We start from the raw sequence: 115,000 nt of genomic DNA, 5'->3' as shown, positions 1-115,000 counted from the left end.
TGAGTTTTGCACTTAAAAGAAGCTTGAATCTTCTCATATTAGCTGGTTGCGAATTGTGCCATGTCAAGAGAATGCTGTCATTCTTAAGAAGGAAAGATATAAAGAAATAGGGTTTCGTCCCCCTTCTTGGAGCAGGTGCTGTTAGATTGTTAACTAATGGTGACCTCCAAGATGTTGTAGCTGCAGAATGTGATGGTGTTAATGACATTGAATAAGAAAGGCAGATAACTGGATTTGTATTTTTTGGATTCAGTCTTTGCCATCACATCTCTACTTGGCACAATAGTTACTTATCACTTACCAGGTGAAGCCTGAATATTTTCCATGCTTGGTTACACCTGGGTACAGACAGTATTAAATGAGATGTTGTGAATGGAACTCAACACTGCAATAACCAGCAGAAGTTCCAATTGTGACAATATAGATGGGTTCACCATCCCTAGAAACATCAGAGAACGTGGTGGGAAGGGAAAATAATCAGACCGTTTGACACCAAGAGGATACCGGTCCCATTTCCAACATCTCAAGAATTAAGTCCTGAATGGGAAGGTCCCTGGTTGATCTTCCTGACTCACTGCCAATGAAGGCCCTTAAATTGTCAATGAATTATCCCTTAAGCACTTTATTTCACTATGGGCCTGAATAACTGTGTTCAAGCAGGTTTAAAAAAGGGGTCACTGGACCTGAAATGTTAACTCTGCTTTCTCTCTACAGATGCTGCTAGACCTGCTGAGTTTTCCCAGCGATTTGTGTCTTTCTGATTTCTGGCATTTTCGGTTCTTTGCTTTTTATTTGACGAAGAGGTAATCTCAGAATAAGGGCTCTCTCATCTTAGAGAGAAATGAGAAAGAATTTGTTGTCTCACAGGGTTGTGCATCTGTGGAATTCTTTACAGTGCAGGGCTGCTGAGGCTGGGTCATTCAGCATACTCAAGGCTAAGGTAGATTTTTAATCAGGAATGGAATCGAGGATTATGGGATGAGGGAGGAATATGGAGTTGAGGATTGTCAGATCAGCCATGACTCCTGGTGCTATGAGTTAGTGAGTGCAGGAATAGAAGGACAGAGCAGATGAATGTGTGGCTGAGGACCTGTTACATGGAAGAAGAGTTCACATTTTTGGATCATTGGAATCTCTTCTGGGGTAGAAGTGACCTGTGTAAGAAGGTTGGATAGCACCCTAATTGGAAGGGGACCAAAATTCTGGCAGGGAGATTGGTTAGACCTGCTTGGGAAGATTTAAGTACGAAGGTGGGGGCCAGGACCCAGGGAGATAGTGAGGAAAGAGATCAGTCTGAGCCTAGTACTGGTAGGAAAAGGAGCAGGTCAAACATTCAGATCAGATAGGAAACAAAGCAGAGAACGAGGTAAGATTGATAAACTAAACTGCATTTATTTCAATGCAAGGGGCCTAACAGGAAAAGCAGATGAACTCAGGGCATGGTTAGGATCATGGGACTGCGATATCATAGCAATTACAGAAACATGGCTCAGGGATGGGCAGGACTGGCAGCTTAATGTTCCAGGATACAAATGATACGGGAAGGATAGAAAGGGAGGCAAGAGAGGGGGGGAGGGGTGGAGGGTGCACCCTCCCACACACCCCTCCCCCCAGTAGTCAACAGGAAATTGAGAAACAAATTTGTGAGGAGATCTCAGTTATCTCTAAGAAACATAGGGTGGCTATGGTAGGGGATTTTAACTTTCCAAACATAGACTGGGACTGCCATAGTGTTCAGGGTTTAGATGGAGAGGAACTTAAGTGTGTACAAGAGAATTTTCTGATTCAATATGTGGATGTACCACTAGAGAAGGTGCAAAACGTGACCTACTCTTGGGAAATAAGGCAGGGCAGGTGACTGTGGTGTCAGTGGGGCCAGCGACCATAATTCTATTAGATTTAAAATAGTGATGGTAAAGGATAGACCAGATCTAAAGATTAAAGTTCTAAATTGGAGAAAGGCCAATTTTGATAGTATTAGGTAAGAACTTTCAAAAGCTGATTGGGGAGAGATGTTTGCAGGTAAAGGGACAACTGGAAAATGGGAAACCTTCAAAAATGAAATCAGGAGAGTCCAGAGCCAGTATATTCCTGTCAGGGTGAAAGGAAAGGCTGGTAGATATAGGGAATGCTGGATGACTAAAGAAATTGAGGGTTTGGTAAGAAAAAGAAGGAAGCATATGTCAGGTATAGACAGGATAGATCGAGTAAGTCCTGAGCAGAGTATAAAGGCAGTAGGAATGTACCTAAGGGGGAAATCAGGAGGGCATAAAGGGACATGAGTTAGCTTTGGCAAATAGGGTTAAAGAAAGTCCAAAGGGATTTTATAAATACATTAAGGACAAAAGGGTAACTAGGGAGAGAATAGGGCCCCTCAAAGATCAGCAAGGCGGCCTTTGTGGGGAACCACAGAAGATGGGATACATAATAAATGAGTATTTTGCATCAGTGTTTACTGTGGAGAAGGACATAGAAGATATAGAATGTGAGGAAATAGATGGTGACATCTTGAAAAATGTCCCTATTACAGAGGAGGAAGTGCTGGATGTCTTAAAAAGCATAAAAGTGGATAAATCCCCAGAACCTGATCAGGTGTACTCTAGAACTCTGTGGGAAATGAGAGAGGTAATTGCTGGGCCCCTTGCTGAGATATTTGTGCCATTGATAGTTTCAGGTGAGGTGCTGGAAGTCTGAATGTTGGCTTATGTGGTGCCACTGTTTAAGAAATGTGGTAAGAAAAAGCCAGGGAACTATAGACCAGTGAGCCTGACCTCAGTGGTGGGCAAGTTGTTGGAGGGAATCCTGAGGGACAGGATGTACATGTATTTGGAAAGGCAAGGACTGATTAAGGATAGTCAACATGGCTTTGTGTGAGGGAAATCATGTGTCCTGAACTTGATTGAGTTTTTTGAAGAAGTAGCCAAGAGGATTGATGAGGGCAGAGTAGTAGACGTGATCTATATGGACTTCAGTAAGGTGTTCGACAAGGTTCCCCATGGGAGATTGGTTAGCAAGGTTAGATCTCATGGAATACAGGGAGAACTAGCCATTTGGATACAGAACTGGCTCAAAGGTAGAAGACAGAGGGTGGTGGTGGAGGGTTGTTTTTCAGACTGGAGGCCATGACCAGTGGAGTGCCACAAGGATTGGTGCTGAGTCCATTGCTTTTCATTATTTATAAATGATTTGGATGTGAATATAGGAGGTATAGTTAGTAAGTTTGCAGGTGTCACTAAAATTGGAGGTGTAGTGGACACTGAAGAAGGTTACCTCAGAGTACAGTGGGATATTGTTCAGATGGGCCAATGGGCCGATGAGTGGGAGATGGAGTTTAATTCAGATAAATGTGAGGTGCTGCATTTTGGAAAGACAAATCAGGGCAGGACTTACACACTTAATGGCAAGGTCCTAGGGAGTGCTGCTGAACAAATAGGCCTTGGAGTGCAGGTTCATATTTCCTTGGAAATGGAATCACTGGTAGATAGGATAGTGAAGAAGGCGTTTGGTATGCTTTCCTTTATTGGTCAGAGCAGTAGTATGGCAGTTGGGAGGTCATGTTGCGGCTGTACAGGACATTGGTTAGGTCACTTTGGAATACTCTGTCTCCCTGAATAGGAAGAATGTTGTGAAACTTGAAAGGGTTCGGAAAAGATTTATAAGGATGTTGCCAGGGTTGGAGGGTTTGAGCTATAGGAAGAGGCTGAATAGGTTGGGCTATTTTCCCTGGAACATCGGAGGCTGAGGAGTGATCTTAAAGAGGTTTACAAAATCATGAGGAGCATAGATAAAGTAAATAGACAAGCTCTTTTCCCTGGGGTGGGGAATCCAGAACGAGAGGGCATAGGTTTAGGGTGAGAAGGGAAAGATATAAAAGGGATCTAAGGGGCAACCGTTCACACAGAGGGTGGTGTGTGTATGGAATGAGCTGCCAGAGGAAGTGGTGGAGGCTGGTACAATTACAGCATTTAAAAGGCATCCGGATGGGGACATGAATAGGAAGGGTTTGGAGGGATAGGGGCCAAGAAATGGCAAATGGGACTAGATTAGGATGGGATATCTAGTCGGCCTGGACAAGTTGGACCAAAAGGTCTCTTTCTGTGCCGTACATCTCTATGACTCTATCTCTATGACTCTATATCGATACTACTACTGGACTCTAAACTGCCATGTGTGGGAGAGAGCTACAAGCATCTATTACCACCTGACTTCTCTCACTGTTTCTTTGAGACTATCCCTGGACTGCCACTCTACAACCAGGAGACACAGTTCATTACTGTTCATTCTATTGTTCATTAAAAGACCATCAAATGATTCCTGAACATCCCAGCTCCTTGTGAGTTCCCACTCCTTTGGTTTCACCACTGGGGGCCATGGCTTCAGCTACCTGGCTCCTGGTGCCTGGCTCTGAACGTCTGGAACTCCCCTGTTAAGTCCTCCACCTATCCCCACTCCTTTACTATCTTCCATAAAATCCAACTCTTTGTCCCAAGCTTCTCCATTGGCACCGTTCCCATTTTCAGTCTAATTTTACTCTTATAAACCATATGAGGATGTTTTTCACTGTCTGGGTGTGACTGTAAACGCAGACAAATGCTGAGCTAAAGCCTCAATCAGAACACACCCAGAATAAAACATCACTGCAGAGACACCTTGAACACAGTAACCACACAGTTCATGGGTCTAACCTGTCCCAATTGGGTAATCTCTCCTGGTGACTCACACCCACCTGGTGCTACAGGTTGTGATAGGCAGACACTTTCACTAATGTACTGTGCTCGAATGAGTAATTATTCACATGACAGCATTAACAGCTTGGTATCGTCTTGGAGGAATATTCCTCAGATTGGTCTGGACAATGGGAACCCTTGTGGTGCAGTGGTAATGTCCCTATCTCTAAGGCAGGAAGCCCTGGTTGACATCCCACCTGTTCCAGGGGGTGTAATTGTCTGAAGGATGCAGGTGACTTTGGTTTCTAGCCTGAACATTGATTCCACTTCCTTCCTTGTCTTTGTTTCTGTTATCTTCACTTACACCATTCGCTAAAGTTCCTCCCTGTCACCACACTGAAAACGCTCTTGAATTTGAAACTCTGTTATTGCACAAATTGAAATTACAGCACAGACCATTCGGCCCCATGTGTGTTCAATGTTCTCCTCTTCACAAAGCCATTAGGGACACCAACAGACAATACCAGACTCAACTCAACTCCCAGGCTGACCACATTTCGAATGTAGCAGGGCTTACACGAGATAATGGATACAAAGCGAAGTTGAGTAGAATCAGTGTATCCCTCCCCAATGAGCTCAACCCATTCTGTGCTCGTTTTGAACAGAAGGTCAGTGAAATGATGTCACCAGCCCCTACAGTCTCAGGTAGACCTGTCCCCACAGTCACCGCTGCAGGGGTAGGATCGGTCTTCCTGAGCGTGGACTATAGAAAGCAACAGGCTGTGCACTCAGATCCTGTGTGGACCAGCTGGAGAGTGTAGACATAGACAGCGTTAACCTCTCTTTATTCCGATGGGTGCTTCCCACTTGCTTCATGAAGACCACTGTCATCCAGGTGCCAAAGAAAAGTCAGGCAATGTGTCTCAATGACTCCCACCCATTGGCTCTGACATCTATCATTCTGAAATGCTTCGAGAGTTAGTCATGGCACACATCAACTCCAGCCTCCCAGATCACCTAGATCCACCACAATTCTCTACTGTTACAACAGGTCCATAGCAGACACCATCCCCAGGACTCGACATTTATCCCTTGAACATCTGGATAACAAGGACACCTACATCAGACTCCTATTTATTGACTTTAGCTCCGTTTTCAACACCATAATTCCATCAAAACCCATCTCCAAACTCCAATAACACCTCAACACCGGTGCCCCTGCTCCTTTGTACTCAGTCCCTTACTCTACTCCTTATACACTCACCTCTCTGTGGCCAAATTCCACTCTAACTCCATTTGCAAATTTGCTGATGACACCACCATAGTGGGTTGAATCTTAAACAATGATGGGTCAGAATATAGGAAAGAGATAGAGAGCTTAGTTCTCTCTCGAAGTTCTGTATCTTAGATACATGGTATAAAGACAGCAATCTCTGTGTCAATGGCAGCAAACAGAAGGAGCTGGTCATTGACTTCAGGAAGCAGAGTGGAGGACACACCCCTGTCTGGATCAATGGAGCTGAGGGGGTGATAACTGAGAGCGTCAACTCCCTGGGAGTGATGATCACCAACAATCTGTCCTGGTCCATCCACGTCAATGCTACAGTCAAGAAAGCACAACAACGCCTCTACTTCCTCAGGGGGCTAAAGAAACTCAGCATGCCTACAATGGCTCTTACAATTTTTATAGATACACCATAGAAAGCACCCTGTCTGGATGTAACACAGCTTGGTGTGGCAACTACTCTGCTTAAGACCACAAGTTACAGAGAGCCGTGAACACAAGCTAGCCTTCCATCCATTGACTCCGTCTACACTTCCCACTGCCTTGGGAAAGCAGCCAACAGAATCAAGCATCCACCTCACCCTGGGTATACTCTCTTCCATCCTCTTCTGTCAGGCAGAAGATACAAATGTTTGAAAATACACACCAACAGATTCAAGAACAGTTTCTTCTTCACTGTTATCAGCCTTGTGAACAGATCTCTTGTATATTAGAGTTGGTCTTTGTCTGCACCTTCTCTGTAGCTGCAACACTGTACTCTGCATTCTGTTCCATTACCCTGATGTATTTATGTAAGGTATGATGTCTAGTTAGCACACAGCACAATATTTTTCACTGTATCTCAGTACATGTGACAATAACATATCAAAAACTCTCTGGGTGAGGAATTTCTTGTTGAATTCATTGATGGATTTATCAGGGATTGACTTGTATTTAAGCTCTCATAATGTTTCTGTATTCATTTGGATGTGGTGGTTGCTGGGTAGGCCCATAATTGTCCTTGAAATGACGTTGGTGACTTGCAGTTCACATATTGTAGGTGGGACCACAAAGTCATTAGGGATGGAGTTCCAGAATTTTAACCCAAATATGATGACAAGGGCTGTCACTCTCACCTCCCCTCTGGAATTCAGCTCCTTTGTCCATGTACAATCAAGGTTGTTATGATGTCAAGAGCTGACTGGCCCTGGCAGAACCCAAACAGAGCATCAGTGAGCCAGTGTAGCCCACCCAGAGTTCATTCTGTGCCCTTGTCACCCTCAGTGTTTCGTCTAAGTATTGTTCAACATGGAGAAATATTGATTCCTCAGCTGAGGGAAGTATGTATGAGACAATCAGCAGGCAGTTTATTTGCCCTTATTTAACCTGAAGCCATGAGACTTCATGGAGTCCAGAATCAATATTGAGGACTCCCAGGGCAACTCCCTCCCAACTGTATGTCACTATGGCACCACCTCTGCTGGGTCTGTCCTGCCGGTGGGGCAGGTGATGGTGGTGTCTGGAACATTGTCTGTGAGGTATGATTCAGTATGACTATGTCAGGCTGTTGCTTGACGAATCTGTGAGCTAGCTCTCCCAATGTTGGCACTAGCTCCAGGGGACTCTGCAGGGTTGGCAGTGTTGTTTCTGCCATTATCTTTTCCAGTGTCTAGGTCGATGCCGGTGTTCCATCCAGTTTCATTTCTTTTTTCAGAAATTTCAATGTTTCATACAACTGAGTGTCTTTCTTGGCCATTTCGGGGATGTTTAAGAGTCAACCACACGGTTGTGGGTCTGGAGTCACAAATAGGCCAGACCTGGGATTTCATTCCATGAAGGACATTAGTGAGCTGGGTGGGTTTTTACAATAATTGTCAGTGGTTTGGTTCATGATTCTCATTCGACGAATGGATAGGAGATTGGTAGAAAACGCAACAATAGAATCTTCCTAGCCCCTGAACAATGTGGTTAATGGTGAGAAATTTGGGAGAATCACGTGAGAGTTCCAACGAGGAGCTTCTCAAAATCTCAGACAGTCCTGGCAGCGACCAGTGCAGAGTGGGAGATATGAACAAGCAGACCCTCCCAGGGGCCTGGTCCAATAGGCACGATGTGAGCACAGGAAGACAGTGCAAGAAAACCTAGTTAGGCTTGAGGAGAGAACCCCCTCCATGAAACTTCACTAAAATTGACACTTCGCTGATTTCTGGCCACGTCCAGCCCATTGCACACAGAAATGAGTCTTTTTCTGAATGGCAGGATGTAATTGGCTTGTTAGGGTCTGTAGAGGGTCTCAGCTTTTTACAAGGTATATACAAGATGGAGGAACGAAGGCCTGGGATCAAAATCTACAGATGACACTCAGATACTTCGGAGAGTATTGTTGTGAGGAAGGTGTAAAGAAGTTGCTGACAGATGTGGACAGTTGAGGGCGCAGGCAAAAATTTGGCAAATGGAGTAAAGCGTAGGAGAATGTGAAGATGCTGACTTTGGCAGGAAGAATGTAAAAGCAGAATTGCAGGTGCAGAGGGAGCTGGGTATTGGAATGCATGAGAGTACAGAGAGTTAGTACACAGCCACACTGAGTAATAAAGGAAGCTAATGGAATGCTATCCCTTGTTACCAGAGGAACTGAACATAAAAGTAAGGATGGAGAACCATACTCCCACTTCCAGTTTGTATGTTTGTATTGGAATAATTACAGCAACATAGTACCCAGCTGTATATAACCACTGTCAGGCTGTAGGCTTGTTTTTATTCACCTTCTTACACTGCCTCTCCATCCACCAGTGCTTCACCTTTAAAACTATTTTACTTCTTATCAAATCCCTTGCCCCTCTCAATCTCTCTAACCTCCTTCAATCTTAGAAACCTCCCAGATTTCTGTACTCCTGGTAATCTGACATCTTGTGCATCCCCTGATTTCTATCATCCTCTTGCTGGTGACCATACCTTCAGCTGTCTGGCCCCTAAACTCTGGAATTCCCTTCCTAACTCTCTCTCTATCTCTCTGTCTCACTATCTCTCTCTGCCTATCTCTCTCTCTCTCTCTCTCTCTTTTTCTCTCTCGCTCACTCTCTCCTTCTGGAAGGCACTCATTGAAACCTGTGATCAAAAGTTTAAAATGATCCAGAACCCAAATGGTACTCATAAAGGATAGATCTCTACTCGCCAAAATAAAAATTAGCTATGATGGCTGAAGAGTTAGAAGGAAAATAAAGCTAAATAAAAATCATTGAAGACATGAAACCCAGTGCAGATCTCAGCACTCAAACACTGGAAATCTGAAACAAACTCACAGAATGATGGAGGAACTCAGCAGTATCTGCAGAAAGTGAAATGAAGTTAATGTCTTCAGTCCAATTTCGAGTTCAGGGTTCTGTAGGAGGGTCACTGGATGCAAAATGTTAACTCTGTTTCTCTGTTCACAATGGTGTTCGATCTGCTGAGTTTCTCCAGCATTCTCTGTGTCTGTTTCAGATCTTAGAAAATGGGGATGACACAAGGAGCAGAAAAGGATAACAAAACAGGTATCAATCTGAGAGTATTCTGTTTTGTATCTGTTACAGATAAAATAAGGAGACCAACATTTCTACACATCCAGTTAGGGAAACAGGGTGACAATGTCAACTCTTTAATGGTGATATCGTCATAAACATTAAAACATGACAGATATGTGAAATAATTACTCTGAGTAGAAATTTGCAGCAGAGGAAGAGGCCAGCATGTTGTAGACTAGAATTTCATTAAAGAACTCAACAAAATTAAGATTTTTAAAAATGCACTGAAGAAACGAATGGTACTAAAGGGTGGCAAACCTCCAGGTTCAGATGGAGGACATATGTGGGAAGATTGCACACGGTAACTGTAAGCTTCTTACAAGCTTATTTGTACAAGCTGAAGAAATGTTAGTCCTGGGACTCTATATCAATGCACGTGTAGGCATTTCAGAGATTTTTCAAGCAGGAGCTGACCAGTGGGATGATAATCCCTGGGGAGGGATGTTGCTCCATTTGAACATTCTCCCGGAGTGAAAGTGTTGGGAGAGATTTGTAACAGGTAGTCCAATCAATACGGACTAATGAACAGTCCCTTTCCCCTAACCTCTGCAACTCTAATTCCCTCGAGGTCCCTTCTGGTATTAGCCAGTTTAAGCCAAAATTCAACGTTGGCTCGGTTAACTTGGCTTGGACTCAGTTTGAGTTAAAATTTCATTGTACTCTTTACACAGTGACAACTGATAACCAATAATAATCCCTCCCCTCTCAATTCCCCATGATAAAGGGGACCATCAGCAGAAACTGAACACTCACTACAACTCCAACTGTTGAGTTGTAACTTTTCTTTGTGAACTACTGAACAAAGTTTTTACCTGAAGGCAAAATACCTGGAGCATATCACAAAAATCTAAAACACATTGTACACTATTGTTAACTGTTCCCGAATTGACTCCAATATTTAACATCCATTGTGCACTTCTCTGAAACCTAATGGTGTGGCAAATGAGTCTAGACTGTTGTACGCAGTAATTGTTAGGCTCAGCTTTAATCTGTAGAGGTTCATCCCTCACTGTAGTTTTCTAACCACCCCTCACACACCCCTGCACTAACTCTATTTATCAAAACAGAAATATGCCATTCTTCAGAAGAATTATCTAAAAGTATGTGGGTTGGGTAGCAGTACACCTTCCAACAACTTGCATTTACATCGCCTCTTTAACATAGTAGGCAGCCTGACGTTCTTCTGGGGACTAACTATCAGGTTTGACACTAAGTCGCAAAAACAGACATTGGGAGAGAGGTCCAAAAGCTGGGTCATAGACATGGGCTTTGAGGAGAACCCTAACTGAGAACTTCACTGCCATATCAGAGATTCCAGTACAAAACTAGATGGTCACTGAAGACACAACTGAGAGTGTGTTGCACTACCGTAAGCTCTGTCTTTCATAGGGGCATTAAATGGAGGGTGTTCAGCTCTTTGAAAGAAAAGCACAGAATCCTGCCTCTGTGTGATGGGGCCGATATTGTTCCCTATGAAAGGTTAACTGGTCATTATCACACAGTTGGTTATTAGAGCTTTCTGTGTATGAACTGACAAATATGTTTTCCATATTGGCTGTAATTCGTGAATATTTCACAGACTGCAGAAGATTGTAAGACATAGGATCAGATGTAGGCCATTTGGCCCAGCATGTCTGCTCCCTGATTCAAGGAGGTCGTGGCTGATCTGATCATCCTCAACTCAACTTTCCTGCATTTTCCACATAACCCTTCATTCCTTTACTGACTAAAACTCTCGTTTCTCTCTCAGCCTTGAATATACTCAGTGACCCAGCTTCAACAGTCCTCTGTGGTAAAGAATTCCACAGATACACTCCCCTCTGAGAGAAGAAATTCCTCCTCATCTCTGTCTTCAATGGGAGACTTCTTACTCAAGGATGATGCCCTCTGGTCCTAGACTCTCACACAAGGGGAAACAGCCTTTACATCTATCCTGTCAAGTCCCTAAATAATCCTCAATGTTCCAATAAGGTCAACTCTCTTTCTTCTAAACTCCAATGAGTACCATCCCAACCTACTCAATGTCTCCCCATAAGATAGTCCTTCCAAAACCAGGATCATCAGAGTGAACCTTCTCTGGACCGCCTCCAATCCCAGTCTAAGATACTTAGATAACGGGCTCAAAACTGTTCATCCTAACTATATTTCAGCTATAGTCTGACTACTGACAGATATCATTTTAGGAAAACCTCCCTACTGTTATTCTCTATTCTCTTTGAAACAAAGGCCAACATTCCATTTGCCTTCCCTAATACCCTCTGAACTTAGATGCTAGATTTTTAAAAATATCATGGATGACGACTTCCAAATACCTCTGTTTTATAATTTTCTGCAGTATTTCCACATTTAAATAATATTCAGCTCTTCAATTCTTCCTAAGTTCATAACCTCACATTTCTCCACATCATATTCCATCTGCCAAGTATTTGCCCCTGACTTGGCCTGTCTCTATCCCTCTGCACCTTCACCACTTGCCTTCCCACTTATATTTGTGTCCCCTGCAAATCTGATGATAGTCCATTCACTGACCTCATCAAAGTCATTGATATAGATTGTAAAGAATTGTGATTCCAGCCCTTATCCCTGTGCCATCCTGACACTATCTTCACCACCTCACCTCTGTATTGGAAGCACTTTGAGAAAGGTTGAAACTGTCAAAGAAATACCAATCTTTAATTCTTCCTTGCTGTAACAATGAACTGAAGCTGATATGGGGCACCACATCATTCATTAGCAAAACCAAATTGCTGCAGTGATGTGGAAAATGCTGCCTGAAAAGACAGTGGAATTCAGTAGGAACTTTCAAAAGGAAATTGAATGATTACTTGGAAAAGGAATACATACATTGCTCCAGGAGACAAAGGGTGGATTGGGCACTGATTGGATAAAGAGCTGACATAGGCACTGTGGGCTGAATGGCCTCCTTCTATGTTATATGATTCATCGATCCTAGGAAATCCAGCAGCTCTGTCTTTTCAAATAAGAAGGGAAACAGGAGAGAGTGCTGTTATTAAGATGGTGTGGAGGAGCTGATGTTGTTTTCGGTGCACTGTCTGAGCTGAGACGTCATAAAACATCTTTCATAAAACCCTAAGTTATCTCAACAATGTGACTTAAAAGCAGTTCTAGGACTTATTTAGTGAACGGAGACCTGCAACCCATTCTAAAAGATGAATGACTTAAAAGCAATCTAGGTTTGTTCAGTATATCATTTCAGTTGCATGACATTGTGATCTTTTGCTATAAATTCTGTGTCTTATGATCCTGCTCCACAACCACCTGATGAAGGAGCAGCGCTCCGAAAGCTAGTGCTTCCAAATAAACCTGTTGGGCTGTAACTTGGTGTTGTGTGATTTATAATTTTATCATTAAGATGGACAGTGCAAGCAAGTTCAACGGACTGCTCCCCATTATGTCAGAAAGATCAAGAAAGATGAGACCCCATGAACGTTGCCCCAGCCGTTATTATCATTGCTTTGCAGCAGGGCAGTTTGGACACCATGGGAGAGTTGGAAAGGCAATTGAATGGGTTCAGGCCAAGTGAAGTAGATGTAGATTCCAAAGTAACTGATATGCATACAGACCCTGGAAGGAAAGGAAATACAGAGGAAAGTTGTCAGAAAAATTTGATGGGTCATTGCTAGAGATGAGGCCATATCACAGTATAGTGGTGGGTGGACAATACTGACCCACATGGTCAACAGGAAGATTGATCAGGAGTTGGCTTGGAAAGGGGTCCCAGAGAGAACTTAATGATCACCACAGAGGCAATTAACCTGATAAACTCAGAGGACAAGATGTGGAAGAAAGTATAAAGAGGAGTACGAGCAAGGAGTTTCAGGGTAAAATACAGAGTGATGGCCAATCAGAGGTTTTTGAATTCAGGGCAAAAGGCCAGGAACAGCTGTGATTTTTGGATCAGAATTAGGCTGGAGATTATGAGGGAGGGTGAACAGAGGACAAGGTTAACAGTCAGCTGCAGCTAAATGTTCCAGGATAAACAAGACAACCTGGCCACAGACAGGGGAGAGTCGAAAGGGAGGCAATGGAGTAAACATAATTAATGCAAGAAGGTGTGAGTCATCTGTGAGACCCAGACAACCATCATCCTTATGGGTGGGTGACAGCATCACAGAAACGTACCTTTAACAAGGTGAGAGCAACACTCCAACCTGACTGACAGCTTCAGTGTACAGTTACCTCCTTACCCTTCGAAAACAAAGTGATTACAGACATATAGATCCTTAACAGAAGAATTCTTAATGGTCAGAATTAAGAAGAACAGCAGATTAAACAAATTCTTTAATTTTGAATTGATTCTGGGCTGAACAAATGACTTAATCAGAATGTTTTTGTGACAAAGAGAGAATGTTGCAGAAACTCAGTTGGACTCTGCTTCAGAACTCATTTTAGACTCAAAACATTCAAACTCTCTCTCTCTCCACAGTTGCTACCAGACCTGCTGAGTTTCTCCAACATTGTCTGTCTTTGTTTCAGATTTACAGCATCTGCAGTATTTTGCTTTCTTTTTCTTTTTGTTAAATTGTCTTCATACTTAAATCCTTCAGCCATAAGGCTTAAACCCCTGACATATTTGATAGTGGTGTTGATGGATTTGTTTATAATTAAGATGTAGGAAAATCACATGTTCTGTGCAGTTTGTACCTGTGCTTTTACGTTATTACAGTATACTATCAGATCCCAAGCTCAGCTATCCCCAGGAACAGATGTACAGTACTCAGTGAAAGAATCAGACAGGAGATGAGGAGATTCTTTCACAGAGAAGTTTTTGCGATCTGAATAGGCCAGTAGAGATAGATTTAATAATAATCTTCGAAATGCAATTTGATTTATATTCAGAAAGAAAAATTGCAGGGTTGGAAAAAAAGAGCAGGATGAGGATTTAATAGAAGCGATCTTTCAAATACACCAAGGTATTCGGATTTATTTTCATATTCATTTATGGGATATGGGTATCACTGGCTGGGCCAGTGTTTATTGCCCGTCCCTCGTTGCCCCTTGAGAAGGTGGGGGTGAGCTGCCTTCTTGACCCGCTGCAGTCCATGTGCTGTAGGTAAACCCACAATGCCCTTAGGGAGGGAATTCCAGGATTCTGACCCAGTGACAGTGAAGGAACAGCGATATATTTCCAATTCAGGAAGGTGAGTGGTTTGGAGGGGAACTTGCAGGGGGTGGGGGGGAGGGGTGGTGTTCCCATGTATCTATCGCCCTACTCCTTCTAGAGAGAAGTGGTCATGGGTTTGGAAACTGGAGTTAGGTGAGTTTTGTTGAGAGTGGCCTCCTTCTATCCATGATGTGTTGATGGGAATGGGATGAATGTACCTCGTTCTGCCCTCTGCCTTTCTCACCCACAGCTGTACCATTTCCTTGCCCTTCGACAGAGCAGAGACACTGGATTGGTACAGGTCCCAGTGGATCACTGGTTATCCCTGCCTGAGATACACAGCCTCTCTTTTTCTGTTCCTCTCTCCAGAGACACTGTCAATTCTCTCCACACTTTGTTTTATTTCAGATCTCTGGCAGCTGCGGTACCTTGCTCTTATGCTGTTTGATGTTGGAAACCCATCTTCAACTTGCAGAGTGTTTTTTGCACACTGGCATCTAAGTGTGTCCACCAGAGTATAAGTGAAAGGTTAATATCTCCTTATCATTTGCAGTGTTGCTCAGGAACAGAAAAACTGAAGAAAGGTCCATAGGCCATTTGTGTGGTTTGATATGGGGCAGGCCAATTCTTGACTCTGTGTCCTATCCCCTACCGCCCACACAGTGCTGTATCTTTATTTTTGATTGAGACCTCGTGTTCCTCCCAAACCAACCTTTGTACTATTTACTTGGTGAAATTTCATTGATGGTTTTCGTTCTGCTCTATAATATTCTGGGAATAGATAAACTTTTTTTGTGGTTCACAACTCATTCTGATTCGGCAGCATCACCAACATGCCCTCTGTACGTTAGACCTCAGTGGATCTGATGTTGCTTCTGTGCTTTGGACTTCAATAGCAAAGAAACCTTCTTGACCAGACCCATTCAAAACATTCATCTCTGGTCAGTCTTCATGTACTGGCTGTTTGAGAATGTTCTGTTTTTGATTCTGCACTTGATTTTCCAGTGTGTTTCTATAAAACCTCTCCAGTTGGGTTTCGTTCTCAGATGTTTAGTGCTAGCACATGGATCCAAGCTTACTAAGCCCATCCAGCATGTCCCAGCATTCAATTCGATCAAGGCCAATTTATATCTCAACTCCATAACTTTTAATCCCTTTACCTAATTTATCGTCTGCTGTTTTAGAACTTTCAACAGACCCCCAGCCTCAGGAGCTTTGTGAGGGGAGAGGGTGAGTGTTTCTGATTTCCACTCGCTTTCCTGTAAGGAAGTGATTTCTGACATGGTCCCTGAATGTCCTGGTTTGAGCTTTTCTCCCCCTCATTCTGGACTCCTTCATACTCCCTAGCTCCCCCCCATCCATCACCCTTTGTGGGGGGGGGTCTCACAGTCAGCAATCTGACTACAGCATTCCCTACAACTTCAAATTGTACTCCGTCAGCTGGATAGGTGTGGGATGTCCTGAGATGATGAAAGGTGCTGCACAAGTGCAAGTTTCTGAAAAACTTAACCCACTATCTTTTGCAGCACTATCGAGACAATGAATTCAGATCACTTGTTGGGAAGGAATTTTGGAATCTGGGACGATTTGAACTCCCAGCATTTTCTTGTTTTAAACTTCCAGATTGTTTTTTTTTTGCTTTTCAGTGAATTCCACGTTCAATCTGATTGGTTGTGTTCAGCCTTAAAATGAAAATGGAAGTGTCACTGCCTGGCTATCCATCACAAACTCTGGTAACACACCCTGAAAACAAAGACAACACTCTTGTTTTAATGTAGTTCCGTATCTTTGTTGTCCTAACAGCTCCCCTCGTTTCGAAACTCACTCAACAGTGCTCATTACGGAATGATAGAAATTAGTTTGACATCCTCCTGTAGACGGCAATGATTCCACTGGATGTTATAATTAAAGTCATTGCTTTTACCCGACATAGTCTTTAACCAGTTGCCCACTCATCACTTACAAACACATACACTCATTATCTTTTTGCTTATGTGTTTAATTGCATGATACTAAAGCAATCAGGGTTTACCAAGCCAACAGATTTAGCTGCTTCTGCAGCTTTCTGTAATATTGCATACTTTTTTTTAATCTACAAATGATTGACACTTTAGTTGAAGATACCTTCACAGTGATTAAGGTAGACTCCATGGATGCTGTCCTACCAGAGGGAGCTGTCTTTGAATCTCAAATAGCCCTGTTCCAGACAATAGCTCTCACTTCGCCATTTGAGATGATGACGCTTTTAATCCTTATCCTCAAAGCCAGGTTTAAGTGAAAGCTCACACAGCTTGGGGACACAATGCGCAGACTGAGTGACTGCTTTTTAGAACATCTACATTCTGCCCATAAAAAAGACCCTGAGCTTCCAGTTGCCTGCGAGATTAAGACCCCACCCTGTTCCCAGGCCAACATCTGTCTCAGGTTTGCTGCAGTGCTCCAGTGAAGCTCAACACAAGCTGGACAACACAAGCTCAACACACCTAATGCCCCCCTCCCCCAAATGAGCAGCTACTGATCCTCCCAGGCTGACTTCTCAGCCCAACTGTTATTCTCTCTGGGCTTCTTTTCCACCTATTGGTTACTCCTTCCCCCACTCCCCGCCCCTTCTTTAACATCTACCAACCTTTTCCTAGTCACAGTCAGTTCTGAGGAAGGCTCATAGGACCTGAATCATTATCTCTGATTTCTCTCCACTGGTGCTACCAGACCTGTGCTTTCCCAGAAATTTCTGTTTTTGATTCTGATTTCTAGCATCTGCAGTTCTTTCGGTTTCTTTGTTAACTGATGGCCCATCCCATTTTGTTGCGTATCGAATTCTCTTCCTTTCTATATCACCTATACAAACGCACTGACTGCACTTTGGAAAATGATCAATTGTTTGTGAAAGGATTAGGGATTCCTGAGGACACAATGTGATCCAAGGATTCCTGTTGCTGGGAATGTTGACTCAATGTCTGAGAGAGGACTGGCTGAAGGATTTATTTTGATCCACACCTTTCTTAGGTGCTATGCTATAGCGATGGAAGTGGTAGGTTATACATAATCGGGTGCCCACAGGAGGTGATACTGAGTTCTATAAGAATATTCCTCATGATGATGAAGGATGTTTCTGACAGAAATAAAGAGGAGGTGGGAAGCAACAAAAAACAGGAAATATTCAGTGATCAAACAACATCTGCAGGGAGAGAAGAAAAATTAGCATTTCAAGTTGATGATCTATCTTCAGAACTGAAAGTTGATGGAATTTTAGAATGGAACAGAGCAGAAGGGGATGATTCAGCCCATCATAACTGGGCTAGCCCTTTGAAAGAGCTCTTCAATTAGTCCCCCTTTCCCCCTGCTCTCCCCATAATCCTGCAGGATCACAGCACCCCGGTAAGTGGGCAGTTATTAAAGAAGAACACAACAAGGGGGAAGGAGCAGGGGGAAACGGGAAGGTGTGTGATAGGTGGAGAGTAGGAGACAAAAAGAGATGAAGGTAATGGAACCAAGTAAGACAGTGAAAAGGTGGGTCAAGAGGAGGTGTAAATGGCGAACGCAGACTGACCGCAGAGAGGGAGTTTCGGGGAGAAAGCTCCTGTGTTTCTGGGGCAGAGTGGGGGTCGGAAGCGGGTTAGTGGGAACAGTAAAGGTACAGAGCAGCCACCCCTCACATGTCCCAAACCTCACCCCCACCCCCGTGCCTAGGATGGATGTGTTGTCCCAGTTAAAGTGGTGTCCTTCCTCATCCGTATGTAAAGATACTAGTGAGAGAGGGTCATGTTGTTTTGTGGCTAGTTGATGTTCATGTATCCTGGTGGCTAGTTTTCTGCCTGTTTGTCCAATGTAGTGTTTGTTACAGTTATTGCACGGTATTTTGTAAATGACATTAGTTTTGCTTGTTGCCTGTATAGGGTCATTCAAGTTCATGAGCATCCACCCTCGGAGAAGCCAAACAGAGACATGCACGAGAATTCCTAGAAGCATGGCATTCCAACCGGAACTATCAACAAACACATTGACTTGGATCCCATTTACCACCCCCTGAGAAAAAGAACCAGAAATAACATCACCATAGGAAATGACATCACCACAGGAAACAACATCACCAACCCAAAGAAATCCAGACATATACAGGGGAACCTCATTTATCCGAATGTGACAGGCGGGCACTATTTCATTTGGATAATCGATTATTCAGTGAATGGATTAAATGCCTTTCCTCTAGGGCTCGGAGTTTTTAAAGTCTGCTCCCCAGTCTGGAGACACAGCAGCACACAGCACGAGACCCCACCCCCAACACCGTGCAACACCTCCCCCCCAACCTCCCAACTGTCCAACACCAGCCCCTCCTCCCCCGTGCGCTCCCCGGACACCCCATGCCCCTGTCTGGGGCAGCCAGACTGTACACCAACAGTAGGGTAAGTCTCCAACTAATGCGCACACACAGACACCCACCCCCTGCACTCCCCCCCCCACACACAGACACACACACCAACTTTTTACTGTAACTTTTTGACAGGTTCTACGTTTGCCCTGTACAGGACAATGTTGGAGAGATTTTTTTGGGGGGTGGTGGGTTTTAGGGTACACCCCTGTGTAGAACTCCAGGGAAAGTGTGGGGAGAGAGAGGGTGTGGGAGGTCAGTCATTTGGAGACTGTTAACAAAAGATGCGATCACTGTTAGAAACATGTCTTTGATGTAATGTTTCTGTTGGGACCTCGAAATCTCCTTCGGATAATTTTCAGATAATTGGTATTCAGATAATTGAGGTTCCTCTGTAAGTAGAAAGCAGGAATCATCAGCAGTGCTTTGTCTGGGGGCTCACTGAAAATGTTACCTAGTATGGTGACGAAACGTCGGAAAATGAACCTCAGCGAGCAAACCTACTTTCCTGATCATTTAAAAGAAAACTTATCTGGTTCACCAAAGTCCTTTAGGGTTATAAATCTGCCACCTTACCTGGTTTGGTCTACACATGACTCCAGACCCACAGCAACGTGGATGGTTCCTAGCTGCCCTCTAGGCAGTTACAAATAGACAATAAATGCTGGGTTGGTCTGGTCAGGGATTGTCCATGCTCCATGACAAGCTGCCAGCAAAGGAGTGGTTCAGGTTGCTTCCTAAGGGCAGAGGGAGAGGCAGAGAGCCTGTGAGAGTGGGCAGCACTGAGCACTCCAACAATCTGTCAGAGGGAGGGGGAGGGTGGGCATGTGGCCATGTGACATTGGGCCAGGTCACCATCACCTCTGCAGCATGTCCCAGACCTTCACACAGCAAACACCTGGCAAGGGGAATCTCACACACAGCATGGGGCATCAAACATCTGACACGGGGCATCACACACACAGCACAGGGCATCACAAACCCGACACGGGGCATCACACACACAGCACGGGGCATCACACACACAGCACGGGGCATCATACACAGCACAGGGCATCACACACACAGCACGGGGCATCATACACACAGCACGGGGCATCACACACACAACACGGGGCATCACACACACAGCACGGGGCATCATACACACAGCACGGGGCATCACACACACAGCACGGGGCATCACAAACCCGACACAGGGCATCACACACACAGCACGGGGCATCACACACCCAGCACGGGGCATCACACACACAGCACGGGGCATCACACACACAGCACGGGGCATCACACACACACAGCACGGGGCATCACACACACAGCACGGGGCATCACACACACACAGCACGGGGCATCACACACACACAGCACGGGGCATCATACACACAGCACGGGGCATCATACACACAGCACGGGGCATCATACACAGCACGGGGCATCATACACACAGCACGGGGCATCACACACACAGCACGGGGCATCATACACACACAGCACGGGGCATCACACACACACAGCACGGGGCATCATACACAGCACGGGGCATCACACACACAGCACGGGGCATCACACACACCCAGCACGGGGCATCACACACACAGCACGGGGCATCACACACACAGCACGGAGCATCATACACACAGCACGGGGCATCATACACACACAGCACGGGGCATCATACACAGCACGGGGCATCATACACACAGCACGGGGCATCACACACACACAGCACGGGGCATCACACACACAGCACGGGGCATCATACACACAGCACGGGGCATCACAAACCCGACACAGGGCATCACACACACAGCACGGGGCATCACACACACAGCACGGGGCATCACACACACAGCACGGGGCATCACAAACCCGACACGGGGAATCACACACACAGCACGGGGCATCACACACACAGCACGGGGCATCACACACACAGCACGGGGCATCACAAACCCGACACGGGGAATCACACACACAGCACGGGGCATCACACACACAGCACGGGGCATCACACACACAGCACGGGGCATCACAAACCCGACACGGGGAATCACACACACAGCACGGGGCATCACACACACAACACGGGGCATCACACACACACAGCACGGGGCATCATACACACAGCACGGGGCATCATACACACAGCACGGGGCATCACACACACAGCACGGGGCATCACACACACAGCACGGGGCATCATACACAGCACGGGGCATCATACACAGCACGGGGCATCATACACACAGCACGGGGCATCATACACACAGCACGGGGCGTCACACACACAGCACGGGGCATCATACACAGCACGGGGCATCATACACACAGCACGGGGCATCATACACACACAGCACGGGGCATCACACACACACAGCACGGGGCATCATACACACCCAGCACGGGGCATCACACACACAGCACGGGGCATCACACACACAGCACGGGGCATCATACACACAGCACGGGGCATCACACACACAGCACGGGGCATCACAAACCCGACACAGGGCATCACACACACAGCACGGGGCATCACACACACAGCACGGGGCATCACACACACACAGCACGGGGCATCATACACACAGCACGGGGCATCACACACACAGCACGGAGCATCATACACACAGCACGGGGCATCATACACACAGCACGGGGCGTCACACACACAGCACGGGGCATCATACACAGCACGGGGCGTCACACACACAGCACGGGGCATCACACACACACAGCACGGGGCATCATACACAGCACGGGGCATCACACACACAGCACGGGGCATCACACACAGCACGGGGCATCACACACACAGCACGGGGCATCACACATGCAACACGGGGTGTCATACAGACAGCACGGGGTGTCTCACATACCCGGCACGGGGCGTCAAACAAAGTGCCATGACGGAAACTCCTTGGGGATCGTTCCTTATTGGGTGGAAAAGGGAATACAGTCAGTCAGGGCGGGGAGTGCGGATACACTCGGTGAGGGGCTTCTTTAATTATGCGACAGGGTGTTAGCTACAGTCGGTCATGTACTTGTTCCTGCCAGAGTCTAGGGATCTGTGTCTGTGTGGCACAAATCAGGCCATGGTCAGCCTTGCAGGTCAAGTACAAACCTGTCCGGAGTTTCCAGAACATTCCGCCACCAGCCCGGCACAGCCTGTGTGTCCTGTCAGTGTCTGAGTGAAGAGGTCTCTCTCCCTCTCTCTCTCGTTCTTATTTATACTTATCTTACTACTGTTTTCCTCTTTCACCGCCATTAATAATCCCTTCGGCTTGTGCCCTGGGCCTCTGCTTCTGTCAAAGTTACATAAAAAACATTTTCCAGCCCTTTTCAGTTCTGGATCAGAACATCAGGCTCCAAAAATTAATCTTCTCTCTCTGCAAACCTGCTGAGTTTCTCCAGAATTCAATGTGTTTGACACTCTGCCTGATTACTTGCTGCAAAATTAAATTTTCATTTAAGAAGTTCTATAGCCCTTCGAGGGATTTATGACAGCAAGTAAATCCGAGGTTTAGCAGTCTCCTAATGACAGGCCTTGCTGGAGGAGCCTGAGACAAATCTATCTGAATAGAGGCAGCAGAATGCTCCAAAAGAAGCCACTGACTTTGGTAGAGATAACAGTTAACACAAATAAAACCCTCAAGGGAAACAGAATTCCAGCTCAGTCACAGCCTGGTCTACCTGTAAATATACCGTCAGCTAAAGAGTCATTCATTGTGAGGAGATACTGTACATTCAGGTGAATTACTGTAATAAGATTTAGTCATCTCTTTTCTGGCAGGAATACAATCATTAACACAAGGATCATCAGCTTGCCTCAGCCTGGCCATTAACTTAAATATCTGTTTTGACATTTCTTCACCACAAATCGTGATGATTGCTGCTGGAATGATTTTGAGCTCTCTGTTTATTACCAGCGCTACAGCAAGAATGGGGTGGGGTCACCTTTAAACCCTGCTTTCCTGAACAGAGTGGAAAATTGGGAGCAAGAGAATTTCAGATGAGGGAGGGCCCAAGGGGGGTGGGGGGGAGGTGAGGGGTGAGGGGTGGAGGTGGGACTATGCCACAGTGACAATATTGTGATCTGACACCACAGTTCCAGCCCAGTCGTTGGCTCCTCTCCTAACCCTCACAGTCACAAGGGAGGTTTACATTCTAAGTCTAAATGGTAGCTCTCAGAGTTTGATTACAATGTGTTCACCAGATCAAAAATAAAGAAGACAATTCCAACCTAATCTCAAGTGAAAGGGAGTGGAATTTTATTATTCATTATACTTGGAGAAAACCAACACACACACACACACACACACACCAAGTTATAAAGCTCTAAAAGGAGGGGGATGAGGACAACGCTGTAGAGTACAGACACAGAGAATTACAGCAAACAGAATTGCAGATTGTAAGAGTCCAATGGGTTGTGAAAGTGAAAAGTCCCAAATTCAAATGTTTCTCTGGTGTCTCTGCTCTGAGCTGGCAGAGCTGCCTACATTCATCAATTTGTTCCTGCGCTGGAGAGAGAGAGAGAGAGAAAGAGAGAGAGAGTAGCACTGCTGCCTCACAGCGCCAGAGACCTGGGTTCAATTCCCACCTCAGGTGCCTGACTGTGTGGAGTTTACACATTCTCCCTGTGTCTGTGTGGGTTTCCTCGCACAATCCAAAAAAACAATGATACAGGTTAGGTGAATTGGCCATTCTAAATTGTCCGTCGGGGAATGGGTGTTGGTGTGGACTTGTTGGGCCGGAGGGCCTGTTTCCACACTGTAAGTAATCTAATCTTGAAAGATTGACCTTTCAGTCAATGTCACTTTCTGTTCAAAGCAAGTGACTAAAATATAATTCATTTGAATTTTCCGAGTCTAACTCAAACTGTGGTGTCCCTTTATCCCCTAATAATTGTCGTGTGAGTGTGAGTGAAGTGAGAGATGTGAATTTCTCCATTAAATCAGTAAATCCTGTTCTGTCATGTTTGTTCATTTCCTGCCTGGGTTTGTCAGGTGACGAAAGCAGCCATTTTAGGACAGAAATGTCTTTTTTGAAATCATTTCAGTCCATGAACAGTCTCAGGTATTAAAAATTATATGATGGGTGTTGAAATTGACAGCTCATTTTCACAATGATTATAGAAGCAGGTCACCATCAGCCCTCGATCTTACAGGTATTTCTGCAGCCTGTACCCGACTCAGAGGTGTGGATGTTGGCCTCTGTAAAGATGTAGAGGTGCCATTGCTGGACTGGGACAAAGTCAGAAGTCACCTGACACCAGGTTATAGTCCAACAGGTTTATTTGAAATCACAAGCTTTTGGAGCGCTGCCCCTTCATCAGGTGAAGTCTCTGTAACCTCATGAAGGAGCAGCACTCTGAACGCTCGTGATATCAAACAAACTCTGGACTCTCACCTGGTGTCATGTGATTTCTGACTTTGGCCATTGTAATGACTCAGCAATCCTCCTGTTATAATGAGATCCTGGTTTGCTGTTAAATCATTGGAACACAGGAGATTGAGGGGCAACTTGATAGAAGTTTATAAGATTATGAATGGCATGGATAGAGTGGGAAGTCTGAGGTGCTTTCCCAGAGTGGAAGGGTTAATTACTAGGGGACACAGGTTCAAGGTGGGGGAGGGGGGAGTGGGAGAAGTATAAAAAAGATGTATGAGGCATGTTTTTCACACACAGCGCGGTGAGTACCTGGAACACACTGCCCAGAGGAGGTGGTGGAAGCAGACACAACAGCAGCATTCAAGACACACCTGGATCAATACATGAATAGGAAGGGAATAGAGGGATAGGGATCCTGTAAGTGTACATGGTTTTAGAATGGAAGGGCAAAATGTGTCAGCACAGACTTGGAGGGCCGAAGGGCTGTTCCTCATTCCTGATGAAGGGCTCATGCCTGAAACATTGATTCTTCTGCTCCTCAGATACTGCCTGACCTGCTGTGTGTCTCCAGCACCACACCCTTCGACTCTGATTCAGATCACTGTTACAATTCCAGGTTAAGACTTGGAGGAGTGCTGAAGGAGTGCTGTACTGTCAGAGGAGCCACCTTCTGATCGAATCAAAACCCAGGTTTGTTCTCTTGAAGAAACTCAGGGGCAGTTCTCACCAGTGTCCTAACCAATCCTTCAACCATCATCACAGAAAGCAGCTGATCTCCTCATGACAGTGCTGGTGCTTGTGGGATCTTGCTGTGCAGAATTTGGCTGCTGTATTTCTGACGAAGGTGACTATGCATTTGATGGATGTGAAGTGCTTTAGGACAATGTCATGAAAGGTGATAGAGAAATGAAATCTTGTCTTTATCCACACTGTCTCTCCGCGATCATTCCCGGTACCTTCACATCCATCATCAGTCACGCAACAGGCCGAGGGGTTCGAGTGTAGGCCCAACATGACTGCAGTCTCTGTAGGGAGGTGGATGGGGTTGTCCAGCCCTCCATGACTCGTTCTGCTTATTGCTCAGCTCCTGGCTCCAGTGTGTGTTCCCTGTCGCAAGGCCAGCGGGTGTGAGAGTCAATGTTGTTAAATGCCCCCATGTCACCTCCCATCATGGGTTACCATGGGGACATATTCCAAACTGACACCTTGGTTCCTACAGAAATGGTTTAACTGGAGGCAGGTTAGTCTCAGCAGCCTCCTGTGAGGAACTTACCAAACTCTAGAGAGGAATAAAGAGAGAGAGAGAGGTGTTCAGTTCTTGTGAATACACAGGGGTTAGTGATTGGTCATCTCAAACCCAGACTCTGTCCTCTCCCCCAGCAATAATAAAACGCTCAACAGGTTAACTACAGCCACCAGCTGAGCCTATCTGTCTGTGCAGAGACCAGGGCCTTCAGCTCTCAATCCAGGAAGGAAGAAACCAGCAGATGGTGGGGTTTGTGTGGCCCATACACCCAGGCCTCATGGAGCTGCAGAGAGACCAGGCCAGCTCCCACCAACACCAGCAGCACCAGCAGCAGCTGTGGAAATTCATATTCAATCCATAAACCAGAATGTAAAGCTCGTCTGAGGGTCAGTACCAAACCCATCAGCTTCACTAATGGCCTTCAGGGAGGGAAACCTGCTGTCCTTACCCGGTCTGGCCCTACACATGACTCCAGACCCGCAGCGAGAGGGCTGACTACCCTCTCATTAACCCTGAGGTTAAAGTAATTCAGTTCATGGTCCAGACCCATGCCCCACGAGACGATAAAGAGAAAGTTAGGGGCGCTCACTGGGACAGACTGTACCTAATCAGCTGATTACAATTCCACACTGCATAAACGTTTCATTTGCATAACACCTTTCACAATCCCAGGACATCCTGAGGTATTTTCTATCCAACTGAGCACTCCGCTAACATATAGTTACAGGAGGAATTTTATTAGATTAGATTCCCTACAGTCTGGAAACAGGCCCTTCGGCCCAACAGGTCCACACTGACCCTCTGAACAGTAACCCACCCAGACCCATTCCCCCACCCTTTTTTTTACCCCTGACTAATGCCTCTAACACTGTGGGCAATTTTCCACGGCCAACTCACTAAACCTGCACATCTTTGTATTATGGAAGGAAACCCACACAGACACGGGGAGAATGTGCAAACTCCACATAGACAGTCCCCCAAGGCTGGAATGGAACCCAGGTCCCTGGTGCTACAAGGCTGCAGTGCTAACCACTAAGCCACTGTGCCGCCCCCTGCAACAATCTGCACAGCAAGATCCCACAGACAGCGCAGTGGGGATGACAGGAGATGGCATTTCTTTCAGTGAGGTTATTTGATGGTTAAGTATTGATCTGAAAACTGGAAATCCCTCTACGCCTCCCCTCCCCCCCCATCCAGGTTCGGAAAGCCTCCCCTCCCCAAGCACCCCTTTCCCCCCATCAATTCCTCTTTGAAATAGTGACGAGGCTATTCTCCTGAGCATGCAGTGTCAGGAGCTCAACTTAACGTTTGATCGGAAAGACAGCGCAGCACTCCCTCAGTACAGCACAGAATCTGTCACCTTGATTAAAAATCTCAAACCTTCCTGGTGGGATGTGAACCACTGGTTCAGAGAATGCTACTCACTGAGTCACAGCGGTCACTCAGCACAGCTCATACACCATCACACTTGTTCTCAGGAGCAAGGCCCAGGACCCAAACCAGCCAGGATTCCTTCTCTGAACACCCTCTCCCGAAATGTGTGGGTGTGAACACAGGTGTGACTGCATTTGCCTGTGTTCCTGCTCCATCTCCTGCCCCACAATAATGATCACACTTCAAAACCAAGGCATTGGCTGTAAAACACTTCAGGATACCCTGGGAGAGGTGCTTTTGGAATGCAAATTCTTTCCCACCCTCCTCTCCAAATTCTGCAAGAATCCCAATATCCTTACAATCAATGACTAATTAAGCACCAGCCCCAGACTGAATAGCTCTCCGGCTCAGTGTGGTGTGGACTTTGAAAACACGTACCAACAGATTCAGGAACAACTTCCTCCCTGCTGTTATCAGACTTATGAACAGACCTCTCATATACTAGAGCTGCTCTCTGCACCTTCTCTGTAGCTGTAACACTATATTCTTCATTCTGCTCGATTACCCTGATGTAATTATGCAAGGTATGATTTGTCTGAATAACATGCAAAACAATACTCTCAATACATGTAGCACGGTGGCTCAGTGGTTAGCTGCCTCACAGCGCCAGGGACCCAGGTTCAATTCCACCAGCAAGCTGCGTGGAGTTTGCACATTCTCCCTGTGTCTGCGTGGGTTTCCTCTGGGTGCTCCAGTTTCCTCCCACAGTCCAAGATATGCAGGTTAAATGAGTTAACCATGGGAAATTGCCCATAGTGTTCTGGGATGTGTAGATAAGGTCAGAGTAAATGCAGAGTAATAGGGTAGGGGAATGGGTCTGGGTCGGTTACTCTTGGAGGGTTGGTGTGGACTTGTTGGGCCGAAGGGCCTGTTTCCACACTGTAGGGATTCTATGATACATGTGACGACAATAAATCAAATCAAGTCAAATTTAATTCTACATGTGAGACACCCCCCCCAGTTAATTCAAAGGACTTGGGAGTTCTAGTTCAGGATTTTCATAAGGTTAAAGTGTAGGTTCAGTTGGTAGTTAGGAAAGCAAATACAATGTTAGCATTAATTTCAAGAGGGTTAGAATCCAAGAGCAGGGATGTACTGCTGAGGCTGTAGAAGCCTCTGGTCAGACCACTTTTGGAACATTGTGAGTGGTTTTGGGCCCTGTATCTAAGGAAGGATGTGTTGGCTTTGGAGGGGGTGCAGGGAGATTTACAAAAGTGATCCTAGGGATGAAGAGCTTGTGATATGAGGACTCTGAGTCTGTACTCGATGGAGTTTAGAAGGATGAGTGAAGAGTCTGATTGAATCTTACAGAACACTGAGAGGCCTGGAAAGAGTGGATGGAGAAAGGATGTTTCCAATAGGAGAGACTAGGACCCAAAGGGCACAGCCTCAGGGTGAAGGGACAACCCTTTCGAACTGAGATGAGGAGGAATTTCTTCAGCCAGAGGTTGGGGAATCTGTGGGACTCATTGCTGCAGTGGGCTGTGGAGGCCAAGTCACTGAGTGTCTTTAAGACAGAGATAGACAGGTTCTCAATTAGTAAGGGGATCAAGGGTTACGGGGAGAAGGCAGTAGAATGAGGTTGAGAAACACATCAGCTGAGACTAAATGGGGAACAGACTTGATGGGCTGAATTGCCTAATTCTGTTCTCTATCTCATGGATTTAATAATTGTCAACACGCAATAACATTCAGCTAACAAATGCACAAAACAAAGAACAATAACAACACAGATGTGTGTACACAGGGCTGTGTGTGGGAATGTTGAGGGAGTGAGTGTGTGTGCATGCATGTGTGTGTGTGTGTGTGTGTATGTGTGCCTGTATGTGTGAGTGTATGTACATGTCAGTGTGTGTGTGTGTGCGCGCGCGCACGCATTTATGTGTATGTGTGAGTGCATGTGTACGCATGTGTATGAGAGCGCGTGTGCATGTGTACACTTGTGTGTGTGGGGGGAGTATGTGTGTGAGAGAGAGAGTTCCTGTGCATGGAAGCGTCTATGTGTGTATGTGCATGTGTGTGTCTGTGTGTGTGTGTCTGTGTGTGTGTGTTTGTGTCTGTATGTGTATATCTGTGTGTGGGTGGGGGGAGTGGGGGGAGAACAGTAGAGGAGGTGTGTTACCCTGTGGGGACAAGGTGCCGTGAGTTTGTGGGTTAATATTTACCTGTGAGGTCAGGCCAGGCTGCTGTGTTAGATCCAAAGTTGCTAGGGTGAGAATTTTGGATTCAGAGATTTTCCTGCCCTCCTTCCCAATTTTGCAATGCTTGCCTGTGAAAGATCAAATCACAGAGTAACCCACGACAGGAATGTAGGGATAAACTCAAATCAGCAATTATTTTAAAAATCTGCTCTGGACCTGAAACGGGCCGGTCAGTTTGCTCATAGTTTAGGATCTTGATTCAAAAGGGATTTACAGCACAGAGACAAAACAAAAATCCAAATCCACATCAATAGAATAAAGATGCTGGAAATCAGAAACAAAAACAAATTGTTGGAGGAACTCAGCAGGTCTAGCAGTGTCTGCGGAGAGAGAAACAGAGCTAATGTTTCGGGTCCAGTTTATCCAAACTGTTTCTGTGAAGATGTTTCTCGTGAATTCCCTGTGGATTTATTATGGACAATCATATATCATAGAATTGTACAGCACTGGCATGGCCCTTCAGCCCATTGAGTCTGTACTGTCAAACTGCCAATCTCCCACAAACAGGAACCAGCCTCTCTCTATTCACTCAAGGAACTGAATACCTTCCTCCTGGTTTTACCTTTAGTTGCTCAGCTGAGGGTAACCCTGCCCTGCTCTGTCTAACTGACTCGATACACTGCACCTGGACCAGCACAAACTGACAGAATAACTTTTAATTATTGTTTAACCTGTTTTTCTGATATAACCTGTTCAAAGACATTATTACACAGCCCTGGAGCAGGTGGGACTTGAACCCAGACCTCCAGGTCCAGAGATAGGGACATTACCATTGCACCACAAGAGGGCCCCTGAACCGATAGAATAAAGTTGCTGCCTGGGAGTAGTTTCAGCTTCAAACTGCAGGACGGCTTAATCAAAAACAACAACAAAGTGCCCTCATCAGATTCAAAGCAACACTCATTTAGAAAGGGCAGACAGGCCCATGTAATAATGTACAAGGTGAACCAGAACAGAGGGACTGTTGGAAACGACCAAATAGGGAAAGAGAGACTCTGGGGAGAACCTGAGAGGACTTCAAAATAATGAAATCCTCTTGTGGGCGAGATCCAATCCAGGAGCCGTCACCATAAAAGGGATCCTATTAAATCCGACCAGGAGAAATGTCTTTCCTCAGAGAGTGGGGAGAATGTGGGACTCGCTCCCTCAGGGACTGGGCTGGGATGGATCAGGGCAAGTTGGATAAACCCACTGGGGGACAAAGGAATGGAAGGATAGGGGATAGTGGTGTGTACAGGGAGAATAGGAGGTGGCCAATCTGCAGCAGAGACCCAAGATTCTTTGGAATAAAGGGTTTGTTGCCATGTGTAAGGTTCTGATGGTGCTGAGAGTGAGGATGGAAAAGGAGGGGAAATGCAAACGGATTCTCCCTGCGCGCTCCCGTCTCTTACCTGCTGCAGCTTTTATCTCTGGGAGATGCAGATCCACCATCTCACGTTTAAATACTTCTGGCTTCTTCTGGTAAATTACTGTGGATCTCTCCTGATGAATAGACGATTCTGATTTCTCTGTTTGATGCTGAAGGGAACAAAAACAGACTCCATTTCAATTCGGTATTCATCAGAAACAACACAAGGAACCACACACTCACACACACACACTCACACACACACAGACACACACACTCACACACTCACACACACACACTCACACTCACACACACACACTCACACACACTCACACACACACAGACACACACACTCACATATACACTCTCACACTCACACACACACTCACACACACATTCACACTCACTCACACACACACACTCACACTCACTCACACACTCACACTCACAGTCACACACTCACACGCACACACACTCACTCACACACACACGCTCAAACACACACTCACACACACACTCAAACACACTCACACAAAGTCACACACACACTCAATCACACTCACACACACACTCTCACACACACTCACACTCACACACACTCACACACACTCAAACACACACTCACACATACACTCACACACAGTCACACATTCACACAATCACACACACACACTCACTCACACTCTCCCACACAAACACAGACACTCACACACACACTCTCACACATACAGTCACACACACACTCACATACACACTCACACATACTCACACACAATCATACACACACTCACACACACACTCAATCACACTCACACACAATCACACAGTCACACACTCACACACAATCACACACTCTCACACACACACACACACAAACACACACACTCACACTCACACACACACACTCAAACATACACACTCTCTCACACACACACTCACACACAAACACTCACACTCACACACACACTCAAACATACACACTCTCTCACACACACACATTCTCTCTCATACACACACTCACACACACACACTCACACACACTCACACACGCACTCACACATGCATTCACTCACACACACACACACACTCACATATACACTCACACACTCACATATACACTCACACACTCACACCCACACACACACACAGTCACACACACTCACACATACACACACTCACACTCATATATACACTCTCACTCACGCATACACGCACATACACACAAACTCACATATACACTCACACACACTCACACACTCACACACACACTCACTCACTCACACACACACTCACATATACACTCTCACACTCACACTCACGCACACGCAAACACACTCACACATACACACTCAGTTATACACTCACACACACTCACACACAGACACTCACACACACACTCATACACACACACATTCACACACACACACACACACACACTCACACACGCACTCACTCATACACACATACACACTCACACACTCACACACACACTCACATATACACTCCCACACTCACACACGCACACATACTTACACACACACTCACATTTACACTCACACACACACACTCACACACTCACATATATACTCTCTCACACACACACTCACATATACACTCACACACACTCACACTCACGCTCACACACACACTCACCCACTCACAATCACACACACACACTCACACACTCACACACATACACACACACTCACGCACACACTCACGCACATTCACATACACACGCACTCACTCACACACACACATATACAGTCACACACACATACCCACACACACTCACACACACTCTCACACACTCACCCACACTCACTCACACACACACTCACCCACACTCACTCACATATCCACTCTCACACTCACACACACATGCACACACACTCACTCACATATACACTCACACACACACTCACATATACACACTCACACAAACTCACACACACACACTCCCTCTCACACACACGCACTGCCTCACACGCACTCTCTCACACACACACTCACACACACACTCTCACTCACAAACATACATTCTCACACTCACACTCACACGCACACTCACATAGACACTCTCACACTCACACACACACACTCACACATACACTCTCACACTCACACACATGCACACACACTTACACACACACTCACATATACACTCACACACACGCACACACTCACATATACAGTCTCACACTCACACACACACTCACATGCACACACACTCACATATACAGTCTCACACTCAAACACACTCACACATTAACACGCACACTGACACACACACTCACATATACATTCGCACACTCACACACATGCACACACACACTCAAACACACATACACTCACACACACACTCACACACACACTCATACACACTCACTCACACACACATACACTTACACACACTCACATATACACACTCACACTCACTCACACACTCACTGACACACTCACACAAACTCACATACACACTCCCTCTCACACACACGCACTGTCTCACACACACTCTCACACACACACTCACACACATACACTCTCACACTCACACACACACACCCACACACACATTCACTCACACACACAAACTCACACACACTCACATAGACACTCTCACTCTCACACACACACACTCACACACGCACTCACATATACACTCTCACACTCACACACGCACACACACTCAAACACACACACTCACACGCACACTCACACACACACACTCACACATACACTCTCACACTCACACACACACGCACACACACTTACACACACACTCACATATACACTCACACACGTGCACACACTCAAATATACAGTCTCACACTCACATATACACTCTCACACACACACTCACATGCACACACACTCACATATACAGTCTCACACTCAAACACACTCACACACTCACACGCACACTGACACACACACCCTTACATATACATTCGCACACTCACACACATGCACACACACACTCAAACACACATACACTCACACACACACTCATACACACTCACTCACACACACATACACTTACACACACTCACATATACACACTCACACTCACACACAGTCACTGACACACTCACACAAACTCACATACACACTCCCTCTCCCACACACGCACTGTCTCACACACACACTCACACACATACACTCTCACACTCACACACACACACCCACACACACATTCACTCACACACACAAACTCACACACACTCACATAGACTCTCTCACTCTCACACACACACACACTCACACACGCACTCACATATACACTCTCACACTCACACACGCACACACACTCAAACACACACATACTCACACACTCACAAACACACACACACACTCACTCACACACACATACACTCACACACACTCACATATACATACTCACACTCACTCACACACTCACTGACACAATCACACAAACTCACACACACACTCCCTCTCACACACACGCACTCTCTCTCACACACACACAATCACACACCCTCACTCACACACACACTCGCTCACTCACACACATACACTCTCACACTCACACACACACAAACACACACACACACTCTCTCTCTCACATACACACACACTCACTCACAACACACACACACAAACACACTCTCTCACAAACACACATTCACTCAAACTCACACATACACTCACACATACACTCACAGACACACACACTCTCTCACTCACTCACACACACTCTCACACTCTCTCTCACACACACTCTCTCACACAGACACACACACTCTCTCACTCACTCACACACACTCACACTCTCTCTCACACACACTCTCTCACACAGACACACACACTCTCTCACTCACTCACACACACTCTCACACTCTCTCTCACACACACTCTCTCACACAGACACACACACTCTCTCACAAACACACACTCACCCTCACACATACACATAAACACTCACACACTCTCACACTCACACATACACACAAACACACACACACGCAGACACACACACTCACACACACACATAAACTCACACACACACAAACACTCACACTCTCTCTCACATACACACACAGACACAGACACAGACACAGACACAGACACAGACACAGACACAGACACAGACACAGACACAGACACTCACTCACGCACAGTTCCCATGAGGGGTGTGGGCCATTGGTGTAGGGGTATGATTCTCGCTTTGGGTCTTCTACTGAGCAGACTTGCGAGAGATCCCGGGTTCAAATCCCAGATGCGCCTATATTTCTTGACTTGTGCAAAATGACCTGATTCATTTGGGGCGACACGGTGGCACAGTGGTTAGCACTGCTGCCTCACAGCGTCAGAGATCCGGGTTCAATTCCCACCTTGGGCGACTGTCTGTGTGGAGTTTGCACATTCTCCCCGTGTCTGCGTCAGTTCCCTCCCACAATCCAAAGATGTGCAGGTCAGGGTGAATTGGCCATGCTAAATTCTCATAGTGTTAGGTGCATTAGTCAGGGATGTATGTAGGGGAATGGGTTTGGGTGGGTTGTTCTTCGGAGGGTCGGTGCGGACTTGTTGGGCTGAAGGGCCTGTTCCCACACTGTAGGGAATCTAATCTAATCACTCAGACACAATTCCTGTGAGGGATGTGATGTCAGCTAACTCCTGTAAAGGGGTAAAACTGTGAAAGGAAGCAGGTGGGTGGGCAGAAGCAATAGCCTTACACAGAGGTCAGGGACCCAAGCTGTGGATGATAACCATATTAGGAGTGAATTATTTCAGGGTTAGACCGTGGGAAGCAGTAGCACAAAGGAGGCCATTCAGCCCATCGAGTCTACTCTGCCCTTCAATGAGATCATGGCTGATCTGGTAATCCTTAACTCTACTTTCCTCCTTTCTCTCCCCCCCCAACCCTTCATTCCCTTCCTGATTAACGTCCTGTCTCTCTCAGCCTTGGATGTCGTTAATGACCCAGCCCCCCACCCCCACTACCCTCGGAGGGAAGCAATTCCTCCTCATTTCTGTCTGAAATGGGTGACCCCTTACTCTGAGCTGATGTCCCTCGGGCCCTAGACTCCCCCACAAGGAGAAACTGCCTCTCTACATCTCCCTGTCACGTTCTCTCTGAATCCTGTCTGTTTTAGTAAGGTCACCTCTCAGTCTTCTAAACTCCCAACGAGTACAGGCCTGGCCTGCTCACCCTCTCCTCATAAAACAGACTCTCTGTACCCTGGGTCAGCTGAGTGAACCTTCTCGGGACTGTCTCTAATGACTTCTCAAGATTCAGGGTCCAGAACAGTTCACAGTTTTCCGGCTGTGGGTTAGGTCCAAGGAGAAACTGAAGTCGCTGCGAGTTTTCTTAAAGCAGAGGCTAACGGGGGGTTTAATTGAGCATTGAGAATCCTGCGGGGTGTCAGGGAGAAGCTGTTTCCATCAACAGGAGGGTCAGGGGTGGAGGGACAGTGCATGAAGAGGATCCCCCCCTGGATGAAGGAGGGGAAATGGAGCGAGGGAGCTCTCCACCCACACTGACTACCCCTTACCCATTCACCACCCAGAGAACAGAGAGGTCGCCTCGAGGCCTCAGCTGGAATTGACCAGGTGATCTGGACTGCCGGCTGTGCTACTGGGAGAGGCATCACGGCTCTAAATACAAGCAGCGATGGATCAGAGTGCTCCAGCCCACAGGACCAGGTACAGGCACTTAGAAGGGGAATGGGGACCCTTGTAAACTGTAGGGTAACGCTTGGGAGTATTAACAAGACAAGGGGGTACACACTGAACAGAAGGACCCTGGGAAGGAGAAAGGATCAGAGGACCCAGGTGTACATGTCGATAAATCCATGAAGACTACAGGACAGATCGATAAGGTGGTTAAGAAGGTTATAAGACACTTGAGTTTCTTCGACAAAACATTGAATATAAGAGCAGGGAGGTTATAATGGAGCTGTATATAACACTCATTAGGACACAGCTGGAGCACTCTGAGCAATTCTGCATCCGCACTATAGGAAGGATGTGGTTGCACTGGAGGGTGTGTGGAGGAGATTCCCCAGGATGTTGCCTGGGATGGAGCGATTCAGCGATGGAGAGAGACGAGAGAGGCCGGGGTTATTTCCCTGAGAGCACAGAAGGATGAGGGGGACAGAATCCTGGGGGTCAGAGATAGATGAGGGTTAAATGACTAGGGATACAGATATAAGGGAAGAGGCAGGAGGTTTCGAGGGGATGTGAGGAAACCCTTTCTCACCCGGGGGTGGGAGAGTTGGGGGGGTGGGGGGGGTGCAGTCTGGAACTCACTGCCTGTAAGGGTGGGAGAGACAGAAACCCTCATCACATTGAAGAAGGATTTAGATGTGCAGTTGTTATGCTATAACACAAAACGCCAAATGTTGTAAAAAGGGATGAGAATAGACAGGTGTTTGATGAGCAGTGTCCATACGATGGGCTGAAGGGCCTCTTTATCTGCTGGACCATGTCTCCCAGATCCCCAATAATTTGTGGTTTCAGCGCCACTTGCTGGCAGAATGAGGTACTGCATATGTAGCCCTATCCTGAACAAACAAGAAACACTCTCACCAGAATGACTGACCACAGCAGTAATTTATCAAACTAACAATCGCTTTGAAAAGAGAACAAGAAAAAAGATCCACAGAATGCTGTGATATTCTGCACATTTAAAGTGGATTTGGCAGCTTCAAGGCTGAGGCAATTCACAGTAAGGTTTCCTACAATGTTGTGGGAAATTAACTCACCAGATCTTCAGAACTCAAAAATCTAACAACCCGACACACTCCAGCTCCATTCCCAATCTCTGTCACTCCCTCCAGTCCCTACACCCCCTCCCTATCTCTGTAACCCCCTCCAGCCCCTACACCCCCTCCCTATCTCTGTAACCCCCTCCAGCCCCTACGCCCCCTCCCTATCTCTGTAACCCCCTCCAGCCCCTACACCCCCTCCCTATCTCTGTAACCCCCTCCAGCCCCTATACCCCTCCCTATCTCTGTAACCCCTTCCAGCCCCTACACCCCCTCCCTATCTCTGTAACCCCCTCCAGCCCCTACACCCCCTCCCTATCTCTGTAACCCCCTCCAGCCCCTACACCCCCTCCCTATCTCTGTAACCCCCTCCAGCCCCTACACCCCCTCCCTATCTCTGTAACCCCCTCCAGCCCCTACACCCCCTCCCTATCTCTGTAACCCCCTCCAGCCCCTACACCCCCTCCCTATCTCTGTAACCCCCTTCAGCCCCTACACCCCCTCCCTTCCCTCCTCTAATTCTTGTGCACCCTTTATTTCAATCAAGATGGACATGTCCTCAGCTGTCTTGATCTAAGCTTTGCAATTCCCTCCTTAAACCTTTCTGCCTCACTCTCCCCGTCTCGCTCTGTCTCTTACTCTCTCCTCACCCCACCCCCCCCCAACTTTTTCCTTCCGTGTCTCCTCTCTTTTTCCTCGTGCACAATACTCAATAAAATCTCCTTCTTTAACCCCAGGTTGTGAACACCTGCTCCAATTTCTCCTTATGTGACTCACAGTGTGAAAGAACCCTCCAGCAGGATTTCAAGCTTTGGTGCAATGTTAAAGGTGATATATAAATGCAAGTTGTTGAGGTAGTCAAATCTGAACAGTATCACAAAGCATCAGCACATGCAATACTGGATCTTACCAGCAAGTGTCAGCAGAGTCCACATTGTAAACTGGCCTGTGGCACTGCAGAATTAAACAGCATCTTATAGTACAGAAAGAGGCCTTTCAACCCATTGTGTCTGTCCCAGCTACAAATTGAACTACCAAGCTAGTCCCATTCTTGAGCCCTATCTCTGTAGCCCTTTAACTTCATCATTTTACAATCTTTATTCAGCTGCCTTTTGAAATCCCCGATAGAATCTGCCTCCACTACTCCTCCAGGCAGCGCTTTCCAAATGCTAACAACTCTCTGAGTAAAGAAATTTCTCCTCATCTCACTCCTAGCTCTCATTGTTGACAATCTTGAAATGGTGATTTCCTAGTTACTGACATACACACTAGTGGAAACAAATATCCTTCCTTCCCCTGTTAAAATTGTTCATAATTTTGAACACCTTGATGAGGTCACCTCTGCTCCAAGGAGAATAAACCCAATTTCTGTCATCTTTCTTTGTATCTAAAATCCTCCATTCCTGATCAGATTCTAGTTAATCTCCTTTATACTTTCTCAGGGCTTTAACATCCTTCCTTAACTAAGGTGCCTGGAACCAAACACAATACTCCAAATGTGGCCTGACCAATGATTTGGAGAGATGTAGCACCATTTCTTTACTTTTTTACTCCAGGCCTCTATTTATAAACCTAAGGATCCTATAAGTCTTCCTAACAACAGATTCACCTTGCCTGGCTACCTGCAGAGAATTATGTACATGAACCCTAAAGTCCCTCTGCTCCTGTACTCCCCTCACAAGTTGTACCATTGAGTGTGTATTGTCTGTCTGTGTTTCTTCTAACAAAATGCAATACCTTCCATTTCTCTCCATTGAAACTCATCTGTCAGGCGTTTACCCATTTGGCTAGATTGTCAGTGTCCCTCTGAAATCTCTCCATGACACCCTCACAATTTACTATTCTCCCCAGCTTAGTCTCATCTGCAAATTTAGAGACTTTTCTCTCAACACCCATCTCCAAATTATTCATGTGAATCAGAAAAAGCACCAATCCCTGGGCAACACCACTTTCAGCTTGTTCCCAGTCTGAGAAATGTCCAACTGTACTCACCCCCCCTGTCTCCTACCTTCTAGCTAACTTCTGATCCATGCTGTCAAAGACCCATCACTCCCAAACATTTCAAATTTTCCAAACAACCTGCACTGTATCAAATGCTTTCTGAATGTTCCAATATTTAACACCCACAGCACCACCCCCATCCACTATCTGTGTCACCTGGTCAAAGAACTCAATTAAAGTTGTCAAGTGTGACCTGTCCTTCACAAAGCCACTGGGACTGTCTAGTATTAACTTGTTTTTCTCTGAGTGTACCTGAGATACATTACCCTGTATTATGGCCTTCATCAGTTTTCCAGCTGCTGTATTTACATCAAGCTGACAGTTTCCTGCGTTACCTTTTATCCTTTTTCTTAAACAAAGTTGTCCCATTTGCAATCCTCCAGTTCCCTGGGATTAATCCTGTGTTCAGTCAGGCCTGGAAAATTGATGTCAATGTGATTGGCTTGCTTGCCTCTCTCAGCAATCTTGGATATATCCCGTCTGAGCCTGGAGATGTCTCTACCTGGTGTGCTGCCAGCCTTTATAACCTGCTCAAAACAATGACTGCAGATGCTGGAAACCAGATTCTGGATTAGTGGTGCTGGAAGAGCACAGCAGTTCAGGCAGCATCCAAGGAGCAGTGAAATCAACGTTTCGGGCAAAAGCCCTTCATCAGGAATAAAGGCAGTGAGCCTGAAGCGTGGAGAGATAAGCTAGAGGAGGGTGGGGGTGGGGAGAGAGCAGCATAGAGTACAATGGGTGAGTGGGGGAGGGGATGAAGGTGATAGGTCAGGGAGGAGAGGGTGGAGTGGATAGGTGGAAAAGGAGATAGGCAGGTAGGACAAGTCCGGACAAGTCATGGGGACAGTGCTGAGCTGGAAGTTTAGAACTAGGGTGAGGTGGGGGAAGGGGAAATGAGGAAACTGTTGAAGGCCACATTGATGCCCTGGGGTTGAAGTGTTCCGAGGCGGAAGATGAGGCGTTCTTCCTCCAGGCATCTGGTGGTGAGGGAACAGCGGTGAAGGAGGCCCAGGACCTCCATGTCCTCGGCAGAGTGGGAGGGGGAGTTGAAATGTTGGGACACGGGGCGTTGTGGTTGATTGGTGTGGGTGTCCCGGAGATGTTCCCTAAAGCGCTCTGCTAGGAGGTGCACAGTCTCCCCAATGTAGAGGAGACCGCATCGGGAGCAACGGATACAATAAATGCTATTAGTGGATGTGCAAGTAAAACTTTGATGGATGTGGGAGGCTCCTTTAGGGCCTTGGATCGAGGTGAGGGAGGAGGTGTGGGCGCAGGTTTTACAGTTCCTGCGGTGGCAGGGGAAAGTGCCAGAATGGGTTGTAGGGGGGGTGTGGACTTGACCAGGTAGTCACGGAGGGAACGGTCTTTGCGCAAGGCGGAAAGGGGTGGGGAGGGAAATATATTCCTGGTGGTGGGGTCCGTTTGGAGGTGGCGGAAATGTTGGCGGATGATTTGGTTTACGCGAAGGTTGGTAGGGTGGAAGGTGAGCACCAGGGGCGTTCTGTCCTTGTTACGGTTGGAGGGGTGGGGTCTGAGGGCGGAGGTGCGGGACGTAGACGAGATGCGTTGGAGGGCATCTTTAACCACGTGGGAAGGGAAATTGCGGTTTCTAAAGAAGGAGGCCATCTGGTGTGTTCTGTGGTGGAACTGGTCCTCTTGGGAGCAGATATGGCTGAGGCGGAGGAATTGGGAATATGGGATGGCATTTTTGTAAGAGGTAGGGTGGGAAGAGGTGTAATCCAGGTAGCTGTGGGAGTCGGTGGGTTTGTAAAAAATGTCAGTGTCAAGTCGGTCGTCATTAATGGAGATGGAGAGGTCCAGGAAGGGGAGGGAGGTGTCAGAGATGGTCCAGGTAAATTTAAGGTCAGGGTGGAATGTGTTGGTGAAGTTGATGAATTGCTCAACCTCCTCGTAGGAGCACGAGGTGGCACCAATGCAGTCATCAATGTAGCGGAGGAAGAGGTGGGAAGTGGTGCTGGTGTAATTACGCAAGATCAACTGTTCTACATAGCCAACAAAGAGACAGGCATAGCTGGGGCCCCTACGTGTGCCCATGGCTATGCCTTTGGTCTGGAGGAAGTGGGAGGATTCAAAGGAGAAATTGTTAAGGGTGAGGACCAGTTCGGCCAAACGAATGAGAGTGTCAGTGGAAGGGTACTGTTGGGGATGTCTGGAGAGGAAAAAACGGAGGGCTTGGAGGCCCTGGTCATGGCGGATGGAGGTGTAGAGGGATTGGATATCCATGGTGAAGATGAGGCGTTGGGGGCCAGGGAAACGGAAGTCTTGGAGGAGGTGGAGGGCGTGGGTGGTGTCTTGAACGTATGTGGGGAGTTCCTGGACTAGGGGGGATAGGACAGTGTCGAGGTAGGTAGAGATGAGTTCAGTGGGGCAGGAGCATGCTGAGACAATGGGTCGGCCAGGGTGGTCAGGCTTGTGGATCTTGGGAAGGAGGTAGAACCGGGCAGTGCAGGGGTCCCGGACTATGAGGTTGGAAGCTGTGGGTGGGAGATCTCCTGAGGTGATGAGGTTCTGTATGGTCTGGGAGATGATGGTTTGGTGATGGGAGGTGGGGTCATGGTCAAAGGGGCAGTAGGAAGAGGTGTCCTCGAGTTGACGTTTGGCTTCAGTGGTGTAGAGGTCAGTGCGCCAGACTACCACTGCGCCCCCTTTATCCGCTGGCTTGATAGTGAGGTTGGGATTGGAGCAGTGGGATTGGAGGGCTGCGCGTTGTGAGGGTGAGAGGTTGGAGTGGGGGGAGGGAGGTAGACAGGTTGAGGCGGTTAATGTCCTGGCGGCAGTTGGAAATGAAGAGGTCGAGGGCAGGTAATAGGCCAGTGCGGGGTGTCCAGGTGGATGCAGTGTGTTGGAGGTGGGCGAAGGGGTCCTCAGAAGGTGGGCGGGAGTCCTGATTGTGAAAGTAAGCTCGGAGGCGGAGGCGACGGAAGAATTGTTCGACATCACGGCGTGTATTAAATTCATTGATGCGTGGACGGAGGGGGATGAAGGTGAGTCCTTTGCTGAGGACTGATCGTTCGTCCTCAGTGAGGGGGAGGTCTAGGGGAAGAGTGAAAACTCAGCAGGGCCGGGAGCTGGGATCTGATGTGGGTGTAGAGCTGGGAGTGGGGGCAGTTCCTGTAACTGGAGTGGGTGTGATGGTGGGGGGAATGGGGGTGGAGGCATGAGTAGGGGTAGTGTTCCCCTCGGGGTTCTGGGGGGTGGGGATAGTGACAGTGGGGTCTGTGCGGGGCCTTTATAACCTCCCATTCTTTATCACTATCCTGCTCAATTGCTCAGCACCCTCATATTCAACTGGGCCATTATCATCATCTTCTAATTTGGTAATGACTGAAGCAAAATATTCATTTTGTACCTCGACCCTATGTGTGACTGTAAGACCCTGCCTGTTAGTGTCTGGAACAGGCAGGAGTGAGTCAATGACAGCTCAGTCTGTACACAGAGTTATCTGTTAACAATGCCGGAAAGGGGCTCTGTCTGTGCAGCAGAAACACTGAGCTGTTTATTCTCTTATTGACACAAGACAATGAACGGGAGGCAGGGATTTCAGTGCATAGGTATACAGCTGACAACAACAACCTTCCTTCATATAGCAACTTCCTGGGAGTCTGAGCTTGACACGGAGCCAGTAACATAGATATTGGGATTGACAGTCAATTGCTAAATGAAAGTAGTAAGATTTTCAGGAATGTTTTTAGGGCAGGGAGAGAGAGGGAGAAGGAGGCGGCTTTTGGGAGGGGGGTGCAGAGTGTAGGGTCCAGGAAATTGGCTGAGGAGGATAATAGGGGCTAGTGCTTGGGAAAATGGTGGCAGCTGGTGGGACAATGCTGTGATGATGGTGCCGTGGGCAATTGGTTCAGTGATTCTGAGATAATGCTCTCAGGAAATGGGTTCAAATCCAATCACAGCTGCTCATGGGAGGGATACGCAATGAATTAAAATCTTGTCCTTGTGATGAAACAATCATCAATTGCTGTTCAAATCCAGCTGCTTCACCAATGCCCTTTGGGGCAGGAAATCTGCCGCCCTTACCCAGTCTGGCCTACACGTGACTCCAGACCCACAGCAATGTGGGTGCAGCTGAAATGGCCAGTCAGTTGGAGGGCGGTCAGTGAGACCAATGTTCTGAGAATCGGGGAGAGTCCGGCACTTGTAGGATCGGGACAGTTTTGGGGATTTGAAGACATTTCCCTCCCTCCCCCCTCCCCCCCCCCCAGACTGAGTGAGTGCCTGGATTGAGTTGAACCTACCTTGGTGCTTAAACAGAGGCTGAAGAGATTGGGTGCCAAAGGCTGGGGCAGCTTTCTCACAGAGTTCACTTGTTTCTTCATCTTGTTCTGAACCCTGGGGGAGGGGAAGGGAAGATCCCAGTTTGTATTTGAATGATACAACATTGCCCGTCAGTAACCCCTGTCACGGGTGACCTATCAGACTGTGACCTGAACTCCAAGGTGGGTTCTCAGTGGGGTTCAGTCTGAAATTCTCAGTGAGTTTGCAGCTTCTTATCTCCTGCACCATCCCTCTCCACAGTGACCTGCCAGGATTCTCTGACACTTACTGCCTTCACTTCCGATCCTGGGAAGCCACAGTATTCCCGTTTATTTCCATCTCTCTCCTGCTTGGTTTCAATAAGGCAAGGGGCAGTCACAGACAACAGGCCATTGAATCACTTGCACTTGCCCTGCACTGTCTCTCACATTTAACTTAAAAATCACACAGCATCAGGTTATAGTCCAGCAGGTTTATTTGGAAGCACTAGCTTTTGGAGCGCTGCTCCTTCATCAACCTGATGAAGTGCTCCGAAAGCTAGTGCTTCCAAAGAAATCTGCTGGATTATAATGTGGTGCTGTGTGATTTTTCACTGTGCCCACCCCAGTCTGACAGTGGCTCCTCGATATCATTCCTCACATTGAGACTGAGCCCCAGTCCAGGTTTCTAATGGAGGCCTGAGCTGGGTTGGACAACGCCGATCTCACTGGGGCACGTCAGAAGGTTCTAACTGAGAGTTTGAGAGGGAAACCTCCTTCTGTTTCCCTATTTCAGCTGCAAATTGAAACTTGTGAACAGTCTCGGAGGGTTGTGTGTGCGCGATTGGACTCACACGAAGCGGTGTTGGTCAGACAGGCCGATCCCAGAGCTCAGGAGAGTGCTGCAGGTGAGGATGGAAGTGGCCAGAGTGATTGGAGGAATATTGGTGTTGGCTGGTGACTTTGAACGATCAGAGATGGACTTGTGCTCTTGGCCTGGGTCTTGAGACACGACCTTACTTGACAATAAGCCCTGGGAGCTGCCAATATTAACCAGATTTTCACAGGAGTCACTCAACACTCTCTCCGACCGGTCAGCTTTCTCCAATACCATGTGTGAGATTCTTGCTTTGGGTAGTTTACCATCAGATTTATCCTCCTTGCTCCTTGGGTCAACATGTTCCTCCTGTTTTCCAAGAAGCTGTAACATAGACAAACAAAACCAGCACAAGACACTGTCACCAAGGTGGCTCCAAGGATCAGGATCTTCACTCACCTGGATCAATGGGACTGGCCCAGACTGTTCACCATGGAAACAGGATGGGGGTGGGGGGTGGTGAGAAGGTGTGACTGCGGTTTTCAAAATTACAAGGAGCCTGATAATGGAAGAAAAAAGTGTTCTTGGTGGAAGGATCAAGAAATAAGAGGGAACGTGTTCCAGGAAATTGGCAAAAGACGCAACAGTGACCTGAAGAGAAACAGATTTCACTCTGGAATGGACCATCTGAGAGTGTGGGACAGGCAGGGGTTAGGGTCTGGGATGGACTGTCTGAGAGTGTGGGGGAGGCAGTGGTTAGGGTCTGGGATGGACTGTCTGAGAGTGTGGGGGAGGCAGTAGTTAGGGTCTGGGATGGACTGTCTGAGAGTGTGGGGGAGGCAGTGGTTAGGGTTTGGAATGGACTGTCTGAGAGTGTGGGGGAGGCAGTGGTTAGGGTTTGGAATGGACTGTCTGAGAGTGTGGGGGAGGCAGGGGTTAGGGTCTGGGATGGACTGTCTGAGAGTGTGGGGGAGGCAGGGGTTAGGGTCTGGGATGGACTGTCTGAGAGTGTGGGGGAGGCAGTGGTTAGGGTCTGGGATGGACCATCTGAGAGTGTGGGGGAGGCAGTGGTTAGGGTTTGGAATGGACTGTCTGAGAGTGTGGGGGAGGCAGGGGTTAGGGTCTGGGATGGACTGTCTGAGAGTGTGGGGGAGGCAGTGGTTAGGGTCTGGGATGGACTGTCTGAGAGTGTGGGGGAGGCAGGGGTTAGGGTCTGGGATGGACTGTCTGAGAGTGTGGGGGAGGCAGTGGTTAGGGTCTGGGATGGACTGTCTGAGAGTGTGGGGGAGGCAGTGGTTAGGGTCTGGGATGGACTGTCTGAGAGTGTGGGGGAGGCAGTGGTTAGGGTCTGGGATGGACTGTCTGAGAGTGTGGGGGAGGCAGTGGTTAGGGTCTGGGATGGACTGTCTGAGAGTGTGGGGGAGGCAGTGGTTAGGGTCTGGGATAGACTGTCTGAGAGTGTGGGGGAGGCAGTGGTTAGGGTTTGGAATGGACTGTCTGAGAGTGTGGGGGAGGCAGGGGTTAGGGTCTGGGATGGACTGTCTGAGAGTGTGGGGGAGGCAGTGGTTAGGGTTTGGAATGGACTGTCTGAGAGTGTGGGGGAGGCAGTGGTTAGGGTCTGGGATGGACTGTCTGAGAGTGTGGGGGAGGCAGTGGTTAGGGTTTGGAATGGACTGTCTGAGAGTGTGGGGGAGGCAGTGGTTAGGGTCTGGGATAGACTGTCTGAGAGTGTGGGGGAGGCAGTGGTTAGGGTCTGGGATGGACTGTCTGAGAGTGTGGGGGAGGCAGTGGTTAAGGTCTGGAATGGACTGTCTGAGAGTGTGGGGGAGGCAGGGGTTAGGGTCTGGGATGGACTGTCTGAGAGTGTGGGGGAGGCAGGGGTTAGGGTCTGGGATGGACTGTCTGAGAGTGTGGGGGAGGCAGTGGTTAAGGTCTGGAATGGACCATCTGAGAGTGTGAGGCAGGCAGTGGTTAGGGTTTGGAATGGACTGTCTGAGAGTGTGGGGGAGGCAGTGGTTAGGGTTTGGAATGGACTGTCTGAGAGTGTGGGGGAGGCAGTGGTTAAGGTCTGGAATGGACTGTCTGAGAGTGTGGGGGAGGCAGTGGTTAGGGTCTGGGATGGCCTATCTGAGAGTGTGGGGGAGGCAGGGGTTAGGGTCTGGGATGGACTGTCTGAGAGTGTGGGGGAGGCAGGGGTTAGGGTCTGGGATGGACTGTCTGAGAGTGTGGGGGAGGCAGTGGTTAGGGTCTGGGATGGACTGTCTGAGAGTGTGGGGGAGGCAGTGGTTAGGGTTTGGAATGGACTGTCTGAGAGTGTGGGACAGGCAGGGGTTAGGGTCTGGGATGGACTGTCTGAGAGTGTGGGACAGGCAGTGGTTAGGGTCTGGGATGGACTGTCTGAGAGTGTGGGGGAGGCAGTGGTTAGGGTCTGGGATGGACTGTCTGAGAGCGTGGGGAAGGCAGTGGTTAGGGTCTGGGATGGACTGTCTGAGAGTGTGGGGGAGGCAGTGGTTAGGGTCTGGGATGGACTGTCTGAGAGTGTGGGACAGGCAGTGGTTAGGGTCTGGGATGGACTGTCTGAGAGTGTGGGGGAGGAAAGTTCACTTGGGGCATCCGAAGAGGAATTGGATCACTGTGTGAAAAGGAAGAAGGTGCAGTACTGAGGGTGGGAGTGAGATGAGAGACAATGTTCTTTCAGAGGGGGTAGCATGAACTCAATGAGTTAAATGGCTTCTTCTGTATTCTAACCATGTGATGTAATTTCAGACAGGGATTTGTCGGAATTTCCTCTCAGACAGTCATAAATCTATGAAGTTCCTTAGTGCAGAAGGGAATCAAGGGTTATTGGGAGAAGATACTAAAGTGGAGTTGAGGACGATCAGATCAGTCACAATATGATTGAATGGTGGAGCATACTCAATGGGCCGAATGGTCTCACTTCACTCCTATGTATTCTTGTCTCATTACTCTGTGAATACAGTCGTTCACATTTATGAATACACATGAAGACCTGGATGTAGGTTTGCTTACTGGGACAAACCAGAGACACCCATGAGAATTCCTATAAACTTGACATTCCAACCAGAACTCTATCAACAAACACATTGACTAGGATCCCATTTACCACTCACCTGAGAAAAAGAACAGGAAATGATGCCACCAGAGGAAATGACCTCCCCGTAGGAAATGACATCGTCAACCCAAGGAAACCCAAACACAGAAATAAAAAGCAGCTATACCATCAGTGCTTCATCTGGAAACTCACTGAAGATGCTACCTAGAATGGTGACGAAATGTCTGAAAATGAACCTTCCAGCTCAGCGAGCAAACCTTCATCAACCTGAGCTACAAATCTTCTCAAAACTCACTAATATAGAGACCTGTTGATGATAGTGACTCCTTTGGGAATTCAGAAAATAATCTCCTGAATTCACGTTTCTCTATAGTCCAATTTCGTCTTTAATATCCGCAAGAGCTGGTAGGCTTACAGTCACCCTGCATGCAAACGCCATCCCATTAATATTACCCTTTCGAATGATCTATTAAAATTGGTTTTGAGATATTTGACTCCAATCACACCAGCCCCATCTCAGCCAATCAGCAGATTCCATTATGTCCCACTCCCTGATGTGTTTATCTCCCTAACAGTATTGATCGTGTTCAACTCGAGCTGACAAGTATTCGATAATCACCTTACTGATTACAGCTCATATATTTGTGTATATCTACAACAGGCTCTAACATCATTACTGATTAGTGTTCATATGAGGTTATGATTGGATTATCGATGCGGCTTTATATATGAGGTTATTATAGAGTTATTGATGAGGGTTTATATATGAAGTCATTATAGGACTATCGATGTGGGTTTATATATGACATCAGCAAGGCATTTGATAAGGTTCCTCATGGTCGGCTCATTCAGAAGGTCAGGAGGAATGGGATTCCGGGGAATATAGCTGTCTGGATACAGAATTGGCTGGCCAACAGAAGACAGCGAGTGGTAGTAGAAGGAAGATATTCTGCCTGGAAGTCTGTGGTGAGTGGTGTTCCACAGGGCTCTGTCCTTGGGCCTCTGTTGTTTGTAATGTTTATTAATGACTTGGATGAGGGGATTGAAGGATGGGTCAGCAAGTTTGCAGACAACACAAAGGTTGGAGGTGTCGTTGACGGTATAGAGGGCTGTTGTAGGCTGCAGCGGGACATTGACAGGATGCAGAGATGGGCTGAGAGGTGGCAGATGGAGTTCAACCTGGATAAATGAGAGGTGATGCATTTTGGAAGGTCGCATTTGAAAACTGAGTACAGGATTAAGGATAGGATTCTTGGCAGTGTGGAGGAACAGAGGGATCTTGGTGTGCAGGTACATAGATCCCTTAAAATGGCCACCCAAGTCGACAGGGTTGTTAAGAAAGCATATGGTGTTTTGGCTTTCATTAACAGGGGGATTGAGTTTAAGAGTCATGAGATCTTGTTGTAGCTCTATAAAACTTTGGTTAGACCGCACTTGGAATACTGCATCCAGTTCTGGTCACCCTATTATAGGAAAGATGTGGATGCTTTGGAGAGGGTTCAGAGGAGGTTTACCAGGATGCTGCCTGGAATGGAGGGCTTATCTTATGCAGAGAGGTTGACTGAGCTCAGACATTTTTCATTGGAGAAAAGGAGGAGGAGAGGGGACCTAATTGAGGTATACAAGATAATGAGAGGCATAGATAGAGTCGATAGCCAGAGACTATTTCCCAGGGCAGAAATGACTAACACAAGGGGTCATAGTTTGAAGCTGGTTGGAGGAAAGTATAGAGGGGATGTCAGAGGCGGGTTCTTTACACAGAGAGTTGTGAGAGCATGGAATGCATTGCCAGCAGCAGTTGTGGAAGCGAGGTCATTAGGGACATTTAAGTGACTACTGGACAATGGTCACAGAAATTTAAGGGTGCATACATGAAGATTAGTGGTCGGCACAACATCGTGGGCTGAAGGGCCTGTTCTGTGCTGTACTGTTCTATGTTCTATGTTATTATAGGATTATTGATGATGGTTTATATATGAGGTTATTATAGAGTTATTGATGTGGGTTTATATGTGAGGTTATTATAGAGTTATTGATGAGGGTTTATATTTGAGGTTATTATTGGATTATCGATGCAGGTTTATATATGAGGTCATTATAGGATTATTGATGATGGTTTATATATGAGGTTATTATAGAGTTATTGATGCGGGTTTATATGTGAGGTTATTATAGAGTTATTGATGAGGGTTTATATTTGAGGTTATTATTGGATTATCGATGCAGGTTTATATATGAGGTCATTATAGGATTATTGATGATGGTTTATATATGAGGTTATTATAGAGTTATTGATGCGGGTTTATATATGAGGTTATTATAGAGTTTTTAATGAGGGTTTATATATGAGGTCATTATAGAATTACTGATGACGGTTTATATATGAGGTTATTATTTGATTATTGATGAGGGTTTATATTTGAGGTTATTATTGGATAATTGATTAGGGTTTATATATGAGGCTATTATAGGATTATTGATGAGGGTTTATATATGAGGTTATTATATTCCTGTGCTGGAAGGTTGGTGGGATACTGATTATTGGATGTGATTTGGAGAGTTATGCTGCACAGGGGTGTGGGGAAATGCTGGAGGTTGGCCCAAGGGACTAGAACTGGGGCAGTAATGATGGGCTGAATGGTCAGCTTCCTCACTGTCGGAGTTCTGTGGATCAGTGTGTCTCTGCGGTGGGGCGGGGGGTGGGGGGGGGGGGTGTGGGGAGGGGGGGTGGTGGGAGGGGTGAGGGAGTGTCTGAGGGCGGTTTGGGATTGGCTGCCTGGCAATTTCCTGTATATTGTCTCCACCCTTTGCTGACAAACACTGGTGTGTTGTGAGGGGGAGGGCTGTAGTATTACAATAGTCCCACCCTCCCCATGCCTTAAGAATCTGCTGAGTTGATGCTGATCTTTTCCAGTGGCTCAGATTGGTTTAATTGAAGATTTAAGGTTGATGCTCACACAGTTCCTTCGCTGGTTACTGACCCACCTTTGTCATTGACCTTTTCTGGTCATCCAATAGTTCTTCCAGGTGGTTCTGGGTCATTTTTGACCTCTTGTATCGTGGGCGATTATCTATCATGTCCTTCAAACAGTGAGTACGGAGCTCCTTGGTAAACCTAGTGACAGATACAAGTTCAAACCAAGTTAGTTCAAACTCTTCTTCATAAATTACAGAGATTTTGCAGCAGAGAAGCAGGCCATTCAGCCCAACCCCCCTGAGTGCTGGTGCTATACAAGCCATCTCCAACCATCTTCCAGCCTGACCCCATCGACATATCCTTCAGAATGGTTTCCCTCCCTCACCCATTTCAATCAGACATTAAACCAAAGGGCCTGGCTAATGTGTTGAAACACTCTCATGGCACAACTTCGAGATACAGCGCGGCAATTTTCTCTGATGTCCTGAGCAATACTTATCCCTTAGTTATCATCAAACAAAACATCATTGTGTTCTTGCGTTTGAAGTATCGAGAATGATACTACAACAACAACAAGTTGTTTTTTTTATAGTGCCTTCCACACAGTAAAGCTCCTGTAGTGCAGGGGGTGTCATCTTGTCACGTCAAAAGGTGCTACATGAATGCAAGTTAGAGTGGTAGTGCAGGTAATGTCCATTAGCAAGGCAGTTCAGTCACAAACAATTCTGACTGTGGACCGGAACTAACAGCAACTTGGTCACTCACTTCTCCAGTGAATGTATAAGGTTAATGGGAGACTGAACAGAGGGATTTAAAGTGGACTGCCCATTGTCTACATCTTACCGAGACCAACACCAGATATAACCAGGGCAAATTATTCAGGAATATGATGGTGGATAGCTTTGCATTCCCTCAGTTATGGAAGATTAAGGGATGATTGAATCAAGGTGTTTCAATATTTTCTAACCAACATGTTCAGAGATGTGACAAAATCAGAAGTTGCTGAAAAAGCTCAGCAGGTCTGGCAGCATCTGTGAAGAGAAATCAGAGTGAACGTTTCTGTTCGTGTGACCCTTCCTCAGAACGTGAAACGTTAACTTTGATTTCTCTGCCTCGATGCTGCCAGACCTGCTGAGCTTTTCCAGCAACTTCTGATTTTGTTTCTGATTTACAGCATCTGCAGTTCTTTGTTCAGAGATGTTAGGTTTCTGATGGAGAGGTGGTAATGTAATGATACCACTGGATTAGTGGTGCTGGAAGAGCACAGCAGTTCAGGCAGCATCCAACGAGCAGCGAAATCAACGTTTCGGGCAAAAGCCCTTCATCAGGAATAAAGGCAGTGAGCCTGAAGCGTGGAGAGATAAGCTAGAGGAGGGTGGGGGTGGGGAGAGAGTAGCATAGAGTACAATGGGTGAGTGGGGGAGGGGAGGAAGGTGATAGGTCAAGGAGGAGAGGGTGGAGTGGATAGGTAGAAAGGAAGATAGGCAGGTAGGACAGGTCATGAGGGCAGTACTGAGCTGGAAGGTTGGAGCTGGGGTGAGGTGGGGGAAGGGGAAATGAGGAAGCTGTTGAAGTCCACATTGATGCCCTGGGGTTGAAGTGTTCCGAGGTGGAAGATGAGGCGTTCTTCCTCCAGGCGTCTGGTGGTGAGGGAGCGGCGGTGAAGGAGGCCCAGGACCTCGATGTCCTCGGCAGAGTGGGAGGGGGAGTTGAAATGTTGGGCCACGGGGCGGTTTGGTTGATTGGTGCTTACCTTAATGATACCACTGAACAGGTTGGTTAGAAAAATATCTGTTCAGCGCTGTAATAGCACACCTCTAGAACAGGTGAGGTGAGTGCCTGGATCCCCTGTCACAGGGGTAGGGACACTACCACTGTACCACAAGAGCCCACAAGCTAGTCAAGATGTTTATAGTGATTAAATGATTTAATAAGATCGACAGAGAGAAACTGTTTTATCTGAGCAGGGTGGGGAGCCAGGCCACTCTGGGGTGCTGTCCCTCTCTCAGACAAAGGGGAGTGTGAATCTGTGACTCACACTGTCCAAAAAGGCTGCTTAGACTGGGAGCCCACCTGAAAACGGACAGAGCTTTGTTGTGAGAGGGGATTACGAGTTTGTTGAGGCCCTGGGGAGGGAGGTGGAGTTCAGTTACAATCTGACTAAAGGGTGTAACAGGGACAACGGGCTGAATGGCTGCTCCTGTCCTTTGGTTTCAATTCAAGCTCACACCCTGAACACAGCTGCGTGAAAATACTGAGGCCGCTCACAATGATCAGACGTTGTGATTCTGGCTGCAGGGCCCAAGGTAGGTGGGAAACTCCTGCAGTCCTCACTTTCTCCTATCATCCTTCCTACAACCAATCAGGAAAACAAAGCAGGTTTCTTATCATCTGATTGGAGGATTTTCACTCCACCTCCAGCGTTGGTTTGGTGGAGATTAAAACTGAGAGCTGTTTAAATGAGATGAAATGAACACAACATCTTTCGTGGTTCCTGCTTTTCTGCCAGACTTTTTATAATTTCCTGAAACTTCCTGGAGTCTCTGGAATATAAACACAAAATATTTGCCATGATTGATACAACCGAGTGACTTGTTTGGCTAGGTCAGAGGGCAGCTGAGAATCAACCCCATTGTTTGTGGGTCTGGAGTCACATGTAGGCCATAGCAGGTAAAAATGACCTGAAGGACATTAGTGAATAACTTGGGGTTTTCCCAGCAACTGGCAATTACTAGATTCTTATTCATCATTACTAGATTCTTATTTCCAGATTTTTATTTTTGAAATTTAATTTAAATTCCACCTTCTGCTGCAGCAGGTTTTGAACTTGGGCCCCTTGAAATTTTTTTAAAATTCATTCACAGGATGAGGGTGTCACTGGCCAGGCCAGTATTTATTGCCCATCCCTAATTGCCCACAGGGCATTTGAGAGTCAACAAGTTGCTGTGGGTCTGGAGTCACATGTAGGTCAGAACAGGCAAGGATGGCAGATTCCTTCCCCAAGGGACATTAGTGAACCAGATGGGCTTTTCCAACAGGGAGAAAGTGAGGCCTGCAGATGCTGGGGATCAGAGTTGAGAGTGTGGTGCTGGAAAAGCACAGCAGGTCAGGCAGCATCCGAGGAGCAGGAAAATCGATGTTTCAGACATAAACGCTTCATCAGGAATGATGGGGTGGCCCAAGGGGGCTGAGCGATAAATGGGAGGGGGGGGGGGTGGTTTGGGGCAAAGGTAGCTGGGAAGGCGTTAGGCAGATGGAGGTGGGTATGATGGTGATAGGTCGGAGCGGAGGGTGAAGCGAATAGGTGGGAAGGGAGATAGACAGGTAGGTCAGTTCAAGAGGGTGATGCCAAGTTGAAGGGTTGGATCTGGGATAAGGTGGGGGAGGGAAAATGAGGAAACTTGTGAAACCAACATTGATTCTGTGTGGTTGGAGGGTTCCAAGGCAGAAAATGAGGCGTTCTTCCTTCAGGTGTTGGGTGGTAAGGGTTTGGCGATGGAGGAGGCCCAGTTCTTCCATGTCCTTGGGGGAGTGGGAGGGGAGTTAAAGTGTTCAGCCACAGGGCAGTAGGCTTGTTTGGTGGGTTTTTCCAACAATCAACAGTGGATTCATGGTCATTATTAGACCCTTAATTCCAGCTTGCTTTTGAAGTCAAATTCCACCAAGTGTCATGGCTGGATTCACACCTGAGTCCCCAGAACATTACCTGGCTCTCTGGATTAATAGTCTAACAATGATACCACTAGGCCATGCCTCCCCCTCAATAAACATAAAATCATCTTTATTTTGTATCACTTCACCTTTCAGAGAAACCATCAGCCGTGAAATAATTGTGTTGCAGCAACTCTGCACAGGAGGGCCGTTTCTCAGGGTCTATCTGCAAACATTTCTGGAAAATACAACCACCGTTAGGAATGATATGAACTGCACAATCCACACATTGTGAAGATTCAGTTTTACCTCAAACAGTAAACTCATTTGTCTTTTTTAAAATCGCTTGGGTGAAACCACATCTCCCATCAGATGAAGCAAATAACTCTTCAAGTCAATTGAAAACCGAAATATTTCCACGATGCTGGTTACTCTGGCCATGGGATTGGCACATGGCCCTGATTGTAATGAGGTACAGACAGTACAGCCCAGGAACTAGAAGTGGAAATAGCCCATTCAGCCCCTCAAACCTACCACACCATTTTGGAAAACCTGATCACTCCTCATTCCCGCCTAACACCAATAACCTTCCACACCAACTCCCTAACTCCCTGACACATTGATTGAAAAAATACTCCAAGACTTTGCTTTCCAGAAGCTTTCAGAAAAATAGTTACCAAAGGCTCATCATCCTCCACGAGAGACAGCATTTCATCTCATCTCTGTTTTAAATGGGTCACCTTTAATGTTTAAGCAGTGACCCCTCATTCGAGACACACTGAGCTCTTCCCCTTCAGGTTAAAGGCTGGTTTTGTTGCTGGTGTAAGTGCCTGGGTGTGTGAGCTGTTAACAGCTTGGAACTCCCCAGGAGGGATGTAGCGGAGTATCCAGCATCTCAGTGAGTGATGGGACTAACAATCGCCACAACCGATGAGATTGAAAAGATTGAGAAATAAACTGAGGTCTGGCAGAGGAGAAAATTGGGTGAATAAGAGTCAGGTCAGGGATAGAGAGAGACAAACAGTAAAGGAGAAAAGTTTGCAATGGGAGAGAAAAATGATAAAGATGCAGAAAAGTGTTGTGTGCTAATCAGCTTTGCTGAGCTTTAATAATACGTGTTCTTTCACCTATGGAAGAAACCTAGTTTAAGGACTTCTTTCTTTTCCTTCTGAACCTCATGTAAAGTTGGACTTGCCAGAAAAGGAGTAAAATCTCTGCATTTCCTGCTGTGGCCAGCAGAGGGACAAAGTCAGAAATCACACAACATCAGGTTACAGTTCAACAGGTTTATTTGAAACTACAAGCTTTCGGAGCGCTGACCCTTCATCAGGTGAAATCTCTAAGCTCCGCCTGTTGTGTACTTCACCTGATGAAGGGGTGTGCTTTGAAGCTTGTGCTTTCAAATAAACCTGTTGGACTATAACCTGGTGTCATGTGATTTCTGATTTTTGTGCCCCCCAGTCCAACACCAGCACCTCCACAGCAGAGGGATGGCACTGGAGAGAATACACTCCTCACACCTCAGACAGACACATCCTAATAACATAAGAGCTAGGAGCAGGAGGAGGCCATCAGCCCCTTGAGCCTGTCCTGCCATTTAACGGTTGATCTCATCTTAGCCTCAACTCCACTTTATTGCCCACTGTCCAACCCATTACTAATTAAAAATCTGTCAAAGTTCTCCTTTAATTTACTCCATGTCCCAGCATCCATTACATTCTGGGGGAGTGAATTCCACAGATTCATGAGAGGAATAATTTCTCCTCATCTCTGGTTTAAATCTACTGTACCCCTAATCCTCAGACTGTGGCTTCTTGTTTTAGATTACCCCACAAGGGGGAACATCCTCTCTACATCTACTCTGTCAACCCCTTTTTGCATCTTATATCCCTCAATAGATCTCCTCTCATTCTTAGGATAGGCCTGACCTGCTCAATCTCTCTTAAAAAGATATTCCCCTCATCTCAGTGGAGGAAATCTAGAATGGTTTTATTGCAACCAGCTAGTGAACCTCCTCTGAGCTTCTTCCAATACAAATACATCAAAAAAAAACAACAAAAGTGTGGCAGCACGGTGGCTCAGTGGTTCGCACTGCTGCCTCACAGCAACAGGAACCCGGGTTCAATTCCCACCCTCGGGCAACTGTCTGTGTGGAGTTTACACATTCTCCCCGTGTCTGCGTGGGTTTCCTCCGGGTGCTCCAGTTTCCTCCCACAGTCCAAAGATGTGCAGGTTAGGGTGAATCGGCCATGTTAGGTGCATTAGTCAGGGGTAAATGTAGGGGAATGGTTCTGGGCGGGTTGCTCTTCAGAGGATCGGTGTGGACTTGTTGGGCTGAAGGGCCTGTTTCCACACTGTATGGAATCCAATCTCGTCCAATGCTAGAAATTAGAAACAAAATCAGGAATTGCTGGAGAAACTCATCTGTGGAGAGAGAGCACAGCTACAGGTTCAGGTCCAGTGACCCTTCCTCAGGAGCATATTTCAGAACATCCCTCCTCAAGTAAGATGACCACAATTGTATACAATATTTCAGATGCAGTCTGACTAAAGTGACTCTTGGATAGGCAGATAGAAGATAGTACAGTGAAGGGTATATAGGTTAGTTTGATCTTAGAGTAGGATAAAGGGTTGGCATAACATTGAGGGCCGAAGGGCCTGTACTGTTCCATGTTTTAATGTCTTATACAGTTTGGCAGCAACAATTCTCTATCTTCATACTCTATTCCTTTAGCAATAAAACGGCAAAATTCTATTTGCCTTCCTTATCATCCACTGTTGGAAAGGTTAAAATGTTACTTGTGCTGTTAACGATGAGACATTGCTCTGTTGTGCTCATTCGAACACAATCACACACACACACCTTTACCAAATCAAACACCAGGCAGGGAATGTGGGGATAGTGGGTTGGAAGCAGTTCAATTCCTTTGATGACAGGTAGCTGCAGTCCAGTGAAGAGAGGGTTCTTGTAGAAAAGTTCCTTATGTCTCGGGATTAAATTACCTAAGGCAGAAAAAATGGACGGTAAAGATCCAAGAGAAGCTCATTCATGACAATGCATGCTGAAAATCGAGAGGAATCAGAGAGTAAATCGGAGACAATTACCCTGAGCTTCCCATTCAGAGGTTAGTGGGATTTACTTACTGCAATAAAACCTGCCGATCTCTGATTTTCCAAGCTGTCTCGGAGCAGGTGTTTCCAAGGATTGTCCCCTTTTTTGTTGTCTGCAGCAATGTGTGAGGATGGACAGACAGACAGACAGCAGCTTACTCTGTTGACTGAGTTCTGACTGCAGCAGTGTCCACATGGACATTCAACAGTAATCTCAGGCAGGAAGGTCAACCACATGATAACCCTGATTTCCTGATGAGCTTTCTGTCAGGAAATGACAAAAAGACTACAGATGCTGGAATCCAAGGCAGACAGGCAGGAGGCTGGAAGAACACAGCAAGCCAGGCAGCATCAGGAGGTGAAGGAGTCAACATTTCAGATGTAACCCTTCTTCAGGAACTGACAGGGAATTCCCCTGAAAATATCGACTTCCCTCTGCCCCAGTGTTTGTGAAGAGGGAGCTGGCTGAGGGGGGAGGGGTAGGTCTGAGCAATGTCTCCATGACCTCGGTGATTGGTCCATTGAAGGAAGAGCTAGAATTTCATTATCATCTTTTACAATCCCTGGGCTCTCTCATGGGCGTTGTGGCCAATTTTTAATTCCCATTAGTTACTTATTGCTGCAATCTAGGTCACCAAGACAACAAATCTATGCACAGGAAGGTCCCCCAAACAGCAGTGAATGAATAACCAATCAGCTGGGCTTTGGATCCACTTTGGAAGCAACAATTGACAGATTCTGGGGAGAATTTCCTGCTGTTGATTTTTAGCTCTTACAGGATGTTAAATACTTGGGGGAATAAACTATTGTGAAGTAATTCAGTAATTGTATCTAGTGTATAAACGGGGCTCTCACCTACAGCCACACCCACCTGATTTTGTCTGATCTCGGAAGCGGCAGTGATTTTGGTTCAGGAGACCAAGGTTTCAAGGCTGCTTGCTCCACTGAGGGGCTTTAACATCTCTCAACAGGTGTTTTTTAAAATTCATTTTTAAGAAAAGAATTCTCCAGTGGCTGAGTTAAAGTGAAACTCTCACGAGATTGGTGACTGTGTGATCTCACCAGAGTGTGTGATCAGGAACTCTTGTCAGCTCAGTCCAAGAGCAGATCATCTGCTTATTATTTAATTGCTACTGATTTTCTTACATTTTGTTTTTCTTTTATTCATTCACAGGATGAGGGCATAACTGGTCAGGTCGGCACTTATTGCCCCACCCCTAATTGCCCAGAGGACAGTTACGAGTCAACCACATTGCTGTGGGTCTGGAGTCACATGTAGGCCAGACCAGGTAAGGATGGCAGTTTCCATCCCTGAAGGACACTAGTGAACCAGATGGTTTCTGATCATCATGAAACTCATCATTCCAAACATTTATTGAATTCAAATTCCACCATCTCCCATGGCAGGATTTGAACTCAGGTCCCTGGAATGTTATCTGGGTCCAAGAGATAATACCAGAAGGCCATTATAATACTTTGCCATTATATCAGCAGGGCCACATTGAATGTATTTCATTGGTTGTATGACACTTTGGGATGAGCTGAGGATTTAATAGGTGCTACAGGAATGCACACTCTATTGGTTTGAATGAAGTGAACAATGGACATGATTACTGAAGATCTGAGGAGCCTAAGACTGAACATTCGAGAGTACAGCTGTCTTTAACTCTGAATCCTAGAATCAGTGAGGTGGTAATATAGTGGGACACATGGTTAACACTAAAATATAAATATCATCATTCACTCTTGGAATAACAAACAGCAAAGTGAGTAAATAATTAATGGAAAGTCACAAGCCTCCAATTCGCCTGATGGAAGGTGAGTCACAGTTCAGGAAGCAAACTAAAAGAGCACAATTGTATTTGGAGTGTCAATATTCCCAGCTCTCCACTAAGACCGACTGGATCACTGGGTCTAATCCTAAACAAATAGAAATCTTTCTTCTAAAGAACTGGATACATTTCAAATGGCTACAAATGATTATAACAGAGGCCCTGGAATCCATCGCTCCTGCCAACTGTTGGCCTGAAATGGATTTCTTAAAATTCTGTGTTTCTGTCTCCATGGCAACAGACGGTGACAAAGGCTAATGCAACTTTAATACAGTCTAACGACCCAATCTCTAACATTGTTCACTTACGGCTACCAAATTGTGAATAGCAGCTGAGGGTGAACATTCCTGTCCACACTGCGCTGAGTATCTTCTGGGTGGGATGGATAGTGTGTAGAGACGGGAATTGACATTTGGCTTTGGCTGTGTGAGTGAGTGAGTGAGTGAGTGTGTGAGTGAGTGTGTGAGTGTGTGAGTGAGTGTGTGAGTGAGTGTGTGAGTGAGCGAGTGAGTGAGTGTGTGTGTGAGTGAGTGTGTGAGTGAGTGAGTGAGTGAGTGAGCGAGTGTGTGAGTGAGCGAGTGAGTGAGTGTGTGTGTGAGTGAGCGAGTGTGTGAGTGAGCGAGTGTGTGAGTGAGCGAGTGTGTGAGTGTGAGTGTGTGTGAGTGTGTGAGTGAGTGTGTGAGTGAGTGAGTGTGAGTGTGAGTGTGTGAGTGAGTGTGTGAGTGAGTGTGTGAGTGAGTGAGTGTGTGAGTGAGTGTGTGAGTGCGTGTGTGAGTGCGTGTGTGAGTGTGTGAGTGTGTGAGTGAGTGAGTGAGTGAGCGAGCGTGTGAGTGAGCGAGTGAGTGAGTGTGTGTGTGAGTGAGCGAGTGTGTGAGTGAGCGAGTGTGTGAGTGAGCGAGTGTGTGAGTGTGAGTGTGTGTGAGTGTATGAGTGAGTGTGTGTGAGTGAGTGAGTGTGAGTGTGAGTGTGTGAGTGAGTGTGTGAGTGAGTGAGTGTGTGAGTGAGTGTGTGAGTGTGTGTGTGAGTGAGTGCGTGTGTGAGTGAGTGCGTGTGTGAGTGTGTGAGTGAGTGAGTGAGTGTGTGAGTGAGTGTGTGAGTGAGTGAGTGTGTGAGTGAGTGTGTGAGTGAGTGAGTGTGTGAGTGAGTGAAGAATATATGCAGCTTCAAGACTGTCCCTGTACCAGCTGCAGTTCAATGTGAAGACCACATACAGAGTGCTGCTCCTGACTATTCTTCCTTTAGCTGTGTAGCTCCATCACAGCTAAATGGAAACGATTTATTACCAACCAATTCAGCAGAGTCAACCTGCTGCAATCTGTACTGCAGCACATTATCACACTCTTCCTGATGGAACCAGGGGCTCCATCCATCTCACATCTCCGAGCTACTTCCTGTGGTCACTTCCTGTGGTCACTGACAGGTGACTGCCTCACACATCCACCAAAGCCCCTCCTCCAGCCCAACTCTTACTGTCATCTGATTTGAAATGGAGCATCCTTGACACTAAAACAGCTGAGTGTGGCAAAACCGCCCTATGAGAAATCAGGGAAAGCTCAGGAGGAAGTACCTGACACACAGGAAGGTTGTTGGAGGTCAGTCATCTCAGCTCCAGGACATCTCTGCAGGAGTTCCTCAGGGTAATGTCCCAGGCCCAACCATCTTTAGCTGCTTTATCAATGACCTTCTCTCCATCGTAAGGTCAGAAGTGAGGATGCTTACCGATGATTGCACAATGTTCAGCACCATTCACAGCTCCTCAGATCCTGAAGCAGTCCGTATTCAAATGCAGCAAAATCTGGACAATATCCAGGCTTGGGGCTGACAAGTGGTAAGTAACATTCACACCTCACAACTGCCAGACAATGACCATCTCCAATAAGAGACAATTTAACCACTGCACCTTAACATTCAATGACATTACCATCACGGAATCCCCGATTATCAACATCCTGGGGGGTTACTATTGACCAGAAACTGAACTGGACTCACCACTCAAATATAGTGGCTACAACAGCAGGTCAGAGGCTAGGAATATTGTGGCAAGTAACTCACTTCCCGAATCCCCAAAGCCTGTCCACCAGCGACAAGGTACAAGTCTGGAGTCTGATGGAATACTCCCCACTTGCCTGGATGGGGGCAGCTCCAACAACACTCAAGAAGCTCAACAACATCCAGGACAAAGTAGCCACTTGATTGGCGCCACATCCACAAACATCCCCTCCCTCCACCACCATCACTGAGTAGCAGCAGTGTGTACTATCTACAAGATGCACTGCAGAAACTCACCAAAGATCCTCAGACAGCACTTTTCAAATGACCACTTCCAATCCGAAGGATAAGGGCAGCAGATCCATGGGAACACCACCCCCTGCAAGTTCCCTCCGAGCCGCTCACCATCCTGACTTGGAAATATCTCACCGTTCCTTCACTGTCCTGGAATTCCCTCCCTAAGGGCATTGTGGGTCTATCTACAGCACATGGACTGCAGCGGGTCAAGAAGGCAGCTCACCCCCACCTTCTCAAGGGGCAACTAGGGACAGGCAATAAATGCTGGGCCCAGCCAGTGATTCCTAAGAATGGACCAAAAGTATATTAAATGTCACCGAAGGGTTTGTTTCTATACTGAATGACGCTATGACTCTCTGAAAGTGATGTTCTAGGAAATGAATTGTCAGATTGTTTTAATGATATTCTGTAACAGAATGAAGAGACAGGATGAGAGAGCTGGCTCCATTCCTCAGAGAGTGGACTCACCGACACACCTGATGATGTGAAACAATTGATCAATCTCGGAATCTCCGGGAAACAGTGGCTCTCCAGTCAACATCTCCATCACCAGGCAACCAACAGCCCACACATCGACAGGCCTGGAGGAGAGAACGGCCAGGACATTTACACATAATCTTTACCTTCCCATCCACCCTGTTTGAGGTCAGTGACTGGTGTGCAGAGATATTTAGCACGCTTCCTTCATCAACCTTTCCCAGTCTATTACCATTTGAAAAGTACTCTGCCATTCTGTTTTCCCGACCAGTGTGGATAACATCCCCTTGACACATATTACACTGTACCTGCTATATGTTCCAAGGTGATCAGATGAGTTCCTAAGGCTGTTTATAAATGTATAGCTCCTTGGTTTTATTAAAGGGGCAGCAAGTACAAAGACAAGGATGTTACGCTAAACTTTAATATAATTTGCTTGTTCCACCTGGAGCATTGAGATAATTTCTGCAGGTCCCATACCTTAGGGAGTGTGTGGAAGATGTTCATTAGGGTAGCACCCATGAATGAGGGACTTGGAATATACAAGCATGAGATAGGAGCCCCTCACACCTGCTCTAACATTCAGTAAGGTCGCGGATGCGGTGTCTGTTTTTTAAATTGCACTTTCCCCATCCACGCCCTGAAAGCCCTCAATTCCCCAGTCTAACAAGAATATATCCACCTCCACCTTAAAAGTATTTAATAACTCCACCTCCTTCCGAGGCAGAGAGTTTTAAAGTCTGACAGAAAAGAATTCTCCTCATCTGCGTCTTAGCAAACCAGGATTTGTATACCATGTCCCTAGCTCTGGACTCACCCACAAAAGGAAACATCCTTTTCACACTCACCTTGTCAAGACTGTTCAGGATCTTATACACTTCAACCCAATCACCCCTCACTCTCAAAACCCCAGTGGAAACCAGCCCAGTCTCTCCAAAACTTTCATCATCAGATATCCCACTTAGTCCAGGGCAGTTCAGTTCCTGTGTAGAGCCTGGAGAAGCTGGGAGTGATCTCCAAGGCATAGGGAAGGTTCAGGGAGGTTAGATTGAAAGGGTCGGATAGGGTAAGTGAAAAAGACAGGGGTGGTCGCAAATACAGAAGTATGTCGAGACTAGATGTGAGCTGGTTCAAGATGGAATGGGGATTGTGGGAAACCCTGAGCTGTTATTCCCAGATTCTTTCAGGGTAACCAGGCTAGTTTGGAACATGATATAAAGTGTGATGTGTAGTGAAGTTCAATGTATCATTTTCATTGACATTACTCTTGGTGCCTCCCAGTTCAGTGAGAGACAGAAACAGATCTTCCCCAGGGATCCAGTGTAATCTATTGCCAGAGAGGAACTGAGCTGGGCACTGCCCAGTGAGCACATTATACTGAAGGTATTTGATGATGGGTACATTCTGTGCCCCATAATTTGGATCTACAGAGGTAAACAAATGGTGCTAGAGCTTCGAGAGCACTGGGGAAGGATCCACAGGTTCTGATATATACAAAGGATCAAGAATTATATATTTCCAAGACATTTCTGCAGCTGTGATCTGTAAGAGGAAGGCCTTTGATGAGGTAAAAAGGAGACTGAGAGACTTGGATATTCCGTACTCTGTAAGATATCTGACAATATTATGTTTCAGTCACGGAAGGTCCGTGTTTAGTTTTGACTCATCGGAAAAGGCAAAGGGCTTCCCGGACACTTTAAAATAGACCGGCTCACTCGAATAATATGGACAATAGTGTTCACTTTGTTTTCTCTGTAGTTTGTCTGGTATTCCTGGTTTTGTTTTTTTGACAAGTGGGGTTCCCTTTTTTTCTCTTTCTCTCTCTGCTCCCTTCTTTCTCTCCTCCCATTATCCTTTGTTTTTCTATCATTCCCTTTTTGTTTCTCTCTCTTGGTATGGGTTGGGTGGGTAGTGGTGGGGCGGTGGTAGGTTTGGGAAGGCCGAGGGTAGGGAGGGGTGTTCATTTTACCAGGATTGCCAAGGGTCAAAGTATGGATGGGACGGGTTGAGTGCCCACTTTTAATTTTCTTGCTGTAAGACGTGTGTAACTTTTTGTACTTTGTTTACCTGGGTTTGGGTCTCAGCTTCAGCTAGAAGGAGCCATGGAGGGGTTAGTGGGCAGTATGAGCGCCCCCTGTGGGCAAGGGGGAAGTCTCCTTTTATTTGTGTCTTATGTTGGTTCATTGTAGAAGTAGTTAGTAGAAGTTTTGATTTGGTAGTTTTTATAGTTGTATTTTCAAGTTTATATAAACTGTTTACTGTTTTCACTGAGCATTATGACTGGGGGTTCTCCCTCTTGGGGGGGTCACAGACTGTTTCGGATGGTATGGTTAACCATTTGTTTAAATGGTGCACCTGGAACATTAAGGAGAGTCATTCACCGATTAAGAGAAAAAAGATCCTTTAAAGCCTTAGAAAAGAAAGGGTCGATGTAGCCGTGCTGCAAGGAACACATCAAACTGATAAGGAGCACGTTAAAGTTACAGCAGGGAGGGTTCAGCTGGGTGTTTCCCTCATCATTTAATTTGAAAAGTAGAGGAGTTGCTATACTCATCCTGAAGAATCGCCCATTTCAGCTGTTAGACCAAATTAAGGATGAATCTGGGTGGTTTATGATCCTTAAAGCATTAATACATGGAGAGGAGTATGGGATCTTGAATGTATATTGCCCCCAACACACCCCCTCAAGTTTTTAACAGATGCACTCTCTAGGTTGATGGCCGTTGGAGTGCGTCATACAATTATTGGGGGAGAGTTTAACTGATGTATGGATCCTAAGGTGGACAGGATGCTTAGGGGTGTCACAGGTATATCCCCGCAATCCAGGCAGCTGGTGCACCTGAACAGGGAGCTGGGGTTGGTGGATGTGTGGAGATGTCTTCACCCTGAGGGTAGGGGTTACACCTTTTTCTCTAACCCATGTAAGTACTACTCTAGGATTGACATGTTTTTTGCCCCATCGATCTTTTTGAATTCGGTGCTGTCCTGTAGAATTGGGAACACAGCCATTTCTGATCATGGGGCAGTGTACGCAGAGATTAAGGACGGTGGAGATGGGGCAGGCTTGTGGCATTGGCACATGGATCCTTTCCCCCCGAAGGATAACAAGTCTGCTGAGTATTTTTTGTGGGAACTTAAAATTTTTTGGGACATTAATTCAGGTACGGCCAGTAATCCATCGGTGCTCTGGGAGACTGTGAAGGCCTATGCAGTGGGTTTGATTATTTCTTCCTCAGTGACTCGGAAAGGGCAGAAGGGAGAGCAGCAGCATATGCTCACGGGCCCGGCTGAAGGCAGCTGAGACAGCATACTTTGACAGACCATCTGGAACCACATTACAGCAGATTACAGCCCTCGGGGCTGCTCTGAATGCTGCACTCACCTAGACAGCAAAGAGGGAGATTTCCTTTCTGGTGAGTATGGTGATAAACCGGGTAGGTATCTGGGGTACTTGGCCAGAAAGAAGAGTGCCCCCCCCCCCAATCTATCACAACCATCAGAGAGTGTGCTGGTACTCTCTATTGTGATTCCCAAAAGATTAACACAACATTCAGGAAGTTATACTGTGAGTTATACCGGCCCGAGGGCTGTGAGGACAGATTGGTGAAGATGGAGTCTTTTTTTAAGACCTTGGACCTCTCAGGTGTAACTTCAGATCATCTCTTTTGAATACCCCTCTGACAATCCAAGAGATACAGGAGACGGTGAGGCAGCTCCAGAGTGGTAAAGTGCCCAGCTCAGCCCAGATTTCAGATCGTGCTTTATAAGGAGTTTATAAACACGCTGGCCGGGCCAATGTTGGATATGTACAATTATTCAAACAGTCAGGACTGCCTCCCATCCTCTCTGAGAGAAGCAAATATTTCTCTTATTCTCAAGAAAGGGAAAGCCCCGGAGGATTGTACTTTGTACAGGCCCACTTCATTATTAAATGTGGATTTTACAATTTTGTCGAAAATGCTGGCATTGACATTGGCATTCATCATAAAGGAGGACCAGACAGGTTTTATTCGGGGGGTCACAGGTCCTCTAATAATATTAGGACAGTACTAAATATGGGTATACCAGCAAGGGTCAATTCCGGGCTTGGTACTCTCCCTAGATGCAGAGAAAGTGTTTGACTGGGTGGAGTGGCTGTGCCTCTTTTACATCCTGGAGCGGTTTGGTCTTGGAGGGGTCTTTGCCAGGTGGGTGGCAGTGTTATATAGTGACCCTTAGGCAGCGGTTCTCACTAACGGTATAAGGTCTGACACTGTTACTATTTACATTGGGGATTGAGCCGTTGGCAGAGGCCACCCAGAGGGACCCTAATATAACTGCCCTGGGGGTGGGGTCAGGAGGGTATAAGATCACCCCTTATACAGATGACATTCTTCTCTCTCTAACTAACCCGATGGTATCTTTGCCCCATTTAATAGAAGTGATTAATCTATTTGATTCTTCCTCAGGGTATACAATCAATGTTATGAAGTCGGAGGCCATGGCTGTTGGGGGCCTTATTAGAGAACCCGATCCTGGGGCTGGAACCTGGTTTCCCTTTCAGATGGTCACAGGGAGGTTTCCTGTATTTAGTCGTTTTTATTTCCCCAGCCTTCCATCAATTACATAAAGTTAACTTTGTGCAGTTGCTAGAGAAGATAAGACAGGACCTTTGGTGCTGGAAGGACCTTCCGATATCTTGGTTGGGCAGACGAGCTCTGGTTAAAATGAATGTTCTTCCTTGTTTATTATTCCCCGGGTGAATGCTCCCTTTGATGCTGCCCAGGCAGCTGCTACAGAAGCTTAACACTCGGCTCTGCTCTTTTATCTGGCGGCACAGACGGCCTCTTATTAAGTTTTTAAAATTGCAGCTTCCGCGGGATATGGGGTCGGGGCGTGTGGACTTTCCAGACTTTAAGAAGTATCCCTCCTATAACTTCCCTATTATCCTATGTGGCTGGTTGGGCTTGCCAGGACCCACGGTCAATTTGGTTGGATATCGAGGCCTCCCAGGCAGAATGACCCCTCATTAATTTGTTGTTTATGGACAAGTTGAGGACAGTTATGGAGCATTGCAGAATTCCGAGTGTCCTTAACACGGTTAAAGCATGGAGAATGACGCAGCAAGGTGAGAGCAACTTACAAAAAACATCCCCTTTTACTCCCACTGTAGGAATGTTAGGATTCCGGCCAGGATCGATGGATTCTGGCTTTAGGCTCTGGGAGTCTAGTGGAGTCTCCTGTTTGGGAGATTTATTTGACGGGAAGGTCATGACGTCTTTCGAGCAGTTGAGCCAGAAATACAAACTATCGATGAGGGACCTGTTTTGTTATTTTCAGATTAGGGACGTTATACAGAAAAAGACTACATTAATGGTCAGTCCCTATAAGTCAGAGGTAGAGAGGAGAATGCTTTGGTCAACGGGTCCACTCTCGGTCAGCACCCTCTACCATTTATTAGGAGGTAGTATTTCGAAGGACAATGAGCGTCTGTGCGGAATCTGGACTCAGGAATTGGAGGTGGAGATCTCGTCAGAGGCATGGGAGGATATTTGGGAGAACGTAAGGAAGATTTTGATTTGTAATAGGATGCAGGCTTTGCAACTTAAGATACTCCATCAGGCTTATTTGGCACCAGAGCGGGTTGTGAAATTTAAGGCAAGAGCGTCCCCAATGTGCCCCAAATGTAAACCAGATGTTGGTACTCTTACTCATTGATTGTGGTCATGCCATAAACTTCGTAGATATTGGGGCACCATAGCTAGTGTCTTGGAAGGGATCTTGGGAACCGAGGTCAAGGTAGATCCGGTGTCCCTCCTCTTGGGTTCGCTGAATCTCCCCTTTTTGGACGAGCATGGGAAGGAACTGTTTAATATTCTTTCATTTTGTGCAAGGAAGAACATCCTGATGAGCTTAGTGTCGGAAAATTCCCCGGGACTCTCGGGATGGCGTAGGTTAGTTATGGAGCACATCCCCCTGGACTTCCTCACGAGTATGGTGCACCAGAAAACGGAATGTTTTTATAGGACGTGGCAGCCCTTTTTGAACGATATAGACCCAGGCTTGTTGGTTATATTGGTCAGGGCCTTTGTGTAGCCATGAGGGCTGTGCCTGGTGGTGCTGGGGGCACCTGGGGGAAGAATCCCAAATAAATATGGGTATGTCAACTGATGTTCCTGGTGGTGGGGAGCACTGGTGAGATTGCGCTGAGTGTTGTAACTTAATTTAACTTAATTTGCCTTGGTTCAATTCAGTTTCATTTAGCTTTTTTATTGATTTAGTTTTTATTGAATTGTAGTTTGCGTAGGTTTTTTTTTCTCTTTATTCTTTTATTTTCTTCTAAATAGTTTGTTGAGTAGAGTAGTGGTTTGCTTACTGTTATTGTTGTTATAAGATTGCTGTGCTTTTTTGTAGTAATTTTCTAATTTTGTGAAAAAATTTCAAAATCTTTCTCAATAAAAATATTCACCAAAAAAATGAATAACGGTGGTATAAAAGCAGAGAGATTGTTTAATTTACTGGGGTGGGGCAAGGAGGGGGAATCTAACTGAGGGGGCTGGTGGAAAACATTAAACTTGTTAGGTTTATTATGGCTGTTTAAGAATGAAGAACGTTCTCTCACAAAGATGAAAGTGAAGCTGGTATTATCCAGATGCTGAGGAAGTCATTGCAGCCAGAACTGATTGGGCAGATTTCCGTTAATTCAAGAAAGGGCAGTTAAATGGTTTTGAGGCACGGAAGACTCATTGGATGGCAGAATAGTCCTGATGGGCTGAATGGCCTCTTCACATATCTATTTGTTTACTTGATATACCATTCAGTACCTCCAAGCTCACTCTTTGCAATTTAATACTGAACAAGAGATAGAAGAAAAATCGTATCAGACTCAAAACGTTAACTCTGTTTCTCTCTCCACAGAAGTAGCGAGAGCTGCTGAGTTTCTCCAGCATTCTCTCTGAGTTTGTTTGTTATCCAAAGTGACAGTATTGTGTGATTAGGTTTCTGGATGGTTCCTTTACCATGAAGTACCTACTTGCCATACTTGGTGTCTCCAACTAACAGTTCAGGGGCACGGTACCAGCGGGTGGCTATGTAATCAGTGTACGTCTCCCCAGGGGCTGTCAGACTCCGGGCAAACCCAAAATCACACAATTTAACAACCCCAGACCGGGAGACCAATATGTTTTCTGGTTTAATGTCACGATGAATAATCTGAAAGGAAACAGATTTGAGAGTTAAGTAAACGGAATAAATCCAATTCCTGTTTAATCCACTGTCCCTCCTTCAGACATCTGGCCAATTTTCCTTTATTTTCCTGCATACCATTTCTCTCTTTACACAGGTACTTGTTTTTAATGGTATGTGAGCATCGCTGATAAAGTATTTGATCTGAATGGTTTGCTGGGCTATTTCAGAGTCACGCCCATCGCTGTGGGTCTGGAGTCACATGTAGACTGGGGAAGGAATGGCTGGTTTCCCTCCCTACAGGACAGTATGGAACTAGGTGGGTTATTACCTTTGATTATAGTTTCACAGACACTGAGACTAGCTTTCTATTCCAGATTTGTACATTGAGTTGACGTATCACCAGTTACTGTGGTCGGATTTGAAGCTACATTCCCAGAAAATGAATCTGGGCCCCTGGATTTGAGATCCATTTCCACCAGCATCACCACATATCATACCCTTAATGTTTAAACTCAATCACTTTCTAGTTTTACTCTGCGTCTGTATCATCTGCTGTAGATTTTATGGTCGTCGCCGAATATGTTAATCTGAACGACAGTAACGTCCAGGTCATGGTCATGGGTTTGGAAAGTGCTGTCTGAGGATCTTTGGTGAGTTTCTGCAGTGAATCTTGTAGACAGTACACTCTGCTGCTACTGAGTGTCAGTGGGGGAGGGAGGGGATGTTTATGGATGCAGTGCCCATCAGGTAGGGGCTGCGTTGTCCTGGATGGTGTCAAGCTTCTTGAGTGTTGTTGGAGCTGAACCCATCCAGGCAAGTGGGGTGTAAATCATCATGCTCCTGACTTGTGCCTTGTAGGTGGTAGACAGGCTTTGGGGAGTCAGGAGGGGAGTTACATTATACATTGATATGGAGACTATTCTAGTTAATTGACCAACTATCTTGAGTGTAATGTTGAAATTGACCCTGAGTGACTTGTGATTTGTTTACAATATCAGAACCCCAGATGTCAATTAGCTTTGCCTGTTCTCTAACAGAGTCGTACAGAGACAGAGGAGAGAGACCAGGAGCCTTGGACAGCTTACTCACATTGTGACTGTGACAGAAGGCTATCCCTCGCAGGATCTGAATCAGGTACCTTCTGACTTTGTCATACTCCAACCCATTTGGGCACTGCTCCAGATCATCCAACAACGTGTGGTCAATAAATTCAAAAACCAGGTACCAGCGCTTCCTCCTGTTCCACACCTCGAGCAGATTGACCAGGTTCTCGTGTCGCAGTTGCTGTTAAAGGGTGAGGGGGGAAAAGAGAACAGTTTGTCTTGTGGCAATTTCCCAGCCAGCTGTGAAACGTGACCACAGCTCCAGTCCAACCCAGGATAACTCTCCAAGGATACAGTGAGTGCAGGCTGAGGGGGAAGGGGGCGATTCATGTACAGCACAAACATTGGCATGGTGCTGGGCTGAATGGCCTACTTCTGCACCATAAATAGAATGAAAAGTGAATCATCTTAAAGAAACCCCACATTACTGAGTGAACACCATCCCAACAAAGCAACCAACCCCGTTGTCAATGAAAAAAGCCAAACAACAAGCCATCTGCATTCCAAAGCCTGTTCAGGCTTGTCCAACTGAACATGAACACACTTAACCAAGAAATTAAAATAACTTCAACCACACATTAACCAGCCTGTTCATTAAAACTCCTGCAGAGCTCTGGTACATATTTAACCAGACTGTCAGAATCATTAACAGTACAAAAAGAAACAAGTTTGCTCCACTTGACTATCCATCAGTTAATATTTTCATCTTTACAAATGTCATAAAATCAAACTGCACAGAAAGAGTCCATGCTGCCTTGAAGGAGTAATCCAATCCTGCGACCAAGAGGGGAATTTAGCCGTGAAAACATTTTTCATCGGATTAACCTTCACTTTGGGTTAACTTTGTCTCAAAGGGCTGTCCTGATGTAATGGTGCATTATCTTAGTTATCCAGTGGATTACAGTAATGAAGGGGGAATGTTAGACTATCCCTGCAATGCTGAGTTCCTGATAGGGTCTCTCAATACTCAGTGATGAAACAATCCCTGAGCAGGTACACAATTGTGGAGTAATTCCTCCTCACCTCTGGTTTAAGTCTGTTCCCCTTATCCCAAACCTATCGCCTCTCATTCTAGATTGCCCCATATTACCCCTCCCCATGTCTATTTTATCAATCCCCTTTAGCATCTTATATCCCTCAATTAGATCTCCTCTCATTCCACCCCATATAGGCCTAAACTGCTCACTCTCCTCATAAGACAGGCCTTGTCTCTGGGATTAATCTAACGCACCTTCTCTGAACTGCCTCCAATACAATTACATCTTTCCTCAAGTAAGGAGACCAAAACCATACACAGTACTCTGGGTGAATCCCGGATCACGGGGTGGGGGAGGTAGGGGGAGAAAATGAGAAAGTGGAGTTGAGGCCACAGCCAGATCAGCCATGATCTCATTGAATGGTAGAACAGGCTGGACGGGCTGAATGGCCTACAATGGCCAGCTCCTGATTCATATGTTGGTATATTCCATCTCCATATTTTGTTAGATATCTCAAAACCTGGCTGGTCTCCTAATTTCCCTTTGGTAATTTCAATTGCAATACATGGGACCAAGTCACTTCAGGATTTTGGAATATTCTGGATTAAAGAACAAAGAAAATTTACAGTCCAGGAACAGGCCCTTCGGCCCTCCAAGCCTGAGCCAATCCAAATGTACTGTTTAAACCCGTCGGTCAATTCCTAAGCATCTGTATCCCTCTGCTCCCCACCTATTCATGTATCTGTCCAGATGCATCTTAAATGAATCTACCGTGCCTGCCTCTACCACCTCTGCTGGCAACGCGTCCCAAACGCCCACCACCCTCTGTGTGAAGTACTTGCCGCGTGTGTCCCCCTTAAACTTTTCACCTCTCACCTTGAAAGCATGACCTCTTGTTATTGAGTCCCCAACCCTGGGAAAAAGCGTATTTCTATCCATCCTGTCTATACCCTTCATGATTTTGTAAACCTCAATCAGGTCCCCCCTCAATCTCCTTTTTTCAAATGAAAACAATCCTAACCTACTCAACCTCTCTTCATAGCTAGCACCTTCCATACCAGGCAACATCATCGTAAACCTTCTCTGCACCCTCACCAAAACGTGCACATTCTTTTGGTAATGTGGCGACCAGAACTGTACACAGTTCTGTGCATGTATTCTAAATGCAGCCAAACCAATGTCTTGTACAATTTTAATATGACTTGCCAGCTCTTATACTCAATACCCCGTCCGATGAAGGTAAACATAGCATATGCCTTCTTGACCACTCTATCCACCTGTGCAGCAACCTTCAGGGTACAATGGATCTGAACTCCCAGATCTCTCTCAGGATTAGGGGCTGACACTGGAATGATTTTTGTACTTGAAAACACCATGGATATAGATCCTTATCTCTGACATAAAGCAATGATAATCAATTATAAAGCAGTGAGCGGTCAGTTCTGTGAAAGATTGTCTTTGACCCATGAACTCTGTTTTTATCTCTCTCTCTCTCTGCCAGAGCTGTGGAGTCTCTGGATGGATTTTAAGATCCAACTTGCCTTCACATCTACTCACAAGAAGGACAACAGTAACAGCATCACAGAAAACACCATCGCTGCCAAATTCTCCTCAAGAAAAGAGAGTCCTGAATTTCGCTAGCACCTTTTATAGTAGCAGGAAATCTCATGCACTCTACAGCCAACTAAGTTCTTTTTAAAGACCAATCCATTCTAACATAGCAGCTGATTAACTTGTAGAAACCTTCAGAAACATCAGTGTGATCATGGCCACTTATGACATTGATAAATGTTTGCATGGACTGCGGGGACAACTCCCTGTTCTTCCTCAAAGTTGTGTCAATGTGACCTTTCCCATCCAGCAGAGGGGACAGACAAGGCTTGGATTTAACTCCTTATCTGCTGTACTGAGAGCATTCCCACAGGCTGCAGTGCTCAGGTTTGAATGTGCTGCCTTCTCCCGCCTCACTCAACAACAACTAGACACATAGCTGTCTGATCTCAGCACATTGTCTTTCCCTCATTGTTTACAAAGTGAAACTCCTGTAACCCCTGACCAAACCATCAGTCCCTCAGCTTACAGGCTGCTGGAGGCCATCTTTCTCCATGGGAACAGGGCGAGGAATAAACATGACATCTCCAACATTGTCCAGCTTTGCAAGAACTAGCAGAAAAACCTGCAACAGATTCCATAAAAACTCCAACTCACACTTTGACACCAACATTTAACTGCTTATGTAAACCTTTAGAAAGAAAATCCCATTGTAAACAAAACCTGAAAGAACTGCAGACACTGTAAGTCAGAATCAAAAACAGAAATTGCTGGAGTTAATGTTTCAGAACAGTTCTGAGGAAGCTCAATCTACCTGAAACAGCAGCTCTGCTTTCTCTCCACAGAGGCTGCCAGACCTGCTGAGCTTTTCCAGCAACTTCTATTTTTGTTCCCACATGTAAACTGGATCCAGTGACGTGGTCTCAGGCGCTGATGTGTCACCAACTTTGAAATAAAAACATGGATTCATTGACTGATCATTTTCCCAGATTGACCTTCACGAAATGAACAAAGATTACAAAGTATACTGTGTGTGACTGGAGGCCTCAGCAAAATCTTAGCAATTCAGACTTACAGCTTGAAGGGACACCAGGAAGTCTGTTGTTACAGACTATATTTACAATCCCTGCCTGTATCTGTCAGTGACTATGGTAGATGAACTGCCTGCAGTAACTGTAGAACGATAGACTTTATTTCCCAGTAGCAGAGGTGTAATAGTTACTCTGTCATGATCTTTTCAGAAAGAGAAATCTACTCAACTCAGGAAAGAGCTGCTCAAATGCTAGCTGCACCGCTCCTGTAACTGTGGGCACCAATGTTTTCCACTCTGAAGAATCGTTTACATATTAAAATAATTACTCCACATTCAGGTAAATAACTGGATGATAACACATTTGTACAGTTAGAAGCAGGCTCAGCAGATGGAGCAGTAAGAAAAGACACCTTTCTCTCCTTAGAAATGAAACCCTTGCTTGCCCGGATTATCTGAAGCTGATATGAGAGTAATATTTGGAGAAATACCAGACTGCTTCTGGAGAATGTGACTGGATGGGACATCCTTGTTCCAATTCAATCTTCACCTCAACCACAATTACATTGCCTGTCTTGTAACCACCTTTTCACTGTAATTGTTGATCTTTGTATTTTAATAGGATTCTTGCACTTATACAATGAATTCTCATGTCTAAAACAAATTACCCCTCATTGAGATTGATAGTGGATCGTTTAACATGGGCAAACTCACTAACTCCCAGGAGTATCCCAAAAAAAATTTGCTGTTTTTTTAACCATTAATTTGATGTGGGTGCCACTGGCTAGGCCAGTATTTATTACCATCCCTAGTTGCTCCTTGAGAAGGTGGGGGTGAGCTTCCATCTTGAACTGCTACAGTCCATGTGCTGTGAGTAGACCCACAATGACCCTTAGGGAGGGAATTCCAGGATTCTGACCCAGTGACAATGATGGAACGGCGATATATTTCCAAGTCAGGATGATCAGTGGCTTGGAGGGAAATTTGTAAGGGGTGGTGTTCCCATGTATCTGCTGCCCTTGTCCTTCTAGATGGAAGTGGCCTTGGGTTTGGAAGATGCTTGCATTCCAGACCCTAACCTCTTGCTGCATGAAAAGGTTTTCTCATATTGCCGCTACCTCAGAGGATGTCGTCAGTGGATTCAGACTCTGCCTCAGGGAGAGAGAGAGAGAGAGAGAGAGAAAGAGAGACTCATTCTGCCCTTGCCTATCTCAGGAAAGTCAGTCAGTATTGCTGTCAGGTTCCTGTTGGTTATAATCTGACAGCGTGTGAGGTAGATTACCTTTAATAACCGAATCTCCCGCATGGCTATTTTTTTCACCATTTTGTCATCATCGTCCTCCAAGAATTTCTTGATGGCAACAATTCTCCCGTTTTCTTTATTCCGGGATCTGATTACGATTCCATAGCTGCCTTCCCCCACCAGACCAAGGTATTCATATTTCTCCATGTTGTTCCTGTTTACCTGGTAGCTGTGAGCAAGCAAACATTCAGGTGAAAGTTCAGGGTTTAAATGTAATCTGGCTTTTGCCACTATACAAGCTAAGCATTGCAGTTCATTTCACACGTTTAGAATTATCAAGCAGAAATACTAAACATTTGGAGCACCACATTACAGAGGGAGTGCAGTGAAGGTTTCCCAGAACAATTCCTAGGATGGCAGGACTGACAGATCAGATTTAGAATCCCTACAGTGTGGAAACAGGCTATTCAGCCCATTGAATCGCCAAACAGCATCCCATTCAGAGCACACTATCCCTGCATCTCCCATGGCCATCCCATCTAACCTGCACAAGTTTGGTGTGGAAGGAAACCAGAGCATCCAGAGGAAACCCACGCAGACACAGGAAGAACGTGCAAGCTCCACACAGTCACCCAAAGCTAGAATTGAACCCAGGTCCCTGGTGCTGTGAGGTAGCAGTGCTAACCACCGAGTGATTGTGCCACCTATATTCAGTGGAGTTTAGAAGAATGAGAGAGGATTCCCATAGAAACCTCTAAAAGTCCAACAGGAGTAGACAGTATAAACACAAGAGGGATGTTCTTGATGACCAGGGACTCCAGAACTGGGTGGGTTGGGGGGGGGCGGAGGGAGGGGAGTCACATTCTATGGATACAGGGAGGCCACTTACAACAGAAATCAACCAAAATTTCTTCATTGTGGATCTACCTGCAGCACACAGACTGCAGGTAAGTTCAAGAAGACAGCTCACCCCCACCTTTACACAGGGCGACTAGGGACAGGTTATTAATGCTGGGCCCAGCCAGTGATGCCCATGTCCAATGAGTAAATTTAAAAAAAACTCAGAGAGTGAGGAGCCTGTGGAATTCTCTGTCACAGGTGGTAGGTGGGGCTAAAACATTGGATGTGTTCAGTATAGTCCTTACGGCTAAAGGTTGCAGGGAGAAAGCAGGAAAAGGGGACTGAGTTGGATGATCAGCCATGATCATATTGAATGGTAGAGCAGGCTGGAAGGCCTACTCCTGTGTCTATTTGCTCTGTGTTTATGTTTGTATTTCAGTGATATAGCATTAACAAGCTCAGCCTCGAAAAGCGTGTTGGTGATGGGGGAGGTTTCCTCTCCATATCCTCCTTTAAGGCTCTTGGGAGGAGGTAGGGTAGAGGCGAGGCCTCAGTATTCTCCTGAGGGTAAGCTGCTCTCCACAATAAGGTATTGTTTATTGGACGGTGATGGACAAGCCCCAGTGACGTTAGAGAGATGAGGAGGAAAATCTTCCGGACTCTGGATGCTCCCCAAGACGACAAGCCATTATCGTGATGGGTGGTGCACACTATTAGATTAGATTCCCTGCAGTGTGGAACAGGCCCTTTGGCCCAACCAGTCCACACCGACCCTCTGAAGAGTAACCCACCCAGACCCATTTCCCTCTGACTAATACACTTAACACTATGGGCAATTTAGCATGGCCAATTCACCCTAACCTGCACATCTTTGTGACTGTGGGAGGAAACCCACACAGACACGGGGAGAATGTGCAAACTTCACACAGACAGTCGCCCGAGGCTGGAATCAAACCTGGGACCCTGGTGCTGTGAGGCAGCAGTGCTAACCACTGAGCTACCGTGTCGCTTTCTGATTTTATACTTCTAAAGAAGATGGAGAATGTGTAAATAGAGATGAACAGAATGGATGCCCAGAGGCTGGTGAAGCTGGAAGTCTCAGGATCAATTGAGCTGACAGTGTGCAGCTCTCTCATTGGAATAATGAGGATTGAGGTGTACTCTGACCGAGGTCGTGAGCATTAAGAAATGATTTGATAAGATGAACATGGAGGACATAGTTCTGTTTGTCAGAGAGACTAGAGTGAAGGCACATTGGTAGCAGATCATAGAATCATAGAATCCCTACAGGGCAGAAAGAGGCCATTCGGCCAGTCGAGCCTGCACCAAGCCTTCAAAGACCATCCCACCCAGATCCAGTCCTTACCCTATAACCCTGCATTTCCTGTGGTTAACTCCCCTCACCTGCATATCCCTGGACACTATGGGGCAATTTCACATGGCCAATCCAGCCTAACCTGCATGTCTTTGGATGGTGATGGTGACAAATTAATCAAACCAGAAATCGAGGAGAGATATCCTGAAGTTTTCCAGAGACTGGGGACAATGTACAGACTGCCCTCACCTTGAGTGGTTGTACGTTATGGTACTGGAGCAGTTAAAAAGGCAACAAGAGAGACTGATATTTCTGAAACATCTTCTATGACCTCCAGATACCTCAAAGCACTCTTCAACTAATGAGATAGTTTCAGAGGATTGTCACTGTTATGATGTGTGAGCTATGATTGCCGAATGGAAAGAGTATTTGAGGATCAGGAGATTGGGGGAGGTGATGGTTACTGGTTACGGTGATGCAGGGAGGTGATGGCCCAGTGGCTTTATCTCTGGGCTGTTAATCCAGAGACCCCAGTAATGTTCTGGGGACCTGGGTTCAAATCCCACCATGGCAGATGGTGGAATTTGGATCTAATACAAGATTAAGTGTATAATGATGGCCATCAATCCATTGTCGATTGTTGGGAAAAACCCATCTGGGTTACTAATGTCCTTTAGGGAAGGAATCTGCCATCCTTACCTGGTCTGGCCTACATGTGACTCCAGACCCACAGCAATGTGGGTAAGTCTTAACTATCCTCTGGGCAATTAGGGATGGGCAGTGAGTGAATGAAGTTTAAACAATACTGTGGCTTTAAGAGTCTATTTTGTCCTGATTCTTCTAAAGGAAGGTATCAAGGCAGAGGTACCAAACATTCTCCACAGAATCACTAGAGTAAACAGCTTGTGAGATCTTGGGAGTTTTCTTTAAAACGTTGAGCCAATAGAAGCAGCCAGAATGGGTGTGGTCAAACTGTCACAGACGCAGGGTTTTTAGTTTTGTAGTTTCTCAGCAGTAATTGTTGCTGGGTCTGTTGCTGCAGTAAATCTCTCCCTAATGTACTCTCTCTCCAAGTGCTCTTGCTGTTTCATTCCTGGGCTGTTGGAGTTTAATGTGAGACAATCTGTTTTTCTGAATTGGACTTTTGCCAAGGGATGTGTTTATGGAACGTTATTATATTGGAACAGTTAATTAGTAATAAACTATTATTCTGTTAAGTTTTCCAATAGAGTCACAGTTAAGCTAACTCCTCTTTAATTGTTTTTGCATTTAAATGATCATATATGAATTCCATGTGTTTTGTTTAACATTGAGTAGTGTGATCAATCGAATTGCATTTGGAATGCAACACCTTACGTTTAGCTTTAAAATAAGAAAAAAGTTAGGGTCTAGGCTACCTTCCCAATATATCCTGACCAGGTCTGGTCTGGTCTGGTCTGATCCATAATATTGTAGTAGTCAATTCCGTGCTCCTATCAGCTTCAGGGATTGGGGTGATCTACCACGAACTGGAGCATTCCAAGATTCACCAAATCTCAGTGGCAGTGAACACAGTCCGAGAGTAATGGCCTCTCCCAAAGCCGGGAATAGTGGCATGAAACATTCCAAACCAGCTCCTCACGGCAGGATATGTCACTCGCGAGTCCGACACCAGATTCCAGAATCAACTGCTCTCCATGGAATCTGCTCATGGTGAGAGCCTCCCCAGGATGAATCGTGGAAACACTTTAGGAATGTTCTCAGAGTCTCCCTGAAGAGATCAAAGGTCTGGGGCAGCTGGCCTTGTGGCCAATCAAAATGGAGCAACCTTGTTCCCAAAATGTCTCATCACATTTGCTCTCCATTTTGCCAGAGCAGTGAGGAGAGAAGGAGGAGGGAAGCAAGGGCTGCCGGGAAGGTAAGGGCTCAAATTATATTAAACCCGAGATACTACACGTGTAGGATCTCCCTCCCACCTCCCTCCTCTAACCGGAAGAAAAAGACCCTGTAAGGTAAGGCTTATTTCTTATCCTTCCTTATCATATGTTTAAGTGCATTGTTTGGTTTTAGTTAGTTGATATAAAGCTAAGCTTCTAATGGCAGGGGACCTCAAATCCGTGAGGCCTCTTGCTTGATGTGGGAGCTCAGGGACATGTCTGACCTGTGTCCAGCTGCAGCTCTTGTTTGACCACATGACGACTCTGGAGCTGCGGATGGACTCACTGTGGAGCATCTGTGATGCTGAGGAGGTCGTGATTAGCACGTTTAGTGAACTGGTCACACCGTTGGTTAGAATTGCTGAGGGAGACAGTGAATGGGTGACCAAAAGACAGAAAAAGAGTAGGAAGACAGTGCAGATGTCCCCTGCAGTCATCTCCCTCCAAAACAGGTATACCATTTTGGATACTGTTGGGGGAGATGGCTCACCAGGGGAGGGCAGCAGTTGTCAAGTTCATGGCACCGTGGTGGGCACTGTTGTTCAGAAGGGCAGGAAATAGACTCATAGGACCATAGTCATAGGGGATTCGACTGTGGGGGGAGTAGATAGGCGGTTCTGTGGCCGAAAACACAGGATTATTCAAGAGGCTGAGAGGGTGATCGATAGAAGCTACAGGGACATAGTTACGCCAGAGAACAGAGGTAGCTGGGTAACAGTTAGAGGTGGGAAGGGGAAGAAACAGGCAGTGCAGGGTTCCCCTGTGGTCGTTCCCCTAAAAAATAAGTATGCAGCTTTGGAAACTGTTGGGGGGGACAGCCTTGCAGGTGTAAGCTGCAGTGAAGGGGTCTGTGGCTCTGAGATTCAGAAGGGAAAGGGGGAGAAGAGGAGAGCGCTAGTTATAGGGGACTCTCTAGTTAGAGGGACGGACAGGCGGTTCTGTGGACATGAGCGAGACTCTCGGCTGGTTTGTTGCCTCCCGGGTGCTAGGGTCCGAGACGTCTCGGACCGTGTCTTCAGAATCCTTAAGGGGGAGGGTGTGCAGCCAGAAGTCGTGGTACACATTGGCACCAACGACATAGGTAGGAAGAGGGGTGGGGAGGTCATTCAAGAGCTCAAGGAGTTAGGCTGGAAGCTAAAAGCTAGGACAGACAGAGTCGTCATCTCTGGGTTGTTGCCGGTGCCACGTGACAGAGAGGCAAAGAATAGGGAGAGAGTGCAGTTGAACACGTGGCTGCAAGGATGGTGTAGGAGGGAGGGCTTCAGATATTTGGACAATTGGACTGCATTCTGGGGAAGGTGGGACCTGTATAAACAGGACGGGTTGCACCTGAACCAGAAGGGCACCAATATCCTGGGGGGTAGGTTTGCTAGCACTCTTCGGGGGGGTTTAAACTAATTTGGCAGGGGGATGGGATCCGGACTTGTAGTCCAGCAAGTAAGCTAGCTGTGTGTCAGGATGTCCAAGACTGTAGGGAGGCTGTGGAGAAGGTAGCACTGACAGGGACTACTTGCGGACACAGAGATGGGCTCCAGTGCGTATACTTCAATGCAAGGAGTATCAGAAATAAGGTGGGTGAACTTAAGGCGTGGATCGGTACCTGGGACTACGATGTTGTGGCCATCACGGAAACATGGATAGATGAGGGACAGGAATGGCTGTTGGAGGTTCCTGGTTACAGATGTTTCAGTAAGAATAGGGAGGGTGGTAAAAAAGGAGGGGGGGTGGCATTGCTAATTAGAAATGGTATAACGGCTGCAGAAAGGAAGTTTGAGGGGGATCTGCCTTTGGAGGTAGTATGGGCTGAAGTCAGAAATAGGAAAGGTGCAGTCACCTTGTTGGGTGTTTATTATAGGCCCCCCAATAGCAGCAGAGATGTGGAGAAACAGATTGGGAAACAGATTTTGGAAAGGTGCAGAAGCCACAGGGTCGTAGTCATGGGCGACTTCAACTTCCCAAATATTGATTGGAAGCTCTTTCGATCAAGTAGATTGGATGGGGCGGTGTTTGTGCAGTGTGTCCAGGAAGCTTTTCTAACGCAGTATGTAGATTGTCCAACCAGAGGGGAGGCCATATTGGATTTGGTACTCGGTAACGAACCGGGACAAGTGGTGGGCTTGTTGGTGGGTGAACATTTTGGTGATGGCGACCACAATTCTGTGACTTTCACCTTGGTTATGGAGAGAGATAGGTGCGCACAACAAGGTAGATTTTACAATTGGGGGAAGGGAAATTACGATGCTGTAAGACAGGATTTGAGGAGCATACGTTGGGAGCATAGGCTGTCAGGGAAGGATGTGGTGGAAATGTGGGACTTTTTCAAGGAGCAGATACGACGTGTCCTTGATATGTATGTACCGATCAGGCAGGAAAGAAATGGTCGTGTGAGGGAGCCTTGGTTGACGAGGGAGGTTGAATGTCTAGTAAAGAGGAAGAAGGAGGCTTACATAAGGTTGAGGAAACAAGGTTCAGACAGAGCAGTGGAGGGATACAGGATAGCCAGAAGGGACCTGAAGAAAGGGATTAGGAGAGCTAAGAGAGGGCATGAAAAATCCCTGGCGGATAGGATCAAGGATAACCCCAAGGCATTCTATGTGTATGTGAGAAACCTGAGAATGACGAGAACGAGGGTAGGTCCGATCAAGGACAGTGGTGGGAGACTGTGTATTGAGTCGGAAGAGATAGGAGAGGTCTTGAACAAGTACTTCTCTTCAGTATTTACGAACGAGAGGGACCGTATTGTTGAAGAGGAGAGTGTGAAACGGACTGATAAGCTAGAAGAGATACCTGTTAGGAAGGAAGATGTGTTGGACATTTTGAACAACTTGAGGATAGACAAGTCCCCCGGGCCTGACGGGATATATCCTAGGATTATGTGGGAAGCAAGAGAGGAAATTGCAGTACCGTTGGCAATGATCTTCTCGTCTTCACTGGCAACTGGGGTGGTACCAGGGGACTGGAGAGTAGCGAATGTTGTGCCCCTGTTCAAAAAAGGGAATAGGGATAACCCCGGGAATTACAGGCCAGTTAGTCTTACTTCTGTGGCAGGCAAAGTAATGGAAAGGGTACTGAGGGATAGGATTTACGAGTATCTGGAAAGACACTGCTTGATTAGGGACAGCCAGCACGGATTTGTGAAGGGTAGGTCTTGCCTTACAAGTCTTATTGAATTCTTCGAGGAGGTGACCAAGCATGTGGATGAGGGTAGAGCAGTGGATGTAGTGTACATGGATTTTAGTAAGGCATTTGATAAGGTTCCCCATGGTAGGCTTATGCGGAAAGTCAGGAGGCATGGGATAGAGGGAAATTTGGCCAATTGGATAGAAAACTGGCTAACCGGTAGAAGTCAGAGAGTGGTGGTAGATGGTAAATATTCAGCATGGAGTCCAGTTACAAGTGGAGTTCCACAGGGATCAGTTCTGGGTCCTCTGCTGTTTGTAATTTTTATTAATGACTTAGAGGAGGGAGTCGAAGGGTGGGTCAGTAAATTTTCAGATGATACAAAGATAGGTGGAGTTGTGGACAGTGAGGAGGGCTGTTGTCGGCTGCAGAGGGACTTAGATAGGATGCAGAGCTGGGCTGAGGAGTGGCAGATGGAGTTCAACCCTGCCAAGTGTGAGGTTGTCCATTTTGGAAGAACAAATAAGAATGCGAAATACAGGGTTAATGGTAGGGTTCTTGGTCAGGTGGAGGAACAGAGGGATCTTGGGGTCTATGTACATAGATCTTTGAAGGTTGCCACTCAGGTGGATAGAGTTTGTAAGAAGGCCTATGGAGTATTATCGTTCATTAGCAGAGGGATTGAATTCAAGAGTCGTGAGGTGATGTTGCAGCTGTACAGGACTTTGGTTAGGCCACATTTGGAGTACTGTGTGCAGTTCTGGTCGCCTCACTTTAGGAAAGATGTGGAAGCTTTGGAGAGGGTGCAGAGAAGATTTACCAGGATGTTGCCTGGAATGGAGAGTAGGTCGTACGAGGATAGGTTGAGAGTTCTCGGCCTTTTCTCGTTGGAACGGCGAAGGATGAGGGGTGACTTGATAGAGGTTTATAAGATGATCAGCGGAATAGATAGAGTAGACAGTCAGAAACTTTTTCCCCGGGTACAACAGAGTGTTACAAGGGGACATAAATTTAAGGTGAAGGGTGGAAGGTATAGGGGAGATGTCAGGGGTGGGTTCTTTACCCAGAGAGTGGTGGGGGCATGGAATGCGCTGCCCGAGGGAGTGGTAGAGTCAGATTCATTGGCGACCTTTAAGCGGCATTTGGATAGGTACATGGATGGGTGCTTAATCTAGGATAGAAGTTCGGCACAACATCGTGGGCCGAAGGGCCTGTTCTGTGCTGTATTGTTCTATGTTCTATGTTCTAAAACGGGACTCCCAGATGGTATGTTACCTCCCAGGTGCTCGGGTCAGGTATGTCACCGATCGGCTGCAGAGCATTCTAAAAGGAGAGGGTGAACAGCCAGTTGTCTTGGTGAATGTAGGGATCAACGATATAAGTAGAAAGCGAGATGAGGTCCTGAAAGAAGAATTCAGGGAGCTAGGAGAGAAGTTAAAGGGGAGGGCCTCAAAGATAGTGATCTTGGGATTACTACCAGTGCCACGTGCTAGCCAGTGTAGAAATGAAAAAGCAGGCAGGATGAACACGTGGCTTGAGAGATGGTGTTGGAGGGAGGGGTTCAGATTTGTTGGACATTGGTACCGGTTCTGGGGAAGGTGGGGTATTACAAAAGGGATGGTCTACATCTGAACCAGACCGGAACCAATGTCCCTGGGGGAATTTTTGCTATTGCTGTTGGGGAGGTTTTAAACTAGATTAGATTACTTACAGTGTGGAAACAGGCCCTTCGGCCCAACAAGTCCACACCGCCCCGCCGAAGCGTAACCCACCCATACCCCTACATCTACATCTACCCCTTACCCAACACTACGGGCAATTTAGCATGGCCAATTCACCTGACCTGCACATCTTTGGATTGTGGGAGGAAACCGGAGCACCCGGAGGAAACCCACGCAGACACGGGGAGAACATGCAAACTCCACACAGTCAGTCGCCTGAGGCGGGAATTGAACCCGGGTCTCCGGCGCTGTGAGGCAGCAGTGCTAACCACTGTGCCACCGTGCCGCCCACAATGTGGCAGGGGACTGGGAACCAGATGAGAAAACAAGTCGGCAACGAGGTGGAGGCTGGAGACTGTAAGAATTATGAAGATAGCGCTAATAAAGGGAAGAATTGGCAGAGAGCAGGTGAGCGCAAAAGAACTGGTGGCCTGAAATGCATCTACTTTAATGCAAGGAGTATAGTGTGTAAGGCAGATGAACTTAGGGCTTGGATTGGAGCCTGGGAGTATGCCGTTATTGCAATCACAGAGACTTGGTTGAAGGAAGGGCAAGATGATTGGTAACTAAATGTTCCAGGATAGAGACGCTTCAGACAGGACAGGGAGGGAAGTAAAAGATGGGGTGGACTTGCATTGCTGGTCAGGGACGATATCACGGCTGTGCTATCGGAGGACACTATGGCGGTCTTGGGTAGTGAGGCATTTGGGGTGGAGCTGAGAAATAAAAAGGGTGCAGTTACATTGTTTGGGCTGTATTACAGACCTCCCAACAGTGAGCATGAGGTAGAAGAACAAATAGGTAAACAGATTATGAATAGATGTAGAGGCAATAGGGGAGTGGTGTTGGGAGATTTTAATATTCCCAACATTGACTGGGATACACTTAGTGTCAGAGGTCTGGATGGAGTAGAATTTGTACGAAGCGTCCAGGAGAGTTTTCTAGAGCAGTGTGTCAATAGTCCAACGAGGGAAGGGGCCATATTGGACCTGTAACTGGGGAACGAGCCAGGACAGGTGGTAGAAGTTGCGGTGGGAGATTTCTTTGGGAACAGTGACCACAATTCTGTAAGTTTTAGAATACTCATAGATAAAGAAGGGAGTGGTCCTAAGGGAAGAGTGCTAAACTGGGCCAAGGCCAATTATATCAAAATTAGGCAGGAGCTGGGAAATGTGGATTGGACACAGCTATTTGAAAGGAAGTCACATTTGAGATGTGGGAGGCTTTCAAAGATAGGTTAACAGCAGTGTAGGATAGACATGTCCCATTGAAGGCAAAGGATAGGAAGGTCAAGATTCGTGAACCGTGGATGACAGGAGAAATTGTACGGCTAGCCAAGAGGAAAAGGGAAGTGTACATAAGGTGTAGGCAGCTAAGAACAGAACAGGCCCTGGAGGGATATCGGAAGAGTAGGACAAGTCTTAAACAAGGAATCAAGCGGGCTAAAAGGGGTCATGAAATAGCTTTAGCAAGCACAATTAAGGAAAATCCCAAAGCATTTTATTCTTATATAAGAAGCAAGCGGGTAACTAGAGAAAGGATTGGTCCACTAAAGGATAATGAAGGAAGGCTGTGTGTCAAACCTGAGAGAATGGGTGAGGTTCTGAATGATTACTTTGCATCAGTGTTCACTGAGGAGAGGAACATGATGAATCTTGAGATTACAGATAGAAGTTTGATTAGTCTGGATCACGTTGACATAAGTAGGGATGATGTGTTGGGTAGGCTAGAGGTCATTAAGGTGAACAAATCCCCAGGACCAGATGGGATCTATCTCAGGTTGCTGAGGGAGGCAAGAGAGGAAATAGCTGGGGCCCTGACAGATATCTTTGTGGCATCCTTAAATACAGGTGAAATCTTAGCAGGACTTATACACTTAATGGTAAGGTCCTAGGGACTGCTGCTGAACAAAGAGACCTTGGAGTGCAGGTTCATAGCTCCCTGAAAGTGGAGTCACAGGTAGATAGGATAGTGAAGAAGGTGTTTGGTATGCTTTCCTTTATTGGCCAGAGTATTGAGTACAGGAGTTGGGAGGTCATGTGCGGCTGTACAGGGCATTGGTTAGGCCACTGTTGGAATATTGTGTGCAATTCTGGTCTCCTTCCTATTGGAAAGATGTTGTGAAACTTGACAGGGTTCAGAAAAGATTTACAAGGATGTTGCCAGGGTTGGAGGATTTGAGCTATAGGGAGAGGCTGAACAGGCTGGGGCTGTTTTCCCTGGAGCGTCGGAGGCTGAGGGGTGACCTTATAGAGGTTTATAAAATCATGAGGGGCATGGATAGGATAAATAGAGAAAGTCTTTTCCCTGGGGTTGGGGAGTCCAGAACTAGAGGGTATAGGTTTAGGGTGAGAGGGGAAAGATATAAAAGAGACCTAAGGGGCAACTTTTTCACGCAGAGGGTGGTACGTGTATGGAATGAGCTGCCAGAGGAAGTGGTGGAGGCTGATACAATTGCAACATTTAAAAGGCATTTGGATGGGTCTATGAATAGGAAGGGTTTGGAGGGATATGGGCCGGGTGCTGGCAAGTGGGACAAGACTGGGTTGGGATATCTGGTCTGTTTCTATGCTGTACATCTCTATGACTCTATGACTTTATGAGGTGCTACAGGACTGGAAGGTTGCTCATGTTGTCCCTCTGTACAAGAAGGGTAGTAGGGATATTCCGGGTAACTACAGACCAGTGATCTTGACATTGGTAGTGGGAAAGTTGCTGGAGACGGTACTGAGAGATAGGATCTATTTATATTTCGAAAAGAATGAGCTTATCAGTGATGGGCAATATGGTTTTGTGCGGAGAAACTTGTGCCTTACCAACTTAATAGAGTTATTCGAGGAAGTGATCAAGTTGATAGATGAAGGAAGGGCTGTTGATGTCATATACATGGACTCTAGTAAGGTCTTTGATAAGGTTCTCCATGGCAGCTCACCCCCACCTTCTCAAGCGGCAACTAGGGACAGGTGGGCCCAGACAATGACATTCACATCACGTCAATTAATTTTAACAATGTTTAAAATAAATGCAAATTTCTGCAAATGCTGAAAATCTGAAATAAAAACCATTAAAGCTGGAAACACTCATCAGGTCTGGCAGCACCTGTGGAGAGAGGAACAGAGTGAGTGTTTTGAGTCTTTTTTGTTCGTTCAATTCCAAGGAAAAGTAAAAGTGGACTCAAAAATTGAGTGTTCCTCTCTGCACAGTCAGACTTGCTACGTTTCTCCAAGAATTTCTATTTTTACACCCAAATTGACCAATGGAGTTGGAAAATCTGTTTTCTTTGTAAATTTGGTGATATCCTGTGTAATGTAAGTTCTCTGCACTGGTGATTCGTAAGCTGCATTATTTAGAACAAATGTGTGTTGTTAGAATCACCAGGATAACGTGTGTATGAGATATCTGTTTCATCCACACTCTGATAAAAGAACAAATTTAAAACTTTGATGTATGGCTTTACAAGCCTTTTACACAGTTAGCTATTCTACGATGCTAGTCAGAGGCAGAGATAGAGAGATGGAGAGACTAAGGGCAGATAATTCCAGAAGTTAGGCTCCAGGCAGCTGGAGATAAGGCTACCAATGGCAGATTGATTGACATTTGGAATATTCTAGAAGCCAGAAATGGTGCAGCACAGAAGCATGCAGGGATTGTGAAGCTGGAAGAGGTTACAGGGAGAGTGGGTGGTAAGGTGAGCATTGGGGTTGAACACCAGGAGGAGAAATGGAAATTTGAGGCACAGCCAGACCTTAAGAGATTAACACTTCCATATAGAGGACACTTAGAAATCAGCTTCAAATTTAGAAATCTCGAATTCACCATTTTGAAGGAATGTGTGAGTGAGATTGTGATTATTTTTGAATAGAATCATCATACCATGCTGTACTGTGCAGGTGACCATGATGTGATGATGAAACATGTTCCAGTTAGTCACTCAGTCAGAAACTCCTCACACAAACACAACCCGAGTTCTTGTGATAGACAGTTTGATGGAATTACAGACAATAACACCTTGTAATTCGATGCACAGGCACATGTTCTGAGTACTTCCCTCACAGGCCGATTCTGTTGTTGCTCAAAGTGATGTCTCTGATTTGGTGATGCAGCCATTTAATCCTGGACCCTGGATAATGACCCAAAGCCATTCTCAGTTCAACCTCTTCTCAGTGAGAATGACACCAGCATTGGCCTGAGGCTGACAATCCTGTTTGTCAGGAGGAGGTTTGGGCCCGAGGAAGAACACAGCAATTGTTTTGAACACGTCAGTAGAAGTCAACAATGAGCTGCAACATTAATAACTAACCAACTGCAGAAACTCTTTCCTGAGAAACTGATTACAGTCCAGCATTTTCCAACTCAGGCAACCAACACGAACAGCTCAGCATCTGACAGGCAGGCTGCACTTCCCCAGGATGAGACCCAAGTACGTGGACTTCAACAGTTTCCTCATTTCCCCTTCCCCCACCTCACCTCAGCTCCAACCTTCCAGCTCAGCACTGTCCCCATGACCTGTCCTACCTGCCTATCTTCCTGCCCACCTATCCACTCCACCCTCCTCTCTGGCCTATCACCTTCATCCCCACCCCCATCCACCCATTGTACTCTTTGCTACCTTCCCCCACCCTCCTCCCTGACCTATCACCTACATCCCCACCCCCATTCACCTATTGTACTCTATGCTACTTTCTCCCTACTCCTCCCCCCCCCCCCCCCCCCCCATTTATCTCTCCACTCTGCAGGCACCCTGCCTCTATTCCTGATGAAGAGCTTTGGCCCAAAACGTCGATTTTCCTGCTCCTCGGATGCTGCCTGAACTGCTGTGCTCTTCCAGCACCACTCTAATCTAGACTCTGGTTTCCAGCATCTGCAGTCCTTGTTTTTACCCAAGTACGTTATCCAGAACCTCACTCCCAATGCTGTACTGACTGAGGGCAGCATTGTCAGTGGGAAGTCTATGGAGTGAGACATTAATGAGACACCTTCTTTTGAGATGGTGGTATAACATAAGATAGTCACAATTTTGAAAGATTTGATGTTTTGGCAATATTTCTCTCTGTATCAATATCACAAGGGCAGTTCATATCACAAGGGCAGTTCATCTGGCCATTATCAATAACAGCTGTTATTCTGATATTACACTTGCAAAATATTTCATCATCAGACAAAATCTTTGAAATGTTCTGAGACTGTGACAGGGGCATCACACAAATGTACAGCTTTCCGGAGTTCTGAGCAAGGGTCACAGCAGTGTCAGAATGTTACGTCTCTCTCCTCACACTGTGGCTAGACCTGCTGAGCTTCACCAGCAATATTCAGTCGGATTTCTTTCTTTCTAGACATGGCTCATAGTTGACTTTGTAAACCAGTTTAAAAGAACAGAGATTCCAGGAAAATGTAACATTTGGAAAATTCAATATTTCAAACCCAGTTTTTTTTAAAACATGGGGAAATTCAACCAAAATGTACAGGCAATGTCACATTGTTCTAACAGCAAAGTCCTGAAAATGTGTTGCTGGAAAAGCGCAGCAGGTCAGGTAGCATCCAAGGAGCAGGAGAATCGGCGTTTCGGGCATGAGCCCTTCTTCAGGAGGAGATTCCTGAAGAAGGGCTCATGCCCGAAACATTGATTCTCCCACTCCTTGGATGCTGCCTGACCTGCTGCGCTTTTCCAGCACCACATTTCCAGCTCTGGTCTCCAGCATCTGCAGTCCTCACTTTCTCCTCACTGCAAAGTCCATCAACAAAAGAGATGTTGGTAAATTCCAGGTGACAGGATTTAATCTGCTCAGTTTTATTTTCCAATGAACAAAGTGCACATTAAATTATTCCCAGGACCATTTCTGAGTTTCGGAAATCCCTTTTGAATGAGGGGTTTAACCTCTTGGCCCTAATATATTTCTACAGGTGAATTCTGCATCACTATTTTCCTCATCCTTCTCCACTCAACTGCCTTCCTACGAGTTTAGACTTTTTACTTCACAAATTAATTTCATTAAACTTTATTACTGTACCTCCACAAATCCCATCAGCCCAGCAATCCAGGGTTAGTGCACAATGTTAATCTTCGAAACACAACTCCTTGTCAGTGCAGCTCTGCCTGGTCTCTCCCTGTCAGTGTGAACCCCTCTGTCTGCTCAATGCTCCTTGTAATCAGTCGAGTGAGACAGCAGTGTGTGTACAGTGGGGACTCTCTGGAGCTGAAGCTGTCTGACAACTGTGAATGAGCTCTCAGACAGTGTGAGGGAGGGCAGTACAAGGACAGCAGACAGCTGCCAGACCCCTTGGCTAGAACCCAATCTCACACATAGACAGGCACAAAGAAAAAGTAGTCTGTGTTCCTGGAGGTTACTAACAGCAACCAGTGACTCTGTGGGTGACGTGTTGCTCAGATCTGCACAACCAACCCCTCCGCTCGCTCCATCTGCTTCAACCTTTTAGTTGTTAAACAGTGAAGCCAGCAGTGGGACATTAAGCTATTTATTCTCACCAGGTACTTTTCACTCAATTGAACGATTTAACATCCCACGTTGGACAGCTGTTGCACATTGTGTTAGCAAACAGTGACTTTTGTTGCATCATTTTGTTCAGATTTAGGATGTAATTTTAAGATTTTTGTCCTGCAGCTCCACATAGTGGATGAATTTTTTTTTAATACTCCAGGACTAATTGTTCCACTTCCCTTGTAAATATTTGGGAGGTGAGATTTGTTGGCAAACAGATACTGAGTTAGTGATGAGGACAGAATTGAAATGAAAGAGATGCTGAAAACTTCCTGTGGATAATACTAGAACTACCCATCGGGCACCAGAAACCAGTGGAGGGAACAAGATTACTTGGCACTGTGCCCTCAAGGCATTGTTGATAGTGCTGAAAAATTAAACTTTCTGGGAGATGGGGCCATAGGGGATTGGGTTTATCATTGACAGGCCCAGGTGAATATTGTGGGATGGTTGGTTCAAACCCCGACCCGCATCTTGGGAAATTTAAACTAACTGAACAAACTAAAGAACTACTCTCAGTAATGGAGACCATGACAAGACGAGTTGTTGTAAAAAGCCCATCAGGTTCACTAATGTCCTTGAAGAAAGGAAATCTGCCATCGTTACCCGGTCTGACCCACAGCGGGTGTGGTTGCCACTCAGTTCGAGGTGAACTGGGGACAGGCAATACAACAACCCTTGCCTGGCATTTCTCACCACATCCCACAAAAGAATGTTTAAGAGTTGAACATAAACAGAAAAAGTAAACTGAATTACAAAGTTGGTCCAACTGAGCATATTTTATTTTATTGATTCACAGGATGGGGGCATCACTGGGCAGACCAACATTTCTTGCCCATCCCTAGTTAGAATTAGAATCCCGACAGTGTGGAAACAGGCCCTTTGGCCCAACAAGTCCACACCAACCCTCCAAAGAGTAATCCATCCAGACCCATTCCCCTACCCTATTATTTACATTTGCCCCTGACTAATACATCTAACCTACACATCCCTGAACACTATGGGCAAGTTAGCACGCCCTATTCACCTAACCACATCTTTGGATTATGGGAGGAAACACACACAGACACAGAGAGAATGTGCAACTCCATACAGATAGTCACCCAAGGCTGGAATCGAACCAGGGTCCCTGGCACCGTGAGGGGCTAACTACTGTGGTAACCAAAGTACTGACCACTGAGCCACCACACCACCCCAGTGTAGCCCAATGAAATGTTCCACCCATTTGCCAAAAAGGTTGTGTTGCTTTCTGAAGGAAATCGGTTTTCTCCCAGGCTCAGAGATTGCTGCAAAACAGTGCTGCCACCACGACTCGATTTCAAGATTGCAAACTCCCAGGGAACCCCCGCAGGAACTTTGGGGCAGGAGTTTTGAAAAAGGGCCATATCAGTGGGGAGTATCTGAGGCCAGGGGTACCTGAGGGTGGGGCTGTCTGAGGATGGGGGTGTCTGGCAGGCAGGGGAGTAGTCTGGGAATGGTGTTTTGGAGGGGTGTCTGCATGAGAGAGGGAGTCTTGGGGAGGTGTCTGGGAGGGGTGGGCATGGTTGGGACAAAGCAGACTGTGTCTCTAGTTGCCTCTGAACATGTGACCCTCACTGTAGCCCTGATCCCTCTTTACAGCAGAGGAAGAGAAAGAATTTGTTAATATTGATCATTTTACAGCTCAATTATTCTGTGTATCTTCAGGCACAAACACTAATCATAGAGATGTACAGCATGGAGACTTATCCATGCCAACCAGATATCCAAAATTAATCTCGTCCCTTTTTTACGTCATTGAGTCATACAGCATGGAAACAGACCCTTTGGTCTGACCAGTCCATGCCAAACATAATCCCAAACTAAATTAGTCCCACCTGCCTGCTCTTGGCCCACATCCCTCCAAATCTTTCCTATGTGTGTACCGAGGAGAAAGTGAGGACTGCAGATGCTGGAGATCAGAATTGAGAGTGTGGCGCAGGAAAAGTTGATGTTTCGGCATAAGTCCTTCATCAAGAAGGTGATGAAGGGCTCATGCCCAAAACGTTGATTCTCCTGCTCTTCGGATGCTGCCTGACCTGCTGCGCTTTTCCTGCGCCACACTCTCGACTGTATTTGTGTACCTATCCAAATGTCTTTTAAAAGTTATAACTGTACCCGCGTCCACCACTTCCTCAGGAAGTTCATTCCACAATGAATTAGTGTAAAATAAAAAAATACCCATCATCGTTTTTAATCTTTCTCCTCTTACCTTAAAGATATGCCAGCTGGATTTGAAATTCCCAATGTTAGGGAAAAGACACCAGTCACTCATCTTATCTATACTCCATTATTTCATAAACCTCCTACACTCCAGGGGAAAGAAGTCCCAGCCTATCCATCCTCTCCTTATAACTCAAACCCTCCACTCCCGGCAATATCCTGGTAAATCTTTCTGGAACCCTTTCCAGCTTAATAATATCTTAGAATCTTTCCTCTTTGGCTCATAAAGGCTCTAAACCCTTCCTATTCATATATCCATCCAGATGCCTTTTAAATGCTGTAATTGTACCAGCCTCCACCACTTCCTCTGGCAGCTCATTCCATACACACACCACCCTCTGTGTGAAAAAGTTGCCCCTTAGGTCCCTTTTAAATCTTTCCCTCTCTCACCCTAAAACAATGTGCTCTAGTTCTGGACTCCCCCACTCCAGGGAAAAGACCTTGCCTATTTATCCTATCCATGCCCCCCATGATTTTATAAACCTCTATCAGGTCACCCCTCAGCCTCCGATGCTCCAGGGAAAACAGCCCCAGCCTGTTCAGCCTCTCCCTGTAGCTCAAACCCTCCAACATCCTTGTAAATCTTTTCTGAATCCTTTCAAGTTTCACAACATCCTTCTTATAGCAGGGAGATCAGAATTGAACACAGTATTCCAAATGTGACCGAACCAATGTCCTGTACGGTCTCAACATGACCTCCCAACTCCTATACTCAGCGCACTGACCAATAAAGGCAAGTGTATCAAATGCCTTCTTTGCTATCCAGTATACCTGTGACTCCATCTTGAAGGAACAGTGAACCTGCACTGCAAGGTCTCTTTGTTTGGCAACTCTCCCTAGCATTCGATTAAAAAAAGTTTAAACGTGTGAATAATTGGGACTTAGAAAAAAGTCCTTGCTCAAACTCACAATCGGAGTTAGTAAATAACAACAATAGCTAAATAGCAAAGTTGAGAATGGAAAGGCTTTGTTCTGATGTTGAAGTGAAACACTGACTTTGGTGCTTGTGGTCTCACAAATAAAGTTGTTTATTCTGCTCTCAGGTTTTCCTCATGGAATAGAATGTTGTGTTTTATTGTGAGGGGTATTGAGTACAAGGGTATTGAAGGTTATGCTTCAGTTAAACAGGGTGTTGGTGAGACCGGATCTGGAGTCCTGTGTAGTGTGTCGTTCCCGTACTTACAGATGGATGTTCATGTGTTGGACGCAGCTCAGAGCAGGTTTCCCAGACTAATCCCTGGAATGTGGGGATTGCCTGATGAGGAAAGGCTGGACAGGCTGAGACCTGTATCCTCTGGAGTTTAGAAGAGACAGAGGAGACTTTATTGAAACATTTCAGATCCTGAGGGACCCTGACCAGGTGGATGTGGGAGAATGAAAAAATCTAGAACTTGGGGTCTGAGTTTAAAAATAAGGGGGTGAGGGGGGGTCAGCCCATTTAGATCAGAGATAGGGAAATAGGAATAGGTTGAGGGTCTTTGGAATTCCCTTTCTCAAACGGCAGTGGGTGCAGAATCTGTAAATATTTTGAAGGTGAAGGTGGATAGATTCCTGATAACCAAGGGGATGTAAGATTATTGGGGGGATATACAAGAGCGTAGAGTTGAGGTTAACACAGATCAAGCCACAATCTTATTCAATAGGGGAACAGGCTTGAGGGGCCGAATGGCCTGATCTTGATCCTTGTTTGCATGCTTTCCCAGTCACATTCCCCTCTCCCCAGGGATTAACCCTGGCTTCCCAGTCACATTCCCCTCTCCCCAGTGATTAACCATGCTTTCCCAGTCACATTCCCCTCTCCCCAGTGATTAACCCTAGTTTCCCAGTCACTTTCCCCTCTCCCCAGTGATTAACCCTAGTTTCCCAGTCACATTCCCCTCTTCCCAGCAATTAACCGTAGTTTCCCAGTCACATTCCCCTCTCCCCAGGGATTAACTATCCCTTGCCTGACACCAATATTCTGTCAGTTTCTCGTGGCCACCAACTCTGATTGGAATTATTGCTGGAGTTCCATCACATGACCTATACTCCACCATCCAATCGTCTCCAACAGCTCCAGCCTATTTCAGATCGTAACCAACAAAAAAAAGTCAGAGAATGTTTAGTTTTGTTTGAAAGCCCCAGTGGGTCTTTCTCTCTCTGTGGTTTCTACTTGGTACAGTGTCAGAGACATTCATCTTGAGGTTTCCAGGGTAAAAACTCCCCAATCCTCCCAAACCGTTCCCTCACAATCATCGCACTAGCCTTCTTCAGGAGGAAATTCTTTCAGTCTTGATAATTATCAGAATTATTAAAATATCACAGGGTCACAGAGCACCATCTAGTGCTGCAGCCAAAGGGAGCTCACCTCCATTGCATAGTAACTGAATCTTAAAAACACAGAGTACCATGCTTAATTTTCTCCTCACCTGACTCATTAACACACCCAGTTTACACAGTCCCAGCCACAGAGCCTGTAATGTATTGAAACATTCCAGTGTTTCACAAGATCATTACACTGGAAACGTAACCACATAAGGTGGTGTCAGGACAAGTTATCAAAAACAAGTTGTAAGGATCAATTTAGAAGGGGTGGAGTTAGGAGGGAGAGAGAGAGGGTGGGGAGAAGTGAGAGAGAGAAAGGGAAAGGGGCAGAAAGGTTTCACAGGGATTTCTAGAGTTCATGGTTCAGCCAGTCAAGATATATTTGTGTAATAGGCTGGAAAGAGTGACAGAGATAGGGAGGGGATGTTGGGGCTGGAGGAGGTTACAGAGATTGGGAGGGGTGAAGAGGCTGGAGGTGGTAATGCAGATAGGCAGGGATTTAGCCACTGGAGGAAGTTACAGGGATAGGGAGGGGTGTTGGGGGCTGGAGGGTGTTACAGAGATAGAGAGAGGTATATGGGGCTAAAGCAGGCTACAGAGATAGGGAGAGGTGAAGGGGCTAGAGGAGGTGACAGAGATAGGGAAGGGTGTAGGAACGTACCCAGAAACAGTGGTTGAGGAGACTACAGGTTTGGCTGTGTGGGATATAGGTAAAGTAGTGTTACTTCTGCAATCATAATTACTTATGCAAGGTAAATGAACTCACACCAGTGGATAATTGTTTCAGCCAAGTGCTGAGTCAACAAGAACGAAAACTATGTGAAGGAAATACACAATTGTTTTTCTATTAGCTAAAATGTGCATGCAAGAATGAAACATGCCTGCAAACAATGGTAGGTGTTGCAGACAAATAGATAAGGTGCTGTGACGGGAGGGGGTTAAGCTAGATATGTCTGTACAAACAGCAGTTATAAGCATCTGTTTCCCACTTCTGCAAAAACAAGAACAAACCACAATCAAGAAGTCGTGAGGTCATAAGGTCATAACAAGTGAGGGAAACAGATGGTAGTGAAGGAGGATATACCTAACAATGGCCCACAGCAGGATGTGGTCAAATGGTCTTGTGAGGCCAGAAATAAGCATTTTGTCACAGACAAGGCCGGATAAGGCAAGAGATAAACAAGAGTAATGGGTGCTGGTCTTAGAGAGGTGGGAGATGTAAACAGGGGAGGAGCAATGGGATAAAAAAAAGGAACCAAATTACATAAGTATTGTGTACTAGTTGAATTCAGTGCGCGCGTGTGTGTGTGTGTGTGTGTCCCTGCCTTGTGGGCAGTGGACACCACACCCCTCTTGCAAGAGTGAAATAAATGACACTACTGACTCAGATCTTGTCTCGAACTGAAATTATTGAAGTGAGTGAGCTTCGTTTCTCACAGCTGGGAGTTTTGATTCTGTCAGGGTCTAGTTTTGAGTTGTGTGTGGGAGAACTCTCCTAGTTTCAACACCAATCCCTGCACGTTGGTGATGAGGATTCACCTGAACTTGTCTGTAAATTAGATGTCCAGAATAATAATGGATGATCCACCCTATTTTATTCTTATTAATTATGTAAGTTGTGTTTCATTGAACTGTTTTACACGGTAGTTCAGAGTCAGTCATATTGCTTAGGGTCTGGAGTCACATGTAAATTAAGGGTAGCAGATTTCAGACATAAATTCTGAGGTGACTTTTTTTTACAATAATCCAGCTGTTACTATGTCTGACACTCACTTTTTATTCCAAATTTATTTAAACAACTCACTGTAAATTTCCACTGCCCTGTGGGATTTATATTTGGGTCCCTGGATTACAATAAACATACAACATTACTGTTCTCTCATGAGGCTCTGTTTGATAATGCCCCTCGAGTACTCTGGGAACATGGGAAGGCATTATCTAAATGTAAGCTGTCATTAGTAAATAAAAATAGATCTTTCACATATTGGGAAAGAATGAATACAGAGCTTGTCCTGCACATAAGGGTCATTTAGACAATGGATGTAGGTTTGCTCACTGAGCTGAAAGATTCATTTTCAGAAGATTTGTCACCATACTAGGTCACATCATCAATGAGCCTTCAAATGAAGCACTGGTGGTATAGCCCACTTTCTATTTATGTGTTTAGGTTTCTGTGGGTTGGTGATGTCATTTCCTGTTCTTTTCCTCAGGGGGTGGTAAGTTGGATCCAAGTCAATGTGTTTGTTGATAGAGTTCCGGTTGCAATGCCATGCTTCGAGGAATTCTCGTGCGTGCCTCTGTTTGGCTTGTCCTAGAATGGATGTGTTTTCCCAGCCAAAGCTTACATACGGATGAGGAAGGACACCACTTTAACTGGGACAACACATCCATCCTAGGACGAGCCAAATAGAGACACACATGAGAATTCCTAGAAGCATGGCATTCCAACTGAAACTCTACGAACAAACACATCGACTTGGACCCCAGTTAATACCCCCTAAGAAAGAGAACAGGAAATGACATCACCAACACAAGAAAACCTAAACACATAAATAGAAAGCTGGCCATGCCACCAGTGCTTCATTTGGAGGCTCACTGACGATGTTACCTAGTGTGGTGACAAAACATCTGAAAACAAACCTTCCAGCTCAGCGAGCAAACCTACATCCAGAACCTCAACTGGAGCTACAAACCTTCTCAAAACTCGCTAATATTTAGACAATCACCTGGTACCTCTGGCAACCCAGGTGAGTTTCAGACATGGGACCATTCAGGTGGGCAACAGAAAATCACAATGATCAATCAAAATCAATCAAGTTGCTTTGAAATTTCAGATCCCACAAGGTGGTGATAACAGCACTTGCAGCTCTCTGTTAGGATTGAAAGGAAAGAATTTACATTTACTAAATTCCATATCATTCACCATGGAACTTTACTTGTGAAATGTCACCGATTCCTGATCTATAGGAAATGTGAAAATGTCTTGAACTGAAACTGGGATGAATAAGGCTCTAATTTATAATTTCTGACCTGATAAAATTCACTTTTTGATCTATTTCATACTGTGCGAGCAAGCAATCTATGAACATTGTAATATTCAGGGAACAAACATTGCTAACATTTGACTGTACCAAAATATTATTTACATCCAATACTGTCCAGAAACAAGGGCAGGGCTTGTTCAAGGTTTATAGGGGGTTACCGAACAGTCTGTTTAGTTAGATCACTGCCTTCAGGGTCTGAGTCAGTCATGTACTTAGGAGCAAGAGGCACTAAATCCCAAAACGATTCTGAGCTGGAGTCCAGCGACACAGGAGCTTCAGCTAATTGCAGTTTTGTAAGTAGGGTCACTGGACCCAAAACATTAACTCTGTTTCTCTCTCCACAAATGGCTGCCTGACCTGCTGAGAAATTTGAGGAGAAAGTGAGGACTGCAGATGCTGGAGATCAGAGCTGAAAATGTGTTGCTGGAAAAGCACAGCAGGTCAGGCAGCATCCAAGGAACAGGAGAACAGGAAGAAGGGCTGATGCCCGAAACGTTGATTCTCCTGTTCCTTGGATGCTGCCTGACCTGCTGCGCTTTTCCAGCAACACATTTTCAGCTGCTGAGAAATTTCTGGAGTTCTGGTCTCTAACCAGATGCTAAGGTTCATTTGGCAGTCCGGTCCGAGATGGAAGATTGACGGCTGGAGAAAAATTCTGCTCCTCTCCGGCATAGACCTTGGGATCTATAATGTCCATCTGAACAGGCATGTTCCTAGTCCAAGATGATGGTGGAACAGGACTCTTCAGCCAGAGCTTGTCCACTCCACCTTTTTTTCTTATTTATCCTCTGCAACTTTTTTTCTTCTATCTTGACCTCAGCGCAGACACGATGAGGGGTCCTCCCAACCTGGCATGGTGTTTCCTCTCAGCTTGGCATGGCCACAGTGTGGTCTCTTGGTCTTTGGGCAATATCATAGTGATCGCCCAGCCTCAAGGCGAATCTTGGTGCGGGCTAGAGGCAGGGCCCGGTGCAGACTGGAGGGTAGGTGCCAGCATGGTCTGGGTTGGAAGGCTGATGTTCTTTTATTTCTGTGACACTGGACTTTTTACTTCTCTATTTTCTAAGAACTTGTAAATGAAGCTGTACCTGGGTACCTTTGTACCTAAGATGGTGCTGTAAGTGGTGAAATATAAACCTTGCACTACTCATTTGAGTATGTGTGACAGTAAAGCAACACATCCTTAAGGAACGATCACTGGACAATTCATCACTCTCATGGCTACGATGACATTTCAGCCCAAGGCGCACATACAAATCTGGAACTGGATCTCAAGTTTGCAACTTCTTGTTGTACCATTCATCCCCATCACTTGCTGTGGTTAAGAGATTCCCATTCTCAGCCAGCTCTGTTGTAAAGTTCACCAAAGAGTGTTACAACCGGGTGACTGAATCTGTGTTTCTATATTCCTTATGTGGCCACATAATATTGGAATGAACCTTCGGAACAACTCCGTGAAATGCAGTCACTGTTGTAATGTAAATGATAATCTGTCGATATTTGATGTAGAGTGGCCAGGACGGAGGGGACAGTCAGCTGGAACTTTGCTTTAATATCTCAACCACAAGGCAGCACCTTCAACAGTGCAGCACTCCCTCAAACCACATCCTCAAATCCCTCAAGTGGGGCACGTATCTAGAACCTTCTGACTCATGTTGAGTCAAGGCAGCTAGCAATCAGAAGTGATCATCCAATCAGTTTGATTTGAAAGCACAAGTACAATCCAACAGAACAGCTGGAACTTCCACATCTGCATTTTCAAGTCCCGAGGCACACTGTACTTTTGGGGTGGTGTTGGGACTTGGGATAAATACCCTCAGATTCTCAATCCAACTTTGTAACCTTCCAGTTTGTTCTGGTTAGACTGAACAATTGCAATAAACAATTCCTGTAACAATGAAAATAGAATGCTGGGTTTGAATGACCTTTCTTCAGTTCACTTCCGGTTTTCTTTGCTTTTATGTATTCATTTACTCAATTTTGTTCTTTCACAGGATGTGGGCAGTTTTGCCAGGGTTCCTTGATGCCACACTTGGTTGAATGCATCCTTGATGTTACTCTCACCTCTCCTCTGGAATTCAGCTCTTTTATCCATGTTTGAACCAAGCTGAGTGGCCCGAGCAGAACCAAAATGGAGTCGTGAGGTGCTGGAAAAGCACAACAGGTCGAGCAGCACCTAAGGAGCAGGAGAATCGACGTTTCAGGCATAAGCCCCGCATCAGGGTTTTCCTGCCCAAAATGTTGACTCTCCTGCTCCTCGGATACTGCCTGACCTGCTGTGCTTTTCCAGTATCTCTCACTTGACTCTAAGCCCCAGCATCTACAGTCTTTATGTTTCTACTAGAACCAAAATGTAGTATCACTGAGCAGGTTATTGCTGAGCAGGTGCTGCTTGATGGCTTTACTGGTAATCGAGAATGATGGGCGGTAATTGGCTAGATTTGTCCTGCTTTTTTGTGTGCGGGACATACCTGGGAAATTTTCCACATTGTCAGGTAGATGCCAGGTTGTAACTGTACTGGAAGAGTTTGGCCAGGGGTCTGGCTAGTTCTGCTATATGACAGCTAACAAAGACTTAATTGTAATTGATATAACCTCAACCATTATAACGACACCAATATTGAGACATGTTAATTGTCAGAAAGAAACGTAGAGGCCACATTTCTTTCCTCTAACAGACTGATGGCTGAGTGGTATCCTGATAGAGATCTTTAAATTGATGAAAGAAGCTGATAGGGCATTATTTTGGGGAGTGTGTGTTGAAGGGGGCCATCAGTATAAAACCGACACTAACAAATCCCCTATGGACACCAGGAGGCGACTCTTCATTCAGAGGGGAAAGCACATGAAATAAAAACAGAAAGATGCTGGAAATATTCAGCAGATCCGGAAAGGTCTGTGAACGGAAAGACAACATTATTTTTTCAAGCCAAAGGTCTTCTATCAGAATGCAGAGTCTCCACATGATGTGGGCTATGGAGATTCACCTGGATACATTTGAGGGGAAGCAGGTGCATGGGTTGATAGGGTGGGATAATGAGAACGGCCTCTTTCTGTAGAAGAGTCTACACCGAAATGGTGGGAGAGGTTTGGAACTCTCTTCCACAAAAAGCAGTGGATGCTGGATCAGTTGTTAATTTTCAATCCGAGATGATAAATCTTTGTTAAGTAATGGTATAAGGGATATAGGCCACAGATCAGCTAAGCTCTTGTTGAATGGTAGAACAAGCTCAAGGGGTTGAACAGCCAACTTCTGTTCCAATTGTGAGTGACCTCTTTGTAATGCTTGAACCAGGCAGGGAAGGCAGTGGGAGAGGAGGCAGTGCCCAGTAAATTCAACAAGGGATACACTGCAATTGGAATGAGAACATGAAAACAATTTTTGTACATTGCTAAGAAGTCAGACATACTCCATATTCCTGTAAACAGCAGTAAGTGCTTTCTGGAAGTTTGGACAATACGACATAGTTACAGAGTTGCTGTGTTACAGTTCCTAGTAATCGTCAACAGTAATCATTCAACCATCAACTGAAAAAAATAACCATCAAACGACACTCCGGCTGTGAGATAGGCTCAGCAAACCTCTCACCAACACATTTTGCCAACAACAAAAGATGGCATCAATAATATTTTGTCAGCTTTTCATTAAATTTTGTAAAGTTTTGATGAAAACAATTAAAGGTAGTGGAACAATTTTTGAGGAGGAATAATAAATAACGTCAAGGCCAGAATGAATGAAGGTAAATCCCAAAGAAAACTATTATCCTCTTTATTTGCATTTTTAAATTCTGTACTTTTAAAAATGGATAATGTTGTTGAATTCATAACATGGTGCAGGCTTCCCAAACACTTTGGAACCTACCCCTTTCCCATCTGCATTGTATACACTCCAGCTGAGGCTAAGTCAAAGGGCTTGACAATGAGCTGTCTGCCTCTAGCCAGCTCTAATCAGGTAATTCCTGAAGGGCTGATGCCCGAAACGTTGATTCTCCTGCTCCTTGGATGCTGCCTGACCTGCTGCGCTTTTCCAGCAACACATTTTCAGCTCTGATCTCCAGCATCTGCAGTCCTCACTTTCTCCTCTAATCAGAGGTAAACATCAAAACCCATTATGTTAGAGTGGGCACTAATGCCTTTGAAGAGAACATCAGCTTCTCCAGTCTCTCCACCTCAGTGAGGTCCCTTAGCTCTGGCGCTATCCGTATAGCTCCACCAGAACCTCTGCAGGGCTTTGACATCCTTCCTATGGTACGCTACTCCAGATTTGGACACAATACTTCAGTTAAGAGTGAACCAAAAACCTGTAAAATGTTTATTTCTTTCTTTACTCTCGTGATGTGGGTTTCATTGGCAAGATTGCCATGTGTTGCTCACACCCAGTTTCCTTGAATGATCAGCTCTAGGTCATTTCAGAGGGCAGTAAAATGTCAACCACATTGCTGTGGGTCTAGAGTCCCATGAAAGCCAGACCAGGTTAGGATGGCAGATTTCCTTCCCTAAAGGGCATTGATGGATCTGATGGGTTTGTAAACAATCAACAATGCCTGCCCTTAGACAGTGAAATCGGCCATTAAATAAATCCACCTACCATGGTAGGATTAAAGCCCATCTCACCAGAAAAAGAGCCTAATGTACTGCAGAGGTCGGTGACGTTGCCACTGGCTCCCCCACAAACCTTCCCCTACCCCCCGCTCCACATCACCATTGTCATGACTCTCTTTCTATTCAACATCCCCACTCTCAAAGTCAAGAACTAAATGCTTCTGACAGAATTACCTCATCTACCTGTTCTAACGTTTTTAGAAAATTATAAATATGCACCACAGATTCCCTATTCCTGCACCCCTTAAAAATAGTTCAGTTTACATTAAACAGCCTCTCACTTTCATCTTCTGAAGCTGAACTAACCACTCAACAAAATCTTTATACGGCTCCCAACAAACTTCATGGAATAGCCTGAACTCAGAGGGAGCAAGTGTCAAAGATAATTATCACTGAATTTAAAATGACTATAGACAACAAATTGCTCTCTTTAGGTTGCTAGACTTTTATCAGTATTGAAGCCAAAGTAGCACAGAATATAATTTACTGAAGAGGTTCATAGCTTTTCAAAAAATGCTTCCCTTGGCCAAATAAACCATATTTGGCAACTATTTGAGGGACAGTAAGGAGACCATTAAAACCTTACCAAAGAATACCCAAAACATGGTCATTCTAGAATAAATCTTTACAATAATTATGACAAGATTTTTTATCTTGTTATAAAACACAAAACTTCCCTTGAATCCACAAGTTCCTGAGTCTGATACATATAGAAAAGACAACTTTAGATTATTTTAAATGTGGACCGTTAGAGCACTAGAACTTCTAAGTTGTAAAGAATCAATGGACTGAAACCTTTACAATGTTCATCTTATCTGTAGAGCTGTACATAGCTAGTTTTGAGAAGATTTGTAGCTTAGGTCGAGGTTTTGGATGTAGGTTTGCTCGCTGAGCTGGAAGGTTCATTTCCAGACATTTCGTCACCCTACTAGGTAACTTGGTGGGCGGCACGGTGGCACAGTGGTTAGCACTGCTGCTTCACAGTGCCAGAGACCCGGGTTCAATTCCCGCCTCAGGCGACTGACTGCATGGAGTTTGCACGTTCTCCCCGTGTCTGCGTGGGGTTCCTCCGGGTGCTCTGGTTTCCTCCCACAGTCCAAAGATGTGCAGGTCAGGTGAATTGACCATCCTAAATTGCCCGTAGTGTAGGTAAGGGGTAGATGTAGGGGTATGGGTGGGTTGCGCTTCGGTGGGGCAGTGTGGACTTGTTGTGCTGAAGGGCCTGTTTCCACACTGTAAGTAATCTAATCTAATCTAATCATCTTCAGTGGGTAGAAAACTAGCCACCAGGATACATGAACACCAACTAGTCACAAAAAGACATGACCCTCTCTCACTAGTATCCTCTCATACACCACTTCAACTGGGACAACACATCCATCCTCAGACAAGCCAAACAAATCACGCACGAGAATTCCTAGAAACATGGCATTCCAACTGGAACTCTATCAACAAACACAGAGTTCGACCCCATCGACCACCCCCTGAGAAAAAGAACTGGGAATGAGATCACCACAGGAAATGACATCACCAACCCAAATAAACCCAAACATATAAATAGAAAGCAGGAATTTTCAGCATTGTTTCACCTGAGGCCCACTGAAGATGTTACCTAGTAGGGTAACAAAATGCCTGGAAATGAACCTTCCAGCTCAGTGAGCAAACCTATATCCAGAGTTGTACATGTAATGTACCCTGTTTGACTAGAGGGAGAATTCAGTTGTAGAACAATTCAAAGTTCCACTTTTAACAGCTGCAGGAACTGGACACCGGCATCAAGAAAATCAAACTGAGTTGAAACCTCAAAGCTGGAGAAATGTCAAGTGCAGCAGCAGCAATCATATCTGTTCCTGTCAACATGACCCCACAAAATCAGGCCTGGAAAGGAGTGGGGAAAATTACAGTGAGTATAGTGCGTCCTCAGCTAGACAACAACACTGCTTGGGGGACATAGGAGGAGCCAAATAAACCTGAACAGGACTTCTGTCATAACAACTTGCATTTGTGTAGCACCAGTAGCGTAGCAAAACTTCACAAAGATTCAAATGACTGATTAATCGAATATAACACCAGGCTACATAACCAAGTGGTTGTGAAGATTAAGAGGAGCTTGGTGAGATAGAGAGGGTGTGCAAGAAAATGATAGAGAGACAGACAGAAAGGAAGAGGGTGTTCAAGCTGTGTCCTGGCTTAGTTCTAATGTAGGAAGCCAGGCAGCAGCTTTCTGCAGGGAGTTTGCTTTCGTAGCCAGTAGGTATACAAGTTAATCTACTCATGAAGGATACAAAGGCCACTGTATGGAATGGTTCTCAAAATGCAAATTGGTCTACCCAGGATCCAAGGCAGAATGCAAATACTCTAGAAAATGTAAACAAGAGATTTTCCACCTTATTCTTGTACTTGATAAAAAAATGTTTTTAAAAAGCCACTAAACTGCAGGTGTAAAGAGAATATTAAGCATAAATCTGGAAATGAATTGACTGGACACACTGGACACTGGACCAAGGTAGAGGACATTCTGTCCTCTAGATATAATGGGGGTGGACAGAGTCACATTGGATTCAAAATGTCAACAGTTTCTATTTCCACAGATGCTGCCTGACCTGGGTTATTTCACATTTCCAGCATCTGCAGTATGTGCCTTATTATTGGCACACTTTACCATCAAAACATAATCCAATAAAAAACAATGGTTAAAATAAAGATTTAAAGCTTAACCTTATATATAAAAGTCAGGATAACTAACCCATTGGAAACACAATAGAGAGCAGGACAGAGCAAAAATATTCAAGATAAAAGATCAAATTCTTAGCCAGAATAAGTGTGCATACAACAATTTATGAATCTAGACATTTATAACAAAAGTTTAACCACAACATGCATAAGATAAACTGACTTGGTAAATCTGGATTAAATTCTGTAACTGGAGTTTAAAATTTAGGTCAAAGTATAAACAAACATGTTTCTAATCTTCCAGGCCAGTTCTATACTTCAGAAAATTTAACAAGGGGAAGCTTTTAGATGATATATACACAGAAATACAAACCCTCTTCTCCAATCACTGCATTTAACAGCCAGATTACCATTCAATCAATATTCTGTAACTGCAGAAGTGGACAAAGACTAAGCTTCCAAAGATATTGGCTTTTTGGAAATACATCAACTCATGAATATTGTTTGGGAACGAACATAGATCAGCATTTTCCTGTCAATATCTACACAGATTTGGGTGTCCTTAAAATAAGCACAAGCCACAAATTCACTCTAGTCATGTTTGCATTCAAGTCAGAAGCTCAAGTATAATTGGAGTTTAAAGTGTTTACATCTAAACGGACTCCACTCGACTGTCCTGCTGTACAGAAAAGCCTTTGTGGCCTTTTACAAAGAATAGGGAGCTGTCCTGTGCTAAACTACTGGGGGTGAGATGGGATTGAGGATCACAGGGATCAGACAAGGAGGTAGAGTTGAGAAGATCAGATCAGCTCAGCTGTGAACTTATTGAACAGTGGAGCAGGCTCTTGAGCTATTGATGTTCTTATGGTTGAACACAGATCTCTCAACAACTACCATTATTCATCATTCACCTGCCTGTGGGATCTTGCTGAATATCAAATTGAACAAGTCATCTGCATCAATAGAGCCGAAGTGTTTACAGTTCAAAAAGTTTTCCATTTGCTGGTGAATATCTTGAAGAATGAAAGGTGCAAGTTCTAAAACCATGACACAAGAATTACAGAAACTGAAGACTAATTTGAATGCTTCAGATATCAGTAGTTTATTGTATGTTTAGTCCAACACATTCAAAATGAAAATCAAAAACGAAGATTTGCCACCTGCAACACGTGTAACTATTACTATGCTCTAACAGCATAAGATGGTCAAACATATCAGCTTTTTTAAGATGGAAAACCATTATCTACAATACCCACAAAAGCCAAGGTGGTAAAAACCCAACCCATTGGCAAAAATGGAATGATATTGCTCCATTACAGTAACATAAACCAGCATCTAGTGCCACCCAGTAATAACACTCTTAGTGGAAGAAGTCACCTAACTTTGCTTCAGGGGTATTATTGACGACTCTAGGGAATGGGAAACAGGACTACAGCACACAATTAAATTCAGTGAACAAATCACCAGGAAGTCACCACATTCTGATGTCTCCAGATTGTTGATTTTCTTTTTTGTTGGTTTGATCAATACTTAAAGACGGTGAGAAGCAAGCCAGATTGAAGGATGGCTCATCTTTCTCAAGTGAACTAAACTTATACGCAAGCACTTCCTGTGGACGGTGTTCATTCCCAGAAGTGGTTTGAAGAGAAAGTGAAGTTCAATGCTGGTGAGGTGTAGCAAATAGCACAGCAGAAATCTGTCAAACTCTGGTAAACTGCTTGGCAATGAACTTGTGCAAATCATACTGAAACCAAAGTTCTGTGTCCAGGGCGAGGGTTTCAAGTAAGATTGAGGTGAGGGAGGGAGGGGGGGGGAAAGGAAAAAAAAAAGAGACCCACGCAACCCTTCCTTGCCCGATGGAAACTTCAAGTACAATATTTCCAGGCCACATTAATAGATCTGAAGTAATCAGTCAGGGGAAAAAAAAGTCTAAACAATTAGATTGAAAACACAAAAACTACTAATGTATCCCAGAATTTGAGAAATAGTGCAAGACTACCATCAAAACAAGGAAGACCTCAGAAATTTTCAAACAAAAGTCAAAACCAACAGACACAATAATCCTTCCCACCAACATTTGGAACAAGTAGACGTTACTGTGTATCTGTCGGTTTTGTGGAACAGTCAACAGGTGACAGCCTCAAGCTGTGCATGTAAACAAATCACTGCGCTACTGATAAATGTGCATTGCTGCTAGAAGCTGTGACTTAATGACATTCCTCATCCCGATCAGCAGCTTTCACCTGGACCAAGCTCACAAAGGTTAGTTTAACACACACCCCTAAACTGTTGTTTAGTAAATAGAGCACAGACAGCTGCTGAGTCTGGATTAAAAGCTGCAGTATCCTTTACGTCGGTCAAACTGTTTCTCCTTTGTTTCGAAACAAAAACGCAGCAGTTTTAACCTTTGCATAATGTAGCTTTCCCTCAAGGCTTTGCTTTACACAGACTGGTCCAAAACCTTATAGATGAGTACGTCAGACAACACTTTGTGCAGATGAATGCATGCGCACGACCATACTTTTTGCATATTTTTCAAAACGGTAACAATAATGGGTTTTGATTTTAAATTCCTAATTTCCCGAAGTCAAACAGAAACAACCTTTAGTTGCAGGAATGATAAAAAAATAAAACAAACAACAGCTTGGAACAGGTGAATGGATATTGTGCAATTTTCTTCTTTCTTCAATACTTTGTTTTGCTCTTGCCTCCCCCAGCCCTACCCCACCCACAAGTCAGGATTCTGCAGCTTTCCGCATCTTTGTATTTTGTCACACACTAGTGATTCCGTAAGGTTCTACAGCGGTTTGGCTTTGTACAACAGCGGTGAGTACAATCCGTAGAAGAGTTGCCAGTGAGACTGGAATGACGTATCAATAGAAGGCACCATCATGCTCTTTACACATTGAAAGAACTAAAACAGTAAAGTTTAGCTATGATTTTCGCTGTACATTCATAACTGCACAGATTGAGGGAAAGAAAATTGGTACTGAGCAGCGAGGCATCCCTGTATTGCAGTGGGGTAGATAGAAAAATGAGAGGACATGCCACCAAACTAGAGTTCAGGGCTGTTAACGTGTTCACAATTGCTTTTGTATTTTAATTTTTTAGTTCGAAGAAAAAAAAATCCACCTCCATCTGAAACTGATTCAAACGTTGTCCATTAAGGTTTACAGATGTGGGAAAACATATCGGTCACAGCAAGTATATAAGATTCAAAGCCCACACCTGGTCAGTCATCCTCCCCTGCCGAAGAGGACAGTGGCTGGATTTTCACCCGTCTCCTCCTGCAGTTGCCATGGCGAATGATGCTTTAAAGAGTACCCATTAGTGCATTCTGATGAGTGCATGAACACAAACTCTTGAGCGAAGTATTTTCTAAAAAGAAAAATATCAAGGCTAGCTTCTCCAATTGCACCAATTTGTTTTTCTCAGTATTATTGGGTAGAAACTTGACACATTTATGATATAAAGCAGCCAAGTTGCACCAAAGGCCTGAGATTGATTTTTGTTTCTAAATAGGTGAATCTTCAGACCTTTAAAATGGGTTCCAATTAAATCAAAGCCTTTGTTTATTTTTCCAAGTTCTTATACAATGTTTTTTTTTGCTTAAATCCTGTTCCAAAAATAGGGAAAATGATCACTTTGATGTAACTGGTAAAAAGAAGGCTTGTTTTCACAGAGAGATGAAAAACAGGCTGTGTCACATTCCAAAGCCAAAATTAACAATAACGCAAAAAACAAAGAGAGAGAGTAAACGAAGAGTGTGGTGTCACCAGCGAGATATCGGGAGCGGTGGTGCTTAGCGACGGAGTCCAGCAAACCGACCTTCACTGGGGAGTCCCCCTCTGCCCGGTCCAGGACCCAGCTTCTGTGCCATGCCACCTCTGGGCGGAGGTCCACGGGAGTCACGGTCTCGCATCATCCCACCACCAATCATGCCGCGTAGACCAGAGCCTCTGTCGCTGCGGCGGTTATCCCTACGGTCATCGCCGCCTCTACGCTCTCCTTCACGAACAGCCCGGGTTTTCTTCTCCTCCACATTCAAGCGGACCTCGCCTCGGAACATGACCGGCTGCGAACACAGATTTCAATGTTAGCGCGCTTGCTGAACATTTATCCGACTCAAGTTTTCAAAAAAAAACCTGATATTTGCAGTGATGCGGCTATTTCAGTCAGCTCAGTCAGACAGGTTCAATTCCCCACATGATCGCCTGACGAGAGAGGGATAGGGAAGGACAGTACCTCTTCCAGCCCCCAGGTCTCCTGGGGTGAACAATCATCGTTCAACTAACACTGCACTAGACAAATAATTTGCATTTACAACTGCATTGTTATTTGAGAGATCTGGCTGTGCGCTAAGGGCCTGCCTTGACTCCCACATTTTTGGGATGTCCTGAAGCTGTGACAGAAATGCATGTCTTTCTCCTAATCTAACTATCTGAGCTCTGTAGTGAAATGCAAGCCTTGTTCTGAGTAAAAGTGCACTTCCACATTGTTCTTTCTCGCAGGCATGACAGGATAAGAAAACCCATCTGTTTACACCTACTGCAGCTTGTGGTAACTTGCTGTATTTCAACAGCAACTGCACTTCTAATGTATTCCAGTGGCTCTAAATCATGCTGGGTGACCCCAATGTTGTCACAGGCACTACAGAAATGCACAATTATTTCATTTGCTCTTACCTTGGCACTCAAGATTCTCTGAACAGGATCAGGATCATCAAAAACCACAAATCCAAAGTTGGGCAGCTTTCCTCCACTGCTTTTTGTATTAATGCGGAGTTCAACCACATTGCCAAAACCTACGCAGCATGCAAAGAAACAGGTTTGAACAATGCAAACACAGCAACAACGCAACAATGCAAGAAACAGCCATTAATTACTGTGAAAAAACAGAGTTAGAGTAACATGGCATATGAACCCAACAGGCTTCAGACAAGCTATTAAAGTTGAATATTCTTTTTCCTCCAGCTACGAGCAAGCCTATTAATCACCTTGCTATCAACTGGTTTCACAGAACCCATACAACATGACTTGGTTCATCAATGTGGTTGCAATATTGGCTTCTTTCCTCTCCCCACCCAAACTGAATAAACAATATACCAACTGCATCTATCTGCCTTGGCCAGCTGATACAGAGGCCACCTGTGACACTTCAGCTGAGTTCAAGAACTTTACATACACAACACCAGAGATCAAACATATACAAACATGAAGCTACAGTAAACCACTGCTCGATAAAAGATTGAAGACATCGATTTCAAGGTTAGAACACAATAGGATAACCTATCCCTATTCAGTAAGGAATCAATCACTGTTAAGATTTTAGCTTTTTTCAAATTGGACTTCAGTTATTTGACTAATTACTCACTCATAAAAAAGTCTTTCAGTTCGTTTTCATCAATGTCATGGGGCAAGTTGCCAACAAAGAGCTGGTGACTATCTGGGTAACGGATGATTCGACGACTCTCAACCTCATTTGATTCCATTTCTCGACCTGCAACTCAAATTAAATCCGCTTCATATTAGCTTTAAAAACTCAATATTTTCATTTCAAATTTGTTAACAATCATCATCCGTACCTTACAAACAGATTCCTTTAAGAACAATTAAAAAGGTGATATAACATTGCAATGCTGAGTATCAGTCTTTCTGATCTATCTGTAACTGGATCTTCTCTTCCCAATCTGTACTGATACTGCCAGAGACCCACCTTTCCCCAAGTCTACCGCTAACACAGGTTCAGCTTCCAGACATTTGCTGATGAACCACACGAAACAGGCCTGTCGAGCCTGCTCTGCTATTTGCTACAATCATGGCTGACCGAAGCTTCCAATGTCTTTAACTCATACTATCCCTATTAGCCTGTACAACACTGATTTCTGATTGTAAATCTCTAACTGCAACATATTCAAAGATGGAGTTTCCATAGCCTTCTGTGACAGAGAATTGCAAGGGCTTCAAAACCATCTACGTAAAAATATTTCTCATCTCAGACCTCAGTGGTATCCCCTTAGTTTTAAACTGTGCTAAATTCCCCTATCAAGGGAAACATCTGACCTGTATCTACCTTTCATAATTTTCAATTTCTTGGTCATCCCAGTCTCAGCGCTAAGCATTCTCAGGAATGGCTCAGATTCCTATGCCCTGTCCTGAGATTGTGAAGTTTAGATTACACTGCAGCTAACTGGGACTTCCAGTTATCTAACAATGGACTTATCAGTGTGTTGGGCCGAAAGCAAATCCAAATGAAAAAGTGGAGTCAGCCACACAGACACCATCAAATGAAGGCTTCTAATCCAATCATTACAGTATCTGCCCTAACATCAAATGTACCAAACACCAACAGGCTATTTGGCACTGAAGATCCATGCTGCTGCTTCTGCACATTATAAACGATTTCCACCGTATGTTTTCTACTAACCTGATCACAGTCTTCTGCTCCTTTCGCTCACTTGTGCTTCCCCTGCTTCCCCTTAAATATCTCTGCACTCCTCACTTCAACCACTCCCTTTAGGGATGAGCTCCATCTTCTCCCTGTTCTCTGGGGAAAGAAGATTCTTCCGACTTCCTGATTGGACATACCTGCCTGTCCTGGTAATTCATGTAAACCTCATCATGCTGGGTGTGTAAATCCTTTCCAACCTTTACTGCTGTAATGCTCTGAATGAAATCCAAAGAATACAATAACCTGCTGACCTGTTCTGGGTCCTCTGGACACTAAGCCCAGCCTCTCACGAGGACGCTGGTCACGGGGCCGTGGGGGCTGAGCCTGCACTTCGGTTTTAGCTTCTGCTCTTGGCTGCAATTAAAAGTGGGAGACAGGAAAGAAGAGGAGTGAAGTTGCTACAGTGGCTTAATTCAACATGCTTCTTTCACAACGACTTGCATTAGCAGCTTCCTGCCTAAAGCAAAAGCAGTCTCCCCCTTGTAATTGACTGACATTAATTTATCATGGGTATGTACTAACATTAGCTAACAAAAATATCTATGCTTGCAGTTTTTAAAAAAGTTAATAGTTACCTAATCCAAATTGAAAAACAGACAGAATATCTAAGCTTTTCTTTTGAAGAAAAGCATATTTGAATTATTTTTATATAGATATGCAAGTCCATTCACAGATTACCTGTGAGGCTGGTGCTTTAACAACATGGGGAGGAATTCCAGAGGAAGAAACTGTACCACTAGGAGGCAGATTTTTACTTGTCACTGAGGCCCAGGAGAAAGCCTGCAGAGAATGCAACACATACCTATGCTACTATCAAGAAATAAAGCATTCCCTCAAATATAAAAAAGTTCCTGAGCCTTTAAATAGGGTACAATTGCAGTCTGGCAGCTTATTGGTGCTAATTATATAGGGCAATTGCATTTAATACATCTATTTCAATGGTGTTACAGTCAATTTAAACTGCTACAACTTACCATTCAGTTTTAACCTTTAGTAACTATGATTTAATATAAATACTCAGTTAACTAACCACTCCGTACAACTTGCATCATTTTGAAGCCCTGTCTGTACGCAAAGTCTACGTTTTACTCAAAAAACACTTTGGTTTATAAATTAGGGAATGATTTACAAAATAATGGACAAGTTACACCTGCCACTAAGAGTAACCCACACAACCAGTATAATTGACATTAACCTTGGGTGTCTCTTGTGCTTGAGAAACTGGTTCCACTGGGGCTGGAGAGGGAGCCTTCTCTTCCAACTCTTCCACATTCTTCTCGGGCAGCTCCGGATCTGGTTTTACCTCCTCAGTGTTTGAGTCAGGTTCAGGCTCAGGTTCAGGAGCTGCCTCTTCCACAGTTTCCTCTACACCATTGCTTTAAATAAAAATAAAACAGTGAAATTCAGACATACCTCAAGGTAGCATATCAAAACTCTGTAGAGAAAGAGCCCAAAATAGTTCTGCATGCGTGCTCTCACCTCAGTCAGAGCTACATCAAATGTTGAAATATTGCTCATTGGGGCGCCATGCACAGAAATATTCAACAGAAATCAGTTCACTTTGTGAAAGTGATTCAAAGTTAGCATGAAGATTGAAAATATAATGTACAAGTTGTGAACAAATTGCAATCCAAACAAAATGGAATGATAATGCAAAGGTACTTCTTTTAGTTAGATCACATTTAAGAATAATATATGCTGCCTTATTGACAGATTACAGGTACAACTGCAGATGGATGATAAATGCTGGCCCTTGCCATATTCAACTACATCGTTTGAATGAATAAAATAATAGAGGAACTATAGGATGGTGTAATGTGGAAGTGCTATACACTAGAATGATTCAGGGGGCCACAAATTCTTAAGAAACCTTTTCAACATCTGATCAATTTGCCATTTGGAATATAAACGGTCAACACTGACCACTGATGCCAATTAACTCAAAGACTCCTGCAAAAATCATCCTAAAAGTTTAAGAATTAGGAGTAGACCATTCACCCCTACATGCTCATTCTATCATGCCCAAACACCTTGCTCAACTCCACTTTCATGCCCACTCCCCATATCGTCAATTCCCTAAGGGACCAGAAAAACTCCTTCAGCCTTAAATATATTCAACGATTGAGCATCCAACTGGGGTACAAAAATCCAGATACTCACTGGCCTCCCAGTGAAAAAAAACACCCTTCACTGTAAACGATTGACCCTTTACCCAGAAGGTTGTGCCCATGACCTGTTCCCCCAAATTAATACAAAAAGGTTCACACAGTTGAGATGAGCTTTAAAGCGAATGTGCACAAATCCAGCAGCAAGCTTAGAAAACAAACAATCTAGTTTTCATGAGGTTGTTTCAGGTAAATAACATTTTCAGCAGAACTAACAGAGGGTCACAGATCTGAAATGTTACACAGTGTTTCTCTTTGCTGCTGCACCAGCTTTCCCGCAGCATTTTGTTTTTACGTCAGATTCACAGCAGCTACTATTTTCTGTTGCTGTCAACTGTAATCACTATTCTTATAATGAACTGAGGCATGGGGAGCTGCAGGTTGAACCAGCACCTGTTGTCTCTCTCTCTAATATCAGAGCAACCCTATGAACTGTGGTGACATTACCTTTCACTGATTTAGGATTTACCTGACAGTGTGAGACTCATAATACGTATTGTTGGTATTTTCCTGCACAGGCTCAGGAGACAGCTGATGTTCTTCAGCTTCTTCCTCGAACTCCTCTTCAGATTCTGAAAAGTGCAAACTAACTTAAGGAGGAGATCAATTTATTGAGGCATTCATTTCAACACAGACAATAGTAGTAAAACATCTAAATGATTACGCTTTGAATACATTCAAACTTCACAAAAGCTTAAGTAGTGGTTTAGCACAAATAACCTTCATAAATTCCATGGTTGCCTACGTTAAAATAAAATTGACATAGCCTAGATTTCTTGCCAAGAGCCACACGTGCAGCACCACAAGATGCACCGCAGTTCCTGCTGTTCTGCTGAGTTACTCACTGCAGAGGAACAGGACCATGAACATGAGACAAGAGTTAGGGGGCCTTCAAGTTTGACTGTTTTAAAAATAAAAGAAGAACAAACCAAAACATTGCGTCAAGAGGGAAGAGAAGGGTGAGGAAGGTCAGAGGAGAAGAGCAACTACATTCTAGTAAGAACGTTTTAATTGTGCATGGGAGGGATATGGAGGAAACATATCAGAAATGATACAAAGTGGACAGGAATAGGTGGAACATGCTTGGGTCTAGGACAAGTTGCTAGAGACACCCCAGCATCACAACAGCCAGATACCAGAAATCCCACTGGCAAGATGTATTGAACTCAGCAGATCTCTGGGTCAGGTTAATCTTGGAAAGTTAAACACGACGTGCCACAGCGATCAAAATATATTGGCAAGAAACGCAGACACACACCCTTCTACTGCTCTTCA

The 115,000-nt window shown here is 45.5% G+C and overlaps 2 protein-coding genes and 1 long non-coding RNA gene across 4 annotated transcripts in view; 1 reads left to right on the top strand and 2 right to left on the bottom strand.

The window, feature by feature from the left end:
• Nucleotides 1-24,345: 24,345 nt before the first annotated feature.
• LOC140485546 (cyclin-dependent kinase-like 2) lies at nt 24,346-89,959 on the bottom strand. The gene is made up of 13 exons (XM_072583762.1): nt 89,758-89,959; nt 74,877-75,066; nt 70,023-70,217; nt 68,779-68,957; nt 61,758-61,870; nt 56,924-57,063; nt 54,210-54,298; nt 50,478-50,607; nt 44,457-44,803; nt 43,606-43,699; nt 30,652-30,778; nt 29,225-29,328; nt 24,346-25,658 (listed from the first exon to the last, which is right to left on the bottom strand). Exons 2-13 carry the CDS (start codon nt 75,042-75,044, stop codon nt 25,593-25,595), a joined length of 1,752 nt encoding a protein of 583 aa, XP_072439863.1. The 5' UTR covers nt 75,045-75,066; nt 89,758-89,959; the 3' UTR covers nt 24,346-25,592.
• On the top strand, nt 69,401-73,521 carry LOC140485547 (uncharacterized). The gene is made up of 3 exons (XR_011962383.1): nt 69,401-69,583; nt 69,971-70,067; nt 72,515-73,521. It is a non-coding gene; the product is annotated as an uncharacterized lncRNA (long non-coding RNA).
• A 16,228-nt stretch (nt 89,960-106,187) lies between the features above and the next one.
• g3bp2a (G3BP stress granule assembly factor 2a) overlaps nt 106,188-115,000 on the bottom strand; it is a 25,903-nt gene continuing 17,090 nt past the window's right edge. The window contains exons 6-12 of one of the 2 annotated variants that reach the window (XM_072583760.1): nt 114,195-114,297; nt 112,756-112,936; nt 112,239-112,340; nt 111,812-111,914; nt 110,484-110,609; nt 109,796-109,914; nt 106,188-109,185 (exon numbers count right to left, since the gene is read on the bottom strand). In XM_072583760.1, coding sequence (XP_072439861.1) covers nt 108,913-109,185; nt 109,796-109,914; nt 110,484-110,609; nt 111,812-111,914; nt 112,239-112,340; nt 112,756-112,936; nt 114,195-114,297 — 1,007 coding nt within the window. In that variant the 3' untranslated portion in view covers nt 106,188-108,912. The remainder of the gene's footprint in view (nt 109,186-109,795; nt 109,915-110,483; nt 110,610-111,811; nt 111,915-112,238; nt 112,341-112,755; nt 112,937-114,194; nt 114,298-115,000) is intronic. The other variant, XM_072583761.1, reaches the window with a different exon arrangement.

Source organism: Chiloscyllium punctatum, chromosome 14 (assembly GCF_047496795.1).
Source record: "Chiloscyllium punctatum isolate Juve2018m chromosome 14, sChiPun1.3, whole genome shotgun sequence".
NCBI classification, from domain to species: domain Eukaryota; kingdom Metazoa; phylum Chordata; class Chondrichthyes; order Orectolobiformes; family Hemiscylliidae; genus Chiloscyllium; species Chiloscyllium punctatum.
This window is presented reverse-complemented; position numbering and strand designations above follow the sequence as displayed.

Excerpts from the sequence above, each read along its gene's own strand:
- LOC140485546 (XM_072583762.1), bottom strand. The coding sequence starts at position 75,044 with ATGGAGAAATATGAATACCTTGGTCTGGTGGGGGAAGGCAGCTATGGA. Across the intron at positions 70,218-74,876 it reads GGGAGATTCGGTTATTAAAG|CAACTGCGACACGAGAACCT; the intron begins GTAATCTACCTC and ends ACCCTTTAACAG. Across the intron at positions 68,958-70,022 it reads CCTTCTGTCACAGTCACAAT|ATTATTCATCGTGACATTAA; the intron begins GTGAGTAAGCTG and ends GTTTCCTTTCAG.